The sequence below is a fragment of the Budorcas taxicolor genome, chromosome 5 (assembly GCF_023091745.1).
Source record: "Budorcas taxicolor isolate Tak-1 chromosome 5, Takin1.1, whole genome shotgun sequence".
Taxonomy (NCBI): domain Eukaryota; kingdom Metazoa; phylum Chordata; class Mammalia; order Artiodactyla; family Bovidae; genus Budorcas; species Budorcas taxicolor.
The window spans coordinates 110,022,659-110,166,837 of record NC_068914.1 but is presented as its reverse complement, the minus strand read 5'-3'; the positions used below and the strand labels follow the sequence as shown (position 1 = coordinate 110,166,837).

Genomic DNA, 144,179 nt, shown 5'->3' with positions numbered 1-144,179 from the left:
ATATATCACTGCTTATCCAGCTCTCAGCCCTCTCTCTCAAAAAGTCCTGCTGGGAGCTAAGGAACAGAGCCCTCTCTTGGAATCCTCCCTATCCTGACTCAAGGATCTCGATCCTACCAGTGAGTGTCAGCATTCCTCAAGGTGAGCCTACCACACCCATGGCTCCAGTTATTATCTCCAATCCTGTCCTCTACCCTAAGCACCACACTTGTACCTCTTTCTGTCCACTTGACATTTCAACTTGGATAACTGAAATGGGCCTCAAACATATTGGAACCTGATCCTTCCTCTACAATCTGATACTTTTCCAATGCTCCCCAATTCCTGAGAGGTAATATCATATACTGAAGCAAGCAAATCAGAAACCTGAATCATCCTGTATCTTCCTTTCCTCACCCCCATATCTACTCCAGCACTACATTCTATCTAGTTTAACACTTTAAGTAATGCTCACACACATCCATTTCTATCTGCTTCCACCTCTACCACCCCAGCTGAAACATCATAATTTATCACCTGCTTTACTGCAATAACTGGTGCCCATGTTTTTCCTCCTAGGCATCTCCTTTTGTTTTTGCAGATCACAGCTAAGATTAACCTCTACTTAATGATGGCGGAGCCTGGTGGGCTGCCGTCTATGGGGTCGCACAGAGTCAGACACGACTAAAGTGACTTAGCAGCAGCAGCAATGCCTTTTGGTAGCTTCCTGGCACTTTCAGGATATAAGTTGAAATCCTTAATATGCCCTGAAAGATCCTGCCTCATCTAGTCCCTGACCTCCTCCCAGCCTCACCTCTATCCACTGTACCCCTTGTTCTTGGCACTGTGTGGATAGAGATCAGGAACGCTGAAAACATTCGACAGTGCACAAGATATCTCCTGCAATGAAGAATTATCCTTAGATGTCAATAGAGCCAGTGCTGAAAACCCTGGTCTAACTCATCATTTCATCCCCCTTCCTCATGATCGGTTTAAAATTCCTGCAGCACGCAACGTTCTCCTGGCCACTATGATAGGTGCATGTGTATCCTGAACTGACTCAATCTGATTGCGCAGGTGGACTTTTCTTTCCATGGCTGGAGGGAAGTGTCTCTCTCTCTCCCACTTTTTTCCTTACCCCATCCCTCGCCATTGGCTGGAAACAAGAAAGCATGGTGCTCTGTCTACCACCAACAACACCTTATGACCACATGAAGAAAGCAGTCCAAAAACACAGCTCACACAGCAATGGTGGCATGGCAGAGAGAGAGAGAATGAACCTGAACTGTATGATTGAGCTACTGGATCAACCAAACCTGAAGCCCATCTCTACTGTTAACTTCTTACTGTGTGTGCGTGCTCAGTCGTGTCCAACTCTTCTTATTATGTGAGATAAATAAACGTCTTAGTTCTAGAAGATCATTTGAAATGTGTTTTCTGTTGCTTGATGCTTGAGACTTTCAGTTCATCTGTATGGTCCCTTTCAGTCCTTAAGGATTCAATGACTTTATGATTCTAAAGTCATAAGACCTAAAGTAGCTAAGATCCTTCTAGCCCTGGACATAGTAAGAGGAAAGGTAAATAATTTTAAGGAGTGCTGGTAGAAGATGGTGGGGAAGAGGACCTTTTCATCACATTAAAGAATACTTCTTTTCTTGTTTACCAGTTGGGTCTCTCCACAATTTCTATTCCTGTCAGATTTATCTCAGATATATTCAGGGCATGGCGAAAGGCAGACAGTTTATTTTACTAAGATGCTGACAGGTGTGTTTGTGATCCCATCAACCTTGCCTTCTGCTTGTTCTTATAGCTCCAGCTCCAAACAGCTGCTTCTTCCCCCACTTCTGATGTGCTAGACATTCAGAAAACGTCTATCACCCATCACCACCACCACCACCACCATCATTATCATCACTGTCATCACCAATCACAGCCACAGCTGTCTTAGTCACTTGTCATGACCACTGGGTACTTTCTTTAGGACAAACTAACCCAGATTGCTGACAGAATTTGAACAATACTAATGATAGCCAAGATGACTGGGCGCTTGTGATACCCAGGGCTTAGCATTTTATACACCTTCTAGCAGTGAACTCTCACAGCCACCCTATGATGCAGACACTATTATTAAGCCTATTTTCCAGATAGGTAATGGACCACAGAAAGGCTGAATAAATTGCCTAAGTCTACACATCTGACGTTCCTGGTGGCTCAGATGGTAAAGAATCCACCTGCAATGCAGGATACCTGAGTTCAATCCCTGGGTTGAGAAGATTCCCTGGAGAAGGGAATGGCAACCCACTCCAGTATTCTTGCCTGGAGAATTATTCCAGGGACAGAGGAGCCAGGAGAGCTACAGTCCATGGACTTGAACAGAGTCGGACACAACTAACACACACACACGTCTGGTAAATGAGGCCCTTTTTCCCTGGATCATAGTAAATAAAGGTAGGATAGACAAAGCCCCTATGGTTTAGTTTGTTTGGGTTATTCTTTTCTAAAGACTTGGATTAATAAACAGTAGATACATAAGATAACCTAACCAGACAATGTGGAGAATGATAAAATGAAAGTCAGAAGTCTTTTCTCCCTCATTTGCTTGTCCTTTTCTAGACATCCTGTCCAGCTCTGTAAGGTTAACAGCTGCTAAAATTTTCTGGAAAGTTTTTGCTTTAATTCCCTTTGCATATGAAAAAAAGTAGTTTTTCCCTTAAATCATATTTTCCGACTCCTTCCCCGCTTTCAGGGCAACACTCTCTTGACACATACCATCATTTGCCCTTCTCTGATTCTTTCCCGCCTCCCCTCAACCCCCAGGCTTCTTTGCCCCTTCCTTGAAGGCAGTAACCACTTGTTGCCAGCTTCAATACAGTCAGGTCATCTCAAGCACAATCATGAATGAGAAGATGAGAGCTTGGAGACGAGCACCTTGTGATGAGAGAAAGAAAAAAAGAAAGATCAAAAAAGAAAACATCCTAAAAAGCAGAAATTTCCTGAAGAATCTCCCTGCAGCCCTATTGAGCTGTTTTCTCTTTCTCCTCTCTGAGTGGTCACCCAAAATCCATGGACTCTGCCTCATTGCCGAAATGTCAGAGTGAAACTTTAGCTGGACAGTTAAATAAACACGAGGTCGCTGGCAAAGAAAGACCCTGCCAAGGATCTAAGCTCTCCAAAAGATCCCTGGTGAACGCAGCCCTAGTTTGGGAGACTACCCGTTCTGCTTTCACCCTGAGCTTGTTTATATTTTTGTTGCTATTGAAATTCAAGTGAAGCTCTCCCAGAAAAACTTTAGGAAGTAACCTTTCTGACAGGGCCCTCCAAATACACTTGCTTCCAAATGCTTGCTCTGGCTAGAGATGGCACATAACCTCACCCACTGCTAATCTTAGCTCACTTTCCCTCTCTCTACAATCTTTTTCAATAGCATCAGTCTAAGTATTCATCCTTAGAAAGCCAAATGGAACTTGGGCAGTAGACAGTGGATCTCTCCAGAGCTCAGTCAGTGGTGCTCATGTTTGAGAAAAATGCACAGCAATAGCTCAGATAGGTGGAAGAAGACCTCTAAGCTCACACCTGGAACACTCCATGAATTTGTGTTGACTGGACAGTGACTTTGAGAAGTTTCTTTGGCCCACAAGTAAGAGACTCAACAAGCTGGTGTAAAAAACGTACAAATAAAGCTGCCTCATAATTATATACATAGCCTGAGCCCAGAGTTTGACATGAGTTTGAGCAAGCTCCAGGAGATGGTAAAGGACAGGGAAGCCTGGCGTGCTGCAGTCCATAGGGAAGCAGAGTCAGACAGAACTGAGCAACTTAACAACAAAAATGAACCCAGAAGCCACTCTTTGGTTTTGATTCAGGTAACTAAGGCATCTCCTTCCTTTATTCCATACGGTAGAAAATGTTAAAGTGCAATCTTGTTTTGGACACAGCAGCTCTTTGTCTCTTTCAGTGTCCATCACTTCCACTTTGGTGCCATCTACTTCCTTAGTCTGGAGAAGGCAATGGCACCCCACTCCAGTACTCTTGCCTAGAAAATCCCATGGATGGAGGAGCCTGGTGGGCTACAGTCCATGGGGTCGCTAAGAGTCAGACACGGCTGAGCGACTTCACTTATACTCAACCCCCCAACTGCCACCAGCATCACCAGACAAGGTACCTGGTCCTCTGCATTTGTATCACACCTGGACTGACATCCGAAGTTCCATCTTGTGTTTTTCTAGTCTCCAGATACCCTTCATTGATTGATAGTGCCTGATTGGTAAGTCTTGTTCATATTCAAGAGAAAACACTGATGTTTCTGACATGGGTACATAACTGGGGAGTTGGGTTCTGTGTACTTGCAACCCTAGCAAATCTTTCTTCTCCTATCAAATTAATGTGATATTTAGTTCCTCTCAGGAACTGTATTAGGTTCATTTATTCATTCATTCACTCATTCCACACATATTTATTGAGCACATATGATGTGCTTGACACTATTGTTGGCTTTGAGATAATTTAGTGAGTGATACAAAGACCTTGGCCCTTACACAGCTGACATTCTACTGGGCTAGAGCATGGGGAAGAGTGAAGATAGATACAGAGAATAAACAATAAACATGAAAAATAAGCTAAATTATACAGTATGAGAAGTACTATGAAAAAATGAGAAAAGAATAAATCAGAATAAAAGAAATCAGAAGTGATGGAGAAGGAGTCAGATTGCTATCAAAATAAAGCATCTAGGATAGGTCTCAGGGAGAGACCAAACAGGTGGCACAAGAGTCCTTAAGACAGTGACTCTTAAATGCTTCTGCAAGAGTGAGTACAGCTGAAGCCGAATGAAACGGAGGCCAGCAGTGGGAGATGAGGTAATGAGATATGGGGAGGGCAGATGGTATAGGCTCTTGTACTCTAAGGACAACAAGGAGCCATTGGACAGAGATAACTGTTGCTTTGTTACCTGCCCAGCATATTTTCCATCTGTCATGACTCTTCAATTTTCCCACTTCTCCCCCACTCTCAGTCCACATGACTTAGGTGGTGCTGATCAAACCTCATGATCCAGGTTTAGACACTCATGTCTGGCAAATCACTATCCTGGTCACAGTGACTGGCTCAGAGGTGAGCACTGCATCCATGTTAAGCCTGAAACTCAATTCCAAGATTTCACTGAACTAAAGGAAAAGAGGTATGGTTTTTCTATCTGGGTTGCCAAGTTGATAGAGTAAATTCAGCGCTTTCAGCACCCATTGTAGCATCATGAAGCAGCAGCTTGCCTCAGAATGATGCCAGCACAGAGCCTAGGAACAGAGAAACACAGATTCCTGTTGACATCATATGAGCACCTGGATCCAAACCTGCCTGAATCTAGTCTTTCCAGCCTTTTTAGTTATTTTAGTAATTTCCCTTTTCAGGGAAATTACTGAGCTAATTCAAGTTGGGTTCCTCCTACTTGAATGGAAAAAACACTGACCACAAACTAGTACTGATAGAAGCAAATTAAAATTGTCATTTTATAATGGCCTCAGTGTCTTGCCTCTTCAACCAAAGAAGTAATTAATGGTGGGCATGATGACAAGGAATACATGTGAGTCATGGATAAAATTTAAGAGAACTTCAAACTATACTCCTGTCCTCTAACTTTCACAGCTGAGATCATTAAATCTCCACTTTATGCATGAAAACTTTTGGTGGCAAACATGGAAATATTGGAATCACGGGGTCAAATTAAAAATCAAATAACCCTTGAATCTGGATCCCTGTGATTTTGTAGCCCAGCTCCCCAGATTTTTGACTTTGGCTCCTCCTCCCCTTATATCTTGGAGAAGGAAATGGCACCCCACTCCAGTATTCTTGCCTGGAGAATCCCATGGACAGAGGAGCTTGGTGGGTTACAGTCCACAGATCGCAAAGAGTTGGACACAACTGAGCGACTTCACTTTCCCCTTATATCTTTCTGGGTTTGAAGGTGATAGGGGCTTCATCTCTTTCTTTTAAACCTCAGTTTCACTGTGCTTGTCTATAGTAAACAGAATTGTTCACCCCAATTCTTCACACTTCCTTCACTCACAACCTTGCCATGCTTTCTTCATGGGTGCGCTGTACTCCCCTACATTTTGACCTTGATTTTAGCTCTATGACTTGCTTTGCCAACAGCATGTAGGCAGAAATAATAGTGTGCTAGTTCCAAGCTGGGGCCTTAGGAGGACTCATGTTTCCATTCACTCTCTTATGGCTTTGTTATCATCAGAACTTATCCTACTGGTCCCCTGAGACGGGTGAGACATTTGTGTCAGTCCCCTCTCCCGTACCTGCAATAGCCTGAGGCTGAGCTAACACAGTCTGACTACAGACCTTCAGTTAGAGATGGAGTTACTCACCCAAGTCCAGTCTAGGAGGATAAATCACAGCTAACCTGCAAAAGCATTAGCGATTATAAATGATTATTTTAAGGCATGTAATTTTGGAGTGACTAGTTATGCAGCACTTGTTAACTGATACACTGACTTCCTGACTTCTTTAAACTGTCTTCCAACATCACCCTCCCGGCCCATATTCTTGGACATTCCTTGATTACCTGTACCTCCAAAACATCCTGGGCATCCTTGAATAAAATATTTAGATTCAGTATGTCTAAGAAGACCTCTCTTTTCTTCTCTGTAAAAGTATAGGATAAAATACAGGATGTCTAGTTTAATTTGCATTTCAAATTAAAAAAAAAAAAAACATTTAAGCATAAGCACATTCCAAGCAATAGTTGCAAACTTTTGTCTGAATTCAAATTTAATTGACATTGTGCCTTTTTATTTGCTTAATCTAACAATCCTACTCCTCTATTTACCCTGGTGGGCTTTGACAAAATAAAAAGATGAGCCCTCCACTCCCAAGCACACACACTATATACACACACACTGAAGACTTAGGATCATTTATTCTATCATTTCATGAATGTTACCAGCAATGAAAGTTTAGAGCTAATTTTTTGGTAAGTCTGTTTGAACAGTTTGCCCTGTAAAAATTCTCTCCAAATCACAAGGTGCAGAGGTAAGGGAAGGCAAGAGCTGTTTCCACCACATTCAGTTAACTGGATCAGTGGAAGATCTCCATTTGTTTCTGCATAACTCTCTCTAGTGAAAATCTGTCCATTCTCAACCCATCAGAGGTGAAACACAGAGTTAAATACCAGCAGCCACACATTGGGATCACAAATGCTGCTTATCATTCCTCGGTTCATAGAAGGACCCTATCTTTAATGTCAATTTGATTAAAGGCTTCAGCTTCAAAATAAAATTTGTGTCCAAGGGGCTTTCATTTTCCCTTTGATAAATGGGCAGAATTCACTTTTCTTTAATGTTATTCCAAAGAGCATTGTGTTACAATGGGGGTTTTGTGATGCCCCAAAAAACATTTTTGAAACTGTTCTTATCTTTCCAGGCTCTTGCTAACAGCCACCACAATACTGTCTTGGGTATCGGTGCGCCTACTCTAGTAGACAATCAGGAAACAAGTATCTAGCCTCTGGAAGTTGGATCTCCTGGGTGAGAGGGAGAAAAGTTTGTATATAAATTCTTTTCCATAAAAGGCTTTTTCAAATGACTGAACCATGTAATACCAGGTAACTAGCTCCATATTCATTTTCCATCAGCATTTTGTGAACACCAACTAGGTACCAGGTGGTTTATAGACCAGGGGTTCTTCACCTTGACTGCACATTAGAATCACCTAGGGAGCGTTTTTAAAAACACTGCTCCCTGGAGCCCACCCTTGGAGAGTCTACTTCAATTAGTTTGGGATGGAGGCTGAGCATTAGGATTTTTAAAAGCTCCCTAATGACTCTAAGGTGGAGGCAGCAGGAAGCAACACTGATATATCTAATTGTGCTTATTCTTCCTGGCAATCTGACCAGAGTGGCAGGAATATCATGCATAACACAAGAGGATCACTTACTAAAAAGCCATCTCCATCACCGCCTCCTCGAGCTTGGGTCTATTTCATGCTCAATTTCATACCACAACAGCTTAGGATAATGGGGGTTTTTCTCTGTGTTCTTAAAATATGTATAATGCTCAGAACATCTCAAAATTAAACTCACCATTCTAAAACATGATAGATATATTTTAAACTTTGTATTAAATATCTAACATACAAAAAAAGGAAAAGAGCAGTATAATGAGCCCCCATTATCCATCACCCAACTTAACAATTACACATATTTTCTTAGTCCTATTTCCTCTCTGTTTTCCAGGGTTTCTATTTATTTTGTTTTACTCAATTGTTTCAACGTATATCCCAATCATTATATTATTTATGTGTAACTACTCTAGCACTTATCTCTAACACCTGAGGACATATTTTGTTCTGGTACAATAAATATAGCATAACATTTACTATTTTAACCATTTAAGTGTACAGTTTAGTGGCATTAAGTATATTCACTTCGTTATGCAACCATTACCACCATCCATCTCTAGAAATTTTTTCATCTTCTCCAGTTGAAACTCTGTACCACTTAAAGAACAACTCCTCAACCCCTCCTCTTCAAGTTTGTGGCAACCTCTATTCTACTTTCTGTCTCTGGGAATTTCACTACACTGCTGCTGCTGCTAAGTCACTCCAGTTGTGTCTGACTCTGTGCGACCCCATAGGTGGCAGCCCACCAGGCTCCCCCGTTCCTGGGATTCTCCAGGCAAGAACACTGGAGTGGGTTGCCATTTCCTTCTCCAGGCATGAAAGTGAAAAGTGAAAGTGAAGTCGCTCAGTCTTGTTCAACTGTCCGTGACCCCATGGACTGCAGCCTACCAGGCTCTTCAGTCCATGGGATTTTCCAGGCAAGAGTACTGGAGTGGACTACACTAGGTACCCAGAATAAGTGGACTCATACAACATTTGTCCTCTTGCGTGCCTGGCTTCTTTCGCTTAGCAGAATGTCCTCAAACTTCATCCATCTTGTAGCATAAAATGCCTGAGGACTTTTGCCTATAGCAAAACCCAATACTATTTTTACCCTTTACAAAATTAATATGACATTAACATGGTAAGTTTCCCTTAAAAGAGCAGTGCCTTCTCGCCCCAAACCTAGCACTTTTTTGTGCCATTCGTTTGTTAAAGAAAGAAACCGGGTCATTTGTCCTATAGAATAGCCTGCATTTAATTTGTCTGGCTGTATACTTGTTTCCTGGGGAGCACCAGGGCCTTCCTGGTGGCTCAGATGGTGAAGAATCTGCTTGTAATGTGGGAGACCTGGGTTTGATACTTGGATAGGGAAGATCCACTCCAGTATCATTGCTTGGAGAATTCTATGGACACAGGAGCCTGGAGGGTTACAGTCCATAGGGTCACAAAGAGTCAGACATGACTGAGCAATTAACACCTTCACTTTCATACTTGTTCCCTGGGGAGCACTAAACATGTTCCTCCATCCCACTATTTCTGGAAAGCTGGTGGGTAGATGGAGATGCTTAACTAGACTAGTGTCCAATTTGTTGGCAAGATGACTTCATGGGGAGTATAACACAGATCTTATTGTGCCCATTCAGGAGGCCAGTAATGTCTCTTCTACTCTTAGTAATGTTATGATTGCTCAGGTGATGTCACGTAATCTTTCTATCCAGGTTCTATGTGATAGGAATTCAACACTGAGTGAAGCCACTCTGAGTGTATGACCCCCCACCCAGGTTTTCTAATCTGTTCAAAGGGAGAAACAGGATCAAGGAAGTTTAATGATTTCTTCAACATCATCTGTTTGTCAACAAATGTTCATCAAGCTCCCACTCCTGGAAGAACTCAAGTCTCTTTCCATGTAAAATTCCATCAGTCCTCCCCATGTTTCCACATGAATCAGTTCTCTAAGAACTTGGAAACTATGAAAGTTACCTAACAGCAGACCACATGCCTCAGGAAGGTAGGTATCTTCTCTATTAATTCTCCACTGAACTCCCTGGATAGAGCATATCTCCTGGCACAGAACAGACAGCTAGCTGACAAAGATTTGTTTTATGAAAGGAAGAGTGAGTGAATGAAATGAATGTTTAATTAACCTCATCAAAAGATGCATGGATTTTGGGCACTTTTCCAAACATATGTTTCTCCATCTCCTTTACATATATACATCTTCATATAAGAGTGTCCAAATAGTTCTTATTTGATTCTGTCCATGATTTCATCCCAATATGAATCCTAGATATTCATGAAGAGCAGTGTGATCTTTTGCCAAGTGCCTTTTCTGGGATATCTCACAAGCAGTTGAGGAATGGCTTTGATTTCCCCAGAAAGCTTTGAAGTCTCTTACCTGGATGCTCTGTTGCCCCTCTACAATTTCCAGACAGCAGCCAGGCTTAAATTTGTCAAGTGAAATTCTGATCATGCCATTCTATCACGGAAAACTTTTTAAATGTCCTTCCATTGTTCTTAAAATACAGCCGAAACTCTGAACTGGTATCGTCAAGTTCCTGCCCATCCCACCTCATGGACATCTCTCCAGCCTCATCTCTTAGCCTCCCTCTTCCCACAAAGGTCTCCTTTCATTCCCCTGACCCCAGAACCTGCAGCCCAGTCCCATTTGAGGCCGTTATACCTGCTACTTCCTCTGCCTGGCCTCCTCCTTCTCAGCTTTTCCTAAGGTTTGTGTATCTTCACCCTTCAACTTTCTGATCAACTGCTCTGGGACAATCTTGTTTAAAATGGCCCTCCCCTGGTTACACTCCGTTCCATCAGCCTGGGTATTTGCTTTATAATACTGTCACCATCTATCACCACTGCCCAGGGGTTAATTCCCAAGGCTGTGACTTATTATTGGACCTAAATATTCATATTATTTCTCAGGTCATACATGGACTCTGCTTTGTTCTCCCTGCTTCTCCATCTGCTTTATCCTTATCCACACTCCTCCCACCCCAGAAGTTAGAGTCCTGTGCCTTATCCCAGGCCCTATTCTAGGACCATGCTGCTGCTGCAACCTGGTGAGCTTCTTCTGGATCTATCCCATGTCTCCCATCAAAGTCTTGCCCATCCTTCTCCCCGGTCCTTTCTCCAAAGCGACCAATGCCTGGAAGACAGGTCACGTTAAAGGCTGTTACACCAAGAACAAGCAAATTTGTTCTGCTCCTCCTCCATGGAAACAGGGTAGGGTGTCCCCAAGACCTTAAAAAGGAAGAGGAAGTGGGTCTGTTGCTCACATAAACACTTCAAATGAAAAGAAATGTCAGCATTTTAGCTTTGAACTATTAAGTTAACCACATGAAACTGCTGGTTTGCTACCTACCAAAAATAGAAGATTTATGTCACTCAGCCCCACCTCTCTCGGCTCGCTTCCCCCACCCAGACATGGCACGCGACACTATTGTCAGCTGTCCTGAACTAATTTGGAGTGAAGAAAATATGGACCATAATTAAAGGGTGAAGGCTGGGACAAACTCGATGGAAGAGAAAGCCTTCCCAATCATTTTGCTATTGCTTAGGACACTTGAAACCAAGGATCAGAAGGAAATATTGGTCATGCATTCACTCCCTCAGCACAAATGCATTAAAGTCCTACTGTACACTAGGTGTTATGCTTTTAACCTCACATTCTCTTTACACTTTCTTTTAAATCTCAGTCTTAGTCTTCCTTTCAAGGAAGGCCTTTGTGTTGTAAGAGGAACAGCACTTGTTTAGAGTAAAAAAAAAAAAAAACAAAAAAACAAACCATGGCTCAGCTCCCAGGGGAGTTCTTAATTAGCTGGATGACTGTAGGAGAAGTTTCAGGCTTTCTCTGAGTTCCCCAGTCCCTCACTAATATGTGTTCTCAATCGCTCAGTCGTGTCTGACTCTTTGCGTCCCTAAGGATGGTAGCTCGCCAGGTTCCTCTGCCCATAGAATTTTCCAGGCAAGAAGACTGGAGTGGGGTGACACTTCCTACTCCAGGGGATCTTCCCAACCCAGGGATATAACCCGGGTCTTTTCCATCTCCTGCATTGACAGGCAGATTCTTTACCACTGCACCACCTGGGAAGCCCCTGCTCATTGATAGAATGATGTCTATTCCAACCTGAACAAACTGATGGCTTTTAAATCAGAGGCCATAGCTACTCTGAGGAGACTTGAAGATAAATAAAAGGTTTATGAGGAAAGGAGTGAGGGGAAGTTGCCCGCAGTGAGTGCACTTGTCCCATGGAGCAACTTATTTCATCCTGAAAGTATGATGTGGGTATTTTTTTAGACCCATTTTGTCAATGAGGTCTAAAAAAAATTGATTAAATGGGTCTAAAAATATATCCACATCATACTTTCAGGATGAAATAAGTTGATCCACAGGGCAAGTACACTCACTATGGGCAAGTTCCCCTCACTCCTTTTCTCATAAACCGTTTATTTATTTTCAAGTTTCCTCGGAGCAGCTATGCCCTCTGGTTTAAAGGCCATCAGTTTGTTCAAGCTGAAACAGACATATTAAGTTGGATAAATGTCTGGGGTAAGGTTCATCGACTCCAGGTTAAGAGCTCCTGATGTATGTTTAGACGCTTCAATACTAGGTGGATGACTCTGACCCCAAATGATCAATGTCTCTGTTTGCTTTCTTGTTCTATTTTTGGATGTTGTATAAACACACCAATATCAAAGAGCAGTGTCAGAGTTGTGCTGTAACACTGGACTTTGCCACTGCCCAAAGCCCTTGGCTGGTGTTATCACTGATCATGACTAATTGTTGGCAAAGCTGCAAGGAAGAGTCCCTCTCATATCCAGCCTGAGGAAGTGTAACTTGAGAACACTTTTTGGAAGACAATTTAAAAGTCCCATTAAAAACTCAGAAATGTATATAACTTGTATATTAGAAATTCTCCATTAAGAATATCTGGTGAGATGGACTTAGAGAACAAACTTATGGTTGCCAGGGAGGTGGAGAGGGGAAGGGATAGTTAGGGAGTCTGGGATCAATGTGTACTCACTGCTATGTTTAAAATGGATAGCCAACGAGGACCTGCTTTACAGCACAGGGAACTCTGCTCCATGTTATGCGGCAGCCTGGATGAGAGGGGAGTTTAGGGGAGAATTGATACATATGTTTGTCTGAGTCCATGTGCTGTCCACCTGAAACTATCACAGCATTGTTGGGCTTCATAAGCTATATTGCAATATAAAATTAAAAGCTTATAAAAATGAATATCTGGTGAGAAAGTAATTTATTTGATGTTTGTTTATAAAAACTTGAGAAAGAAAGTGAAGTCGCTCAGTCATGTCCGACTCTTTGCGACCCCATGGACAGTAGCCTGCCCCAGGCTCTTCTGTCCATGGGATTTTTGAGGCAAGAGTACTGGAGTGGGTTGTCATTTCCTTCTCCAGGGAATCTTCCAGACCCAGGGATTGAATCCAGGTCTCCCACATTGTAGACAGATGCTTTACCATCTGAGCCACCAGGGAAGTAGGAACCCTCAACATCCAGTCAGAGGCTTAATTAAATCAGGTGTGATTACCTATAAAAAGTAATACAATTGGGCCCTCAGAAATCTCACAATAAAATGAGAAAGTGTAATCCATTGCTAAGTGAAGAAAGCTGATTATAAAAAAGCACAGCACAGTGGTTTTCTTTTTGTTTTTTGTTTTTTTAAAAAATACCAAATACACCAAAAGTTTACCAGTCCTTATGTCCATGCTGCTGCTGTTGTTGCTAAGTCGCTTCAGTTGTATCCAACTCTCTGCGACCCTGTAGACGGCAGCCCACCAGGCTCCCCTGTCCCTGGGATTCTCTGGGCAAGAACACTGGAGTGGGTTGCCATTTCCTTCTCCATTACATGAAAGTGAAAAGTGAAAGTGAAGTCGCTCAGTCATGTCCGACTCTTAGCGACCCCATGGACTACAGCCTACCAGGCTCCTCTGCCCATGGGATTTTCCAGGCAAGAGTACTGGAGTGGGGTGCCATTGCCTTCTCCACCTTATGTCCCTAGGGGAGGATTATTGGTGATTTTTGTCATACTTTGTGCTTTTCTATATTTTCCAAATTTCTTGCAATCTATATAAAGTCCTTACAATACTTTTGAAGTTAGAGGGTTGGGGGAGGGATGTATCTTTTTGTTTCTAAGTAGTTAATTCAAAAACAACTCTTTAAATAGCACTTTAGGGGGTCCACCAGCTTCCCTGGTGGCTCAAAGGGTAAAGCGTTTGCCTGCAATTCAGGAGACCCGGTTCAATCCCTGAGTCAGGAAAATCCCCTGCAGAAGGAAATGACAACCCATTCTAGTATTCTTGACTGGAAAATCCCATGGTCAGAGGAGCCTGTTAGGTTACAGACCATGGAGTTGCAAAGAGTCGGACACGAATAAGCGACTTCACTTTAGGGGGTCCAGTGGTCCCATAGTGGTACAGTTGTTAAGATTTCACCTTTCAATACAGGGCATGTAGGTTCTATCCCTGGTTGGGGAGCTAAGTTGCCACATGCCTCACAGCCATTGAAAAGGAAAAATAGCACTTTACCAAGGGGGAACAGGGCAGGGAGCAGGAACTTCTGAACTGATGGAGACAAAATGGCCACTGTTACATCATCGTTATGAAAGATTTAAGAAACAGCCTTGTTGGTATTTCCATGTTCTACATTAGTACATGTTTAAAGGATGTTGTAGTGAGATTTCCAGGCTACATGTAAAAAAGATCATGACCGGTTGCATTCAACTCAGTGAAGTGGCTCAGATGGTTAGGAATCTGCCTGCAAAGTAGGAGACCTGGGTTTGAATCCTCAGTTGGGAAGATCCCCTGGAGAAGGAAATGGCAACCCACTCTAATATTCTTACCTGGAGAATCCCACGGACAGAGGAGCCTGGTGGACTACCATCAAACACAACAGAGTCAGACATAACTGAGCGACTAACACACACACACACACACACACACACCCCACACACACACCACACACACACACACAGTGAAGAGTACACTGCAATGTCAGGGCAGGAGGAATCTTAGAAATCAGTTTGTTTTACTTCATTTTCTAGGTGAGGCATCCAAGCTCAGAGGAGTCGAGTAACTTGTCTTAGGCTGAAGAGCTAGTCATGTTCTTATACATGGCACTATGTAGCAAGTACACTGGTGTTCATGTGATGAATGGGAAAAGATTATCACAAATTAGAAAGACCCTTCACAAATCTATCCATGTGGAATAAGGTGAAATATAAAAAAAGAGTAACAGGACAAGATGAAACTGTGTTCACAGCATTCAACTCACACAGTGTTTGTTTCAAGGAAAGTTATAAAAAGCTTACTTGGACTAGAAACTGAAGCCTTGGGGCCATGAAATGGTTGGTGCTAAGGCTTCAAGAAAGTGGGTGCAATTCTTCTCTGTGCAAAAAGAGAATTGTATTTGTTCTTTATAAAGGGAAGGATGGGGAAAGAGGAAATGAATGAAAAAAGTTGGTCACAAATGGTGAGTAGACAGCTTTCTGCGAAGTCCATGGAACAGCTGAGTTCTGTATCCAAGTTGGGGCCACCAGTAGGCTGACTTGTCCTAGTTCAACCTAGTTTGCTTGCGACTTTCCCATTCTCGGAAAGGATGGTCTCATGTCCCAGGAACCCCTCAGTCCTGAGCAAACCAAGGTAATTAATCACATGAGGGCAACACGTGCATTATGGGTGCTGGATACCTCATCTGACTTCAGGTTACAAAACACATTTTTAAAATCCAAGAGACTGTCGAATTTTGCAAAACATTGTTGAGTTTTGTAACAGAGTAAATGAGCAAAATGAGAAAAAAAAAAAACATTTATTCCCACATTTGAAGAATCTATAATTTTTCAAAAGCCACTTCCTAGGCTGTAACACAGCTTTATTATTTGTGAATGTGAAAACCTTCATTAGGAAGCTTTTCTCTTCCCCAAAAAACAAGGATTAAATCCCTGCCCTGCCAATTATGTAACTCACTAGACCTGTAATATATATGTGGAAATCATATCTCTTGTAAATAAAACTCAACTTCCATGTGTAAAAATGGAGATAAACTTGTTATACTATTTCAAAGTAAGAAGCTTAAATGAGCACTTCTTTCCCATTTTTAGATCCCCTGCAAATGTGCTAATATTAAAGTAGAAGAAAGATGCAGGTAAAAGCTCAACATCATAGTTCTTGGCTGGAAGCTGACCCTGGCTCCACGGAAGCTGCCAAGTTTTCCTCCCCCAAGTTTCCTCTTTACTTGAACAGACTAAGACAAGCTTTGTATTTTTAGCAGGCACTTGTGTTCTCAGCTACCCCCTCAGGTAATTCTGATGTATAGCCAGGGTCACAAACCTTCAGTTTAGGACATGTATGGTGCAATGAGTCACTGACTGGATGATTCTGATGCAAGGATGCAGTCTGCCCTTTGGGAAAGGTTGCTGTCATAGTTAACAAGTCTAAAGCCCAGAAGGCCTGGGTTGGAATTTCAGCTCTGCCACTATGTAATCAAACAAATTCCTTAACCTGAGTTCTCCCATTCCTTAGGCATAAATTGGGGATGAAAATCGACACTTCCTGAGAGATGAGAGGAGAGAATGTTTATAAAAATGCTTAGAAACACAGTGAATAGTAAAAAACGATCAAAACTCTACTTCTGATTAGTCACTTAACGCTGTCTGAGCTTCAGCATCCTCATCCATAGAATGGAATTCACTCAAGATCATCTCTAAGGTGCCTCTCAGTTCCAGCTCTCTATGATTGAGTAGGGTGGAAAGCAGATATTGGCAAACTTTTTCTCTAAAAGAGCAAAGAGTGAATATTTTACTCTTTTCAGGCCATATGGTCTCTGCTGCATAAGACTCTGCCTTTATAACGAGAAAGCAGCCAGAGTTAACACCTAAACAGATGAGTGTGGCTGTGGTCCAGGAAAACTTAATCAACAAAAATAGGTTGGGGGTGGCGGTGGTGGGGTGGCTAGATGGTCCTTGGGCTGCAGTTTGCAGAATCCTGGTATAAATGATAAAAGGAGGAACTTAGCTGGTGGTCCAGTCATTAAGATGTTGCCTTCCCCCATGCAGGGGGTGCAGGTTCAATCTCTGGTCAGGGAGCTAAGATCCCACATGCCTCGGGGACAAAAAGCCAAAATATAAAACAGAAGCAATATGCTAACAAATTCAATTAAGACTTTAAAAATGGTCCATATCAAAAAAGAAAAAAATAAACTTTAAAAGACAAAAATAGATAAAAGGAACAGGTAATTCCTTCTACTCTATGCTAGTCAGAATTCTAGTAATGTGTCTTCTCCCAGGTACTAAACTTTAGAAAATACCAAGGCACAGAACAGTTATATAACATGCCTTAGTAGGTTATATTTTTCAAATTGGCCGTAACAATATCTCTCATTATCCTCACTCTTCATACAATGCGACTTTGACACTCTTCTCTTCAAGAGGTGGGGCCCACACTTTCTAACTTCACCTCTGGGTAAAATTATGATTATGGTACAGTGAGTGACATTAGATCCCCTGGAGAAGGAAATGGCAACTCACTGCAGTATTCTTGCCTGGGAAATCCCATACACAGAGGAGCCTACAGTCCTTGGGGTCACAAAGAGTCAGACACAGCTTAGCAACAGAGCACGCATGCAAAGTGACATTGGATGATTTTTGAGAAACAATAAACATAAAAAAAATACAGCCTCCACCCGGTTCTCTTGGGATACTTGCCTTTGTAACCTAGACACTGTGCTCTGAGGAAGCCCAGGTCATCCTGCAGAGAGGCCCATATGGAGAGAAACTGGAAGACTGCACCCAACTGCAAGTCATGTGAATAAGCCATCTTGGAAGTGGGTCATCCAAAACAGTTGAGCAACCCCAACCAGGAGGAGTAGAGATGAAATGGTCCTGCTGAGCACTGACCAGGTTGAAGATTCAGGAATAAAATAAATAATTGTCTTTACTATAAGTCATAAGTTTGTGATAGTATGTTATGGAGCAATACATAAACAAAGTTTGGTACTGAGAATGGAAAAAAAAATGTGTGTATACGTATGTGTGTATATATGGCATTGACTTTAGGATTCGACAGTGGGCAGCAACCTAAAGGGTTTAGTGAAAGCCTAAAGAGTCTCATCTGAGTTAATTCACCCATTCCAGTCCATTTTAGTTTAGAAATGGAGTAGCCATCATGGTCAACAAAAGAGTCTGAAATGCAGTACTTGGATGCAGTCTCAAAAACGACAGAATGATCTCTATTCTTTTCCAAGGCAAACCATTCAATATCACGGTAATCCAACCCTATGCCCCAACCAGTAATGCTGAGAAGCTGAAGTTGAATGGTTCTGTGAAGGCCTACAAGATCTTTTAAAACTAACATCCAAAAAAGATGTCCTTTTCATTATAGGGGGCTGGAATGCAAAAGTAGGAAGTCAAAACACCTGGAGTAACAGGCAAATTTGGCCTTGGAGTACGGAATGAAGCAGGGCAAAGGCTAATAGAGTTTTGCCAAGAGAACGCACTGGTCATAGCAAACACCCTCTTCCAACATCACAAGAGAAGACTCTACACATGGACATCACCAGATGGTCGATACTGAAATCATATTGATTATATTCTTTGCAGCCAAAGATGGAGAGGCTCTATAGAGTCAGCACAAACAAGACTGGCAGCTGACTGTGGCTCAGATCATGAACTCCTTATTATCAAATTCAGACTGAAATTGAAGAAAGTAGGGAAAACCACTAGACCATTCAGGTATGACCTAAATCAAATCCCTTATGATTATACAGTGGAAGTGAGAAATAGATTTAAGGGACTAAATCTGATAGACAGAGTGCCTGATGAACTATGGACAGAGGTTCGTGACATTGTACAGGAGACAGGGATCAAGACCATCCCCAATAAAAAGAAATGCAAAAAAGCAAAATGGCTGTCTGAGGAGGCTTTATAAATAGCTGTGAAAAGAAGAGAAGCAAAAAGCAAAGGAGAAAAGGAAAGATATAAGCATCTGAATGCAGAATTCCAAAGAACAGCAAGGAGAGATAAGAAAGCCTTCCTCAGCGATCAATGCAAAGAAATAGAGGGGGAAAAACAGAATGGGAAAGACTAGAGATCTCTTCAAGAAAATTAGAGATACCAAGGGAACATTTCATGCAAAGATGGGCTTGATAAAGGACAGAAATGGGATGGATCTAACAGAAGCAGAAGATATTAAGAAGAGGTGGCAAGAATACACAGAAGAAATGTACAAAAAAGATCTTCATGACCCAGATAATCATGATGGTGTGATCACTCACCTAGAGCCAGACATCCTGGAATGTGAAGTCAAGTGGGCCTTAGAAAGCATCACTATGAACAAAGCTAGTGGAGGTGATGGGATTCCAGCTGAGCTATTTCAAATATTGGAAGATGATGCTGTGAAAGTGCTGCACTCAACATAGCAAATTTGGAAAACTCAGCAGTGGCCACAGGACTGGAAAAGGTCAGTTTTCATTCCAGTCCCAAAGAAAGGCAATGCTAAAGAATGCTCAGACTACTGCACAATTGTACTCATCTCACACGCTAGTGAAGTAACACTCAAAATTCTCCAAGCCAGGCTTCAGCAATACATGAACCGTGAACTTCCTGATGTTCAAGCTGGTTTTAAAAAAAGCAGAGGAACCAGAGATCAAATTGCCAACATCCGCTGGATCATGGAAAAAGCAAGAGAGTTCCAGAAAAACATCTATTTCTGCTTTATTGACTATGCCAAAGCCTTTGACTGTGGGCATCACAATAAACTGTGGAAAATTCTGAAAGAGATGGAAATACCAGAGCACCTGACCTGCCTCTTGAGAAACTTATATGCAGGTCAGGAAGCAGCAGTTAGAATTGGACATGGAAAAACAGACTGGTTCCAAATAGGAAAAGGAGTATGTCAAGGCTGTATATTGTCACCCTACTTATTTAACTTATATGCAGAGTACATCATGAGAAACACTGGGCTGGAGGAAGCACAAGCTAGAATCAAGATTGCTGGGAGAAATATCAATAACCTCAGATAGGCAGATGACACCACTCTTATGGCAGAAAGTGAAGAGGAACTAAAAAGCCTTTTGTTGAAAGAGAAACTGACGTTGAGGCTGAAACTCCAGTACTTTGGCCACCTCATGTGAAGAGTTGACTCATTGGAAAAGACTACACTACACTGCTGCTGCTAAATCGCTCAGTCGTGTCCAACTCTTTGCAATCCCATGAATTGCAGTACGCCACGCCTCCCTGTCCATCACTTCCAGAGTTCGGTGATTCCATCCAGCCATCTCATCCTCTGTTGACACCTTCTCCTCCTGGCCCCAATCTCTCCCAGCATCAGGGTCTTTTCCAATGAACGTCCAGGACTGATCTCCTTTAGGATGGACTGGTTGGATCTCCTTGCAATCCAAGGGACTCACAAGAGTCTTCTCCAGCACCACCGTTCAAAAGCATCAATTCTTCGGTGCTCAGCTTTCTCCACAGTCCAACTCTCACATCCATACATGACCACTGGAAAAAGCATAGCCTTGACTAGACAGACCTTTGTTGACAAAGTAATGTCTCTGCTTTTGAATATGCTATCTAGGTTGGTCATAACTTTCCTTCCAAGGAGTAAGTATCTTTTAATTTCATGGCTGCAATCACCATCTGCAGTGATTTTGGAGCCCAAAAAAATAAAGTCTGACACTATTTCCACTGTTTCCCCATCTATTTGCCATGAAGTGATGGGACCAGATGTCATGATCTTAGTTTTCTGAATGTTAGAGGGAGCCAAAGATTGAGCACCTGTCTAAAATGGGTTTGTAGTGTAACTTTTGTCTAGTGGGTAAACATTAATGTGATTCATGGAAAATCCACAGTGTATTTATGATAAGTTTTCTGGTAGAAGCATTGCTAAAAAGGACGGTAACTATATAAAATTAAAAGACACATTTGGACTGGGATTTGGACTAAGAAAATGACTCAGTGATAAACATGGGCTACAGTTTATAGAAGATAAAGGGTAATTCAGAAGATGGAACCAAGAGTCAGAGGGTAGACCCAAGTGCTGTGGAAAATCACTCCAGGGAGAAGGATGAACCTTCATCAAGGATCTAAGAATATGACTCCAGAGTTATTATGACCCCAAACAGTTATGTCTCTTATTTTTCTCTCTCTTTGAATGGAAATGTCTATGAGGTTGTTCAATGCCTTCCAAAATTCTATGTTCAATGCCTGTCCCAAATTACACTTGCTTTAGTCACAGGTCTTCAGAATGGTACTCCGATGGTTGTACCCAATGCCATAATGGGATAAGACTTGGATTCTGAGTAAGGGGTATAAGTATATTCTGCATAAAGGATGAATATGAATCGTTGTACCTAAAAGGTAGATTATGGAAGATTGTATTTTCCAAAAATAGCCCTAAGAGTAGCTCCAATTTCACTTTTCCTTTTACAATGTAGCATTGCCACTGTCTATCAAAATGTGATAATCTGTGGCTTCTGAAGCTAAGTTATTAAAGCTGATAGATCTTCTGCTTAGTTATTTTGAAATACTCCTCCTGGGTATCCAAGCACCATTCTATAAGGAAGCCCACACCTCCCAGTGGAAAGTTCCATGCTGAAATTGTTAGCCATGAAAGTGAGCCATTTTGGAAATGGCACTTTCAACCTTAGATGGGCCACCCCAGCTAACACCATGTACTGCAGAACCAAGCTGTCCCCACTGACCGCTACCAACCTGGCAGATAGGTGCTATAAATAAATGATGGTTGCTTTTGAAGCCATTAAGTTTGGGAATAGTTTCAGGGAACTCAAAACTGGTTGCTCTGTGACAACCTAGGGAGGGGAATGGGTAGGGAGGTGGGAGGGAAGTTTAAGAGGGAGGGGACAATGTATATCTATGGCTGATTCATGTTTATGAAAGCAGAAACCATCACAATATAGTAAAGCAATTATCTTCCAATTAAAAATAAAATTAAAGAAAATTCAGAGGTGGTCTGTCATATAGCAACAGATCATTGGAACACTTAGCAGATGATGGAGCTCACATTTGAACCCAGGCTCAAATGGCTAACAAATACATGAAAAGATGCTCAACATTACTCATTATTAGAGAAATACAAATCAAAACTACAATGAGATATTGCCTCACACCATTCAGAATGGCCATCATCAAAAAATCTACAAACAATAAATGCTGGAGAGGGTGTGGAGAAAAGGGACCGCTCTTGCACTGTTGGTGGGAATGTAAATTGATACAGTTACACCCTGCCCAGATCACCTGACAGGACTGAAAGGTATATTGACTCCAATGCTGGGAGTGTTTCCCACCAACAGCTCTCAGCTCTTAGGCCTCTAAAGGAATTGTCTTTGGTTAGAAATAGTCACCTTCCCCAAGGTCACGACTCCCTCCATGGGCAGCCTGCATGCAACATCTGGCTTATGCAGGGATATAAAACCTCGGCCTCCTTCCCCCAACTTGGGCCGACTCTAAAGGGCCACCCCAGCTTCAGGACTCCCTGTGGGGTCATCTAAGGCCCTGTTGCTGCTGCACCACAGTCCAAATTCTCTCTTTTCCCCTTCTGCTCCTTAACACTATTCTAAACCGTCATTAAAATAGTAAGAGTAGAATTCAACATCTACAGAGGTGGTAAGCTTGAAGTATTCAAGGAGAGGCTCTTGAAGAGAGTAAGACATAAGGCAGTTAGTCTATGTAAACAACTTTTATTGAATGACTACTGCATGGAAACATAAAGATAAGGGACTGTCTATATCTAGAAATGTTTTGCCATGTAATGAAGGCTATAGATAAGGAAATATGAAATTATAACATCACATAATAAGTACTATAATAGAGTAGGATCCTAACTGGGCTACGAGAACTCAAAGGGCTGGGAAAGGTGTCTCTGGGCTTGGAAATACAGGAAAACCAGAGCAGCATATAAAGATCCATAGACACTGCTGGAAATACAAACAGGTGAGAAATGGTAGGTGATGTAGGTGTGAAAGTTGACAGGGGCTGGACCATGAAAGACTGAGCATCCTGGTTAGTAGATGTGTTTTACTTTATAGGAGTCCTGAAAAGGCTTCAAGAAATGAAATGTGGGCTATATCCACATTCTAAAAAGATCGCTATGACCACAGATGATTTTAAAAGCAGCAAGACTGGAGACAGGGAGAGCATTTAGGATTTGTTGTTGCTATGATCTTGATGAGAAATTATGACCTTTTCTATTATTATTCAATGGCTCCAACTAAGAGAAATGGGAATTTTGTACCTCTTCCCCAACTCCCTGCCAAAGACTAAACCATTTCATCTGGGCAGTCTATTCTGAATGTGGCTGCCTGTCACTGATTAAATTGAGCAATTAGCTGATTAATCCTCTTCACCAGAGGCTGAGAAAACAGAAGAAACATCAATGTTTCAGCAGTTTCATGGGGGCAAATTAGTTCCTCTATGCCACCCCACCCCAGTTCCTCTATCCCTCCAACACCCCACAGAAAAAGCACCAGTTCCTCAAAATGAAGACCTACGTTAATTAGACATTTCTGTGACATGGCACAGCCCAGCCAAATACTGAGACATTCGAGTGCCGCTAAGGACTGACTTCTCTGCCCAAGAGTGTCATGACCACTCAAAAGATTTTCCCAAAGATGATAACATTTCTGCTGGCAGTGTATTATCAAGAATATCTAGTCTGGTTTGTGCCAGAACTTATTTGTTGTTTGTGTTTGTCTTAAAAACATTCATCAACCACCATTTCTTTGGTTCCCAAGAATGGAGAGACCTGTGAAAAATGCAACAGAAAAATACCACCTGGTTAAGTCACTTTTATGACTGTCTTGAAATGGAATCATACCAACATGAGGACATCTAAGAGCCCCAGGAAATTACTGGAATCCTTTGAGATTTAATTCCCTTGAGATTACAAGGTGGGAATGGAGGTAGGCAAAGAGGTTTCTATTTTATTAACTACTATCTACACACACATGCAAACTACAAGCTGCTTGAAAATTTAATTTCTTAAAATATGTTCTAGATGAACATATTTAAAAATTAGACAGGGAGTGCATGGTACATGCTAAGTCGCTTCAGTCATGTTCAACACTTTGCAACCCTATGGACTGCAGCCTGCCAGGCTCCTCTGTCCATGGGATTCTCCATGCAAGAATACTGGAGTGGATTACCATGCTCTCCTCGAAGGGATCTTCCCAACCTAAGGATCAAACCCGAGTCTCTTACGTCTCCTGCATTGACAGGTAGGTTCTTTACCACTAGTGCCACCTGGGAAGCCCAGACAATACAAAAGATTATAGTAAAAAGAAAAAAAAAGTATATATATATATATATATATACACACATTTCCCTTTCACCTGTCTGCCTTTTCTTTCATCCCAAATTTCCATGCCAGAGGAATCACTGTTCCAATTTCTTCTTCACCCTCCCAATGGTACTTTCTGCACACGTAAGTATGTATATTTCTTAGACCCACATCTCAAATCACTTACCCTCAAGTCTTTGTCTTAGGGTTGACTTCTGAGGAAACTCCCTTAAGAGGTACCCTCTTCAAAGGTTGTGATAGTTTTCACTTTCAACAATTTTGTCGCCCGTCCTCACCTCAATTCCACCCCCACTCCAGCTCAACACTAGTTTTGTTGTTTATTTAATCACCTGTTCATTTATTTAGTAGAAACTTGTTGAGCATTTTCTGTGCCCAGCCCACGCATGGATGCAATACAGAGCCCTGGAGATCAGACATATCATCTCCATCACCTGCACCCCTCCTCTTTTAAAGTGTCATCTAACATCTTTTTTAAAAGGTAAGTCCAGTATTCTTCCACAACTGGAGCAAAAGCATTAAATATGCATAATCTTGACTAAAGCAACACACAAAGTGAAGGCTTCCAACAATCTGTAAAGGGCAACAAGCAGAGTGATGATCACATCCTTTCCAGGTTTGCTAGGGGATGGAGTTGAAGAGAATAGAAGATGTCAGACCCTTGAATTAGGTCAAGGGGACCTAGGACAGAAGATTTTTTTCAGAGATTTCACATGTTGATCTAGACAAGGGTCTGGTCCAGGACAAAAAGAAGCTGTGTACTGAGCAATTTTGTCATAAGGCTACAAATGTTCTGCCTTTGTGATTTATGGACATGTTTTTGTTTTTCAGACTGCCTGTTTTCATAGTAAAGAGCTTTATTCCCGGAGCACAAATTAATGGAGGTATTATTGTTTTTAAAAGAACAAGAAGGAAAGTCACCCCTATCCTGGATGAATGCCACAGTCTGCCTTGTCTGCTCCTAAGCCAGGGCTGCCAAGCTCTGCTGGGAAGTCCCTCTATTCTATAATCATGGACTCCAAAAACAGCTGGGCCCCTGATGCTCTGAATAAAACTCCTATTTGTCCACAGTCAACTTTTTCTCATTTTTCTCAACAGTTCTTTTAAATCTTCTCCTTCCTCTTTAAACCTCTGTTCTACTTTCCTTCTTGCTCTAAGCACATTAACCTCTTTTCTATTTTAGAAGGAAAACGAGGCAATCCAAACAGGGATCCTACATCCACAAACCTCTCCACATCTGCTTCCATCCCCTTTCCTCAGTTACTAGCCTCTCCACCTGAGGACCCCAGCTGTTTCCTCTGTTACTGCTGCTACTGCTAAGTCACTTCAGTCGTGTCCAACTCTGTTCGACCCCATGGAGTGCAGCCTACCAGGCTCCTCCGCCCATGGGATTTTCGAGGCAAGAGTACTGGAGTGGGGTGCCATTGCCTTCTCCAGCTGTTTCCTCTGGTCTTCTCCAATTCATCATTCTAGGGTTCACTCCCTGTATCTTCAGCTTGTCCAGGTTTCATTACAACCCTTTGTCCTCAGCAAATAAACACACCTAAATCTCTCCTGTCTAAATAAAGAGGCTTCCCCCGTCACTCTCTCTAGCTGTTCCCTTCTCTCATTGCTTTAATAATTTAATGCCTTGAAAAAAACCATCTACTTCACTGCCTCCACTCCTTGCAATCCTTTCTAATTCCCTGCACCTTCTAGTGCCTGCCACAACACAGACACAGACAGTTTTCTCCCTTCCCCTTATCAAATCTTGCCTTATTCAAAATCTCTATAGCAGTGTTATTCAAAGGTGGTCCCTAGACCAGCAAAAATAATTACCCGGGAACTTGTTAAAGACTTGAACTCTTGGGCCCCACACAGACTTTACCCCTGAATTAGAAGCTCAGGGGTGGTGTTCTGCAATCTGTGCTTTAACAAGCCCTCTATGTGACTCTCGTGTATATGCTGAGTTTGAGCTCGATACTGCTAACCTCTTGTCTTCCTTAAAATTCTCTATTTGGTTTCTGTAAACTTAATACTGCTCTGACATTTCTTTTTAGCCTCCTTCTTCTGTTCATCCATAAATAAGGTGTTCTCAGTGCTCTGTTCTCACGCTATCTATTCTGTCCATGTGATGTCATCTATTTACAACACTTCAGTTACAACCTGTATTCATCAGGACTCTTGGTTATACGTGGCAGAAAATGTAATTCAACTTAAGCAAACCTGAACAAAAGTAAACAAAAGATAGACTGTCTAGTCTCAGTGTAATGTGCTTGTCTTGACCCAGGGTCTGAAGTAATGTCATCAGGATTTGGTCTCATTCATTTTGTCTCTTAGCACTGCTTCCTTCTGGGTTGACTTTGTAGTCCAGGTTCTTCCGTGAAGCCCCCTGAAGCTCCAAAAGCACATGCTTACAGTTCTGGGGCCATGGTGGTTTATGTGTCGATTCTAAACTAATCGTTGTCACCAATGAAGTAGAATGTGACAGTTTTTCTTACGCTTTAGCAACATCACCACACTTGAAGGCAGAAGTCAGGTCAACCTTGACCAAACTGGCACTGATTTATGTAACATACATGAAGACCTGCCACTGGCCAAGCGCTGCTTGGTTCTGGGAATGCAACAGTGGGCAACAGGGTCCATAGGCTCGTGGAGTTTGTATCCATCAGAAGGCATAAGCGAGAAGCAAATACAACAAACAAATAGAGATAAGCATGGGAAGACGAAAGACATGGAAAATGACGGGGATCCTGGGGTGGGAAAGGGGTAACTTTTCAGAGAAAATCCGAATGCTCTTAACAGGATTAATGAATCCTCGGTGGGCAAAAACAATAGCTACAACACAAAGGTCTACACCTTTAATTGGTATATCCAGTTGCCTATTAACTCCGTCACTTAATAGGGAAATTGAAATGTTCCAAATTGGAAGCAGCATACTCTCTAACTTCCTACTTAGTTTTATTTGAATTGATTTTCTTTCTAAATAAATAATTTTTTAACTAATAGAGGTTAATATCACCTCCCCACCCCTGACACTGAAGACAGTAAATAGTAAAGTGTAGTAGGATAAAAGTGAAAAAATAGGAGTAGAGAGAAGCTACAAAGGCCTTTTTTGAGAAGTCTGAAGTAGGACGCTTATAGAACGATGGTTAGGGAAGAAAGAAGTGAATGGCCATCTTAATAAGTTCCCTTCAATCCCCCAGTGAAGCACTCTGAATAAAGTTCCTAAATTTAAAATGACTTCATTTGTGCATTGTTTCTAGTTTCTACCCAATGACTCATGATATGAACAAAGCTGATTACCTAACTGCCCAAGTTCAGTTTCACTCACCAAATCAGGCCAGTTCTACCTCCTAAATATTTCTGGAGAGTATGCTCTGACCTCCATGCCTGTGACCACCTCCTTAGTCCACAGCCCATCATCTCTTCTGAATATCTCATCCAAATTCTACCCAGTTTTTTTTGCATGTAGTCTTGTCCCTTCCCCCAGTATTCTCCACATCATTTCTGGAAATGTCACGGATTTCCAGGCAGTTCAGTTCTGAAGGTTGATTTGATGTCTGAGGTCAAAAAATCCAAGTGAGGCTATTCGCCTGATTGTGTGTTTTCTTTGGCCACGTTCAGCTGCCCAGGTGCAGGTATGGTGCAGCTGACAGCGATCTGGAGTTAGTATTTTGCCAGACAAGTACAATGGGAGGAGAGATGGACAAGGTATATGAACACAAGAGAATGGATTCAAGTGACGTGTCATGGAATTTAAGTTGCATAAAGAGGGAAGCAAGGGCATGAGGAGACAATAGACAGGAACACATGGTAGAATGAAAGGACTAGAGATCCCAACGGGAGAAGCAATGGTGAGAGTAAGAGTACTGAAATAAGTGAGCTGGAAAGACAGAAGATGTCTTTCCATCTTCTGGAGTGAGGTACTTGGAATGAAGATATTGGAGACAAATCTTTTTTCCTTCCCTGAGACCATGTTTATCTAGTGTACTCCAAAAATCAATGTAAAATTGAAGTGAACTTTGGTTTAAGGTAGAAGCGAGCACACTTCAGCATTGAGATTTTCATGAGACAATATTTGGTAACCTAAGGAAGGGGCAAAACCGCAACTGACTGCTAAACCAGGACTTGTGGACTGAGTTATCCAAGCTAGAAGAAATTCAGTTAACAATGACTAAGGTATGAACCTGGAGAAGCAGATGATTGGATGCAAGGACGTCAAGGACTTCAGAGGCCAAGTTGTCAAATAGTCTGTGCATATGAATACTGAATTCCTCAAGAATGGTGTCAGAACAGTGGTGGAAAGGAACTCAACAATATAGAGAATAAATCTTCAGCAAATGAACGGGAATGATCAAGAAGTCAATGGATAATACCAACAAGGAGGGAGAGAAGGTGGCATATTCTGATAGATTGTGGTCCAGAAGAACTGGAAATGGAACAGCTTAGGGAACAGAGAGCAAAAATGAAGTAGCCATGTTGTGCTCTGCTAAGTCACTCCAGTCATGTCTCACTCTTTGAGATCCTATGGACTGTAGCCCTCCAGTGTCCTCGGTCCTTGGGATTCTCCAAGCAATAATACTGGAGTGGGTTGCCATGCCCTCCTCCAGGGGATCTTCCCAACCCTGGAATTGAACCTGAGTCTCATGTCTCCTGCATCGGCAGGCAGGTTCTTCACCACTAGTGCCCACCTGGGAAGCCCAGGGGACACCCAATCCATCATGTCGTGTCCCTGTTGTTCATGAAATGCATGAAAAAAAGAAAATGGTCCCAAGAGAAGGCTAGGGAAAAAAAAACACTGTCCTGGAGAGGCAGGTTGGAGTCTGTAGAACAAAAAGGGGAAGCAGAAGATGATGAAGAAATGGGGGATTTTACTGATGACATATCATGAGTTCCAGAGGAAACAGCGGAAGAGGCTTAGAAGAGTAAGTCACATTAAGAGATGTATAGAGAAGTATAGAGACCCCCCACGGTGACGCGAGGCCTGGGATCAAAAGCATAGGGAAGTCAGTCCATGTGGTCTTTTAGAAGAAAGTAGCCTTCTTTCTGAAACTGGTCTCTGAAGCAGGCTTCAGTGATGACTTGGGAAGTGTTGAAAAGCAACAGTTGTTCTTGCCAGAAAGTATGAGGATCTCCATTAGTCTTATTTGGAACACCAAAGCAATTCCTATTAAGCTCTGGGTAAATGGTAATCTTTCCAGGGTTGTTTGTATTTTCAAGGGAAGTTGTTTTCCTCTAGCAGATGGGAAAAAGAGGTTTTGAGCCTCTGCACCTTGACTCCTCTGACCAACCTTTATGCATGCTCCCCACTTCACTTCAGTTAATCATCTAGAGAGGTAATATGGCAGAACAAAGAGTATAACTGCAACTCTCCCATCATTAAATCACTAAAATCAGATAAATACTCATATTTGATGTCATGTTTCTCAAAATCACAGCTGGTAGATATGACAGAAAGATCAATGTAATTACTTGTAGTTTGAATGAACTTTCAGAATCAGAAATTCTTCTGGGTAGCTATTTAGGTTGAGTTTTTAGATTTGGTTTCCACTATGGCTTGATGAAAGAGGTGGTAAATTTCATAGTAGGTGATACTTCCTAAGAACTTTGCATTATTCATGTTAGCTGGATTATTCCTCAAGTCTTAAATAAATTTGGGACTACCCAAAGCAGTTTGAAACAGGTCACCTTGACCTTCAGCCAACTTTTCTTCCAAGGAGAGGTCATTAGACAAACTGTGTGCAGATAACACAAAATATTTTCCAAGTTGGACAATTTTACAAGCCAATTGTTAATACTAAATATATACAAACATCCTCGCACTGATAACATCTAGTCTATTGGCACTTTTTGTGCGCTCAATCTGGGAAGTAGGTATTCATATCCCAATTTTATAAGTAAGTAGTATGCCAGAGAATGAATAATTTGCCCAAGGTCACACACACAATCAGTGATGCTTCTAGGATTCGCATCCCAGTCTGTCTCATCCTGGGATTGTAGAAAAGGATGCTCAAGGAGAATGAATAACTTGCCAAGAACATAGAATTATTCAGTGATATTCCTATGATTTAAACCCGGATCTTGTCTCAACTTTGATGACACTTACTTTGGGGGACGTTTATTTACTCTTTCTCACATGATGCTGCTACTCCCCATCTAGACCATCTTTAAGCTTGGCCTATCCACCCAAAAATATGTTTCTAAATTGCCTTTCTTTTAGTGTTGCCTCTCTTTTCTGGGGCACACAAATCCAGAAGAAATGCTTTTTCCAGGCAGGTGCCCATTGATACGTCCAAGAAGCCTTTCTGTTTACCCTTTGACTTTTCTACAAAGCGCCATGCTAATGAACATGTTTGTTGTTCAGTCACTCGGTCATGTCTGACTCTGTGACCCCGTGGGCTGCAGCACGCCAGGCTTCCGTGAGCATCTCCAACCTCTGGAGCTGCTCAAACTCATGCCCGTTGAGTCGGTGATGCCCTCCAACAACCCTGTCCTCTGTCATCCCCTTCTCCTCCTGCCTTCAATCTTTAGAAAAGACTGATGCCAGCACAAGGGTCTTTTCTAATGAGTCAGCTCTTCACATCAGGTGGCCAATGTATTGGAGCTTCAGTTTCAGCATCAGTTCTTCCAATGAATATTCACGGTTGATCTCCTTTAGGGTGGACTAGTTTGATCTTGCAGTCCAGGGGATTCCCAACAGTCTTCTCCAACACCACAGCTCAAAAGCATCGATTCTTCAGTGGTCAGCCTTCTTCTTGAAAAACCTTCTACTGGTTTTTCAGTAGTCATGTATGGGTGTGAGAGTTGGACATACTAGTGAACATATGTAGCAAAAATACACATTTTTTCATTCTTGTGCTCTTGCTCAGTTGGGATCACTCTACCTCATCATTGTGTACACTATCCCTCCTCAGATCTTCATTTCAATAAGATATTAAATGAATAAGCAGTTGGACCTGAGATGGTCTCTAAGGTCCCTCCCAATTCTAAAGTTCCATGAGTCTATCCATACTCTACTCCTGATTCCTGTCTTGAAACATGGAACATAAAGCTCTAATGTTCTTATTGCTCCTCTCCTATCCCTCCCAGCAAAAATATGCATAGTGATTATTTTAAATGTTGGATTTTCATTTCTGTGGTTTCTTCTGTTAGTCAAGTAACAAGGTTTGATCTTGAAGGGAGAAGATGGTCATGGTTTTCTGTCGCTGGCCCTTCAAAGTTCTAAGTACTCAGTAGTAAGATGAAAAGATGACATTGATTGCCTTTGTCTTGGAGGCTGCTGATAGATATATATTTATCAAATAGTGCATGCTCATTTAGATGTTTACAGATCAACTGTTTTAAAAATCGTCTTGACAGTTTACCAGTTGACCTTTGTCTACTGCAGCTTCTGATTTTCCATGAGTTTTCTCGAATAGCTATCTACCTACATCTACCATAATTTTGGTTCAGTTCTACACCATAAATTATTCCCTAAAAATAGACTAAAATTATTGTTATAAATCAGTTTCATAAGCACAGTACCTAATTTACCAATAATTTGTGTTCTCAATGTTCATCCACTTCAAGAAATCTGAGCTGAATGAACAAAGTTAAGTTTAGGGACACTAATCTATTTGCTACACTATTGGCTGTGATGTCTCATTGTGGTACACAAGTCATTGATTTTATCTCAATTTTCCTTTTACTGTACCTAATTTTAAGAGCTGTCTTCTTTTTCCCTAAATGTTTTATTTCTATCCAGTTGGAACCAGACCTTTAGGAATCCTGAGTGCTAATAAACTGTGATTTCCCCTGCTCTCCATGACAATAATTTTTAAAAATTGAGTGGGAAAAAGTTCAACAAAATAATGCTTGTGGTAAAAAGAAGGAGAGAAATGAGGTGGCAACTAGATGGGGAAGTAGAATCAAGATGGGAGAAGGGCCAGAATATTTATGTGATGGTGAGAAGGATGCAGGAGAGAGAGAGAAAGAGCAGAAAAACAGGAGGGGGCAGGGATTTCTAGAGTGAGGTCTTTGCATAGGCAAGAGGGGATGCAAGCAGTGGTTGGCCTCAACTAAAAGCATGGAACTTTATGTCTACTAACAGGAAAGAAAAGAGTATATGACCAAAAAGAAAAAAGGAATAGGTATTATGGGATGAACTTGCCAGAAGTCTCTTATAATTGCTCCTATGCCTTTGATGAAACATGAAGTAAGGTCTTCAACTAAGAGTGAGGAGGTTGTAGAGAATTAGGGTAAGGAAAGACGATCTGAAACAATTATCTATGAAAGGAGGTGGGTGAACAGACAAGAGAAATGGAGTAAGCTCACCAGGGAGTGTCAAGGGTCCATTTTCTGCTCTCTGCCCACCACAGTAATACACATGTAACAACAATCACGTAATTTAGAAACTGATCATATGTTTACCACTTCATGGCTTTATCATCTCTGATTTGTGTGTGTGTGTGTGTGTGTGTGTGTGTGTGTGTGTGTGTTTACTGTCTCTAAAGTAGATAGCAAGCTCCTCAAAGTCATTGACCATATCATGTATTTGTTCTTTATCGTGACTCCCAGGGGAGCTGGCACATAGCAGAGGTTTCATGAATACTCACCACATTCAATTAGAACCATATCTGCTGCCTATATAGGATCAGAAACTGACATGGTGTGGTAAAGCTTACAATCCTGATGCCAACACAGAAAGGGAATGTGTTTTAGGATGCTTGATTTTGAGCTCCTTGACCTTTATAACATAAGAGATTTTGACTTGAGGTGGTCATTAACTAGGAGGGCACCAACTGGGATACAAATATCCGCACTGGAGAGTTGTCTGCTCCACGTGGACTCAGACCACAGAGGTCACTTTGGAAGACTTACTTGTGTTTATTATAATGTTGCCAGGCAAGCATGATGAAACCTTAACTGGTTCAAGGCAAATATAGTAAAATCTTTATCTGTAGCATTTAGATGAGTTAACTGAGGTTTATTCTTAATCCATTTGCTTGCTCATTTTTCAAGAACATTTGGATATTTGTTTCCTACCTCTGTGCTTTCAATTTATAGAAACTACAGTTTCAAATGAGGAGAACATTTGATTCAGCTTATAACACTAAGCTTATTCTGCCAGCTAAGAGATTTGAAGCAACTTGAGATGTTAGTTTTTATTATTGCTGCTTTAAACCATGATTGCTGTAACAGGTAATTTTTGCATGCTCATTTTTTTTGAAAAGAACAGCCTCTAGATTCTTATATTTCTAGTCTTATGTCAACATTAAATTAACTACCATCTCTCAAGTCACCCTGCATTAAAAAAATTATTTTGGGCTCATGTTATATAGTTAAAGCCCACAATTAGCGCCCACAATACACTCACTCTTTGTGTTTCTAGGAGGCCTTTTTTTTTTGAAGTGGGTCAAGGTCACAATCAATTAATTCAGGTGCTGGGTAGAAGAATACATGTAGAAAAACATAGATTGTATTTCTGGTTCTTAGCCCGTTGTGTATTATGCTCAGTAACTATTTCATGAATGAAGGAGTAAATATATGAATAAAAATCTTCATATGACATAAGTGTATACAAGAGAAAAAAAGATATGGGACAAAAAGATATGGAGGTTGATAGGATGAATCATTACCTCTAGTTGGTGCAGGGGTGGAGGTGCAAAGAGATGGCAGAAAGATTGAGAAAGACGAATGCGCTGCAATTTTCAACTTAAAGAGCTGGCATTGAGGTGAGGGTGAAGATACTTCATCAGGAACTAAAGGGTCAAATGGGGCAAAGCCTGTGTAGTAAGTAGGTCCCAATTTGGCCAGAGAGGCAGACGAAGTTACGTGATGAGGTACATTTGTTCACAAAGATCAGTTCAAGCTGGATTGTAAAGGGCTTGGGAATTGTACTGACTCCATAATAACTTCAACCAAAAAGTTAGCATGATTCAATACACTGTCCTCCAGGATAAAGCACACTGTGAGGCAGATAGCTCTGGTCTAAAAGTCTGAACACTTTTTAAGAGGATGCAGTAGAGACTGCTTAGAACTAATTCTTTCTGGAGGAGATTTTGAAATGTAAGCAACGCAACAAATAAAAGCAGCTTTTTCGGACCATGCAGGACATTGAACGGTCTGATTCTACAAAGGTCAGTTACTCAGTGATCCATTCAAGCTGATCTCCATCTGCATTCACTTTCTGTACCCCTGGACCTTTCCAGCAAAGGCTGTTTGACAGTAGAAATGAGCATAGCCCTGTGAGGCTAAACGAGAAAAGACAGACCTCAGATGGAAAGGTCTTATAGAATTGCCTTGGCTTGCTATTTTTCTTTTTCTCTTTCTTCCCACTCTTTTTTACATGTTTGTTTTGTTTTGCACACATCCATCCACCCAACTGGAACTTGGGATTTAGCCTTATAATTCCAAATGTATCAGATTTCCAGTGTGTCTCTGTCTTAATTACTAAAATCAGACTTCCTGAGCAAGGAGAAAGCCTCTACTTTGCTCCTAGCAAATGATTAGGACAAAATGAACATCTGGAATGTATACTTGGCTTCTTTACATGATTACTGATAGACCCAATCCTGTCGCATTCTTCCAGGACTATAAAAACGTGTTAACACGGTTACATCACACACTTCAGCTGGTTTGTATAAGGCAAGATTTTGCCACATGATATGTATTTAAGAAAGTAAATAATAGACCCATTTAAGGTCATGCTTTAGCTCAGGGCACCCGTGTTAGCCCAGCCCTGGCATTTCCTGCCCATTTTCTGGACTTAACCAAATTGCTTGACACTGAGTTGTATAAACGTACTCCCCAGGCAACGATTTAGTAGTTCTAAGAGAATGATGTTTCCTCTAGTCCAGAGTGACCTCAGGTTTAGCATGGATAGTTGGACTGCCCCAACTCATGAATTGTATCTTTCAGTCATGTGTTTCAGAAATGGTTTCCCTTCACAAAGAAAATTCCCTCTTATGTAGGATCACACAGCTCTGGGTTTGGCCTGTTTGGGACATGGTTGCCACTGACATTTTTCAAAGGACTCAGTGAAGATCCTGTGGAATTGTTATTTATAAAGCATAAAAATGCAGATTTATCAGCACTGGTGCTAACTGCTGATGATTGCTATTGTCTGGTTATTCTTGACTGCACTTAGTGTCTGTTCTTGGTTCTTCTCTCCCACTGAACAGATTCCTTTCATTCCACCAGGAGTTTGGGGGTTTATGTTTTGTCTGTTTTGTGTCTGGGGCTTGAGAGTCACTTGGGTTTGGATCACAAGGGTCCCCTGCCCCAAAGAGGCTGTCCATAGGGGCAACACCGGGAAAATTGTCTGCAGTTTGAAAACCTTTGTTTTATCTGCAAAATCCATGAAAGATAGTAGGTCAGAGAAGTCCAGATAGTGGAAGACTTGACCTCTATAGCTCCTTGGGAACAACAGATATCCTCATTTATTCCAGTCTCTCTCCAAACTTGGCAGATGCTACAATTGCCTCTGGATTATCTCTTGCTCTCCAAAGCAGTGGAGTGAGTTTAACAAATCTGGCACCTCGCAGAGAAGCTGGACAGTCCAGAATGTGCGATTGCTACCTTGATGGGAACCCAAGCTGAAAAGGAGCCTGCCAGTTGAGTTGGCAGTGCTCTAGCCTCAGCAAGGTCCAAATCTGAAGTCACCATTTTCCTTGTGAAGAATCTTGGATGTAAAGCAAGAGAGCAGTTGATTAAAAGGAATTAGTTCAGCATCCAATAGCCAGGGAAAGAAGGGAGCAGTAAAACAAAACAAATGCACAGGATGACTGAGAGCAAAAGGCTAAAGTACTAGTCAGTGAGAATACAATCTGGTCAAACCATCCTATCTTGAATTGGACCGAAGTCAGGAAGACTTTAGGAACTGTCCCCAATCTATCATAGTTCTGTTTGGGAATTGCCAGACAGGCAAAGCAATAGCTTTCGAGAACCCCCAAGCTGTACCAGTTCTAAGGCAAATTGAGAGTAGATTAGCTATGTCATTTCTTCCACAACAACCTGTAGAGTCTTCCCTAACCTAAGGAAGTATATATAGACACCAAAGACTGAGCTTGCCCTAGCCTCCAGGACTCTAAGAAGTAGAGCATAAATTGTCACAGAGTGGGAAAGGTCAAAGTGGCTATGTCTCATCAGAACCAAGTATATCTAAATCAGAGTGGGGTTCAGTTGATTGATGTTTGAAAAGTGTGAATTGATTTTATTGCTGTTGCCCACATCGCAAACTCTAGGAACACTACACCCCAGAAAATCTGTCCTTTGTTCTTACTGTGACTGAAGAGGATAAGTGGCTTTCAGCTTATGAAACAAGCTCTGCCTGCTTCTGGCTTAGACTCTTGTATATCTTCTTTCTGGAGAGTAATTGTCTCTTTCTGCAGCTTTGGTTGCTTACTTTGATTTATTAAAAGCAGCAAGGTACAGAGAAAAATTTGCAAGGACTTGATTTCCTATGTATTCTGAGGCAGTAGTTAAGGCGAGAAGCGGTAGGAATGAGGACCAGTAAGTATAGTCTCTCATTGATAGTTTCCCCTAAAATGTTCCTAACATAGCTGCAACCCTAAGATGCTCCAAACATAGCTGTAACCAGACTCCATCCTAAGTGCCCATCTCTGGAATTTTCAGGTTGCCTGTTTTGAAAGTGAACTTCACAGTTATTCTAAGCTTTTGTTTAGAATTAATCATCCCCTTAGCGAATACCAGTGAAAGTCCAACATGGTACTGTGGGGAATGTTGGAGGGAGTACAACAAAATATTGAAGGAGATTACCCATCTACCATGCAGTGAAGTGTATTAGACCAAACTGAATTTGAATCCTGGCTCTGTAATTTACTAACCATCAGACATCAGGTAAATCATTTAACTTTTCCCAGCTCAATTTTCTCTTCATTCACCCAACAAATATTTTTGAGAATTTGACATGCTTCCAAAACAGCAGCAGGTGCTTTAAAACAAAAGTGGAAATTGCGGTATGTGAAAATTAAGTGAAATCATTAAATAAAATAATGAATTGAATATTTTCTATTTTATAATATAAAATAAAGAATTGAATATAGTATAGACTCAATACTTTGTTGTTGTTGTTCAGTTTCTCAGAGGGGTCTGACTTTTGGGACCCATAGACTACAGAACACCAGGTTTCCCTGTCCTTCACCATCTCCCAGAGTTTGTCCAAGCTCATGTCCATTGAATCTGTGATGTTACCCAACCATCTCATCCTCTGTTGCCTTCTTCTCTTCCCACCCTCAATCTTTCCCAGGATCAGGGTCTTTTCAAATGAGTTGGCTCTTCGCATCAGATAGCCAAAGTATTGGAGCTTCAACATCAGTCCTTCCAATGAATATTCAGGACTGATTTCCTTTAGGATTGATTGATTTGATCTTCTTGCTGTCCAAGGGACTCTCAAGTCTCCTCTAGGACCACAGTTCGAAAGCACCAATTCTTCAGCACTCAGCCTTCTTTATGGTCCAACTCTCACATCCATACATGACTACTGGAAAAATCATAGCCTTAGCTAGATAGATCTTTGTCAGCAAAGTGATGTCTTTTCTTTTTAATATGCTGTCTAGGTTTGTCATAGCTTTTCTTCCAAGTAGCAAGTGTCTTTTAATTTCATGGCTGCAGTCAATGTCTGCAGTAATTTTGGAGTCTGAGAAAATACAGTCTGTCACTGTTTCCATTTATCATTATTAATTAACAAATATTTAGTAAGAACCAGTTAAAGGCCAAACACTAGGCTGGGGCAAGGGATGAACAGGTGATCAATCACAGGGTTGTGAAGAAGCCATGATGGGTATTAGCAAAAGAGAAGACTGCTGAGTAAGAATGGCTGAGTTTTGAATGGCAGGAAGGGACTTAGATGTGACCAAGGGACTCTTGGGAGGTGCAACATGAATGAGGTGTTTGAAGAAGATGATTCTAGCTGACTGAATTGGCTAGATTTCATCGGTGGCTCAGATGGTAAAGAATCTGCCTACAATGCAGGAGACCAGGGTTCAATTCCTGGGTTGGGAAGATCCCCTGGAGAAGGGAATGGCAACCCACTCCAGTATTCTTGCCTGGAGAATCCCACAGACAGAGGAGCCTGTCCACGGGGTTGCAAAGAGTAGGACACGACTGAGCGACTGTCACTTTCACTTTCTTTCTTTCAATGAGGGAAGGCTGGTTAGAAGCCCATGCAATAATCCAGGGATTCATCAATCCAATCTAGAAGAATGCTGGGCAAATTGAGATGAAGAGCTGAACTTCAAAGACAAAGATATGACAAAGGAAAAAAAAAAAAGATATGACAAAGGAAGGTGGGGGAAATGAGGGTGAGGTTTGATGAGCAAGTGTGTGTGGATGCCACATAAACAAGCCAAGTCAGAGCCGTTAAGCATAGAGGTTTAAGCTTTGAAGAATAAAGAGGTAAACTAAGTCACTAAACATACATCCACATAAACATACACGTATAAGCTACATTTTCAGTTAATACTAAGGACAGATAGCACTATTCAATGATGTTTTTAACAACTGTTGACTATAAAAGTAATACCTGTTAAATAGAAATAATAACTAGAAATGCAGAAAAGTATGAAATAAAAAGTTAAAGTCACTTGTCATCCTGCTACTCAAAGGATCATGGGACCCCCATTAGACCAGACATTGAGTGGGTCTCTCAGGACAAAAGCATGTGAGAAAGAAACCTCTCCTTCCATTTGCCAAAAAAGCAGGACATCACCCTACCTCAAACAGTACCTTATGCCTGAAACTTCTTTCTGTTGATCAAAACTGCAATTTTTCAAGTAAGGGAATGAACACACTTCTTATCTGGAGAAGTTAAGTGCAGAAGTTAAGTGTGACTGCATGCATGTGTTTGAGTGGCATGAGTGTGGATGTGCACGAGTATCACGTACACACTTGTTCCCTTAGCAGGAGGAAAAAATAAAACTTGTCACCAATGAACAGAATCCTCATAAAATATTAATGATATAGTCAAGGCAAGATTGCTCTGACTTCTTTTTGGCAACCACCAAGGAACAGTAAGCTCAAGATCTGAAGTTTAATGTATGGGAGGAAAACTGAGGATTGGGAGATGAAATTGATTGAGTTTTCTTTTCTGCAACTATCCTTATTGCTCAGTTTTTGTGAGGGAGGACCAGTGAGTGTACATTTTGAGAACCACTTATGTGATGGTTAACTATATGGGTCTATTTGGCTAGGCCACAGTACCCAGATGTGTGATCAAACACTCTAGATTTTTCTGTGAAGGCGTTTTTAGATAAGATTAACATTTAAATCATTAGACTTTGAGTAAAGCAAATTATCTTCCATAAAGAAGGTGCGCCTCATCTAGTCAGTCATTTTATTAATAGAAAAAGACCAATCACCCTGAAAAAAGAGGGAATCCTGCCAGCAGACCACCTTAGGACTCAAACTGGAATTCTTTCCTGAATCTCAGGTCTTCTGGCCTATCCTGAAGAGTTTGGACTTGCTAAACCTCCTCAGTCACATGAGCTGATTCCTTAAAATACATTGATCAAGAGAAGGGTTAATAAATACACACTATTATACATACAACAGATAATCAACAAGGATCTACTCTATAGCACAGGAAACTCTATTCAGTATTCCATAATAACCTAAATGGGAAAATAATCTGAAAAATAATGGATATATGTATAACTGAGTCCCTTTGCTGTACACCTGGAACTAACACAACTTTGTAAATCAACTATGTGCTGTGCCATGCCAAGTTGCTTCAGTCGTGTCTCTTTGCAACCCTATGGACTGTATCCCGTGCCAGGCTCCTTTTGTCCATGGGATTCTCCAGGTAAGAATACTGGAATGGGTTGCCATACCCTTCTCCAGGGGATCTTCCCAACCCAGGGATCAAACCAGCATCTCTTATGTCTCCTGCATGGGCAGGCGGGTTCTTTACCATTAGCATCAATAAAAATTAAGTTTAAAAAAGAGAGAGGAGACAGATAGATAGATATGTAGCTAGATCATATTTATTCTGTTGTTCTGGAGGACTCTGACTAATGTAACTGGGTTTAAAGATTTATTCTGAGCTTTGGAAGAAGCTGAGGGCTTTACCAAGGTGTTATAAAAAGGAGCAAAGTGTGTGTTTCTATGGCACTGAACCCTCAAGGGTCTGTGTTGGGCAGAGGATAAGGTACAGTCTCCAAGGATATATGCTCCCCAAATGGGTCATTTCGAAGGGTTCCCCTGGATTCTGTGTCTCCTCCTCAATTGATTACTCATACTTCTGTTTACTCAGGAACACTCACAGGAAGCAATCTGAAACATTTCTCAGCAGCCACCTTCAAGTAAAAAATCGAGGCTGGAGGCTGTGTGGCCTGCTCTCATAGGGGATGATAAAACTGCCTTAATTGACCCAGAGAAAGAGTGAGATGCTCTAATGAACCAGCTTTTCCAGGAAGTTCAGGGCTCACCAGAAATAAGATCTTTTTGCCTCACCCTTTATTGTAGAGAATCTTTATCGAATGTAATCATTTCATTTTTTCCATTAAAATCTGCTTATCAAAGATAAACACTGCAGTTAAATCATTCAAAATGGAATCTCTGGCAAGACTATTGGGTGATCAGTCTCCACCTTCGTTCCCCTTTACCCAGCACTACTCAGATTGATCTGGGTTATAATGTAACCCGGGTCTGCTGGTGCCTATTTACTTTGAGGCACTGTGCCATTCCCAGAATTAATCACAGATTCAGTTACATACAGATCTTTGTTTACAAGGGAATCATGAGGGAATTAGACTGTTTTCTATTCTTGCGGGTCTGTGAAGGCTACTGATGGGGAAAGGAGAGACCAAAAAGGCCTCCACAATGCAGGAGTCTGAGAGCATGCAGACTTAGCTCCCACATCACAACACTAGGAGGGCTTCCCTCATGGTCTAGTGACTAAGATTTTGCATTCCCAATGCAGGGGACCCAGGTTCAATCCCTGGTCAGGGAGCTAGAGCCCACATACTGCAACTAAGAGTTCTCATGCTGCAACCAAGACCCAGTGCAGTCAAATAGATAAATAAATGTTTACAACAGCACTGAGCATTTCATTTCCATAGAACGTGTTTCCTCTGCCTGAAAGAGGCTTTACTGTTTTTATTACCTTGGGCATGAATTCATACCTCAGGAAACATAATTAACACATTTCTAGGGTGGCATGTTTTATATACAGGGTCTTTGTTCCCTGCTTTTTTCACTGTGGCTATGTTGCTTTTTTTTTTTTCCTAATACATAGCATGTTACACAACAATGATGCCCAAACATCGGAATTCAAACACCAAGTATACCATTTTTTGCTGTAATTGTCTGCCATTTGTAACATAATTTACTTACTTTAAAAATATGTTTTATTAACTTGATTTTTTAAGACTTAGAAACATATATTTAAAAACTAAGCTTTAAAATACCTTCTTCAAAACCAGCATCACCAGTCCTAAATAGAAAGCGTTATTAAAAAGGAATAACATGAAACAAAACAGTAGTATCAAATTCTGGATAAAGCCACTGCATGCAAAGACTTGTGACGTAAGGTTCATTTTTTCTGTTTTTGTTTTGTCTGTTTGTTGTTGTTTTGTCAAAAAAAAAAAAAGTGATTAGCAACTGTCAGGCACTGAAGACAGATATGTACCGATATGTATGAGACTTTTCCCTCAGCAAATTCAGGCTAGAAAGAGAACTAAAAATGGAACCACTTCCACTCTTATGTGATTCTTTAATGCCGTGTCTTTGACCATCAGTGTTAAACCCACATTTTGAACCCTGCTGTGGAAGAAACAGAGGAGGACAGACGAAGGGGCTGGATTTGAGCTCAGTGTGCAATCTAAATTCGTTACATTACAAGTCACTTTTCTATTCATGACTCCCTCACCGCTCATTTTTCTTATTTATAAAATGGAGAAATTGGTTATTTCGCTCTCAGAGAGCTTATTGCCTTTTTATGTGAAATAGTTTACCTTCATTATCATTATTTTCCAGACTTGGATTCAACCATCTAATCTTATCTGGAGCCCAAGAGTAAGCACTGAGTAGAGTCAAGGAGATGGCATCCGTTCTCTCATAAAGTTTCTCATCTTTTCTTCTCCTCTTAACACCCTTATCTTAAAAAAAAAAAAGCTAGAGTGAATTAAACACCTAGCTTATTTGTTTCAAAAGATTAGTGCAATTTAAAGCATATGTGAACCCAGAACTTTTCAAAACGCCCCACACCTACCAAACTCCACGCATCAACGGTTAAAACTGCGGTGGCAGTTTCCCCACAGGCCACTAGAGGGCGCGCACATTTTTCGATTCCAAAAGAAAGCGCTCCTTGGGTACTTGCCCCAGAAATTTGGAACTGTTGTCTCCTTTCCTTACTTTCTTTTCAACTTGGGGCAGTTGTGGTGAGCCCTTGGTTCTCTCCCTCCACCAAGCCATGCTCGCCCCATGCAGTGACTCCTCGTCTGCCATTACGGAGAATTCTTTTGCTCCCCAAACCACAGAAGTTTTGCTTCTGACTGTTCTCAGCATTTGCCCTTTTGACATTTTAGAAGAAATAAGATCCAAGTTTGATGTTGAAAAGAAAGCATTGATTTCTCTAGTGGGAGGATTTCTTCTCCCTATTACTGTTTTCCCTAGCTGTGGGGAAAAAGCGCCTCTAAGGATTTAAAGCAGTTCCTTGGAGCTGAAGATTTTTCTGTGGGCTCACAGATCTGCTTCTGAGCAGTTCTGGTGCTGACATTAGTCCCCTGTTCAGCAGCATGTTGTATTTTTGAGGCCCAGCCTTTTCCTCGGAGTTTTACATTGTGAATTGACAAGATCTTGATCTCAGAAACTGGACCATACACTGCCAGATCAACCTGCCACACAAACCGTGAGCCAAGAGATAGGCCCAGTAGTTGACCCCAAGTTCTCTGCCTGCTGGATGGCCCCAGAACCTTACACCTCACCCTTTATTTGGTTCCAAAGTCCTCTTACCTCCAGATACCCATCCTGAGCTTTTCTCAGGAGTCAGCACAGACATCCATGAAAAAAGCTGTAAGTCTTCCCCATCGCACGTGGATAGGAGATTACTTTTTGAAAGGGGAGCTCTGCAGTTGACATGGGGAAGACTGGAAACGTGGCTCAAGCAAAAAGTGTGGAGGGTCCAGCACCTCCCATTTCTGTGAATCTCAGTCAGCCTGTGCTTTAAGGAGATGAACAACTTTTTTTTTTTTTTAAAGAAAGGTGTCAGAAGTCTTCTGAGATTGCAGCTTTATGCAAATACACTACTCAAGAAGAAGGCTTTAGGGGAGAGTTATTTATATCCCACAGGCATTGCACATGCAAAAGGTGAAGCTGTGAATCTCCGTGTTTCCAGGAGTGGATGTTCTCATGATGTGAGCACATCCTTGCTATTTTGGTGGCACACCATTCCCATATCTAACTGTCAGGTTGTTCCAGGCAGGAGACGACATAATCATTCAGTAATTTTAGAACAACCCTGTATGTTTCTCTCCAGTAGGGCCTCTTGACCTGAACTCTTCCTGAGGATTAGATTTACTACCACTTCGGACCCTCTGGTAATAGGTGCCTTCATCTCTTTTTCCCCTAAACAGGTGCAGACTCAGTCGTTAAAGAGTCATCACATGGCACATTTATTGCCCTTTGGCTTTCAGGTTGACTCCTGGAATTAACCAAGAAAATGGTCATTTCCTTAGGAATGATTGCTCTGTTGCTGGCTCACCCTACCCAGAAATCTAGACCATTCTCCGCACTGAAGTGTACAATAATCACTTCAGGAAATTGCTTTCCCTATTGGAAACTGAGAGCTCACATCGGAATGTTTCCACAGTACAGCTGATGATAATTACGACTCACTGAAATTTCAGTTTTCTTTTGATTGTGACATAAAAACTAGGACATAAATTAAAACCCAATTATCCTTTAAGGGTAATTGGGGTTATAAAACCAAGAGACTGTGAGTCAGTGTGTCGGTAGCGCAGGAGACCTGTGTCAGATGGAACAGCGTGTGTTCTGTCTCCTGAAGCAGCCTTTCCCACAAAATGGTTGGGGATAAGGTGATCCGTGCACACGGCGTTCCAGGATAGCACATCAGACCAGGGGGAAGCCTTGGAGAGGGCAGTGGGCTCCCAGGACACCTTGGAATGATTCAAACAAGTGAAAACTAAAATGGGAACGCCGTGGCCTTCTACCGGTGAAGATGCCCGGTGTTAGAGCGAGGCACTCATCGCCAAGACCCTGCAGGCATGGAAATCGGAGATCTTTCAACCCATGAGACAATATGTATCTTCAAAGTCCATGAGAGGAGGCTGGGCTTTTTTCACAAAAGGTGTGATGTGCTGAAGCTGAAGGAAATTTAAAAAATTAATAAACCCAAACCCCAGATTTTTAGTGAACAATTCCTAAGTTAAATGCATGAAGCGGGGCTCATTAAAGGAGGTCTTGGATTCTTCTCAAAGTACAGGACTTGCCCCCACACCTGAAGATGCCTCCCCACCCCGCCTACCTCTTGATGATGTGTATCTCTTCAGGTCAAAACACATCCCCTGAAACTTCCCAACTTTGCATTTCAAGGCCCCTCATGACACACACCTCCTCCTCCATCCTGGATTCTCAGTTTCACTTCCCTGTCTTTCCAGAGAAAGTGTGCACTTCTCATATTTTTAAAAGTGCATCCCACCATGTGACAGTGCTGTTTTCCTCTCTGACTCTGCCACTTAGTTGAAAGGCCCTGTGATGTGTGTAACTGGGCACACAGTAGGAGCACACTCACTGAATGCTGAATATAGTGCACTGTTGGAATGGCATCACTCCTCGTGTCTAACTTGTCTTTCTCAAAGGTAAACACTGCCCCAAGTTTAATCACAGAGAAGTCTTGAGCGAATTCAACCCCCTTTCAAAACCAATCAGGTTTTGCTTTGAGGGAACCCACCTCTGCAACAGCTTCCTGGCCATGGCCATAAAGACCTAGACAAGAGTTTCAAGCAAACCTTTGTTTTTAGTCGAAGCGTCAGGATCACTGTGTCCCCTGAGAATCAAGAGGGAGAAATACAAGGTCCAGGCTACTCCCACCATTCCAGAAAACCATGCCCCAATAGACCCCAGGGAAAGTGGGATGTCTAACCTGGCCTTTTGCAATCTTATTTCATAATCCACTTTCTTATCGCCTCCTTCACAAAACTGATGAGAAATTGGTACAAACTCTATCGACAAAAGATCACAACTTGATCCTCAATGGCAAAGGCAAGTATACATTATAAATAGCAAAACAGCTGGCTTGGACCATGTTGCTGGCCACTCATCCAGCTGAGAGATTTGAATGACATCATAACCCTTGAGAGGGTATTGCTAGCCAGCTGGTGTTATTTAGAATACACAAAAAGGGGGGAAAGAAAATGCACTCACGTGCACACACACACAAATACACACACACACACAGGTTCAAGTTATGCAGAAAAATATGAACAGAATATGCCCCTCAGATGCCCTTCCCCTGGTGTGGGGTGGGGGTCGGGGTGGGGGCCAAGCAGCAGAGTAGAGGAAGGAAGAAAGAGATTCGATTTTATTTTTTCAGTTGGCTTTACAGCTCAGCAAAATCTTTGCCCTGTCGTGGGCAAAAAGCATGAGACAGTGTCCTGAGGGGAGCCAATTACAAAGCTGCCTGCCCCTTTCCAGGTTCTAGGAAATGAAATCATTCCCCTCACTTGGCAACCAGGACGAGGGGTCATCCCAGCGCCATCTTCCAGTCTAGTTTACCCCAGTCGTTTGAGGGTTAAATTCATAGAGTATGCTTGAGATGGTCTTTTTTTCATTTCTTGCTTTTTAAATTTTGTGTTGGCTCTGGAATATAAAATTGCTCGCCCATCCTCCACGAATATTCCTTTCATACGGGTAAGGTGTATTAGCAGATGTGTGTGTCTTCATGCCCGGTAGAAAGTTAATCAGAGGACAGCATCAGGATTTTAATGTCTGCTCCTCTTGTCACTAACACACATTCTTTTAAGGGAAAAAAATGCTTCTGTGCTCTAGTTTTAAAATGCAAAGGTATGATGTTATTTGTCACCATGCCCAAAAAAGTCCTTACTCGATAACTTTGCCAGAAGAGGGAGAGAGAGAGAAGGCAAGCGTTCCCCCAGCTGTTTCCTGTCTACAGTGTCTGTGTTTTGTAGATAAATGTGAGGATTTTCTCTAAATCCCTCTTCTGTTTGCTAAATCTCACTGTCACTGCTAAATTCAGAGCAGATAGAGCCTGCGCAATGGAATAAAGTCCTCAAAATTGAAATGTGACATTGCTCTCAACATCTCCCATCTCCCTGGATTTCTTTTTGCCTCATTATTCCTGCTAACCAATTCATTTCCAGACTTTGCACTTCAGAAGCAATGGGAAAAATCAGCAGTCTTCCAACCCAATTATTTAAGTGCTGCTTTTGTGATTTCTTGAAGGTAAATATTTCTTACTCTTTGAAGTCATTGGGGAATTTTCTTTAAATTGTGTACTGCTTGCTTCTGCTTAGAAATGTTCTTCACTTTAGAATTTTCATTGTTTCGGCACTGGGAGTTATTTATAAATTGCTGAATATGCAATTCTGTGGGATCTGAAAAAATAGCTCCGGGAGATAAATGCCTTTGCACAGATATCTGTATGAGTAAAAACTATTGCAAGGTACTTATGCTAAATCCTCCACTTCTTCAGAGCTTGAGTGGTGTCATTATAGAAGATTCCTTTAAATCCTGTCTATGGTTAAGGGCTATAGGGCATGGATATGAACTTTTGGATTTTTTTTGCAGGTGCAGATGTTTTATTTTTAAGACCATGTTCATGTGTATGTAGGACTGTGTGGTGTGTGTGTGCGTGTGTGTAACTTGCCAGGACTTTTGATTACAAGGCATGCCACATACAAAGAGTTACGTTTTAAATGATATTAAAGCTTTTAAATATGATCTTTGGAGCTAAGGTCCCGGAACTCTCTGCACTTATGCCCAGAGAGTCAAAGTTAGAGTGAAGTTTCATTTGCTCTTCTGAAAAAGAACTCCTTAAGAACTCCTGCTGACCTTGCATATTCGGATAATTTAAACAAATGCACACTGTATATGGAAAGCGGAAACTTTCTAGCAACTGCTATTCCAAGTTTTTTCTTTTGAAGAGGACTCTCAGGGGCGAAGTTTGGACCTGGGGTTTTGTGTTGTAAAACACGGATTTTGTATTTGGGATTGTAAAGTCTCTTTAGGTAAATTTGGCTAGCGTTGTCAATGCACTGACTTCGCCTTTCCAATAACTGGCCCTAGTTCAAGTTTCCATTCTCAGCAAAATTATATCTTTCAAGACTTGTATTTTTCCAATTTGCAAGCATTTTTAAGCTGCTGTCACTGGCTCCCCGATGCAATTGCCTGTGGGCTCAATTCATGATCCGTCCCTACCGCTTAGTCCAGCACTCATTTGCCGCTTTCAAGCACTCCACCACTAGGACGTTTCTTAGTCAAGTCAGTGGCTTAGGAGTTAAGAATACATCCTTGTCGGGCACCTGATCCTGCCGCCCTTGAGAAGCCAAGATGCACACTGCCTACCTTGCTTTTAAAAGAAATGAAGTCAGTATACACATATGCTATGTGGTCTGACAGCTGGGGATTTTGTCTCCCTACTTAGAGGATCCTAAAAGGGGCTGTGTAGCGTTATCTCTGCATTAATTACAAGTTTGGAAAACTCCAAATGAACTTTCCATGCTGTGTATGCTGAACTTTTCAGAAGTAGAGCTAGCTAGCCATAAGTTGTTGCTTTTTCCTGTACTTGGAGCAGGAAGTGGTTTCAGGGAGCTACGTGGTTCTTTCAAATGTAATTCAATGAGTAAAGGTGTCTGCCAGGCAGAGCTCACAAGCTGATTGTACTGTGAGTCTCAAGATATTTCCAAGTGTTTGAGTCAGAGGAAAGAGGGCACAGGGGAGGACTGGAGCTTCGGTCCCTGTCCAGGAAGCTACAATAGGCGCACGATGGAAATCAGTGGCTTGATTGGGAGGAAAAGATTGACTCAGATCCCAGCCGTGCAATTTGTTTATTGTCTGAATGGACAAAAGGCAGTTTACCCAGGCTCGTAGCATACCTGCCTGGGTGTCCAAATGTAACTAGATGCTTTCACAAACCCCACCCACAAAGCAGCACATGTTTTTAAGTCCTCAGTTTTCTATTCACATCAGTCTCATAATACCCACCCTGACCTGCTGTAAAAGATCTGGAACAAACAAAAATGGTTACACCTACAGTGAGTATTTTCTTATGACTGCTGCCCTCAAATTTTGCTGGGCATTTTTATTATAACCCAGACATCTGGAACCAATTGATATTCCCTTTATTTAAGATAAAAAGAAAGGTTTTTAAACTTTTGGATTTGTGAATGATTTTTGAGAAAGAGTGCTCTGGAATTTTTTTTTTCTCGTCTCTTTCTAGTTCTTCTTTCATTTCTTTCTTTCAGATCTCTCCTTTCTCTCTCTTCATTTCTTTTGTGTTTGGAAAAATAAAAGACCAAGGAAATGATGAACATATGGGGCCACTCATTTCAAACTTTTAACTCCTAAGCGAGTTCTTCATTGTTTTCTTTTGGGGGAACATAATGTGATGCATTCTCTGGTTCTCTGTGGGTGTGCTGGACTGTTTCCTGAACTAAAAGAAAATGCACTAGAGGTTCTATCTTGTCCTAGAGCTGTAAGTGCTGATATTCATCTGAGAACGTAACTCAGCAAAAAGGGGAACAAAGGAAGAAAGATAGGGGGAAATCTGTAAAAAAATAAATCTTAAATTCTTAAATGCAAGAGACTGATAGGTATCGCTGAGTTTAACTGTGTTATACAAAAGAAATAGCCATTAAAAGTATAATGTTGACATCTAACGAAGTTCTCAATTCCATAAGGCTTTAAGTTGAGTTCCTTTTTCCCTGGATTTCACAACAACTGAAGAACCTGGAGGCATCTGCCGTTGCAGGTGCTTTGCCTTAAGCTTCACCAGTAACTCAACAAAGAAGGGAGCAATGGAGAAATAGGACTGGCAAAACAACATACGTTCTAGAACTGGCTGGTTACCAGAGTGTGGGGTATGTTCTGTGAGATCAATTATGAGTGTTCTCTTTTGAAAAGGGCAAGGAAGTCCAGTTGGCTTGGGCTTGTTGAGATTTCCACTGGAAATACTGAAAGGGAAAACTCCCACCAATTATTTTACAACTAAGAAAGATGAGGATTGGACGACAACTTGTTTCTAGCAGTCCCTGTGGCTTTGGTTATGTGGGGGTGGAGGGTTTCCATGAACAGGTCCTATGGAGAAAATGGAAGAAATTCTCCATCAAGCTTTCACCTCCTCTTCTATTTTATGTCTGTTATTTATGATGATTTGCAAATAGAGGACGCTTTTCATCTTCAACTGTTTCACAAGCATTAACTAAATATTTATGTTGTGTTAACGAGAATCAGGGGGTTAGGGTTTTTTCCCCAATTGCTGAACTGAAAGTCTGGCCACAAAAATGGAAATCTTAATTACAGTGATGGAGCAAACTTTGCCACTGATGTAGAGAGCCATTAAGAGTCCAGGGAGGGCAAGGAAGGTGGTCGGAAAATAAATGACTGATCCTGTTTCTTTGAAAGTGATGGAGCTGAATGGACCTGCCACCACTGGGATGTTCAGAAAAGCCTCTTTTCATAATGATAGTTTCCAGTTTAACTCTATGACCTTTTGATAGGGTCCCTGGTTTAACATCCTGTCACTAACTCTGCTGATGCTGCTGAAAGTAAATGCATCTGAGAGGGATAAAGCTACTCACCTTGGGAGGTTTCCTAGAAGAAACCACATCTTTGTGCCACAAGTAGCAATGTGGAAAAACTTAATGATCACCTTTGCATTGTTTCACTGCTGAGAGCAAGGATGGAGACTTGAGCCACAGGAATCCTGCCTCTGGCAGGGCTGACAGTTGGCTGTCTGTCACTGGCTAAGTCAAGCCAACCAGGGGTCTCTGCTATAAAAAGGATACAGTGACACTCAAGTCCCTCCAACAGATGAAGTCAGAATTCCTGAGACTTAAAAAAAAAAAAAAAAAGACTTTTGCAGGTTTTGAGCCCAGTTCCCTGTTCATGGAAGGCACTGTCTACACATGTGTTGATCTGACACTGAGCTTGACACAAGGGGCTTTAGAATGCAAAAGGAGTCGGGTTTACTTACCATAAACCAGTTCCATTCTGAAATTCTCAGATGTTTCCTGTTCCTGGTTTTTAACTTTTACTTGTAGTTGTTAACTGCTGATGTTCTGCAGGTAAGAAATCTCTCAGTCTCTCTTTCTCTCCCTCTGTTTCTCTCTGTCTCTGCCTCTCTTAAGTAGAAAAAAAAAGCTATAATGATATATAGTATTTTCACAAGTTCTTTTTCAGCTGCAGTAAATTCTCTTTAATCAGTAGCTGGGGAATGACGTTCTGGTTAATTTAATATTCTGGTCAGTAATGAATGCACATGCCATCTGTGGATGGCCAATTTGAGAGAATTTAAATTAATAAAACATATCTGGTCCCAAGTCTGGACTGAGCACAAATTAACCTTTGATGATTCCAAAGGTTTACCAGGACCTCTGAGTGGTATGCAATAAGAGCATCTTTCACCTTCACACATTAAATGTTTCAGGACATTTATCTCATTGAATTGTAATAGGAACCCATAAAGAAAGGGTTCAAGAAGGACTTCCCCAGGGTTTCACAGTAGCAAGAGGATTAAAGGCAGATAGCATGATGCCAAGACCTGCTCAGAGGTCACTCACACACCTTGTTGCACTCCTGAGGGGATAGTTTTGATTAATAACAGGAATGCAGAGCTGGGGGAAAGACACCCTTGCCTTGCCCCCACTCCCCGGGCAAGGACCCAGGAGGAAGATGACCCTCCTTCTGCTCTTTCAGCAGGTGAAGATGCCAGTCACATCCTCCTCGCATCTCTTCTATCTGGCCCTGTGCTTGCTCGCCTTCACCAGCTCTGCCACGGCGGGACCCGAGACCCTCTGCGGGGCTGAGTTGGTGGATGCTCTCCAGTTCGTGTGTGGAGACAGGGGCTTTTATTTCAGTAAGTAGCCTCCCTCTCGCTGCTCTGTGGATTTACAACTGCGGGGCGTGTGCGAAGAACTGAATGACTGCCTGTGGCTGGCAGCCATCCTCATCCTCCGAGATTCCTCACCTTAACGCGAGCCTAGTGTTTCAGCGGGGCCGTGGCACGTTTTGCAGATTTTGGATGGAGTTTTCCTCCTTAGCAGTTTGTCTTTTAACTACTTCCCACTAGGCTTTCCCGCAACTGTTCTGCTCTGCCCTCACTGTTCCATTCCTTCCGGGGGAAAGACAGGACAAAATGGCCCTGGGAGATTGGGGTTTTGGTTTTCCAGACCTGCGGGTGCACGTGGCAACATATGTGCACGTGTAGGGATGTTTTAAGTGCCAGGTCACTTGGAGGAAACTAGGAAGGTGGACTTGGCAAAGGGGCACATCCCAGATGTCTCCATGTGATATGAAATCACCCGAACAGACAGAAGGTGAGAGTCGCTGAAAGGCACATTTGCAAAGACACAGGCTCTCGCTCAATGCAAACTGAAATGCTGAGTTCATTTGCTCTCGGTTCACGCTGACCTTGAGTCTTTGTTGTTGCCTTCCTTTGATGTCACCCTTCTCTGGGGCTCTCCAGTGATGTCTCCATCTGGAAAAGAGTTTCTGACAAGTGCAAGGTCACTTATCCCATAAGTAGGTCTCAGGTGATTAAAAAGTCAACAGTCAATAAAAAGTAGACAGCCAAGTCCATGCTTGCGGATAGATAATAAACACAAACGGGAGTCCCTGCTGCCTGAGGGAATGGATCACTTAGAGAACACACCTCAGAGGCATCTGGCTCATGTATGTTACAGGACACTGAGTGATGGAAAGCCAGATGCTCGTTCTGTTTAATTCTTTGCAAGTTTAGGGAGTTTCAGGAAACTGACATTCAGGTCTTCAGGACTGTGAATCATTCTTAGAGGTTCATGTGGCTTAAGTGTAGACAGCTTACCTCAGTTACCCACTAGGCTTTGAATAGCTCCTGTGATGACTCACACACTTCCAGTCTCTCTCTTCTTCCCAGGAAGGTGTGTGTGTGAGAGAGAGAGAGACTGGAAGGAGGGGTCTGTGAGTGTAGCAGTCTGGGATGGGAAGGGGCAAAGGGAAGGAAGAGGTTGATAGGCATGTTGATGGTCTGTACTCATCGTAGATTTGGTGACAAATAGCTTTTCAACAACTAGTGACAGAGAGTGAGAAGTGCTTTCTACTCTTTGAATGGGCAAATTCCCACTCTCTGTTTCCAGCCAACGCTTTGAGTGAGTTCATTTATTTTTCTGGCAATAAAGCAATTCTATCCCATTCTCTGTTTCTGTGCAGACGAATGAGCTCATTTGGTGAGTGCTTTTCGAATAGCAGACCCGTTTTACCTTCAGAATATCTGGCAGAAGGCAAATGTGTGACATCGACATCACCCAGCGATGGCTTGTCACTACTCTTTACTTTGCTACTACTGATCCACATTTTAAAAAATGAATAAGTGGGTCTCAGTTATTATGCCCAAGAGGACCTTTTTTTCGCTTTGATAATCCATTTGTGCCATTTCCTTTTATCCAGTTCACTAGGTAATGGCTGAGCCCCCAAGTGTCTTGGGTTATGTGCCAGGTTGAATTGCCACATTTGATGTGACATGCTCCAGGATTTCCATGCACAGTGCATGGAAACTGGATCTTTCTATGACTGTGATGCTTACAATTAAATGACAAAAAATGAGAAAGAAAAAAAATAATCTGATCCCAAGTTACCCTTTGATACTTATATATGTTCACACAAAGAATTCAGGGTATTGGACAACTACGATGGAAACTGATTTCAACTCATTGGAAGGCATTCTGTTACTCAAATGATCAGATTTTACAAATGTGTTTTAATTCTATCTTAATAATTTGAATGGGGAAGTTTCTACATGGCAACTCTTAATGTATAGAATATAACTTTGGATAGAAAGTGGTTTTATAAATTGTGTTTTATTATTGAGAGTCTAGGTTTCAGAAGTTCTGGTTTGCAACACTCTGACAATGTAAATTATTTGTCTGACCTAAACTTTCATGCACAAAACTATTCTTGTTAATTTTCTAGTCAACTGGACTAGCCTTCTGGCCCAAGAGAAGTTAACCCCTTTAAATTGTTTAATTCAGAACGTTGATGGAACCTCTGCTATGTGTTAGACACTGTACAGGCATAAGTGAGATACCTAGAAATGAATGAGAGATTAACTTTGCCTTCAAGCAACTCACAATCTAGTTAGGAGGTTAAAAAAAATTATTATCAAGTATCATAGAGGAAAATAATCATGGAAGAAAAATGCAATCCTTTATGCTTTTCCTAAATACTTTTCCCATTTTTAAAATCAGCTGACCAAGATCTACCCTCTCAATGGGCTCCTTGATACCAAAGGCCAGATTGTTTACCATTGAATCCCAGTATCTAGCTCAATGCCTGGCTGAGATAGCTGCGGCTCAACTTTGACTGTTGAACTGGCAGGACTGAATTGAATTGAATCCCATTGAATGTAATGGCATGACTTGTTTGGGATCTTAGTCTTTAGAATCATCAAGAATTAGGTTTGTCAGGTACTTTGGACAATTCTTCCTGCCTCATATTTACCCAGCTATTCGATAAAACTTTATCTCTTTTCAACTGAATACAATGTATGCCAACAATGACTTAGAGGCGGCATTTAGATCCTCCCTAAGCTACACTGATGGTCTGTTTCGTGTCTGGGCCAATTATTCTTAAAGGCATTAACTGTTGTCAACAAATTTTATTGAGTTTCCTTTTTGTCCCTTGAGATTTACTGTGTGTGAAGAAGTCAGCTCTAAGCATTTACAGCCTTTGAAATATTTTTTAGAGGAAAACAGTCTTCCCTACCTTTATCCCCTGTCAATTGACTCTTATTATTGTTTTTACCCCTTTCAAAGTTTTATTGTGGCTGTGTGCTTCATTTTAAGCTGCTTCAAATCCATTTTGAATGTATGGATTTTTTTTAACTTTGGAAGGGGGTTTCTGATCTTAGTTTGAAATGCAAACATCTAAAAACATGTTACCTCCATAACTTATCTTTTTTACTGGGCCAGAATATTTAACAAGGGGAATTTTTAATCCTATTAAGAGACAGAACTGTCCTGAATAACTTTGGGGGGGCGGGGGGGTGGATAACACTTATTTTGTATCGATCAACCCAATGTTCTAAATGAGTTCCTATTTCTCTACAAGCCTAAGTTCCACTAGAGCACAGAGCCTGCCACCTTTCTCGATTATCTGTTTTGTAAACATCTTCCCAGCATAAGTGCAAAAGTTCCTCTATAATTAACACAGCTTCACCAGACATTACATGCAATGAAAGTTGCAAAGAAGAGCTAAGTTCTGATTCTTCCCTATGTATCATAGTAAGAGAGCATGTCAACCAGTCTTATACTTCCATAGTCTTGGGAGAAAAATGGTGGCCTAATGGAGTTGGCACATTGGGAAGAGCTAGCTATTATCTTTCCAGATTGATGGAGGAGGCTCATAGAGAGCAGTTTGTCACAACCTTGCTGTGCATGGAACAGAGCAAGAGGAAAAGAGCTTCAAGAAAAATAGGGGAAGTTCAGCTTGCCATAGATACTATTTTTGACAGTCATGGTGATTAACCATTTTAACATATGCTTTAGAGGCTTGTGGAATTTCTCTCCTTGGAGATACTTTAAAAATTGACAGACAACCAACCACCTTGAATGGTTTCAATTAAGAGCAACCAAAAGAAAGTGAGTTTCTGGGGTCCTTTTTAGTTTTAAGAGACTATAAACAGTCCCTTAAATAAACTGTATATGGTTTATCTCCGCGGTCTGGGAAAAAGGAGAAGTAAATCAATTAGAAAGGAAAGTTGGATACCCTTTTGGTTAGTCCAGATTTATAGCTTTTGTAAAATATACTTCCAATGCATACTTATTAAGAACAGGTCTGAATAAATGAATGGCATTCTTCATGTGTTAAAACATACTGTTTTATAAAGAGTTTAAGTAAAACTTTGCAATGAATTTCATTGTTATTGATTGCAACAACCTTCCTAGATTGAGGTTATTATTATTAAGTCAAGCTTCTTTCATTTGAAATATAGTGCTCAGAAAACTGCTCCCAGACCTGTCATTCATTAGCTGTATGACTTTGGCAGGCATTTAAACTTCCTGGGCCAAAATGTCCTTGTCTATAAAACAAGGGGATTTTGTTCAAGTAAATGACCTCTTCTAACTTTTAACAGACTCATAGTCTAGGTTGTAATTAACAAGGATTTGGTACTATTCAAGAAAGGAGAATCTTGGATTTAAATAGTGACCAAAGAACATTTTAGACTCCTTTATCTTCTTCACATGGTTTCTGTTCATCTCCAGATAGGGGACCCCACCTACTTAAAGCAAGAGAAGCCAGTGCCTTTGTTTTATTTTGTTTTAAGCTGAGTTCCAATCCCTCAGGGATGGAATAGAAGCTCAGACATGACCAAATACATGCAAGTCATCTGGCCAAAGAGGCACACACCTCATGAAAACAGATTGCCATTTTTCTTTGCTAGGAAGAACTAACTGACAGTTCTCATCTTTACATTTTTTTCAGTCTCCTGAAAGTAAAGGACAGTTAAGTAGGTCAGTTTTTAACTGCTCTTTATAAATTAGAGGGGCAGATTGAATCTATAGTCTTCTAAACCTTGACTAAAAGCCTTTTCCCAGGCTTTTAAGAATGCCTATCCAATTAAAGAAGAGAGTACAGCGCTGGGAACACCCAAAGACACACTCAGCCACCACTAGCATTGCTTTGAGTGGGGCTGGATTTGAGCTACACCATTTGAATTCCTTGGCTTGGCACCCCTTAGACCTCCAGCTATGCATTTGTGTGACAGCTGGTCAAAGTTAGAGGTACAGTCACTGGCTGTGACTTTCTCTTTGAAGCTAATTGGAACATGTGGGATTTGACCTTGGCCCTGGTCTCATTAGCACCACTAAGCTAACAGGCCACAAATATTCTTAAAGAGAAACAGTAAGTTTTCATATTGACCTTCACTAGTGGCTACTACTCCTTAAATATGCCCAAGAGGACTAGTCTGGGCAACCAAGGGACTTCTAAGAAAGTGATGATTTCTGTGCAAGTTTAGAAAATATTGCAATATTGCAAATGCAATAATTTGCATTTTTCTGATATGGTCAAGCATCTCAAGACCATCTTCTCCCTGATGAACAAGAAGCAAGAGAGGGAGGGAGTCAAGGCCAAGTGTGGTCTGTACTGCCAAGAATCCAGGATGTGAATTCTAGCTCTGTAACTTACTTGGTGGGTGGCATCGAGCAAGTCACTTAACCTCTTTGTTCTTCAATTTCCTCATCTCCAAAACAAGGACTACCTCACAGAACTGGTTAATCTATTTGAACATATTAAATTAGAATACTGCCTGGCACATGGTAAGCATCATAAACACATTAGCAATTATACTTATTTATTCTCTTCTGGGATCAGTCACAGAGTCTACTGCAAACGTCTGGGCAGCCCAATTCATTTACACACTCATTTCCCTTGATGTGTGCTAAGTTGCTTCAGTCATGTCCAATTCTGGGAAATCCTATAGACTGTAGCCTGCCAGACTCCTCTGTCCATGGGATTCTCCAGACAAGAATACTGGGATGCATTGTCATTTCCTCCTCCAGGGGATCTTCCCAACCCAGGGATCAAACCCGGGTCTCCTGCATTGCAGGCAGATTCTTTACCAACTGAGCCACCAGAGAAACATATTTCTCTCTGTAGGAGCAGCTGATAAAACCTGTTGCTAATAGTAACACTTGCAGTAGTATCAGTAGCACAAAGTATGTCTTATGCTTGACTAGCATTTTCATTTTTTCAAAATCCAATTGTAGAAGCTCTCTCACTTTGTCTTTACCCCAGTCTTAGAAGGTAAAAATCATTGCTTCACTGGACAAGTGAGAAATGTGAGACACAGAGAGTTTGTGATTTATCTTACTGGATGGATCCAGAACCAAAGTCAAGGTCTCTTGTGTCCAAGAAGCATGTCCATCTGACCATTCACATTTCTTAAAGGTCCAGTGTTGCAGTGTAGAGATGTGCTTCCAAAAAGCCTTGGCCTCTTCTGGGAGAGCAGGAACAAAAACTCCCAGGGGCACAGTTGATTCTGAACTTCTTTGAAAGGAGACTCAAGGGAGATATCCATGGAATGACCCTACAGTTTACCTTCTAGAAAAACTTAGGAAATACTTATAGAATTTCTTTAGGCTGCACAAGAAAAGCTTCTTTGATTAGAGGCTGCTGCCATTTGAGTCCCTTACCTTCATAGACTGGACTCCACTCAGATGGCACACCGCAGCTCCCCACTGAGCACAGGGATATGCCTTATGATCTGGGGGACTCTTTCCTTTGGCCAACTTCAACTTTTCTTCTTTCTTGGCCACCAGACCTCCAGTGCTTCTTTCCTAGTGGCTATGAGTTCTGCTGTTTTTCCTCAAAGACCTGCTGAAGAAGAACTGTTTGTTGGACCAGGCATCTCTCTCTCTCTGGGTTTTAGAAGAGAGGTGGTAAAGGGGAAGTGGTCATAAGGCAACCTAAGCCTGAGAGTAAGCCAGGCAGGAAGTGTCTTCCCCAACTTGACATGAAAGGAGCTGCAGAAGGTTTGGCTGCGAGGCTCGCACCAGTGCAGGTGCCTCTCCGCCAGTTGCTTGAAGACCATCAGTATTGGAAGGTCTCAGATGTTCATGGCTGGTAGGCTCATAGCTCCATTTTGGATCCAGAAGAGTGTTGGTGTTTTCCAAACAGCTGGGTCTCTGTATACTTAGTCCAGACATCATGGACCATGCCAGTATTTCTCAAGGCCTCTGTAAAGAGCCAACTTCAAGCCCCTAGCTGACTTTCTTCTGATTTCAGAGCCTACACCGAAGAATCAGACACTCTGCAAACAGGCAGGAAATTTCTCCCAAGGAGATTGCTCATTGTTCTTCATAATGGGCTACGAAACCTTTGCCCTTTTATGCAGCCAGAGTCTTTGACAACCATGGTGGCAAAAAATGATTCCTGTACCGAGCTGCTGCCCTGGCAGAGCTCCATCCTACACCTCTCCGTGGAACATCAGCAAGCTCTTACATCACAAAGAATTACTTTTGGTTGCCTGGAAAGTTCAAGTCCCCAGGCCTTATTAGCTGTTAGACTAAGGAGATGACAACAGAACCTTTCACTTGTCTTTATCTATATGTGAGATCATGTTTAAAACATAGCAAAGAGCTGTTATTTGACGTGTGATTCTTTAAGTGCAGTAAGTTGTATGCTTATTTAATGCATTGTTTAGTCTCACATTGGCTAAAGCCCCTTAAAGAAGCACTTGGCAAGCTCTGGCTTTTCATTCTTGGCATAGCTGCCCCTCTTACATTTTCACTGAACCTTAAATACCACAAAAAACCCTTCACTTACTTTACATCTGGCATATTACTTTACGCAATTGGCCAGAACTTTTGCACATGGCCCTCTACATTTGTCCGAAGGTAATTAATGGCTTTGCAATATTTGATCAGCAGCAGCATGGATACAAAGAGAAGTTGTGCAATCAGCAGAGACCACACAGTCTTTTAAATGAAAACCTTTTTTGCATTAAATGCTCAGGCGTTGTGCAGGGATAAGGGTTTCCATGCCAAAAAAAAGAGAGAGAGAGAATGGGCATGCTGAAGTCCCTGGGAAGATACCCAAGAACCTGATTCTTGATTAAGTATGTATCTCTGTAATAAAACTACCTAATTGTTCACAGAAAGTAAAATTGAAGATTGCTGTAAGCTTGGAAGGCCTTGAAAAATAATCTAGTCAAACATGAGAAGTTAAACTCAGAAAGAAGGGACATGTCCAAGGTTATGCCCCTGCTAATTAGTACAGAAGTAAGAAGGAGGAGATACTCTTGATTCTGTTTCCTGATTTCATGCTGTGTTCTACCTTTATCTGTGATGGACCATGCTTATGTCTAAGTTACCTGATGAATTTCAGTGACCAGGAGATGCCTTCAATCAGTCTCACCCAAAGGAACATAGATCTTGGTGATGCTCTCATTCCAATAAATTTCCTGAGATTGAAGTTAGAGAGTTCAGAGAGTGAGAGACTGTTACTCCCTTGCTGTAGAAATTTGTACAAATCATAGGTATTCCCTGCCTTTTTCCTATACCATGACTTGGCCTTTCAATGTGCCTGGGGCATTCCAAATCCACTTCAGGTCATGCTTTAGAGTATTATTATATATTATATTATTCTGACTCTTTGGTCACTCTCTCCAATGTCAACTTGGGTAGGACTGCTTTGGAATGACTTAGCAAAGCTGTGCTCCTGGAAAATCTGAAACAGCCTGACGAGTCATTGGATCAGCTTCTTTTCTGGAGATTTCTCTGACAGCCCTAAGCCAAAAGAAATTTACACCTGATTTTTTTTGCATATTTCCAAGCAAATACTCTATGAATCTCTTCAGATTTTTCTTCTTTCACCTGTGGTCTCTCTGAGGTACTAGAAAGGCTGTTGGAAGGGTTTTTTAAGCTTTCAGAATGGGTTAGCCATAGAGTCAATTCTGTGAGTGTTTCTGAGAAGATGGTCCTACCTCTGTGCCATTTACCCTGATTAAATGGGTCTTTCATCAGAGGCAAGTGATGAAGAAAGTCTGTGCTGAGCCAACCTACATGCAACCAACTCCTGATAATCTGTGAAACTGGGGAAAGGAGTACAAAGGGTGGGAATCCTGGATTCAGCTGACTTGGGGACACTATACACATTTAAGCCTCCTCATTCCTCCTTCCTTCCTGCCTCTAGCCCCAGCCCTTTTGTAAGACCAAGTGGCCTGTCTTAAAATTCTACTCTGTTCTCCTGCTCCCTACTCACCTCCCCCAGCAGTGCCATGGGCAACAGGATTTCTCAACCTCAGCACTATTGACATTTTAGGCCAGATAATTTTTTGCTGGTGGAGAGGGACTGTCCTGTGCATTGTAAAATGTTTAGTGCCATACTTGATTGACTTCTACCTTCTAGATGCCAGAAGTCCCATCCTCCGAGTTGTGACAATCAAAAATCCATCTAGGTGTTGCCAAAATCCCCTGGGGAGGGGGATGGTGCAAAATTACACCTTGTTGAGGACTACTGGACTAGAGCTGGCTCCAGAAGAAAAGCAACCAGAGAGATGGGAAAGCCATGAGTGCAAGAGATACACAAACTAATTATCAGGCACTGGCTAACGGGGTCTATGGTTCATTACCCAGAGTAAAACAATGAGAAGAATTACTGGAGTTTTGAAAGCTTCTCTCTGAAAATAAAGCTCTCTTCCTATAGGCTACCAAAAAAAAAAAAAAAAGGTATTTGCAAGCCCTCCTTTTCATCTGATAGCTATGGAATTCATTTATTTTAGTAACAGAAGTATGGGAAGGTAGAAATAAGCAACACTGTGTGCTTAGAAATTTGAGTATGACAACTTGGAATAAATGGAAAAAAAAGTGGTTTTTCTTTGACTTCAGTATTTGTGGCTGTTCCCTTCTTGGTTATAGACTTTCAATTCAGAGTGAAAAAGCCTGGTTCCTCTTCCCTGCTTGTGTCTTTCCTATTTGAGTATCATTATAGTCATTTTATTATCTATAAACAGGCCCACCAGAAAGCAGAAAGAGATCAATAAAATATTACTTTGGAAATCAGAGGTTCCACATTTGGGGCTCACCCAGCCCCCTTACTTAACAGCTGTATGCTCTTGAAGAAGCCACTTAATTTCCTTGGGTCTTATATTACTCACTTTTAAAATAAGAATTAAAAATACTATACCACAGAGTTCTTTGAAGGCTCAACTATAGAGAGGCTTTGGAAACTGAAAGAGAATTCAGATATGTCACTATTAGTGGACTGAATTGAATAGTGGTTTGACTTTAGCCTATAGTGACTTTGAACCATTAGTTCAATGGTTCTGCAATAATTACAGTGTAGAAAAGTTAATTTGGTGGTGTATCTTCTCAACCTAATTAATTAAAAATAAAAGCACGCTTGTATCTTCTGTTCATCTATCACTTTGAATTTAGACCACCCAAAAGTCTATTAATGGATCTTCAGAATGCTTACTCAGTATTACTGTTTATATCCTTATTGGAGAAAGTATTTTAAAACGAAACAAACAAACAAACAAAAACAAATGGGACCTATCACTTTGCCACACTGAGCTTGCTCAAAGAGTTAGTTTCCAGATAGTGGTTAGGTAGTCACTGAGGTACCACACATAAGCAAAAAGATTTCCATTCTCCCAAGTCAGCTACTGGTGATTTTTGCTTACCCTCAAAGAAGCATTGCTCAGCAGAGGGAATATACTCAGTAATCAAAAAAGTATCTTTGTACTCGCAGTATCTTTGTCCACCTCAACTGCTTCCTGATCATAGTCTGACTTAGAAGATTTGAATTTTTTGTTTGAGCATGGCTTTGGTGAAATAAAAGTTCTGAGTCTGATCACCATATGGACATGTGAACATGTGGTTCTTCCAGCCCAGAGGCTTTACATACAGCCACTACTGGAGACACGACATTTGATGTAGAAACCCACAGTCAAATACTGGTTACTGCCACCGTGAATTATCCTTTGAGTTCTTCAAAAAAAAAAAAAAAAAAAACAGAGACTAAGTTTTAAAAGTTTTTTTCTGTCCTCTGCAGCATGCAGAGCACTTAATAACACTCCTTGACTTGATGTTTAAAAAGGCATTCCAAAAGCTATCTCCTTCTAACAGTCCCCAGGGAATACCCCATGACTTTGCATTTGATACTGCCGCCATTGTGGATCTGAGATTGAAGGTATAGAAGGAAAAAATCTACCTGAGGTGTCACCCCTTGGGACTCCTTAACTGTGGCCCCAGTGAAAACTTCTAGATCAACAGTAAGCTAATTCTAGTCAATAGGGAATTTTAAAGAGCTATCATAGGATTCCGCACAAATAGATTTCACCTATGAGAATGGTTTTGAGAACAGAACCTCCATTCAATTCCTGTTTCTTACTTCAACTGAGGCAAGCATACTAAAAGGACAAGTGACAGGCAAGGGAAGATATGTAACAAATGGTATATTCCTGGCAAATAAGTCCTAAGGTAGGTATAACAACAAGAGCACCAGCCTTTAGAGAACACAAGTGCTTTCTCCTTACCAAAGTATAACTGAAGAACTGGAGAGGTAGGAAGAACCATACAGAACAATCTGGTTCAGTGTTCTAACTTCCCAGATGAGGGAAGCAAAAATCCAGAAAAAACATGATGTGCATGAGGTCACAAAGCATGCTAATGGGAAAGCCAGGACAGTAATTCAGTCACCTCACCCTTCTGTTTAGGGCTCTTTGCATAGCTGGATGTTTTAAACTTAACCTTGATAAACCCATATGAAGGTAGCACTAGTAACCACAGTTCATAAACTCAACGTGAACAGCTATGTCATATTCTTCTGGTGTCATGCATCGGAATAGTCTTTGAAAAGTTAAGCCCTTAACCACTCACAAGAATTTTCCCCAATTTCTATCACCCATTTGGATAATATTATCAAGTCTTTTTATCCCAAATCTGATCAACCTGACTGTAGGACTATGGATCTTCATAGACTCTAGTAGTTTGATGGTTTGCAGGCTTAAAACAAACAAAAAGGGAAAGAATGAGTTTCCGTTTTAGAGGCCATTTTCCATTTAGAGGCCATGTGACTGGAAAATGGCCTCTAAAATGGAAAATCATTCTCTCCCTTTTAGCAAGTTGATTGGTTGATGCATTTTGTATTGCTTCTTAACTCAGAAGCGACCCAAAACAAAAGGTATTCCTGATGCATTATTTCTGTCTCTAAACATTCCTGATTTGCTAGTCTTCCATGAAGGCCTTCCATGAAGAAGCTTAAATTTTCCTACGTATTTTGAGTTTTATGTTTCTTTCCATTAAAGTTTCCAGCCGTTCATAGACATATTTAGTTTGGCAGAAGGTAGTGGTGACTCATGGAATGAAGAAATTTGAAAGCAAAGCTACTGAAATGGATCTAATTTCTTTTTTGGGGTAATTTGGGAGTGAGCAATTGATAATTTGTCTAATTTTTCCTGGTTTCATCAGCTGCCATACTGCCAAATATTTGTTCCATATGGATGCTTTGTTATTCCTGAAACATGTAACAAATTTCAGCTGCAACTATATCTAATATGGTCAAAGGGTAAGACTATTGTTGGCTCATTTTCTCATTGTTTTTGGCTGGACACCCTCAATCAATGGCTATTGAGTGAAAAAGCAGGATCATATTGAAACCATTTTCAGCATGTTCCTTCCTATGGATCCAACCATTTCACTCTGAGTTTGTCAAGCACAGCAAATGTTCTCTATTAAAGGGATGGTTATGTTTTAGGCATAGATGCCACTGCCAGCTAATTTCATTCACCTAATAATTCCACTCTCTCCATTTGGTATAGAGATGTTTTTGGCTCTCCAAAGTGTCCTTCTCTGAGTCTTGCCTCTCACTATAGAACAGATATTTGGAGATAGATTTTGAGAAGATCAGTGACCTACTCCCACTGCAGGCATTATTTCAGGGTTACTTTAAGAGAGACATCCTGAGGGCCCTGAAACATATGAATCATAAGACTTGTAAAAGTATTAGTGCCACAAATCTGGCTGGCATTTCTGTAGATTACCAGTACTTTGCATGCAATTATGGAGATCTCCCTTACCAGAGAGATCAGACAAGGATTCAGTAACATTGTTCTCAACCACCATCAAAATAAGTCCTTCTGGCTTATTTCTGGCTGGTTCTGAAGTAGGCACTGATTACTTAGTGTCTTAAAGTCATTCCATGGGTAATTGGTTTCAATCAATAAAAATGATTTCAATGCTGCCCTGCAAAAATAGCTAAAATAATGAACAAAATAGTCTATTTCTTAGAAGAAGCCAGACTTCACTGAAGGCCAGGGAAAGTGTTTTGTGACAAGAAATAATCTCTTATTAATCATGGGAAAATTGGGTTTAATTAACAAATGTTACAGTGTCACATAGCAAAACTACAGGTTAGTGTAGATGGATCTAGAGTCTTGCTACTCAAAGCCAATTGAGAGCTAGTTAGAAATTCAGAACCAGGGGCCCTACTCTCAACTAATTAAAAGAAAACGCATTTTTGCAGATACCCAGGAGATTTTATGCACATGAGGGTTTGAGGAGCCCTGGTCTACCGAATCACAGGAAATAGCAAATACCTGCTGACTGATATCTCTCTCTCTCATCTAAGAGAGAACACAAAATATTCAGATCTAGACTTTCACTAAGGAGTTGAAAAATGGTGTTGGGGCCAAACTTGCTTGTGATGGTTAACAATGTATATGCTGATTCGACAGTATCAAGTCCTAATCCTCTGAAGTTGGTGGAGCCTTTCCTCAGAGGAAATATAGAACTGCTCCATGCATAACCCCATGGCCTGACCTTCTGTGAACTGGAAATTGGAACTCCTAATTGCTGTGGCTGCAGTTTCCAAACCCATCACTGGGGCCAGGAACTGAGATCCAGGCCTTAAGATCTTGCCAGTTTCTTTTTCAATAGTTACATTTTTAAGAACAGCCAAGCAAGAGTCCTTTAAAAAAATATTTCTAATTGCATTGAGGGGAGAAATGTGTGTTTTACTCATATCATATTGCTGCCTTTGTCATCCTCAGCCAGGTTCTAGTATTATTTCTTCTAGCTTCAAGTTGATTAGTTCCATTAGGATTCCCATTGGGATGTAAGAGAAATAGTTTTAAACTAAGAAAAAGTGGATTTCTGTCACTTACTGAGAGGTGAGGGATAAACTTTAAATCTGCTTTTCAAAGGGACAGCTGGTTCCCCAATTGATAGCCTTCACTAGACCCATTCTGGAGCTGGGCCGTTTCCCCAGGATGAGCCTGTTAGTGAAGGTCTGGTTATTTGAAAGACATGGCTTCCTCAGAAAGACATGATGCCTCAGCTGGGTAGGGAGAAGTGAGAGAAAGCCCATTTGTAACTTCTCTGCCTTGAATGACACTAAAAGAAAGGGAGGATTTGCACCGAGAAGTCAAGGAATCTTGGATTTACTCAGACCTCTTCCAGGAAATAGCTTGATAAATTTGGTGATTAGTCCCATGGGTCTTCAAACCTGTTTCCACTGGAACGATGGTAGTAGGATGAACCAAGACAGTCTGATTCTGAAATGGGATTATTGGGATCTCTTTTCACAATTTTCCAGGGGTAGAGGAGGGGAATAAGCCATGGATAGAATGTTCATGTTTTGTCACAAACATTTTTCTTAAAATGTAAGTACCTGCCACATCTTCACTCTATTCAACTCTAGGATAAGGCGGTATTGGACTTAGCTCACACATATATATTGAATTTGTTTAGACTTAAACCCACAGCATTTTAACACAACAATATCGCTGACTCTGGCACTCTACCCATTGAAAGAATGTTGACAAGATAATTTCTAAGACCTTTCCAGAACTGACATTTATTGTAATTTCGTGGAAATCTGTAAAAATCTTTAAGGGATCTAACTGGAGGTGGACCATGTATATTGCCTTATTAGCATTCTTCTTTCATTGCTGTTGTTCAGTACTTTAGTAAAATGTATGGATGTAAAATTATAGCACTAACTAATCAATTCCATTATAGCATCATTGGCTAGTCATGTGCTCTGTCCTAAGCAATACCCAGGGGAGGATATAGCCATGCCTTCAAAGAGGTTTCATAATAGCAAATAAGAACTCATTATATATCAAGTAAAAAATATGTACTGGCATCCATTTATAATCACATCCCTCAATGTGGTTCTGCAAAGACAGGCACTGTAATAGTTTTTCTATCATATTCATTGTGCTATCAAATTGGTATCACAATGGATTCTTTCTGGACTTGGACCTTTATGCATTTCCTCATTCTAATCTCTCATTATTATGGCATCATAACTGGATCCCTTCAGAATTTCATTGAACTTATTAAGAGATACTTAATATCATGGCAACTCCAGATTAAATTGCACAGGAAATCAGCACTGTAAAAGGATCTTAAATAAAGTTGTAGTAAGCAATTTAAAAAAGTATATCAATCAGACAACCCCAAGCTTGACTCAGACAGGAATAATTCTCCCCTATTTTCTTCCAGTCCACTTGACTCATTGAGTGCCTTCTAGTTAGCAAAACATGAAAGGATGAAAGGAATGAGTAAGCACTGCCCCTACCCTCATAGAGTTAATACTCTAGAACAGATGTCACCAAATGGTCCCAGACCCTACTCCCACCCCACCTGAACCTAGTCAACAAACACATTCTCTTTGATCTACTTGATAAGTTTTTCAAATTTTGAAATTTTAAAAATCAAGAGATTTTAAATAGAGACGAAGATTAACAGCTTCCCTTGAAAAACAGGGTGATCTAACTTTGCTGGCTGGTGTTCCTGCGTGGCAGCTATAGGCTAGAGCCTTCTAAGTGGCGTATGTGCCCCTCCAGCTGATCACAGTACCTTAGGGCAGGGATCCCCAACTTCTGGGATCTAATGCCTGATGATACAGGGTGGAGCCGATGTAATAATAATAGAAATAAAGTGAACAATAAAGGTGATACGCTTGAATCATCTTGAAACCATCCCCACGCCCTGGTCCGTGGAAAAATGATCTTCCAGGAAACCAGTCCCTGGTGCCCAAAAGGTTGGGGACCACTGCCTTACAGGCTTGATTTATTCATATATATACCCATATGGCCTCAGCATACGTTGATCCCTGACACTCTTGTTCCAGATATGCAAGATTTCCTTGGATACCAATCGTATATCCTTCTTTTTATTCAATTCAACACTCAATTCTTGCTTGTGTACTGTCACCCAGGCACTAGGATAGCCACTGCCAATGCATATGAAAAAGATACACGTCTTATTTTTAACAAACTCTGCAGCTCTCCTCAAACATAGCAAGAGTACAGTTCAGGTAGCATTGAAAAGGCAAGAAAATCCCCTTGGTAAAGATAAAAACCTAAATCTGAAAAACTAGACATTCAATAAGTTAGAGATCATCAAAGAGATATTTCTTCAAGAGCAAGTAGAGGTTTTGGTCAGTGACCTTGTAAAGCAGGAAAGGCCAGGTTCCCAGCCAGAGCGATGGACGAGTTGCACAATCACTGAGTGTTTAGGACAGTGGAGACCATCAAACCCAACTCTTCAGACAAAGCGAGTTGTAGCATTGTAGTTTGTTTTGCACCAAGATCCAGAACAGCTGTTACCAATTCCCTGGAAGATTGCACATGTGTGCCTCCTTCCGTTCCCATCACTGTTGAGGTCCCCCTCATCACTCACTGAAACTATTGCAACAGCTTCCTCAGTGATGGCTCTGTGTCCAATAGTGCTTGACACCAGCCATCCCACCCATGAGATTAATCTTCCTAAAGCACAGTCCTAATCACTTTATCCCTCTTCTAAACAATTTCCAGTGACCATTCATGGCTAAGTAAATTGAATCCAAACTCCCCAGCTTTATGGTAATGCATTTTATACAAGGCCTCTATCTAACTCCCCAAATGTATTTTTGTTTGTAATGTTTTGTTTCTAATGTCTAACTAGTGTTTCCCTACAGCAGTGTTCACAAACTGGCAGTCTGCAAGTGATATCTAGTCTTCAAAAGTATTTTGTTTGACAAATACAGTGTTTTCATGAAACTGAATTGTCTGTCAATATTTACTAGATGACTCTTTCCTCTAGATTGGCCCATATTTTCTGCTTTACCAAAATCCTCACCATTCTCTATTGCCTTATTCTGGTCCACTTCACTCCTTTATATGACTTGCATGGCTCTGATAGGCATCTGAGTTTACACATGCCCCCTACATATTCCAACATCCGACTTAGACGATTTACTACCACAAGTTTTATTTTCCTGAGTTTTCCTTCTGTTCCTCTCTTAAATGTCACCTCCTCTGTACAATTTTCTACCAGATGTTAACTCCTTTTCCTCTGAATAGCAATAATATTCCTCTAACAACACATAATCTATCCTATATTGTGTGTGTGTGTGTGTGTGTGTGTGTGTGTGTGTGTGTTTATTGAGTATTCATGCTTGATGCCATCTAGTTCACTAAAAGCACCTCAAAGGTGAAGGCCATTGAGTCCCACCTACCCCCTTGTACACAGATGGCACAGGCTGTGTTTGCATGGAATTAATTAAGTTATCCATTTTCCTTTGGCCTGTCAAGCCCGTAGTAGTTGTGTATACCCATAAGAAGGCAGTAACTCAGTTGACAGGCAGACATGGCTGAGTTGGAAGACTCCTGTGGACTTTTAGGCATTTTCAAGTAGGGAATGAGAAACGCTGTATCTAAAGGGAACTACTGAGGGAATGTAGGTAAACAGAACATGATCCTTTTCGTTGGAAGCTGCTATGATCGTCAGATTACATCACTATCACATGTCTCACAAGGAACTTCAGCAAACCTTTTGTATGCTCATTTTGTGTCAGAATTACAGGAGTCCTTCCATTCCTGGGGGCCTGGCTGAAAGAGTGGATTGAGCCAGTGCCAGGTAGAGCGCAAATGCCCCAGAAAAAAAACAACAACAACAACAACGAAATAGAAAGAGCTCTGCATACTACACGCCAAAATGTCCATTTCTAAAGTTACTGAATGCCTAGAAAGGTGCTCACAGTCCTTCTTGCCTTGGCAGAAGGGCTATCATCAAGTTACAAGATTATGAAGTCAAAACTCAGTGACTTCAGAAATGGATCCAACCATTTTGATCAAAATGATCAGTTGTAAACTGTGAACCAAAAAATAAGAAAGCCACTCTTCTTAACTGTAATTTAATTCAGCAGTGTGTTATGGACAACTGTGTACCCAGGATAGGGCTAGAAATCAAGAAAACTGAAACAAGAAAGCCAGTAGAGACAACTGATATTAATGGGCACTTATTAAATTCTCAAAGTATGACATCAAACCAGCCTTAAGCTTGTCTTCAACCTGCTTAAGGATGTAGCACTTACCCATGTGTAGGAGTCGTCATCAAACTAATCTGACAGCAATAAAGTAAATAATAAATACAAACATGGCATTTTTTTCCCTATTCCTCTAGAACATGGCCGATTTCAAATCATGTCTACAAATGAAGACCAGGGAGTTTCATTTTCCTCTCCCTATCTACCATCTTATGAGGTTTTCCACTGATATTTAAAAGTAAGGTGGAATTTTTCACTTTTATGTACCTTTTATCTGCCTGGGTTCTTGACTAGGTAGAGGTATGAATGAGTTATAATGCCAGAGAGAGGCCAGAAATAAGGGCAAACAAAGTGCTTTGACTTTGAGTTGATGGAAAGCTCATGAAAGAACCCTTCCTTTTGTGGAGTTGCTGAACCAGTCTTTCCAACTGATGTCCAGTGACAACCCAAGGACAGCTCCATTACAAGTTCAATGCAAATTCTACCTGGAGTCATGAGTTTCCCCCTCCCACCTGATCCTCCGTATCCCCTAGTCCAGATAGGATCTGACCCAAAGAACATGGGCATCGCTGGTTCCTTTTCTTTCAGCGCAAGAACTCCTCAAAGCAGAGATTTTCTGAATTAAACAGGAATCCAACTATGAATGCCTGGGTATACTTGAATATTTCTTCTGTTACCAAAGAGATATTAGGTATTAGAAGAAGCTCTGAATTCGAGGTGAAGAGACCCTGAAGAGACCTGGCTTTGTTGATTATAACCTGGGTACCTTTGGGCAGCTCTCTTGCTTGTAAAATGGGTACAGTCAGCCCTTCCCTGCCTCCCAAAAGGGTTTTTTGTGAGTATCAGTTTAGATAATACCCATGGAGTCATCACAAAATGCTCAGGGAATCAAGGCCAGCTATAAGCTTCCAGAGATACTTTGAAGGAAGTGTTGTTTGACTAGCTTTCCTGGTGGCCTGCAATGTGGAAGACCGAGGTTCAATCTCTGGGTCAGGAAGATCCCCTGGAGAAGGAACGGCTATCCACTCCAGTATTCTCGTTTGGAAAATTCCATGGACAGAGAAGCCTGGCAGGCTACAATCCATAGGGTCACAAAAGCTGGACACAACTGAGTGAAATACCTACCTGATCTAGACTGGAGCACATACGAGGTTGCAAGTGGGTTAGCCAGGATGGCATTGAATTCCTGCATCCTCCTCGAGAGCCTCCTCTGCAGCCTTTCCTTTCGGGGGCATGTGTGCTTTCTATGGACTAGAATTACAAGGGCAGAAGCAGGAATAGCTGTATTATTGGTCAGTGCTTCTCATAATCCACCATCCCGTGAGTAAGGATAAGAGGTTAATTAAATATATCTCTCGGGCAACAGAAATGATCAAGGCTGTCCCTGGAACACAGTTGCTTCAGAAAGTAGGCTTTTGTTTCAGAGAAAATCTCCCACAGAGAAACATAGAACGCCAAAGAGGACTATAAATAGGACTATCATTTATGTCAATTATAAATAGATTTGCTCCCTTTTGATTAGAAGATTAATGCTAGCTGAAAGTCGGTAGTTGAACAGAAATGAGGGAAAAACTCCTGACAAAATATTATGACACGCTAACAGTTAGATTTGATACCTTTTCCTCCCTGTGGTATTTTCTCTGATTTTCCCTAAATGAAGACTCTCTTCTCATTTGAGTTTAGAATTTAGTTGTTAGTCTTTGAAGTACATTTGTTCATACCTTATCAGCTCCTCAGGATCTCTCCTTACCATCCCGATTAGAACACACACACACACGTGCACGCGCGCGCACACACACACACATACCTTTTTTAAAAAATGGAAAAATTGACTATCAAAGTTAGGAATTCAAAAAGGACAAAACTCTTCCCTCAGACACCTCTCAAGAAGGTCACCAAGCTCTATTACCAAAGTTCTCCTTTTCACAAAGGAGACTCTTTCCCGAGTTACTGTGTACATGTGGATCCTCAGCTATTAACATATTAGCAGTGAGCATAATGACTAAAGGGATAAAGGGAAAAATCAGTCTATGAAGGGTCCCAAACCACAGGTTGCAGTTACTGAGCACATGGTCAGATATGCAGTGATTTTCTCTCCTTCTGGAGGGAAGAAGATGCAGAGGGATCCCAGCTCTGCAGGCCTACTTAGCCAGCTCCTTGTCCTCTACTTATGTCTATGACTCATCTCTTTCCAGGGCCAGGGAGAGAAATGGCAGCTTCCCATCCAAGCTGTCTGCCAGGTTCATCCTGGGACGAGGGTTTGTGGATGGAGCAGCAGGGCACCTCCGTGCTGTACCAGGCGCAATGGAGTGCAATAGACTGCATGTCTCCCGCCTGCTAGGGTGAGGCAATGGAAAAAGTCTTACCTGAGTCCACCCACCTTGCCTCATGCAAGGTCTTGATGCCAGCTACTCCAGACTCAGCATTAAGAAAGAGGCTGCAGGGAGCTCTACACAATGCTGTGTGGTGACTTAAATGGGAAAGAAATCCAAGAAAGAGGGGATTTATGAATAAGCCTGGCTGATTCACTTTGCTGTACAGTGAAAACTAGCACAACATTGTAAAGCAGTTATACCTGATAAAAAGAAAGAAAGAGGCTATAGGTAGAGATAACTGGGAGGAAAGGGCAGATGTAATAAGCAGGGACCAGTCTGAGAGATTCCTCCTCCACTTCAAATGCCCAATTCTGGTTTCACTGTGGCATATTTTAAAGAGAACTTAGCTTGTCAACTGGAAATTCTTTGCCTGACCCAAGATTCAGGGGGAGATTTCTGGAAAAACACTAATCAGGGATTTTGAAAGCCTGGCTTCCAACACATAAAGACATCTATTGAATATTTTTAAAGATATAAAATTCTTAGAACCGTTGGACAGGTTTCTGTGTGTGACCACTCTCTTCCAAGTGGCATTGCTCAACAGCCCAGATCCCATCAGAAGGCTGACATCATGCAGTTGTGCAACTCCCAGGCATCACAATGTCACTTTGCTCACGGCACTTGCTGTGCGTTCACCACTGAGAAGCCAAGCGGCTTTAGGTTGTAAGTCAGAAGTTCTGAGTGGGATCATTCCTGTGAAACCTGAGTCCTCGGTTCTTCTAAAAAGTCAAAATACATTTGGATCTTGCAACTCCAGAGTGTCAGAGCCAATCATTTCTTCTTTCATCAAAACCCAGGAATCGCATGGTGGGTGGCTGGGGCCCTGTTCTCCCTTCCTCTAGTTCCCTTCCCCCACCCCTTCAGGCAGGATTCTCCAGGCTGGAGAGAAAGGAATAGAAAAGAAGCTCTCAGTCCTGAACCTCTCTGTTGAGCACTGCATTGTGCTGGACTCTCTGACACAGTGGGATGTGGAAACGTGAGACTGAACATCAATTTGTTCCCAGACTGCTAGGTAAACAGAAAATAGGAAAGGCTTCTTCCCACGTATCCTGGCATTCCCCATCAAATATTTGGGGTTCTGTCCAACAGCCCAACTCAATGGCTAATGTTGACCTCTGACTCGGTTGATCCCTTGATGGGAAATGTTTTAACCAGTTGGGTGATTTCTCAGCTTCAACTATGGAACAAATTTCAAAATTGAGAAGGCAAGACTCTTTCCCATTCTAAAATAGGCTGGCCTAGAATGTTCTCAGGAGCTTCATGAAGAGCTCTAAGTATTGGCTTATTTACAAAGGTGGCAGTGGGCTTCAAATTGGGTTAAGTGAAACACTGGGACATGCAGGTGGCCAGCTTTACCTTGCTCCTTCTGTGTGGCTGTCACCTTTCAGGGAAATCTAGGGCTAGCAGAAGAACAAACTGGCCCTTCCCCAAGTACATGCACTCCCCTCTAGGGAGACAGGAGGGAAAACCTTGACATTCCCCAGACCTCAGGAGTCACTCTAGAGGGTCAGTAATAGCCTTGGTTAATGGCAAGTTTCAGAAAGGGAGCTTCCAAAAATTGGCCACAGTGCCTGTAAAGTGTAATGACTTTACTCCCTTTTGTCTGGAAGTCATATCTGGTATTTCACGTAGACCTTGAATAGATAGGGTTTTGACAGACGGGGAAACACTGGGTAGAGAAACCAAGTCAGTGGAAAAGCATATGAACAGAATGTAGAGGATTCTTGCAGGAGCAAACACTAGGGGCCACATGTGCAGGGGTCACATGCTAGGGGACAGTTGCTCAGGATAAGCCCCAAAAGATAGCTTAGAGCAACATTTGTATTAAAGAATAATAATGGCACTTTCTGAGCTCTTACTGTGTGCACCATCCTATTCTAAGCACTGATATGTATTAACTCTTTTCATCCTCACAGAAACCTGTGAAGTGAATTCTCTCATTCTCCTCACTTTACAAGTGAGGCCACTGAGGCACCCAGAAATATATAATGTATTTAAGGGCACATAGATTTTTTTTTAAGATTTTTTTTTATGTGGACCATTTTAACAGTCTTCACTGAATTTGTTAAAATATTGCTTCTATTTTATTTTTTGTAGTTTTGGGTTTGTTTTTTTGGCTGCAAGGTATGTGAGATCTTAATCCCTTACCAGGGATCAAACCCCCAGCCCCTGAATTAGAAGGTAAAGTCTTTTTTTTTTTTAGAAGGTGAAGTCTTAACCACTGGACCACCAGGGAAGTTCCCACATAGCTTTTGAGTAAGACAAAACTGAAGTTTTTTTCAGGCAGCTAATTCCAGCACCCATGGTCCTTGGCTGCCTTTTCAGCTGCCTACCTCCAGCATGCCTTTATTCTTTGCTTTTCCCCCCTCATTCCTTCTTCCCTAGCTGTGGAGATACTGGCTAACCTCTAAGGCCAAGTTCATATATTCCTTCCTTAGTGAGACCTCTTCTAACTTTGTCAGCAAGAATTTATCTTTCCCTATTCCTGGCTTCTCTCTTTTACCTACAATTATTTTTTCCAATCTTTTCTACATTAGAATTCAAGATGTGCTCATTTATGAACTTCTTCAAGCCAGATTTGACATCTTATTCCCCTTAGAATCCTCAGAACCTGAGACAGTGCTTTGCGTGTATCAAGTACTCAATTCATATTGCCTGAATTGAACTGAGTATCAGAGTCCATTGGCTGAGGACCCAAATGTCCCCTAATCCCACCACACCTCCTTAAGATCATCTTTCTAAATTCAAAACAATTTTTTAAAAAATCCTAAGAAATCTTACGCCTCACAGGGAACTCTCTCACTCCTGAAAACCTACAGCTCATTAAAAAACCATTTGGAAAAGCACGATGTGGACTATCTCAGGCCACAGACCAAGAACACAATTCCAGGTTCAGTCCTGCTTGGCTGCAAAAGAAGGCTAATGGTAACAGAGCTTCTAAAGACAAAAATGCAGCCACCCATGGATGAAGTCTCTCACCAAGGGCTGTGGGGTTCCAGGGTTTCTGAGAAGGCTCCCTCTATCCTAATAAAGTTCTCAGCTTCTCAACCCCCCAATCCCAGCTCCCTACAGGAGACTCAAAAACATCCAATTTAATTAAAACCTCTTTTTTTTCACATTGAGTCACAAGTTTTCACAGGGTGCAACGTGTTGCTAACCTAGCAATTTCCAGACTAGACTGTTCAGCAAGGCAGGTGCTGTTTTCTTTTTTAGGGCCCATGTCCTTAAATTGCTTTGCGACTTAGATATACCTGAGGGCCAAACTGCTCTGGCAGATTCCAGCCTATGCTCTTCCTCCTTTACCCAACTCTTTTCTGGCCTGCAAGATGTTGTTCTCCCATAGCCATAGGAAAAGAAGGTCTTGTCGTCTTTTAAAATTATACTTTTATTGTGTGTCCTTAATTACCTTGAAACTCAGTCAATGACAACAGATACTGAAAGACAGGAAAGCCTGGCATGCTGCAGTCCGTGGGATCGCAAAGAGTCGGACACGACTGAGTGACTGAACAACAACAAGCACAGCACTCTGCCTTCGGGAAGGATGTCAAACAAACAAGCACATAGAATGATCTCCAATTTTCTAATTGGCAAGAGCATTATGCATATTGGACATTATATTTCTGCAGAGTTGAGTGCTAAAATAAAATGTGCTCAGTGCAGAGATATTTCCTGAGCAACTATTATACACCAGACTGTGTAGCAGGTTCTAGGAATATAGTGTTGAACCAGACTGACAGGGCTTCTGCCTTAGGTGCTTAGAGTTTTGTCAAAAAGATACAGGATGCCTTGTGCCCTGGATTTGTCTGGAGGAGACTCTACAGTACCAAGTTTTCTTTCCTTACCAACTGCAAGACTGTCTTTCTACTCAAGCTCCCATCTTCTTTCCCCCTTTTCTTATTTTCTTCTTATTTCTCTTAACAGCATGCATTGCCACTGATATAGTTCCTGGTTTTAAATTTCTTCTCTCAAGAAAGTCTCACTGTTAGGTTAAGTTTGAGCTCTTAATCTTTCCTCTTAACCCAGCCAACCAAGAAAGGCAACTTGAATTGTGTGACATGTTGGTTTCCATCTGGAGTCAGACACATTGGTCCTCTCTGTTTTCCTACATGTATTGAGAAATTCCAGGTACACTGCAGTCTCTTGTCCTGGGAAGGTATTAAGGAAAAGTCACCATAAAATCTCCATGGGACTATAACTTGGCATCTTGCTGTCAAACTTCTGGAAGCACTAACTTCCTAGAAATTTATTACCAACTCTACAAACAAACAGAATAGAAAATGGTTTTTTAAAAAGGCAGTATTCCAGTTATTTGCTTGAGAAATATACAACTGATCATGTAGAAGAAAAAGCAATGGTCTCTCTGACCCCTGAAGCTCGAGTCTGTAAGGAGCTGTTTTTGATCAAACTTCTTTCATGAACCCAATCCCCTATCTAGGAGCCAACTGGTCTCCCTGAAAGAGTTCTCAGAATATAGAAGCTAGACTATATGTGGGGAACCACTGATCAAATTCCAGATATGAGACTGAGTTGATATGGCATTAGGATGTATATTTTGACATTAGCTTATTTTCTTGCCAGTAACATTTCTCATTTTCGAAAATCCTTTTCTTTGTTCTCCTCTAGCACTAGTAGACTAACTTTGTACAACAGGATGATAGGAAGCTTCTTTTAAGGCTAACCCTCAGCAATTTTGTATCCCTAGATCCCAAAGCCTGCAATAAATAGGAGATTAGGAGAAATGACCCAAGACCCTTCTTCTGAAAATCTACCCAATTTGTTATTACAGCCTTACTCAAATTGGAAATAATGAATCAAAACTAGATCCACAGATAGAATAACATAATATTGACAAGCAGCATGTAGATACTGAGAAAATGAAATTTAAAATATCAATAGAATTTAAGGGCACCAAAATGAGTTTAAGAGAAAGAAAATGTGTCCTTTATCTGTATTTGCCAACATATGGTAATAATTATAGTCTCCAAATTAGACGGTACATTCCCTTGACCTTCAAATGAGGGGTGAAAATAGATTGAGGAGTCAAAAAAAAAAAAAAAAAGGCAGTATTTTATCAGATCTAATTTAGTCCTCGAGCTATCAGGAGTCCATTTGTCTCCAAGTGGAGCATTGCCTGGTGGCTGTGTTTCCGCTTATGGTGAAAAGCTGCTGGGGCCATCAGAGCAAGAGGGACTTCACAAAGAAAGCCAGAAAGCGGGGCCAAAAGGCAAATAAGGTTTCTGTCACAACCAAAATGTTTCACTTAGCTTTTTGTGCTACTCCTTTACTGTTTGTAATGGAGCAATTTCTATGAGAATCGTGTAAAAATAAGGAGATTTTTCAGCTTTGAGCAACAAATGAGTGAAATAGGCAAGAAAAGCATGAAATTTGGTGAGAGAAAGAAACAGTGATAGGAGAATAATGTAAAAGCCCTGGGAAAAAGTGCCTCCTCTTTAAAGAATCTACTGTGTAAAACTCACACACACCTGTAACACAGGTATAACATCCAGATATACTCTGGATGGATTTTCCTAGTTCTAAAGAATCCATCCCTTTACCAAAATGCTGAAGTCTTCATCTCACAACCCCCATTCAATGCTGTGGAACATTTTCTTTTGGGCACCTCTGTCTATTCTACTGGAAGAGATGAAAAAGAGAATCTGTGAGGTAGCATCTCTTGGAGGTCTCTGTACCACCCATGTTCATATTTTCCTTCTGCAAAGTACATATAATATGACAAAACCTAGAAACTCTAGGTAGTCCAGATGGTAAGAGTTTCTGTTAAGGATGGAGATAGAAGAACCATGGAATTATAGGGTTGGAAAAGTCCTTTCAACTCATAAAATCTCTCTTCTGAGAAAGCAGTCCCATCGTCAATGTCCTGACAGAAAGCCTCTGCTGAAATCCCACAATAGTGCAGACATCAGTGGTAGAACAACTCCACTGCCTCCTCTATTCTGCAAGCAGAAAACCACAGCAATGGAGTACTAAAGGAATCCATGAGATAGTCGTCTCTCTCGCGAGTGGAGATTCAGCAGGGTTTCTTCTCTGACCTTCATTGTATCTGTACCTGCTATGTCACTTATACTCATTCTGCTTTATATGATGGGCTATCTCATCCCGCTGCAGAATCAGAAACTCTGTGAAGGCCAGGGCTTTGCCTTATCCAGCCATTGTCACATACTCCACAACACTTAGGACGGTGCCTTAAACATGGTAGGTTATTAACAGTTTTGTTTGCTTTTTAAAGTGATTTGTATTTAAACTGGATTTTAACTTTGCAGAAGACTATTTAGATTAGAAATTATTTTGTCACCATAGATTTGAATTTACTTAATATTTTCTAATATTTAATCCATCAAAAGTATGCCTACCAAATAGTATTCAGTAAATACATTTGTTGCATGAATTTCTGAGCAAATACATCCATGAATAACTGCTTACAGAGGTTTCTCTCTTTTTTCCCTGTGAAACTGAGGCAGTGTTGGGAGAACGCTTTATTTGTAGGACCATAACTCTCCTGTTTCAGTCTGCTGCTGCTGCTGCTGCTGCTAAGTTGCTTCAGTCGTGTCCGACTCTGTGCGACCCCATAGACGGCAGCCCACCAGGCACCAGGGATTCTCCAGGCAAGAACACTGGAGTGGGTTGCCATTTCCTTCTCCAATGCATGAAAGTGAAGTCACTCAGTTGTGTCTGACTCTTCATGACCCCATGGACTGCAGCCTACCAGGCTCCTCTGTCCATGGGATTTTCCAGGCAAAAGTACTGGAGTGGGTTGCCATTGCCTTCTCCAAGAAGCCCAGTATAAGTATACCCTAATCCAAATGAACAAAGCTATAATAGGGACATTCGAGGCAGCAGGAGTCATTCGGTGACCAGCGAATTTTGTTCATTCAAGAAGTGGTTATCAAGATACTCTGCAAGTAACAGAGTTCTAGGATTATACTGGCTTAAACAACATGGAAGTTTATTTCTCTCTCATGCAGACATCCCAAGATACATAGATCAGGGCTGTTGAACACCAGCTCTGTTTCACAAAGTCTTAAGAGATCTAGGCTCCTTCTATTAATAGCTTGCTATGTCATCATCCTTACATTTTGGCCCCATCTTTATGGCCCACAGTAGCTCCTGGAGCATCGAGGAACAGCATTCCAGTCAGCAAGATTTTCAAAAAGTAAAAAAAAAAAAAAATTGTTGTCTTTTAAGGGAGGATTCTAGAAGCTGTCACATAATACTTTCACTTATGTGCCATTGTCTAGAATGTCAGCAAATGGCCATACATAGCTGCAAGGGAGTCTGAGAAACATGGTTAACTGAAAATTCGGATTTCTGTTATTATGGAAAGAGGGAAAATGGGTATTGAGCAATGAGTAGGAATCCCTGCCAGAAGGACCGCCCCAAAATACAAGTCATACCGCTAGGTGCTCACGTACGCACCACGGAATCAAAGGTTGATCTAGCATCAGCCAGGTCCAGATGCCAGTTCTGGCAGCGTTCCTTGATGAGCTCTGTGATCTCTGGACTATTTTCCATGCTATCAAGCACAGGTATAGGGACACTCTCTTTGTTCTTATAAGATGATACGAAGTGACCAGTGGTGCTCAGACTAGCACCTGGCACATAGTAGATGCTCAGCTAACATTTATTATTATTTTTATCATTCTGCTTGCATATGAAGCTGGCTTCGCTCCAGATTTTAAACTATTTGAACTTGGGTATAAAGCATCTGTCTACAATGTGGGAGACCTGGGTTCGATCCCTGGGTCGGGAAATTCCCTGGAGAAGGAAATGGCAACCCACTCCAGTACTCTTGCCTAGAAAATCCCATGGACGGAGGACACGACTGAGCGATTTCACTTTCACTTTTCACTTTCAAAGTTGGGTATAGAAAATATTAACAAAATTCCCAGTGGCCATGTTTCTTGAGCAATTTCATGCCCTATCTATTAATCAGTTGTATTAGAGCAAATGAATGGCTACCCAAGAGAATGACTTTATCCTCAGTTGTCCTTTCCTTTCTGCCTTTGTTAGATGGTGTTGAACAAGACAAAAGCAATTAACAAGCTTCTCAGCACCTTAAGAGATAACAATTAGGATCAGCAGAACTTAAAAAGGAGCCTAAAATGATGGAGGGAGGGAGTATATTTTCATAATGCAAAGATCATTTGTTTTCACATAACTTTATTAGGCCAAGCGAAATAATGTTAGAAGTCACTCCGGAAAAGGGTAAATAAAAATATATCTCTTTTGGTACTATCCATGCTGCTGTATCAAGTAAATGGATTAACAGGTATACTAGGCTTTATTTTCTAGTGTTTCATTCAGTGCCTCTTTGAGAATGCTCTAAGATGCTCTAGGCAGGATTACTGTGGTAGAATGATTCAGTGCTTGGACAGACCTGAGTTTGAATTCTGGCTTGGCCACTTAGTAGGTAAATGGTCTTGAGACATCAATAAACTTTTCTAATGCTCACTATTTTCACTGGCAAGATGGGAAGAATAGAATTATTACAGAATTATTATCTTATAGAATTGTTTCAAGAATTAAATGATAAACCAGATGTCCCCAAGTTTTCTAGTCTACTTGGGTTACAGTTTTATCTAATATCTATACAAAATGTCTTGTGACCTCCTTTCCACGTTCTGTGGGAAATCCATATACTGCCCAACCTCTGAGGATTTGTGGTGCCACGCTTCTCCCAAGTTAGTTCAAGCCATAGTCTGTTTTCCAACTATTTCCCACTCCCAGTTATCGCTCTTGACTTCTGAAACTGCAATCCTCTGTCACCTGCCTCATTTGCTCTAGTTCAGCTGAAAGATAAACAAGGGCAGAAAAAAGCTGGAGACAGAACAGTCATGAGTGCCTGGAATTTTCCAGGAATAGTGGGAATGGGCAGAAATTGGGAAATCTGTCAGCTATGATAGAGGAAGACTTGATACAAAATGTTGCCTCTCTGGACAAAAGGAAAAAGGGTGAGAAAGTAGTCAAAGATAATTGTAGGATTGCAGGTCTGGATAAGCAAGAGGATGATGGTGCAGACATGGGCAAGTCCAGAGGAATATTTGACTTGGGTTGACTTTTGTTAATGGCAAGGACTTTCACTTTGGTTCTAGAGATACTGAATAATAATGGGGCATTCAGAAGATAATCCCCAGGCTCATGAGTGGTGGTGGTCTGAAGCTCAGAGAGGACAGTCCAGAGGAACAGGTTTGGAAATTTCTTTGCACAGGTGACAGCTGAAGCTTGACCATCCCCCACCCCAATGTAAAAATTTTAAGTTATTTTTTAAATAAAAAGAAAGAAAACTGCCATTTTGGAGTCTCAAATAAACTGAGCAGCTATCTGATTACATCACAAATAATCTTCCCCCCAAACTCATTCCTTTAGTCCAGCAACTGAGTTTCTATTCACTATTATTTGGTAACAAAAATTTAAAATCACAGAATCATAACATATTGCGGTGGAATAAGCCTTAAAATATTCCTGGTCCACTGACCTCACTAACAGGAGATGGTGACCTACTAGAGAGTAAGGGTGACCTGTATATACTCATTCCAGTTGAATGATACTCCCAGGTATCCATAACCTGCCAGAGGAGTTTCTGCTCTTCCTTTCCTATCTTTTCACCTACAGTTAAGCTACTGCAGATATGGTTTTAGACATTCTATCTGCATTTAAAATATTCCTTCCAACTAACATACAAGCAATTAGAGAGGAGCCACTGCGGAATAAGGAAAAATAGGTGTATATTTTAGTCCCAAGCAGAGAGAACTGGCTGCATGACCTGAAGACAGTCATTGCAGCTTTTGAAGTCTCCTCACTTGAGCAGCAGGTGATTGGACTGGATTAGCTCTGAAATGTCTTGCGGCTCCGATGTTCCTTGATTCTTGGAGGTATCAACTGTCTCCAACTGGATGCACATCTTCCAGTCCCACATAAGATGGAGAGCAGACCCATCCCAGTATTTGGGGAGGCCCATCAGGACAAGAGCTGGCCTCTCTCTGTGGGGGCTGGAGAAGGGAAGCAGCTGAAGCAACACTATCAGTTTCCTTCCTATTCAGAAGAGAACAATTGAGCTCCTCCCGGGGGGAAGCCTTTCGGATTTTGACAGTGTGGGGTCTGTCTTATGACGGGAATGGAGGATTAGCGTAGAATGGGGTGCTTAGTGGCTGGGATTCTGAACACAGAATTAAAGATGGAAGGAAAGCCAAGAGGTCCTTAGGTCCAGTCCCCTGCTTCTATCTAAGCCTTCCAAGGCAGATGGTTGTCATCCTACATTTAAAGATCTCCAGGGCAGCTTCCCACAGCACACTGGGTCAGCATGTTTCCCCCTTACAATCAAGAAATTCTTCCTGATGCTAAAGTAGAAACACTTTCAAAGCAGCACAAGTCTGTTTACCCTTGTCTGGTCCTCAGTGGAGATGAGAAGGAATACTCCACGTAATAACCCTTATTATACCTGGTGGTGAAGATTAAGCCACCTCTTAGTCTTTCCTTTTTGGGCTGAATTTTCATTCTATTTTCCACCTAGTTAGTCATTTTTTTTACTCCTATCTGGATCCTTTCCAGATTCTCCAAATGAGTCTTAAAATAGGAGAATGAAATCTGAGTTCCCACTCTAATTAAAACCTCAGCAATGCCAAGTTTTGTGGAAAGATTACTCTCCAGGCTTTCATTTCATAATTCTTGACATACGTCCACGTTATATTACAGTTTTGTTGCTGAACTTTCTCACTCAGAGTCCACAGGTATCTTGCTGTAGTACTTGTCTCTGCCAACTGGAGCCTATTTTTGTTCACTTTAAACATCTTCCTGTTTTTAACGACCACCCCCTTCTAAACGATTAAAGGTCACTTTAAATTGTAATCCTATCTCCTAATGCTTGAGAATCTTTCCCTGCCTTCGTACAATCTGAAAAACATTCTAAGTATATTATTTCAGTCACTGAGAAAGGAAAATTTATATCAATCCTATATGAATCTGATGGAGAAGGAAATGGCAAGCCCCTCCAGTACTGTTGCCTGGAAAATTCCATGGATGGAGGAGCCTGGTGGGCTACAGTCCATGGGGTCACGAAGAGTTGGACACGACTGAGCAACTTCACTCACATATGAATCTGAATATCACTCACTTCTCCCAATACCCACAAGCATGGTTTGAGCATGATAAGCAATACACACCACTTCTCTCCATCCATTCGACTCAGTATCTTTTTGAGCCTTAATGAAAGGCACTGGGGATACAGCAGTGAACAAATCACAATTTCTCTGTTCATTCAGTAGCATGTCCATACAGTGTATACCACCAAAATGTATTCCTTAAGCTCGTACTGTTTGCAGGCCTGCAGTGGGTGTTGAGGCTATACCAGTGAACAGAATCTTATGGATCTTGCATTCCAGTGGGGGTGGGGAGGAAGGAGACAAATACAAGTCAGGCAATAAATAAACAGAACCCAATCAAATCTTGATAAATGTTCTGAAAGAAACAGTGGAATGATAGATGTCCAGATGGTAGCTGTTTTCAATGTGGTAGATTCCCCAAGGAGAAAGCTTCCCAGGGGTTGGGGGTGGCTCTGAAGATCTTACAATGTAACAGGGGTCTGCTATTCTGAACCAATCCCCCTTAGCAAACCAACCCTCTTTATAGTCTATTCTCCTAGCCCTAGACTTCACTTTTGCTGGGATGTCGACGGCTGATAATGTTTTGAAGTGAAGTGAAAGTTGTTCAGTCATGTCCGACTCTTTGCGACCACATGGGTAAAATCCATGGAATTCTCTAAGCCAGAATACTGGAGTGGATAGTCTTTCCCTTCTCCAGGGGATCTTCTCAACTCAGGGATTGAACCCAGGTCTCCCGTATTACAGGTGGATTCTTTACCAGCTGAGCCACAAAGGAAGCCTGATAATGCATTGCTGCTGCTGCTGCTAAGTCACTTCAGTCCTGTCCGACTCTGTGTGACCCCATAGATGGCAGCCCACCAGGCTCCCCTGTCCCTGGGATTCTCCAGGCCAGAGTACTGGAGTAGTGTGCCATTGCCTTCTCTGTGATAATGCATCATTCCTTAGTAAATTATTGACATTTCCAAAGGACTCTTTCATTTGCTTTAATCAAAAGCAGTGATAAATGGAAGGAATTTCAGGTTACAGTTGCCTTAGTTCCGTAGGAATTTGATAGACATTTCTGGAAAATAGAAGTCCAATGGTCCTTTAAATATAGAGAGAGTGGACTTCAGTACTATCAGATAGGTTTCTTCACTATCGAATCTCTCACAAGCTTGAACAGGCTGGTGAATTTTCAGACTCTCTAAAACGGGATAACACATATAGCTGTTTCCTAAGCTTTTTGCGTGGCTTTTTGGTGAACACTGGGCTGAAGGGGAGTCTTAGATCCTATGATGTCTTTTGACATTGACTGCAGCACTTAGTATATGCTGTGCAGGCCAGCTGGATGTTTGTGAAAAGCAAAATAGGAACACGACTGGCTTCTCTGCAAGCCTGGGCATGTATTTCCCTACTTTCCTCAGATCATGGGACCTTCAGAGTGTCTGAATTTCCACTTTCCAGGAAAATCCACAAACACACATAATTACACACCCTGTAGAGGATTCACAGGCCTCTTACCAGAACTCATCTCTGGACTAAAGGATTTCTAAGGACCTGTTTGGTGCTAAAGTTCTACTAAGTTTTTGCTCCCATGTTGACCTGTTGGTTCATGTTTCTTATTAACTTCTGAGTTTCTTGGGGCTAGACCAAGTGTTGTACCTCTTCCCAAGCTCCTTCAGCCTTGATGGAATGCTCAATTCGCAAAGGATGCTGATAAGTAACAGCCAGGGAGGGTGGGGAGACCCCTCAACACAGAAGTACCAGCCAACCCTGGGGATACCCAATTGGCTTCCCAATTAGTGAATGAGGTCATTTTCCTTCTGATGTTTTCCAGAAATAGATCTGTGAAGAAGGCGTGCACTGAAATGACCTCGCAAGGCAACGGGAAGGAAGTGACTAGAAAGGGAATCATTAAAAACCCAACTTCTTCTTTAAAGGGAAATGGAAACAGGGACCTGGAGGAAGGTTATAATTGCCAAGCCAGCAGTGGCCCCTGCTTTCCTCCCCCTGCTCCCGATATGGATTTCCTGCCTGCGGGGCACCATTTGATTTAAAGCTATGGGAGCCTCACAGATGCTCTCATGAGAAGAGCTCGGCAAAGAAATAGAGCAGCGTTTGTCCTCTTCCTGCCACTTCTGCATGGAAGCAGTTGGATTAATTAACCCTGTTTCCTCAGCAGGGTTGATCCTGACACTTGCTGAAGAAATGCTGATGCGTATGTGTAGCCTAACTGACAAATAACAGATTATGATTTTTTTTCCTTTTTTGCAAAATTGGATGCCCTCTGGTAGATATAACCACCTGGTTCTGTATTTCCCTTGCACACTCCTTTGCCATGAGTTTTGAATGACCCCTGAAAAGAGGTTTTGATGATGTGGTCCTGAGAGTGTGCCAAAAATCCAGCCCCCTGTTCAGCTTCTCTACATTAGCCTGGGAGGTTAAAGGGTGAGGACATAGAAACGATAGATGTGGATCCTTGGGAAAGCTGTCATCTAGAAATAAGTCTTACAATTGAGCAGACTGGCTTGAATACCCACCTGACAATTTGGAAGTGTAAAAATAAATTGAACCTGGTCCTTGGAAAAGGCAGCTTTCCATATCAGAGGACGTCCCTGTGTTTCCAGCTTTCCGCATGGCCAGGGAATATGTTAGGGCTCTAATTTCCCTTCCTGCAACCTGGCTTGTTGTCTTCAGGTGCTAGCTACAGTCAGAATGACACAGGCCATGCAAATAAAAAAGGCAGGGAAGGGAAAAAGGTCAACATGTGGTTTTTGTTTCAGTGTAGTTTCTTACTTTGGAGGGTTATGATTTTTTTTTTCCTTCTTGCAGTAAAACTAGATCTGCTACCAGACTAACATATGGTTACCTTTATTAGCCAATTATCAAAAGAGGTAGGAAGTCTTTATGGAGTCCTGAAAGGGTAAGGGGTCCTTCTCTGGATGTCAGTCCTCATTGGCCCTTTCCTCCTAAGCAGCGCTCCGCCACTTAGTCATATATGACATCCTTATGTTAGATGCCTGTATCCCACGGAGACCAGAAACACAAGGGCATCATCTGAAGACTTGGAAATACAGGTTTTCAGGCACCAGCTCACACTTCCTGATATAAAAACTGAGTGTGGACCCCAACAGTGTTGTTTTAACCAGAATTCTGGATGATACTGATAGATGCACAACCTGAGACGCACTGATACATATCACTGTGTAACCACCCACCACATGACGTCTGAGTCACCTTGGGCCCTGGCGGCTTCAAGAGTCCCCACAGGCATATGAACCTGAAGCTGGTCTTTTCAGTGGGGTTTAGGAAGCAGTTATGTGGATGGAGAATGTTTACCATTTGAAATAAAACAGAAAATAAAGACTAATGTATAGATTAAGTGCTAGTTTGTGACGCACAAAACAATCATTTTGCACTTTCAAAGAGGTTAGAGGGAATGAAACCCTCAGACAAGAGTTCTCTCAGGGGCTGGAAGGAAACTCCCTTGCCAGACTCAGACTCCAGCCACTCTGGGCAGTGATCTTTGAACTGCTGAGGCCAGCATCTCTGCGCTATAGCTTCCTTTCAGGTTGTCACAGGAACTAGGGTCATTGAGGGCATGGCCACCTGTGATCCCATTTTCATCTGTTTTGTTCGTGTTTTATTCTCAGGACTGAGAGCAGTGTCTAGAATATAGTAGGTGTTCAGTGAACATTTGTGATGGAACGATTATAAGGAAGAGAAGAATAATGTAGTAAAAGGAGGACAGATGTGGTCAGATCTAGAATTAGATGGGCTGTCAGGTTGAGAGACTCCAGGCTGGGCAGGACAAGGTATTCCAGAGAGGACCTGAGTTCAGAAGGATCATGAGAGCAGAGCCTTTGCTATTCGGACCACAAACTCCTCCGCTCCCTATGGCGGTATGATGCTGTCAGCGGCTATGCCCCTGGGGATCCCCTCTCCCCACCCCAGAGAAGGAAACTCTTAGGCACTTGATGATTTTGAAAACTGAGAACCAAGGTCTCTTCTCATCAATTTCATTTTTCCTGGTATTTCTTCTACTTGGCAAACTTTTGGACGCACTAGGAAACTGCAGTCCAATTACTGCACTAGTAATTGAAAACAGAAATTGGTTCTTTTATTCTAATTCATGGGATGCAGGTAAGATTCCTGTTTATGTTTCACCTTGATGGTCTTTTTTCTAATTCTGGGGGAAAATCTGGATATAATTCTCTGTTTTAGTCCTTATAAGAAACTGTGGGCTTTCATCAAATTAGGATTGTCTGATAATATTATTTGGGAATTTATTCTTACAAATAATCTAGAAGTAGAAAGTTATGTTCACAGAGACACTTATTGTTGCATTAGTTAAAATAGTGATAAAGCTGGACATAGCCTAAATGTCTAGCAACAGGAAAATGGTTTAAAAATAAATGGTGCAAATCTACTCAAGAACATATTCTTTGGCTTTAAAATTATAATTATAAAGATTATATAACACTATGAAAAATGCCTACAATATAATGTTAAGTGAAAAAACACAAAAATACTACCTTGAATTTAGGCTGACTGTACCTGTGTCAAACTGCTGCGTGCATCTGGGTGAGAACTAAAAAAAAAATTTTACTTATGATATTTGATTTGTTAGGATAGCAAGAGTCTGGTTAACTTTTCTCTTTTCAATTTCTGCTAAAGTTGTTATGACTTTGTGCAGTTCAAGGGGGTTGGAAATAAGATGGTCTGGCTGCATGACAGAGCTGACTACCCCTTTTGAAAGTGGAAAGAATCGCAGTGTACTGGGTAAGATGTGAACGCCAAGCCATGCCTTAAACCGCAGGGCTGCCCAGACTTTTTTCTCGAGGGCAAAAGCCATGCATGACATTCCTTCTGGCACTCTCTGGAATACATAGGCTAAACCTCCGTCTGCCGCATGAGCTCTACCTAACCCTGGAGTTGGTGGGCCAGTTTAGATACCCTTCCCCATGTCCATCATGGATTTTAGCATTATGTGCCTTTGAGGATCCCAGTAATGGTATCAGCTTCAGGATTTTTCCTCATTTGAGAATTCTCCCACTTTCAAGGCATCCCCAGTTGAGGTGAACTGGCTTGGTAATCTCCTAGCTATATAATTTGGGTCAAGTTACTTATCCTTGCTAAATCTCAGTTTCCTCCTCTGTAAAATAGATATAGTAATAATGCCTACTTCATGCAGATGCTGTAAATGAAATAAGACAAGAAAAGTAATATTTACTATACAATTTTAATAGAAAGTATTCAACAAAGGGAAACTGTTGGTAATATATTATTGCAAAGGCATCCATCTGTTCTAAATGTGAAAGAAATAGGTTTAAACGTAAAATGGACAGCAGAATGAAATGCCCCTTTCAATCTCCAGAGAAACTTGCATTTAATGGAAAAGGTTCAAACTTTATTTTATTATACCTTTAGGTCTTAATACAGCTCCTACTTTCTCACTGGCTAATAAATAGCCTCTGGGTTTTAGTGTTCCCAAGTATTCTTGCACATGAAGATATTGTCTGCACCACTGTTTTTAAGTCAAGGAGAGGAAGCTTCAGTTCAGTTCAGTTGCTCAGTCGTGTCCGACTCTTTGTTACCCCATGAATCGCAGCACGCCAGGCCTCCCTGTCCATCACCAACTCCTGGAGTTCACCCAAACTCATGTCCATCGAGTCAGTGATGCCATCCAGTCATCTCATCCTCTGTCGTCCCCTTCTCCTCCTGCCCACAGTCCCTCCCAGCATCAGAGTCTTTTCCAATGAGTCAACTCTTCGCATGAGGTGGCCAAAGTACTGGAGTTTCAGCTGTAGCATCATTCCTTCCAAAGAACACCCAGGACTGATCTCCTTTAGGATGGAGTGGTTGGATCTCCTTGCAGGCCAAGGGACACTCAAGAGTCTTCTCCAACATCACAGTTCAAAAGCATCAATTCTTCGGTGCTCAGCTTTCTTCATAGTCCAACTCTCACATCCATACATGACCACTGGAAAAACCATAGCCTTGACTAGACAGACCTTTGTTGGCAAAGTAATGTCTCTGCTTTTGAATATGCTATCTAGGTTGGTCATAACTTTTCTTCCAAGGAGTAAGCATCTTTTAATTTCATGGCTGCAATCACCATCTGCAGTGATTTTGGAGCCCCAAAAAATAAAGTCTGACACTGTTTCCATTCTTTCCCCATCTGTTTCCCATGAAATGATGGGACTGGATTCCATGATCTTCGTTTTCTGAATGTTGAACTTTAAGCCAACTTTTTCACTCTCCTCTTTCACTTTCATCAAGAGGCTTTTTAGTTCCTCTTCACTTTCTGCCATAAGGGTGATGTCATCTGCCTATCTGAGGTTACTGATATTTCTCCCAGCAATCTTGATTCCAGCTTTTGTTTCTTCCACTCCAGCGTTTCCCATGATGTACTCAGCATAGAAGTTAAATAAGCAGGGTGACAATATACAGCCTTGACATACTCCTTTTCCTATTTGGAACCAGTCTGTTGTTCCATGTTCAATTCTAACTGTTGCTTCCTGATCTGCATATAGGTTTCTCAAGAGGGAGGTCAGGTGCTCTGGTGTTCCCATGTCTTTCAGAATTTCCCACAGTTTATTGTGATCCACACAGTCAAAGGCTTTGGCATACTCAATAAAGCAGAAATAGATGTTTTTCTGGAACTCTCTTGCTTTTTCCACGATCCAGCGGATGTTGGCAATTTGATCTCTGGTTCCTCTGCCTTTTCTAAACCAGCTTGAACCTCTGGAAGTTCACGGTTCACGTATTGCTGAAGCATGGCTTGGAGAATTTTGAGCATTACTTTACTAGCGTGTGAGATGAGTGCAATTGTGCGGTAGTTTGAGCATTCTTTGGCATTCCCTTTCTTTGGGATTGGAATGAAAACTGACCTTTTCCAGTCCTGTGGCCACTGCTGAGTTTTCTGAATTTGTTGGCATATTGAGTGCAGCACTTTCACAGTATCATCTTTCAGGATTTGAAATAGTTCAGCTGGAATGCCATCACCTCCACTAGCTTTGTTCATACTGATGCTTTCTAAGGCCCACTTGACTTCACATTCCAGGATGTCTGGCTCTAGGTGAGTGATCACACCATCATGATTATCTTGGTCGTGAAGTTTTTTTTCCCTGTGTATTCTTGCCACCTCTTCTTAATATCTTCTGCTTCTGTTAGGTCCAAACCATTTCTGTCCTTTATCGAGCCTATCTTTGCATGAAATGTTCCCTTGGTATCTCTAATTTTCTTGAAGAGATCTCTAGTCTTTCCCATTCTGTTCTTTTCCTCTATTTCTTTGCATTGATCTCTGAGGAAGGCTTTCTTATCTCTCCTTGCTATTCTTTGAAACTCTGCATTCAGATGCTAATATCTTTCCTTTTCTCCTTTGCTTTTTGCCTCTCTTCTTTTCACAGCTATTTGTAAGGCCTCCTCAGACAGCCATTTTGCTTTTTTACATTTTTTTTCCATGGGGATGGTCTTGATCCCTGTCTCCTGTACAATGTCACAAACCTCCATCCATAGTTCATCAGGCACTCTATCTATCAGATCTAGTCCCTTAAATCTATTTCTCACTTCCACTGTATAATCATAAGGGATTTGATTTAGGTCATACCTGAATGGTCTAGTGGTTTTCTCCACTTTCTTCAATTTCAGTCTGAATTTGGCAATAAGGAAGCTTAACTAAGCATCAAACCAGGTAGTATCGTCTGCCTAGTAACTTTGACACTTGAAGAAATGCATCATTTCAGGCCAGATAGAAGGCTAGGAGAAAGAACCACAGGTGGTGATGCCACAGATGACTAACCCAGATGGGGGAGATGAGAAGGCTGGAAAGCCAAGAGCCACAGCCAAGGACAAGAGAGGAATTTGGTTTGAAAGGAGAGTGTTAAGACATCAACAGCCTGGAAGAAGAAGTCCAGCGTGATTTGTGGCCTGTTGAATACCAGGAAAAAAGATGTGGCAAAAGAAGGCACAGATGTTCTGAAGAATGCAAGGAATTTATGATGGTTTGTAGTCTGACTGCGGGAAATGCCTGTAGAGGGCAGATCTCAGTGGGCCGCTGGAGCACTGGTTCATTGAGAAGATACAGGAAGACTAGGAACACCTTTCTCAGAGTATCATCCTGAACCAAGAGCAAAGGAGGACGAAGAGGAAGGCAAGAACTTGCTTGAGAAGAAAAATTAATAAATTTAGCAAGTCTTTAGAAGTAGATGAAAAATTTCTAAAGCAACAGCCCTCTTTTTCCTGTCACTCTTTCTTGTGAAAATCATTATCAAAGACTTGAACTGATATCTCAACAATGAGAATGTTTGTAACTCTCTCTACATTTTCTTATCAGAATTCCTGCTACTCAGAGTCAGAATGCTTCACTTCTCCTCCCATCCCTATTACACAGAAGGTGCTGCAAGACCTTGACAATCATTTCTTCTCATCATTGTAAAGGTTTATACATGCAGTTATACAAATATTATAGAAATAATGTTATACAAATAGGTATTTAATTGACATTGTGGTGATTATGGAGACCATACCCGTTAAGAGGTCACTGGATTTTATATTCTCCTTTCTCAGACATGTGAGAGGCTAGTTATAGGATTATAAGGAAGCAGGTACTTGCCTGAAGTCTGGAAAGAGAGAATAGAGGCTGCTCTGTTTGACAGATATGCATTTTGCTCCTGAACTTGAGCCCTGACTTTCCAATAGAATTAGGTCAGAGCTACTCATGGTGATTCAGTGGTAAAGAATCTGCCCGCCAATGCAGGAGACACAGGTTCTATCCTTGGGTTGAGAAGATCGCCTGGAGAAGGAAATGGCACCCCCACTCAAGTATTCTTTCCTGGGAGATCCCATGGCCAGAGGAGCCTGGCAGACTACAGTCCATGGGATTCCAAAAAAGTCAGATATGACTTAGCAACTAAACAACAACAATCATGCCAAATATTAGCATCAGCAGTGCCTTCACGCAGGCTTCCCAAATCCAGACCTGAGCCAAAGCGAGCAGACAGAAGGCAAGTGTTGAGGGAAATAAAATATCCCACAAGCAGTTACCCTGGCCCAGTGTCCCTGAACAAAGGAGCCTCTGCAGCTGTAGGACACATCAGGCCTCACGTTTCTTGCTTCTAGTGAGGCCAACTAATTCTGCAGCCATGGACAGGTTTTGTGATAAATTGGGAAATGACTTCTGGGGCAATTGTCTCCAGTTCTCAGAAAGAAAATTCACAGAAGTGAGTGACTGGCTCAAAGGCCAAGAGGCCATTGCCTCTGAGTGGGGTCCCAGAGTAGAGTAATGTGGTCATTCACAAGTGTGTTTGAGTATGTGAGAAAAAATAAAAATGAAAATGTTTGGTTTCTCCAGCCAAAATTACAAGCTGAAAATGTTTTCTGTTAGTAAAATAAATAAGCGAAGCAGAGATTTTTCTTGATTGATAATAATATTTGCTAAAAGCATTGAATGAGGTTTGGAGATAACAGGCATGATATTGATCCCAGAAGAAGTAAAGAGGAAAACAGGATTTAGCTTGGAGATGAGCCGCAACCTAGCCACATCTCTCTCTTTATTCATACTTCACTTGTTTAATTCAGAAAAATAATATTTGGGGGTAGGGAAGGAGGTTTGGAGGAGTGGGGTGGCTAAAACTGAGTTCTTTCATTGTCAGATGACTAAGATACTTCTTAGTTGACCTTGAAGTCATCGTCAAGGACAGCTATCATATCCAAAGATACAAGAACTTCTAAAATACAATAATTTGATGAAAACTGTTGAAGTCTTAGTCATGTTTAAGCAAGTAAACATTAAGGAGGAGGGAAGAAAATTATAATAGCAAAATTCTATAGAAAAAAAAAGAAAAACAGAATGATAGGTTGAGTCCAGATTTTAGCTGAAAGTTTCTGAGATAATATAGAAAGAAAGCAAGTGGAAGTGAAAACTACTCAGTCATGTCCAACTCTTTGTGAACCCATGGACTGTACAATCCATGGAGTTCTCCGGGACAGAATACTGGAGTGGGTAGCCTTTCCCTTCTCCAGGGGATCTTCCCAACTGAGGGATCTAACCCAGGTCTCCTGCGCTGCACACGAGTTCATTATCAACTGAGTCATCAAGGAAGCCCAAGAATACTGGAGTGGGTAGTCCATCCCTTCTCTAGCGGATCTTCCTGACCCAGGAATCAAACCCAAGTCTCCTGCATTGCAGGCAGATTCTTTACCAGCTGAGCTACTAGGGAAGCCCCTAGATAATATAATCACTCTCCAAAGGAAACATTCAGCCTCAGTCTGAATACTTGCTTGATATTCTGATGAATCATATTAATACTGTCACTTGCTTGAGAACTCCCTGTACAGGTTTCAAAATTTTAACAAGCTCAGCATTAGTTTATTTTATCAAAAAAAAGTGCAGCTTTTGTAAAACCATGTTTATAATGGTCCTCTTTTTATTTTGTCCTCTGGACAGATGCTGGATACCAATGACAGAGATGATGACCTATCTGGATGCCCATTCATGTTATCAGATAAAATAACATGCAATTGTAGATGGAATTTTCTGGGGACTCTGCACCTGTCCCCCCAGGAAGGAATTGAATATCACACAGAGGATTCATATACCATAGACAGACACTCAGGAAGCCAGTGAAATAAAGTGTTACCCATACTGAATACTAGGAAGTTCAGTGCTCTGGTCAACAATATTAACAACGCTTCTAGGACTTATCACTTACCTTTAGAAGATACAGCTTTGTGAAATGTTAAAAGACCATGTCCAGTGATTTCTAGAAAGACTTTTCTCATACTGATTCTGATTTTCAAGTGCCCACACAAGCAAGGCCACTTCCTCATGCCTCAAAACCTTTAGGATCTCAGTTTTTGAGATGGAAATTGTTTCTGTTTCAACAGCTCCAGCAGATGACTCTCTTAACTTTCTTAGCCTTCTAATTCACACCTGTATCGTGCCTTTGATCTGGCTTCTGCAGTCCCCCTACATGGTCTTGTCCCCTTTCCTTACTCAAACCCACCTCTATATTGAACATTTCCTCTGTTTTCCTCCATCATACTCAATGCTGATCCCTACTTTTCTGAAGTTAATCTGAAATGTCAATCTTGTTTTTGTCTAAAATTAAACCTGACAAAGAGGAAAGTCCTCATTCTTTCATCAGACTTTTCTTCAGTAGATTCTTCTCTATCATTAAGGAAAAGCAGGCTTCCCTCATAGCTCAGTTGGTAAAGAATCTGCCTGCAATACAGGTGACCCTGGTTCAATTCCCTGGGTTGGGAAGATCCGCTGGAAAAGGGATGGGATACCCACTCCAGTCTTCTTGGGCTTCCCTTGTGGCTCAGCTGGTAAAGAATCCTCCTGCAATGTGGGAGACCTGGGTTTGATCCCTGGGTTGGGAAGATCCCCTGGAGAAGGGAAAGGCTACCCACTCCAGTATTCTGGCCTGGAGAATTCCACGGACTGTATAGTCCATGGGGCGTAAAGAGTTGGACATGACTGAGCGACTTTCACTTTCAGGGAAAAGCACTTATGTGCCATATATGCATTGTTGATTAAAAAGTGAGCCCCAGGGCCATCTAGATAATCCTTAGAGTCACGTTGTTAGGAGGAGTGCTTGATGTTACCCAGTACTTTGTCTACATGAGAAAACTGAATCTCAGAGAATCTGTGCGACTTGTGAGTTTGCACAAAAAATCTGCGGCTGGAAGCCAATGTTGTTTTCAGTATACCATATTGCCTGCTTTCTTATTTCCTCTCTGCATATGGCACAGTGTTAGGTGCTATAGAAACACTCCCCAGGACTTTTCAATTCAGGAACGACGCTGTTGACACACCAGCATGAAAGGGACATCACATACAACCCAACTGGCACTGAAGTGCACACACTGCAGTTATTTATATTCTGTAATGCTCTAACCACCTCTCCCTCCCTCTCTCCCTCCCTGCTTCTCTCCTGTGTTCAACCTGTCGCTGACTCTGGCAGTTGCTTCTCTGCAGTGATGCCAAGGGCTGTCTCTGCTGCCGTGGAGGCTGTTTTCCAACAGCTCACTCCCTGATGCAGGCCTGGATGCCTCTCCCTACAGGGCCTCCACCTCCCAACACTCTCCCTCAGACACGCCAGACTGCCCCGGCAGCCGCCACCCCTTCACCTGCCGTGCTGACCGTGTCACACCCACCCCTGGGAAAATCTCCAGATGTACCCTGCGCAAAACACAGAGGCCTGAGCGAGGAGACGGATGGGGAGTAGGGCCCCTGAGAACACAGGGCAGGTGCCAAATTAAAAAGAAAAGAGAGATGATAGACTTTAGAGTGAAACTGAAAATAAAGAGAATGTGTTTTAATACCCCTTTGGCTGATTCATCTTCCTGCGGCACCAGAAAGAGGGGCGTTGCCCTCTATTCATGAATGCCTTATGTTTTGCCTACGAGGCCTCTCTTCCCACACCTGAAAGGGTAAACTGACAATAACAGTGTAAGTATCGGAGATAATGCTCGTGGTGGCATGGCTACAATCTCTACGTTGGAGCCGGATTCATCTTACAGTTTCCGTCACAGTCTTTCTCAAAAAAGTAAGATAACTCAGGTTCATACATGTGATTCCTCAACATCCCTTCTTATCCTTTCTCTTGTTTTGTCTGTTTTCATCTCATTCAGGCATGGGTCCAAGGTGGAGTAGTGATTAAGTGGGACTGGTGACATTGTATACTTGGTGGCTGCTTATTTCCAAAGCATGGTTGGCAGGAAAGGGAGCCTTAGATTTCAGTCATTTCAGAAAGGGAACTAAACTCTAATTCTTACCCTACTATGAACTCTGCATAATATGAGCTTTGGCCCTAAAGTGCACCAGTGAGAAAAAGAATGTCAGTGATTGTCGACAGCAGAAGAGGAATAGATATAGAGGAAGAAGAGAAAGAAAGAAGGGAGGAGTACATACATTGGTGTACAGTGATTGGGGGTACTTTCCTGGTGGTCCAGTAGCTAAGACTCCCCAGTGCAGGGAGGCCTGGATTCAATCTCTGGTCAGGGAATTAGATCCCACATGCCACAACTAAGACCCAGCCCAGCCAAATAAGTAAATTTGTAAAGGTAAAAAAAAAAAAAAGTGATTGGGGAACTACTTCTGACCATGTATTTTGTCTACACTTATCCCATGCCTTGCAGCATTGTTTTGAAATAAGTAAATAGTTACTAATGCTGAAAAACCAATTATTTTGGTGAGTGGATTATTTGGGAGACATCAAAGGTGACAAGAGTTCAAGATAAGCCCACATAACTTGTTTGACTCAGTTGGAGGATTTGTTCTTGTAAAGTGCCTATTCCAGATTAAAACTATTCACTTTAATAGAGAATAGTCCTGTTTTATCTAGAAAAGCCATCTCTTAACAAAACTTTGGAAAGACACATTTTTAAGAGGAAGAAAGGAGGAGCATACCTTCCCAGCTAGCCCTGTTGACCAACTCAACTCTATAACAATAGTAACTATAACAGCTAACATTTATGAGAATTCCCTGGTGGTCCAGTGGGTAAGATTCTGCACTTCCAGTGCAAGGCATGCAAGTTCAATCCCTGACTTCACATGCTGTGTCGTGTGGCCATAAATAAATAAACCCCAATTAAAAAAACAATTGCTCTGGCTCAGTTCCTCATTGAAAAAAAAAAAAGGAACTAATGGAGTTTATTGCATACCAGACATTGTACAAAACATTTTACATACATTCTCATTTAGCCTTCACAACGGTCTACCTAGACATTGTAGATTACACACATTCTCATTTAACCTTCACAACAGTCTTTTTTACATAAGAGGATCTAAGTCTTAGAAGATTTGGTGCCTTGCCCAAGGTGAATGATGAATAAGTGGCAGATTCCAGATTTGTCTGACTCCAAAACCTGTGCTTTTAGCCACATGTTGCCTCCTTCGTTGGTATGACAGATGTCACAGGCAGATCATACTCAAATCCTGCAGTATGTCCTAAATAATGAAAACTATGTAACTGGAAAATGGTAGCTAATTTATATAGCAGGCCCAACTGAAATAATTCAAACATAAAAATGACCTCCTGGCATTTGATTATCTTCTACCTTAGACATTGATAAACCAAACCATTCCCTTAGGACAACATTTCTGTCCAGCAAAGCATTTCTCTTGCCAAAGTATAATTTTGCTGGCTACATCTGTCTCCTCCAAGCCCTGGAATCAAACCTAAACTAGTAAATTCTGCTGACCTGGCAAGACGCTCGCCCTCCAGGGCATTGTCTCAGGCTAAAGTAATACATCACGTTGCTTCCCACTCTGTCGGCCCATTTCTCCAAAGAGCCCTAAAACAGTAATGTTTCTTCTTTGAATCTCTAGTTTTCTTGCCTGTAGGCCTTACGCTTTAGCTCCCTGGCCTTTGGGACACAGGCAGACTGAACAGCACTAGTTTCACACCTGCCCTTGAGTTGGGGCTTCTAAAAGAAAAGCAGATTTGGAGAAAGGAGCAGCCTCACCAAGCTCTGCTTCATTCCTTTCCTGCCCAGAGATACACAAACATTGACTTGATTGGGTAATGGGAAGACTTTGGTCTTTGGGGGTATGGGGATTTAGTAGCTGGGAATGAGTTGCTGAGTTGTGGGGGTGGTGGCAGGTCGAATAGGGCCACAGTTCCTAGAAAAGATGACCTCGTCCAATTGAGAAGTAGTGGGACCAGCAAACTGGCAATTAAAAATTAACACAGGCCAAAGTGAAATCAATGACGAAATTTGATAGGCTTTCAAGAAAAGTTTATGACATGCTGTTCATAGAAAAGAGGACATTTTCTCAGTGTTCACTTTTATAAATGCCAAAGGCCAGACCTACTTGGAAAGACCTACAGAAAAGGCAGAAATGTGCAGAGTCCACAAGCAACATATGAGGCAGGCAATAGGTATATATTTTGAAAATTTTCTTCAAAAACAATCCTAATTTTAAAATATTTTGACAATAGTCTTGATAGTGACAGGCACTTAATTCCCCAATATGTGTTTGAGTATGTGTGTGTATAGACTCTTGCTATTCTAAATGCATTATGATGCATATAATCTTAACAGCAGTGAAGGCATTTTTCCATACCTTTACTAAGTACATGACCACATATATATCAATATTTGTTTCAACTCAAGTGTAATTTCTGCGGAATTTTTAAAGGCAAATACTGACTCATCAAAAGGCTTTAATAAATGCAAATCCTATGAACTCAGGAAATAGTGACCATTCAATGTATTTCAGTTGGGATCTAGGTAATGGCCCTATCACAATTTTCCTTATGTTAGGAATTCATGAAAGGAGTTGTTTTCCCACATAAAGCCATAAAACAGGAAAGACTGAGAAGTGAATCTCACGTTTCCACACAGGCAAATAGCAGTTAAAATGCTAACTTGGAGATAAATTTAAGATTACTCACATTTTACCAAACTTTCCTACTAGCACCCCACACAGAATTATGTCAACTGGATGAATTTTTATTAGATAAGGTGGTTCCATGGAGCATTGTTGCCTAAGAAACTAATCATTCTGTGTTATCCTAAATTGTGTAAATTTAGAATTTTCTAAGTTTTAAAAACATCTAGAGGTTTTGGATAGATAGTTGGTGTAGGAAACCTAACTGTCTGACTTCTACACGTATTAATTGCAGTGTTTGATTGTGTGATCAAAGTTAAATGCAAATTTGTTTTGTATTAGTTAATAATCCATGTGTGTTTTCTACCAGACACATAAAGGTGAATTTTCTAGAAATAGCTCTGAAAATACAACTTGAACCATCTTACTTCTTTCTTTAAAAAAATTTTTGGAGTATAGTTACTATACAATGTTGTGTTAGTTTCTGCTGTACAGCAAAGTGAATCAGCTATATCTTATACATAAATCCACTCTTTTTTGGATTTTCTTCCCATTTAGGTCATCACAGAGCAGAGTAGAGTTCTCTGTGCTATATAGTAGGTTCTCATTAGTTATCTGTTTTATACATAGTATCACTCATGTGTATATCTTAATTCCAATTTCCTAATTCATCCCGCCCCCGCTTTCTCCCTTGGTATACATCGGTTTGTCCTCTATGTCTGTGTCTCTATTTCTGCCTTGTAACTAAGATCATCTATGTCAATTTTTTTCAGATTCTACATATATGCATTAATATACAATATTTGATTTTCTGATTTGCTTCACTCTGTATGTGAACTGTCTTACTTTTTTCCTGTTTTCAAAATACAATCAACTTTTCAACTTTCTTCTTTTAGCAGTTTCTAGAGAACAGTTTTAGTCCTTGGAACTCAAAGAGTAACAAATGTATGTCTTCAGAATTGAAGATTTCCCTATTTGAAAAATGTTTGCTTTTTTCATTATTTAAATACTGATTTTTCAAATCAATGTCTCTTCTTTCTAATGATATAGTTAAAATAATTAAAGGAAAGCTTTCTCAATAACCAAGAGGGGAAGTTTTAAAGGAAATTAAAGTTGAGTACGATGTCCCAACTACATTCTCAGAAAGCTATAAGAAACACCAGTTTATGTAGCATCAATAAAAGCAGTACTGTTTTGTTTTGTTTTGTTTTTAACCAATGATGAATGACCAGAGTTCTTTGTTCTAGAAGTGATGACCCCAGTTTAATCTCAGTATTACCCCTTCTCCTTCAGAGATGGAAGGAAGCATCTTGCATCCATGACAAAATGTGACACTCAGCTAATTGGGATGGTTTTGATGATGCTGCAATTCTGCCCCAAACCCTTATAACTAGCAAGTTTGCCCTGAAGATTATTGAATTACTCCACTGACCATGCATTATTTAAAAGGAAGTGCTGTAATTATAGGAGCCAGCTGTTTAATCATTGGAATTCTGTCTGTTGGCCAACTTTCAAGATAGAGTAGAATGCTATGATGGTACTTTGTGTCAGCTAATGGAGGATTCAGGCCTAGTTAGGTGGTAGCCAACTTGTCTGCTAAGCAGCCTTTGGTCTGTGTGCTCTGAAGCAAATCTACTGAAAAATAAATGCATAAATATATAGATTTCCAAAGTCAATACTTAATCATCAAGGAAAATTCTGTGAAATTCTATACATACTTGTTCACTCTAACAGTTGAGGAAGTATATGGACCTTTCATAATGTTGGCATAACAGAACTCTGGGAGTATACTTAGTTGTAGAAAATATTTATTATCCCAGTCACCTGTCTTTTGTTATAGTACTGAGTACAGAAAAATAGTTTGAGCATCTTCAGGAACTCAAGTGACAAATAGAAAACAAATTTTAACCTTCTAACTTAGAAAATATTTGGACCTTTTTCTTGAAGACAATGTAAGTGGCTTCCAATCATACTGAACATTTAGTTGGCCTTGAAGAGTTTTCTCCATTTCTTTACATATTGCCGAATGTTTGGAATAGAAAGGACCATAGCAGTCAGACGCTGTTCGGTACAGGAATATGCTCCTAGGATCTCTACCAGGTGTTCATACAGCCTTTACATAACTGATTCCAGCAATGGGACATTCATTACCTTTAAAAGAAGTCAGTCCCATTTTTTAACACTTTTGAGTTCAAATTGTTAAACATGTTTTCCTTATATCAATTCAACATTTGTTTCCTGTTCACCTAACAATTCTGCCCTGCTGCTGCTGCTGCTAAGTCGCTTCAGTCGGGTCTGACTCTGTGTGACCCCATAGATGGCAGCCCACCAGGCTCCCCTGTCCCTGGGATTCTCCAGGCAAGAACACTGGAGTGGGTTGCCATTTCCTTCTCCAATGCGTAAAAGTGAAGTCACTGAGTCGTGTCCAACTCTCAGCAACCCCATGGACTGCAGCCTACCAGGCTCCTCCGTCCATGGGAGTTTCCAGGCAAGAGTACTGGAGTGGGGTGCCATTGCCTTCTCCACAGTTCTGCCCACTGGAGCACAATTATTGATAACAAGTGCTTAATGAAGAGTTTTTAAATGAAAGGATCCCTTTAACACTGTTCATTCCATCTCATTTAAAAATTGCCCATAATGACAATAGGTGCAATTTTGAGATCATTAGAAATCTCTATTTTTCTCAAAATTGATACTGTTGCAAACTATTTTACTGCTTTCCTGGTAAACCACATTGCATCAGGCTCCCAGTTCTAGCCCGTAGCAACAAATATCTTTATTTTGGTTCTGGAAAAATAAGAAATATGAGGCATTTGAAGATAAAGAGAAAAACTTTGACCCTCTAACACTGGCCTCTCAATTGGTGAGAAATTTTTCTGTTGTTATTAAATATCTTGATGTAGAACCAGAAATCAAGTCTATAAGATACTTCAAAGGATCAATTAAACTTTAAAAGGCAAGGTAAACACTTGTTCTATTCATATATTTTCAGTGAAGTACAATTAGTCCATGGTAGACATTATGAGTAGACAAAGCATCTTTCTAGGATTGCGGTGGCTAGAGATAACTGGTGGTTACATTTATGTCAAAATCCAAGTCTATAATATTTCAACAATATTAAAAAACAGATATAGACATAAGGTAAACTTTCTTTTTAGAGCATTACAGAAGAGTCCTACATTTCTCTGTTCCTAAATTCACTGATCTATGGACTAAAAAGCACAGCTATTTCATAGACTGAGCCATGTCGAACTCTGAGCTCATCTAAGAGGTGACAAACCAGATGCCTGGTGTGTGCTATTATTTTTTGCTGTGCTGATGATTACCTTCTGTCTCACAAAAGGAAATAGACCTGTGGTGAGTTTCATGCCTGTCAACAGTCACAAAGAAGGGAATATGCAATATACACAACATTTAATGTTATTCTCAGATGAAGGTTAGAGTCTTCCTCCAGCAGCACGCAAGGAGCTCCAGAACCTATGGAGTGTCAGGAGGAAAACAGAAGCGATGCTTAAAACAGAGGTGCTAAGTAGGTCCTCGGATCACAGAGGTTATCCTTCCCCATCTTCAATCCATAAGGATGAATTTTGAAATTAGTCATTTCCAAGTTAGCCAAGTTTGAAAGTTTCTGAAACCACTCCTGCCACTTTACCTCTAAACCTCAAATTACCATTCCAAAGTCAACAAGTGAATCTCAGTTATATCCCATTAAGAAATGTATTGTTTCAGCAAAAAGCAATTGTTACCTGTGGTGGATGATGAGGACAGTTACCTCAAAGTAGGCTGAGTCACCTTGCCCTCTCTCCCACCCCAAGAGAAAACCAAAGTGTATCAGCTACTCTCCACTGGCTGACCCCTTCAGCCTCTTGAAATGGCCACTGAGCTAAAAGTAGGTAGAAGTCCTTTGTGGGTCACAAAGAACCATGTAAGCCCATTTGTGTCTTTAATTTATAGTTCCAGGAAAATATTATATAAACAAACAAACAAAAAACAACAACAGCAAAAAAGCATTGTTTACATTGCTCAAGGGACCATATGAGCCCTGGTTTGCCCCGGCTGGCGAGCAGAGGCAGAGAGTATTCTGCAGTGGGCAATCCTCGGATGGCTAGGGAAACCACCATTGAGGTTCCAACTGGGCACAGCTGCCCCGTCCCTTCCAAATCCCTCAACCATGAGGAGCCCACAGGGTTTGCCCTGAGCAAAAGCAGCACACCCCACCCAGAGAGACCATAATTGAGCCCTCGCTGAGTTCTATCCCCAGCTGCCCTAAGAATGACAATAAACCTGCCTTAAAGGGAGGAGGCATCCTCACGTTCCAGTGCCAAGCATCAGGAACACATTTGGATTCTCAGAAGATTCAATGAATGGCTGGCCCCTTGGGCTGCAAGGCAGCCAAACTAGTTTGGTAGCAGGCCATGACCATGGGTCTGATCTCCTTCCACCAGGGAGTTCAAAATATATATAGGGATTTTGACTCTCAAAACTCCATCCTGAAGTACAGCATCATTATTACATGAATGTAAGAATTTCTGTTTAAAATATAATGCTGTCTTCTGTGTCAGAAATTGAGATTGAACATACATCACATTGACTAATTGGATCCTTCTGGGTCAATGGTTCACAAATTTTTTTCCATGAAGCCTGGACATCAGTGAAGAAGACTGAGGCCCTCCACCTCCCAAGGGAGGAACAGGAGGCAGAGAAAGCCAAGCTCCATGGCTTTCTTGCATGAGCCATGGCAGTTTCACATTCGTCTATTTTGCATACTGATGTATAAGATTTGGTGTAACAAAAGTCCTACTATGACAAAGAGTTTACAAAGAATTCAAGTACCTTTTTAATTTAGTTTCATATAACTTGTTTTGCCCTCTTTTTAATTCTAGAGCCAGGAAAAGTGTGTCCAAGTCAAAACAAAACAAAATAGAATCAAACTAAAACCTACTTGCCAAGTAAAGAGGCCTAATTGATTTGCAAATATCAAAAGAAATTTGATTCATGGTGTTCCCTCTGGGCAATCAGAATCAAATGAAAGGTGGACATTTAGTTCATTCTTAGTCTAGTGATTATTCTATAAGAAAACAGAGCTAATGGTTCTGATCCCTCTAAGGTGATAGAAGAAGTCCTATCACACTGGTATTGTTATTCAGTTCAAGTTCCAAAGCTTCTAGATGTGGTCAGTAGCAATGCTGTCTCTTCATAGACCCTATATGATCCTAGAAAGTGATGTTCAAAGCAAGCTAACATATATTTAGGATCCAGTAGATGTCAAGTGATGCACTTAGTACTTTTAATACAGTATGCCATGTAATCCTTAAGCGATCATTAGAAAGAACATATTAACTCTCCTTTACAAATGGGTAAACTGAGGCCCAGGAGACTTAAATGACTTGTCATTTGTTTATGTCATTACCAACTCTGAGTCTAGGTTTCCACATCAGTTAAGTGATGAGACCTTCCCAGATTTAAAACCTCTTTGATTTTCAGTCTGATGTTATAATGGAAGCAGATAAGACAAAGAACAAACACTGGAGCCATCTTATGCACAAAAACCATGCAGATTTGCTAAAAAGATTAAGAAAATGGAAAACATGATCTTTTAATTAATTTTCCTAGCAGTCTCTCAATTAAGCCAATATATAAGGAGAGGTGAGGATTGGGCATAGACAAGATCCTCGACTACAGGTGGCTAAGAATTTGAGGACAATTAATACAAATAAATGAATGATGAATGAGCTATTGCCAATGAGAGTAGCACGGACTGCTGGAGATATACTGGAATCTGGAAAAATCTGGGAGGGTCAAGAGTTGTTGGAGGAGCTTCAAAAGAAGACTAACTTATGAAGGTGTGGGTTGACATGGTGTGGGGAGAGGAGTTTTCAGGGGCTGGGTGTAGCAGTGAACACAGCGTATTATCCCACTCTAAAACTAGGCCTCTTTCTGATCTGAACAGACAAGCCCACGGGGTACGGCTCGAGCAGTCGGAGGGCGCCCCAGACAGGAATCGTGGATGAGTGCTGCTTCCGGAGCTGTGATCTGAGGAGGCTGGAGATGTACTGTGCGCCTCTCAAGCCCGCCAAGTCGGCCCGCTCAGTGCGTGCCCAGCGCCACACCGACATGCCCAAGGCTCAGAAGGTAAGCCCACCAGGGGCGGCGGTGAGGGTCGGCCATCTTCGCGAGATCTGAGTTATGCGGCTGTGAGATCTGAGTTATGCGGCTGTAGCAACTTAGCAGCAGCAGCATCCGAATAGTAATTCATACCCTCATAGACTTCCGGCTCATAGGGTCAAAAGAGCTCCATTCTCCCCTGAGAGGTTCATCTTTTCTCTCACTCCACATTATAAATTCTCCCTTCCACTGCTGTGGCCCATCTGATCACCAGAAGATGGTGGAGAAGAGTGACTAAACCTGGGCTTTGGCATCAGACAAAACTGGGATCCTAGCTTCGCCAATCACCAGCTGAGAGCCCGTGGCCAAATAATGCAGCCTCCCAAGCCTTTGCTGATGAAACTCTCAGTAAAGATGGGATAGCAGTACCATTTACCCCATCAGGTCATTAATGTGCCTGCAATGCTTTCCACACTGGACAAAGTAACTGTCAGACAAGTGTTAAGCTCTGTCATAACTGTATGAACAAAGCATGTGACCTTTCAAGTCCTGATATTCTGTAAACATGCAAAGAAAAATAACACTCTAAAATTGGAACTAATAGAAATTCACATTTAGTGGCAAACACAAAGAATAAAATAGAAATTTCAGTTTGGCTCTAAGAACAGCAAGAAAATTCTAACAATCAAAATCTGCAGGTGTCTGTACTAAGAGCGAGACTTTAAACAAGCCTTAGAGGTACTGTCTATGCCATCAAAAATATGTAAATCATCTGATCTGATGCAGATTGATCACTTGATAAACCTTTGCTGAGTGAGTGAATAAATGGGTGAACAAATGTATGTAAGTGATTACATTTTCGTCACTAAGTAGAAAGAATGAGAACTAAAGAGAAGGTGAAGAAAATGAGGAAGAATGAATAAGGAAAGTTAAATGCTCTCAGATTTCCCTGTGGACTCTCTTGAAAAACAACCAACTAGTGGTTTTAATCTTTGGAGTTAAAACTAGCATCGTGCAGAGGGCACATGATAAGAGATCAAGAAGCTCATAATGACACCTTGGCTGCTTTCTGGTCCTCATTTGCAGCTGAGGCTGGAACAGGGGCCTTAGCAGAGATGTGACCCCAGGGAGCCACCCTGAGTGATAGAAAGGGACTGGGCACAATCTGATTCAGAGAGAACACAGGAGCCAGTCGATGTGTCAGGGAGCAAGCCCCACATACCTTTTAAGTGAATGTGACTGGGAAGTGTGCTCAAGGTAAGCAGAGGCAGGTTAAATCTTTCTCTTTCCAGGTGACCCAATGCCTTTCAATTTCTACTTTGGGAGGGGGTGGGTTGTGTCAGAGATGAGTCCCTAAGTTCTGGAATGGCAGGTTTGATAGTGACTGAGGTCCAGACACCTCTCCAGCACCAGTGCTGTCTTCTGCATCTATGGAGCCAAGGCATTCAAAGGCTCTGGTCTTCCGGGACACCAAGGGGACCACCTGTTCTCAATGCAATTATTTTTGTGATGTTTACAGTATCAGCTCCCATCTACCAACAAGAAAATGAAGTCTCAGAGGAGAAGGAAAGGTGGGCCAAAGAAACACCCAGGAGGGGAACAGAAGGAGGGGACGGAAGCAAGTCAGCAGATGAAAGGGAAGATGAAAGAGCAGAGGAGAGAGACTGGAGCTAGAAACTGAACACAGGCAAGAAAGGAACACGGAGGAAAGAAAGACTAAGACAGAGGTGAGGAGGATGAGAGAGAAGCAGACAGCAAGAGAGAAAAGTGGGAGATGCTATAAAGGAAATGAAGAAAAGTAGGCCAGCTGGAGCTAGAGAATGCATGGGACAGAAGGAGGAGAAGAAACCTGTTGTAGGAAGTGGCTGATAAACATGGAGAAATGGAAAAGTAACGTATAATGCCTGAGAAAATCCAAAGACAGTGGCAAGAATGAAAACATGAGCAAAAATCACAAAAGAGGGAAATAAAGCAATATTCCCTTCCCCACGGAAAAATAAGAATTAAAATAAAAATCAAGGTTTTTATATGCATTTTAATTTTTTGTGTGAATTTTACAAGAATTTCCATGTCAACAAATGTCCAGAGTTAAACATTAGCCCCAAATTTTCAGCAAGACTGAATTGTGTCATAAACATTCCCAGATTTCCTTCCCTACAGGGTGACTGGAGGCTGCATTTCTTAGTCAAGCTCAGGCCAAAGGGCACCCAGTATTTGCTTAAAGGCCCGTGAGGCCTGAGAGCTTACCTATGAAAGGAGGTCACTGAACTTTTTGTGTGTGCACTTTGGAATCAGATATAAAAGATGTATTAACGTGCTAGGGCTGCCAGAATAAAGTACCACACCACAGACTAGGTGGCTTACACAACAGAAATTCGTTTTCACACATTCCCGGAGGCGGGAAGTCCAAAGTCGGAGTATTGGCAGGATCAGTTCCTTCTGGGAGCTGTGAACAAAGGATCTGTTTCAGGTCTCTTTCCTCCACTTGGAATTGGCCTTCTTTTCCCTGTGTTTTCACATCATCTTCCCTCTGTACAAATCTCTGTGCCCAGATTTCCTCTTCTTATAAGGACTCTAGTTATACTGGATTAAAATATGATCATCATGATCTTATTTTCACTTAAGTTATCTGTGTAAAGACCCCATCTCCAAATACAGTAACATTCTGAGGTACTAGGGGTTAGGACTTCAACTTGTGGATTTGGGGTGGGGTGGGGGACACAAGTCAGCCCCAAACCAAAGACTCCTGATGTCTGACTACTGCCCTATGATTCCGTCACCTATAAACTTCTCTCTCTCACACATGCCCCCCCTCCCCCCTCCCCCTAGATATTTAGACCTGAAATCCTATGAGTTTATGTTCCATGAAATACCAAGGCCATGTTATGTTAGGGCTGCAAAAGGACTCAAATCATTTGCTTCAGTCCCTTCATTTTAAAGATAAGGATACTGAGATCTAGAAATGGCTGAAGGATGGCTGAAAATGGCTTGGTTTCTAAGCCACACCCTCTTTCTGGCCAGCAGAGACCAGCACAAAATCAACATGGACTAAGAAAGAATTCGAAAAGGAAAAGATGGGAGTGAATGAGAACAAAAGCACTCAATTTTCTTGAGGGTAAAGAAACACCAGGTAGAATCACAGAATTTGAGTCTTAAAGATTTTCTTCCTTCAGTTTCCTTGATTTAAGCGGTAGGATTAGTATCTTCATAGATAATAAAGCAAAAAGTCTCAAGATCATTCAAAATTGTGAATTATAAGAGCTAAGGGAGGATGCAAGAGAGAAGTGCTCAGCTAAGCAAATGACAACACAGGGTAAGAAGATGATAAGCCAAAGAGTGAAGCATTTCATCCAAATAGCCCACTTTGAAGATGTCAAGGTATAAAGGAACATCCTTTCTACTTGTCCTTCATGCCCCAGCCATGCTTTCTACTTCAGGGTCATCCTTTGTCCATGGTTCACTGAAAACCCAGGATATATGATATATAGATATGCCCAAGTCTCAAGCCAGGAGGAAAAAGTATGATCACGAGCTTGTCACAGTATCGTATGGGAGCCAAAACATTGCTGTTGTGGTTGCAAAGTGGGTCCTGGCTTATCAGAAAAGATAAAAGCCAGGCTGGAGCCTGAGCCCATCTGGCCAGCCACCTTCTTCAGGAGACTCCCAGTTCTCCTGTTAATACATCTATGGTTTGGAACCAGCCTCAGGCATAAGCCTCAAGCATAAGCCAACACCTACTGTTTCTACCACCTGAGAGTAACCTGCAAACTGAGATGGCTTTTCAAGGGACCACAGTTTGGCAGAAAAGTAAGTCAGTGTCCTGTGGGATTTCTTAGAGGATTATCCTTTCCCTTTTTCATTGATGATTGGATCAATGCAATTATAACACAGGGATAAATGACAATTATACCCAATAATGAACTTCATTCAAGAAAAAAGGCAAAGACCTTAAAAGGAAAAGAAAGCAATAAAACTTTCCAGTTAAAGAATGCTTCACCATCAAACTATTAGTTAAAACCCTGCTTCCCTGGTGGCTCAGACAGTAAAACATCTGCCTGCATTGTGGGAGACTGGGTTCGATCCCTGGGTCAGGAAGATCCCCTGGACAAGGAAATGGCAACCCACTCCAGTACTCTTGCCTGGAAAATTCCATGGATGGAGGAGTCTGGTGGGCTACAGTCCATGGGGCTGCAAAGAGTTGGACAAAACTGAGCGACTTCACTTTCTTTCTTTCTTTTTGCAATGGGTTATATTAACTCTAAAGCAGTCAAATTGAATGCCTACATGTGATTTCTAAATAACATAAATTAAGTGAACAGAAAGAATCTATTGATGTCTTTCATCCCTTCTACTATTAGAAGAAGCACTAGTGATACATGACATATAATGATGAATGAAAGGATGGATGGGCAAATGAGTGAGATAGGGAGGGAAGAGTGGTAGGGAAATAGATCATAAAAGTTAAGTAGCACTGTGTGTGTGTTAGATGATCAGTCACGTCTGACTCTTAGCAAACCCGTGGACTGTTGCCCACCAGGCTCCTCTGTCCGTGGGATTCTCCAGGCAAGAATACTGGAGTGGGTGGCCATGCCCTTCTCCAAGGGATCTTCCCAACCCAGGGAAGAAACCTAGGGTTCTTGCATTGCAGGTGGATTCTTTACTGTCTGAGCCACCAGGGAAGCACTGCTGAGATGAAATAATTCCTCTTGTCCTTGCCTAAGACGGTGATGCAAGTGCAGAGTAAACGAGGGAAGGCAGAGGAGCTGTGCTTGCACAAGTTTTGTGTGTCTGGAATTTCCTATACTCAAGCCAAGACTGAATTCATTCAAGGACTTATTGCTAAAGGTGGAAACCACCTGAGTGAGTACTTTATAGTGAATTGTACGTTCCCTGTTTATCCCCTCAATGCTTTCTTGAAGTAGGCAGAGTATTCATTATAATTTAAAAGCCCTCTGTTTCAGCTGTTTCTTTTAGGGCAAATTGATGATTGTGTGTAAAACTAACAGGAATATGTAAGGATTCATGATCCTTAAATTGTTGAAAAATATTTTTACTGAGTACCCACAATATGTAAACCTCTGTACAAGGCATGAAGGAGAATGAGAAAGATAAGAGAGACAATAAAACATAGTGGTTAGGAGTACAGAATCTAGACTCAGACTGCCTAGTGTCAGACCCTGGCTATCTCACTTAATAGCTGTATGTCCTTGGGAAAATAATGTAATTTACCTGTACCTCAGATTCCTCTTCTGCCAAATGGGAGTAATAATTGAATCTACCTCATAAGAGTTGTGAGGATTTATTGAGATTGTGTGTGTATATACAAATATAAATTATAGTGTTTAAAATGGTACCTGGCACACAGTGAGCACTATTAAAGTTTTAGTTGATATTATTTTTCTTAGTTTTTAAAATTAGAGCCATCTGAAAAAGAAACAGGTCTCATCAAGTGGAAGTGAGTCCCCGTCACCAAAAACTTCAAGCTTAAGCTTACCAACACTTCCCAGTGATGTGGTAGTGTCTTTCAAGCACATGATAAGAGAAAGAGAATTCAGTGACCTAAGACCTCTTCCAACCCAGAGAACCCCAGTTCTATGAATTATTCCAACCTCGACTGTCCTGTACGAGGAACTGTTAACTTTTATTTTGAGGTTGTAGAAAAGAACTTTCAGAAAACCACCATTTTTCTCAACCAGTTAAAATCAAATGTGATATGTGTTTCCATTTCACAGTGCCTGAGGAAAATTTAATTGTAGCATGAACTCCAGCCCTTACTAGTTTAAAGTAAAATTGCCAAAATAAATAAAAATGTGGGATATTTCCGGGCTCACACAGCTTCCGGGACATTTCGGTTTCTAGGGCTGCCGATTCAGTGCCTCTCACAAGCATTTGATCTTCTTTCAAACATCTCTTGAAAACAAACAAAACCTCATACAGCTTCTCATGTGCGTGCTGTTAGGATGTCAGGGTGGAAAACGAGGCAGAGAAAGCAGCTCCGGGAGAGCCCCTCCTCCCTCTCCCCTCCAACTCCTGACCCGCTCCCTCCCACCACTCACCCACAGGAAACAATGTTTTCCTAACTAACAAGGCTTGCCATTTCTCAAGTCCAGTTACGCACGATGGAGGAAGATGAAGTCTGTTCTCTTTGCTTGCCTGTATGAAGGGAATAGGGCTTTGAGCAACGTTTATTAGACAACAGAGAGCTGACTTTTAATCCAGGACAAAACTGATAGTCTAGAGGTAAAGTGGAAGCCTTTGCTGACAATGAAAAGATAAATCATTTACAGTGATCTGTGGTGACCTAAATGGGACGGAAATCTAAAAGAGAGGGGATATGTGCATACATATAGCTGATTCACTTGGCTGTACAGTAGAAACTAACACAACATTATAAAGCAACTATACTCCAATAGAAAATAATTATAAAAAATAAAGATAAAGATAAATTGTTTTAAAAGAAGCAGAGTGCCTTTACAAGTTTTTAAATATCTACTATAGAATTCTCCAGTGATTAAAAGCCCAGCTCCTGAATCCTTTGAAAATCAGTGACAATATGTATTGGCCTAGGCAAGATAAGTCCATTTTTAAAGAAGGACCAGGCAAGCTTAGGAAAAGTTTTTCAGTGGCCATTAAATTTCCAGATCTGCAAGGTCAAAATCAGTTTTTTCATCCTCAGAGCTCTAACTGAAATCTGAGTACCACTCCCTGATACTCATCTATTTAGGACTCCTTCTTTAATGGGACTGCTTTAACCCCCTTAAGGGGGGGCTTCCCAGGTGGCTCAGATGGTAAACAATCTGCCTGCAATACGGGAGACCTGGGTTCGATATCTGGGTCAGGAAGATCCCCTGGAGGAGGGCACGACAACCCACTCCAGTATTCTTGCCTGGAGAATTCCATGGACAGAGGAGCTGGTGGGCTCCAGTCCATGAGGTCACAAAGAGTCAGACACAACTGAGCGACTAACACTTTAATACCCTTAGGGCTACCTTGTTTTTATCCTGCAACCAAAAGAGATGGTTTAGAAATACAGACTTACATTTAAACTCAAGCAGAGAGAAATGGAAATTGAGAACAGCAAGGAAGTTATGAGAGATGTGGGACAATGGGCATATGAGCTCATGTCTGCTACTAATAGAGAGCAGCAAAGAAACTTCTCACCACACTAGGAACTCAATCATAGCTCAGTGGGCTACTGCTCCATCAGTAATAAGAGCTAGAAAACATTTCCAAACATTCCCATCTATTTTATTCACTGATGAGATTATAGTTTTAAGATCCATTTGGTCAGAAAAGTAAGTCGTGAAAAAGTGGAGGTTTGATAGAAATAAGAATGCTAAAGGTCCATCCAACTTTAATTCCAAATATCTTTGGTGGTAACTTACAATCTGTAGTTAACTACAGCAAATAGTTTTGGGAGAAAGAAGATTATTTTCTCTTTACTTGTGTGTGTGTGTGTGTGTGTGTGTGTGTGCGTGCATGCGCGCGCGTACACAGTGGGATTCACATGCCAGAATTTCTTACAAAATACTCTGTAAAATATATAAACATTCACATGGAGCTTTCTGTCTGGCCAGCTCCAAGAGGTCATGTAATCAAAGACCAGCCAGCTCTGCCATCCATGAAAATATGATGTGGTATTTTCACAGCTGTAGATGACAAATATGGCAAGACAAAAATTCTAAATGATTAGGAGTAAGACCATGGCAGGTTGAGGGTTAGATAAGGAATCCTATTGTAGACTTGAGAATAGGTAATATTTATGTCACAGTCTGAGTGTGGCAAACTTGAATCATTCATGAGGCATTGGAGGACTAGAGAAAAATGAAAAATATAAAAGGGATCAATAAATACATAGGATTATTTTGTCAGTATTGATGGACCAAGGCCACTGTTGGGTGCTCTGGTTTGTCTCTGTCAATAATGATACTTGTTTCCTTCTTCCAAGAACACTAGGATGGAAGTAAAACTACTTTGGGCACAATTCTGATTTTTTTTAAACTGTATAAACACATGAATTGTTCTTGCACCATTTTCTGTCTTGGAAAAGCACTGGCTGGCACCATACATGTTTACTTTTATATGCTGAAGACTCACGTCAACCTCCAACAGATGCAAATCACTTTAACTCGTCGTAGTGTTATTTTGTTCATCCTAAAAGTTCAGAAAAGCCTTCCAAACTTGCAAAATTTCTCTCAATTCAGAGGAGGAAAATTCAGAACACAGTATTTGAATGTTCTGCCCAGATTTGTCACACACACAAAGCATGAGTGAAAGAGGGTAACACCCTTTCCGACTAATCTCTGAACTCATCACTATTGCATTGAAATGATACCAAAAGGTAACAACCTTGAGTCTCACATCTCTCCAGAATATTAGAATATAAATTACTACATACATGAGTTTAAGGACTCCAACGTATGTTTTACGTCAGATGAAACAATGCTATTTTGGAGGCTAAAGAGAAAAAAATAATCAAATCCAGTTTTTAGGTAAAAATATGCTGAATCTTTAGCACATATCAGTGAAATTGCTAGAATCTGGTGTTTCACTTTTTTAAATACCACAATGGTTGAACCTTTCAGCAATTCCAAAATCAACTCCCTCTGGGAAAGATAGTGTGCTTAAAGTGTAGTTGTTGTTTTGTTTTGTTTTGTTTAATTTAAAAATGTAACACAAACAGCTAACAAAACAGGCTGCCCATAAAATCAACAGCCTAAGCAGCCCTGGAGTATTTTACAACATCCTTCAAGACTATTAAAGGCAACATAAATAACTCTTGCCAGCAAGGGCAAATACCCTTCAGCTTTTTTTTCCCCTTTCCTTTTTCTTTTTTCAGGCTTTTAAACCATTTTGGTAGTGATTTGTTACATCACGGACAAAAATACTTCAAACAGAGTCAGGTGGTATCCTTTGAAAAGTAAGGAATTGCCAAGACAGGATAATCTGTGAATAGTTCTAGGATAAACACATTCCCTAAACTGGGGGGTTCCTAGGGATGGACCTGTCACTAGAAACAAGAGGTACGCATCTGCTAGTGCATCAGTCAAGGGCACCCTGGGCACCCGGTAGGTAACTATTACCCCCCAATCAGAGAAAGGGCAGTACTCAAGCATGGGGTGTGCTCTCCCAACAGGAACTATTTCTAAAAAGGCAATAATAATAGCTGTTATTTATTAGGCACATGCCCTGAAGTAAAGGCTGTCACAAATCACCTCCTTAATCTTCACCATTAGCCTGAAGGGTAAATGTTATAATTATGCCCCCTCCCCCACTGTACGATTAGAAAACCTGGACTAAGGGGGCTAAATGTCTTGCCAAGGTCTTGCCCCAACAAGTGGTCAGACCAGAATCCAAACTCAAGATGGACCCCAGCATGTGAACTTCCCTGGTGGCTCAGACGGTAAAGCGTCTGTCTACAATGCTGGAGACCCGGGTTCGACTCCTGGGTCGAGAAGATCCCCTGGAGAAGGAAATGGCAATCCACTCCAGTACTACTGCCTGGAAAACCCCATGGAGGGAGGAGCGTGGTAGGCTACAGTCCACGGGGTCGCGAAGAGTCAGACACGACTGAGCGACTTCACTCGCTCGCTCACATGTGAACTATGCACTGTGCTCTCTCTTCTCCATCTCTGCACTGATATTTACTGTACTGCAATCTGCCAGCTGTAAGTTCCAAGACAGGACAGGGGCTCTGTGCTCAGCAAGAAGTAGGAAGCCATGTAAGGCTTGCTGTTAACCTGAACTCTATTCCACCACTCCTGCAGGAATCAATTTAACAAGCATTTCCTGGTTCGCCACTTTGCTCACACATCCAAGGAGGACATACAGGTGAAGGGGCCATGCTACCTGCCCTCAAGGAGTTTACTTTTTAGTGGGAAAGCAAACACTTGGCTAATTTATTCCACAACACATCAGTGCTCTAACAAAGGCAGACCCAGAGTGGATTCTGACAGCACAGAAGCCAGAACAGACAGCTGTTGCCATCAAGTTCACAAACGAGAGCTAAACCAAGGGCCCTTGAAACAGCTGGCTCTCTTGCACACGACTACGGTAGGCAGATGTGTAAGGGTGATCACATGTAATCATAACAACATTATGAGGTGGGTTCTCTTACTCCCCCCCTTCATTTTACAGAACAGGAGACTGAGAAGGAGAGGACAACGTAACAATTGTCAAAGGTCACACAATTCTGTGTTGGAAGCTGGGATCCAAGCTCGGTATATAAATCCAGGTTCTCTGAGAAATATATATGATCCTGGGTTAAAGGAGCAAGGGTTTGATGAGGGGAAATACCCATGTGAAAAGCGATAGGAGAGGGTCAGGGAAGCCTGAGCAAGCCAGCAGAAAGCAAGTGCAAGTCTGACCTCAGTGCAAGCGAGGAGGAGAGATGACTGGGGAGAAGCATCCTAGATGGCTGTACCGTCTAAAGAAAAGTCAGCAAAGCCGCTGAGGAGTCCTTGAGCCAAAGATGGCCAATAAAGAAGTCTTGGGTTTCCCTGAAATTAGGTCTGCCCTGATGTCCCCACTACAGTCTTGAGCTATGGGAGGGGGCTGTGGGGCCCATCTACCATGCATGGTCAGAGGAGATGATCATGTTGGAAAAAATGTCTTTTCCCACTCTAACCACATAAAAGATAGAATGAGGTCATTTCCAGAAAAACATAAATAGAAAGGGGGTTGGGCAGACCAACACTGTGCCCAGACTGTTACACCTATCTCTTTGCTGAAGAGGCAGTTACTCTACCAGGAGCACACATCTCTTGTCCTTCGGTTTTATAAGTCACATCCCAGAGCACTGAGTTGACCCCATGACACTCACTCTACTTGGCTCCCAGAGATGAAAGACTGACCTCACTCTCCTGGAATTTGGACTTGTAATCCCCCAAAATAATGCGATATCAAAGTTGATATTGAGACATTTAAATCATCATCCAATATTTCACATTTCTCCAGGCTAAGCCAGCAAAATAGCCAGGGCACATCCCTTTCAACAAGTTGACATCTGGGCCATCTCTTCAATCATCCATTGCCTTTTTTTTTTTTTTTTTTTTTTCCTATTTTGCCCTTTTTAGGAGAAAGTCAATGCTGAGTTAGAACTTTAGGCTGTACAATAGGCTATTAACATTCCATGATGGGCAGTATTTTCCCAGCATTTTTTATAGGGTTCCAGGCTTTTCTTAGAGTTTATGTCATACAATACTTAACTTGTTTGTAGTGGGTGGAGATGGAAACATAGTCTATTGAAAACATCACTGCTTCCTCCCTAAAATTTAAAAGGGCTATTATCATCCTTTTAGATTCTGCCTCTCAGGCAATGTCTCACAAAGACAGGCGGGGAGAAAATAAGGGCTTATCATATTCACAGGGTTAGCTTTTGCTAAATGAATATTGTGCTATTAGACCTCCATTAATAGCATACAAATGGAACTCAGCTCATACTGGGATAAGGGAGGGTACCCACTTCCCTAGTTTAGAGTCTTGCCTTACCCTCTAAACCAGCATCTGCCACCATCTGGGATCATGGGCACCTCATGACATTATCAATTACTGTTACTGGAAAGAGACTTGGGTTTTGCAACACCAGATACTGGTCTACCTCTTTGGGAGGCACCGTGGTTGAGTATCTATCTGGTGAGCTCCAGGATCAGAAGCGACTGATACAAATCCCAAACATGGTTACATCTTCACTGTAAGAAATCGGGCACGTTGTTTTTTATTCATATTTCATGAAGGTAAAATGGGTAAGACACTAGTACCCATCTCTGAGAGAACTATGAGAATTAAATAAGAAAATGTCTACAATTAGCACTTATAAGACAGTGACCAGCACATACACACGTTCAACTGGTAGAATTGTTATTCTTTTATGAAAATAATAGGTGGTTTTAGTTCTAGGCCTATCAGTTTGTTCCTATGTGACCTCAAGCAAGTCACTAAATCTTCAGGAGCTTTAGATAGTGAATGATATCAATGCAAACAACGTCATCTCCTGAGGTTGTTGGGAGGATTCACGGAGATTACTGTATAAACTGTAAAATGTGTGCAAATTTTAATCAAGATAACTATTATTGCCATTGTCGTTAGCTCTCAGGGAACTTAAAAGTTTGTGGACAGTTTTCCATTGGAAAACTAAGAGCTAGGATCGCCAAGAGAAAATGGGGGAATGTGAATGATCCCTTCATGGCATTTGCTAGCTTCCTATATATCTGTGTATGGCATACACTGTATTACTGTATAATAATGTATATCACAAATGAACCCCTATCAAACCTATTCCCTCATGAGTCAGTTAACCCTTCCTTCAGAGGGTATGTTTCCTCAGCCAACCCCAGTGAGCTTGAGGACCGACTTTTTTTTTTGTAAATAATCTTACCTTCTCTGGTGTCAATAGGAAACAGTATTTACTCACTACTGTTTTTCTTTCAAAAATCTGTCTACTTGCATACTAGACACAGTTTTAGCTGGTTTGTTTGTCTTGGACAGGCTGTTGAAGTGAAAAGTTTTTGCTTGGCTGAATGTGGGACAGTTTCATAACCCCTTCAAGAAGTGCACTGAAGGAGGGTGCCAGCTCCGACGGCTGCTTCTAGCATGCCTCCACTTGCCACCCATTGTCAAGTGTGGCCCGCGTCATTAAATTAAAACAATGAGCAAAGCAACAGATGCAACTGAGACTAAATCCCTGAGTGCTTTTGTTTTGTCACTGTCATTGTCTGCAACAAAGAAGTCACATGTGAGAGCCTGGGAAGAGAGCCAAATGCAAACCAGACGACATCCCAGCTGGTTCTGAATGGCCTCCATCATACGCCTGTGTGCATGGGAACCATGCTACTTGGAGCGGTGTCAGCTTTATCAAGTGAGCTTCTGCCCAGGACTTTGCTGTGATGCTGAGACAGACCCCGAAGAAACAGTCCAGAAGATCCCTCCACTCAGACTTCACACCTTACACTTCTGCTTTGAGAGAAAAGAAAGAATCTCTGAATTGGGGAAAGGGATAAGATCTATATGGTTGGCCAAACTAACCTCAATCCTTTTTGCTACAGCGATCATGAATGTAAAGAGAGAGGTATAGAAGATACCTGAACTTTTTCATCTGGAAACCTGTGATTAATTTGGCTTGAGAAGAAGACTGGAGATTAAATACCTCATGTGCTTTCTTTTTACTTGTGACCGTTTCATTCTGGAGTATTTCCTTAGAATGGGCTTTATTCAGATTCTTTAAAATCCTTTTTCTAAGCTGTCATACCTTGTAAACAAAAAAGAGGTTAAAACCCAAATTAGGGTATTTTTAGTCCTGTTAATTAATTCAGTTATTAGTTTGATAGAGCAATAGTGTCCTTAATAATAGTGATTATGGGGGTTTGATGAGCCATATACCATCAGCAGGGTCTATTGAGAACTGAACAGAAATATTTCAAGGAGTTTGGGACAATAGTATGTCTACTCTGTAGCTGCATGTCTTTCTTCCATTTTCCAGAGAACTCCTTTAAGGAAGCAGAATAAGGTGTAAGGTTAGAAATAAAAACTTTACCGGTAGCTTAAGAGCAGATGCTTTGTAGAGCAACAAGTGCATGTGAGGTGAACCTGGTAAAAGCTGTATGATATTAGAGGGGAAAGTGCCAGGATTGTAAACAGAGAGCATCTCAAGCTCTCCTACATGAATGCCCGTTTTCTTCCCACAAAGAGTTTTTTTTCAGTGGCCACTGAGCTAGATGTTTTAATAAACATTTTTACACAATGATGTCATCCTCCTTCTATTCAGGAGGTATAAGACATTTTCACCATCAACGTACAAAGTACTAATTTGCTTTTATAAAGGACTTGTTGATCACTCTGATGTTCCAGGTAGAGCTGAAAATACGTTTAAGAAAAATGATCAAATCCCTATGGGTCTGAGTCAATAGGTATCATTTCCAGTGATTAGTAGTTGACTCTGCCCCAGTTTCTCACCCTCTCCAGTTCTCAGGTCTGAGTGATCTCCAAAGTCCCTCACAATGATCTTTAAATGTCTTACAATGATTGGGAGAGTGATCATTTCCTTAGCCAGAAGGAAGGATTTGGAGATTCCAGTGCTCCTGATGAGAACCCTTGGTTTTGATCTGGAAAATGTTCCTGGGAAAAAGGAATCCTTAAACCTCATTCTGCACCAATAATTATCCATTACATCCTTCTCTAAGGGCCTCCTGACTAGAAGGAAAATCAAGAGAAGCAGCACCTGATGTTTATGCATGTAAATGTCATTTCCTTCTGGATTTTATTTTACAGCTTACTTGTCTAAATAAATGTTGCTATTTAAGTATGTTCAAGGATAAATTAACAATTACAGAAGAAGTATAATGACTTGATCCTGCACATTATCAGAGGGTTCATTATATTCATTCAATAGGTATTTATTGAGCACCTGAAATGTTTTGGGCACTGCTGTAGACATGGAGCTGTAACAGTGAGCAGAGACATGTCCCTATTATCATAGGGTTTCTATTCTAAGCAAAACTCAGTATTCCTTGGATAACAGAATTGGTTGTTGACAGGTGAATGGTAGCACCAAAACAAGGAACCCAGAATGTTTAATCCAAGAATAGTTCCTTTCCAATAAAGACTGAATAATAATAATAATAGCAAATAACGGTAATACTTATGTAGTGTTCATGGTGTTCCAGGCCTATTATAAGTGATTTTATGTTCTAATTTTTTAACCCTTAGTCCTAAAAGGTAGAAACCATTATTATCCCAGTTTATGGATGAAATTGAGACACAGGAGATTGTCACTTACACAAGTTCACATAGCTAGAAAATAGAAGAACCAGGATTTGAGCACAGCTCAGAATGTCTGTGATTTTGTAGATTCCAAATCAGCTACAAAACTTCCCAATCTTCTACTTCAAAACCTCTGCCTCTCTCCAGAGGAGAAAAAGAAAAAAATGAAAAGTTAATCTCCTTTTTACAGAAACTAAAACAGAACCAAAAGCAATAAAACAATGGAAGATGATCCCAGGATGTGATTGTTTTTCTCACTAGAAAAAGATGTTACAAGCCAGAAGACTGGGTTTTAAAGGATCCCCTTCCTATCAAGGAACCTGTGATAGTGGCAGATGAATAAACACATATTTTTGTATGATTACAAAGCAATTTGTGGTCCCCGTGCCATCAAGGGTAAATATAAGTAGCTTTAGTGAGGTTTGTCTTAATTAAAAACCCAAGGCCATCCACTTGTTTATGTCTTTCTCAGAAAACCCTGGCCCAAGTTGTCTATTAAACTGACTGGTGAGACATAAGGTATGAAGGTTGAGATCCAGTGTTAGAAATAGATAGGTTGGATACATAAAAATTCATCAAATTAATGTCACTTTTTCTCCCTTATTTTTAGGAAGTACATTTGAAGAACACAAGTAGAGGGAGTGCAGGAAACAAGAACTACAGAATGTAGGAAGACCTTCCTAAAGAGTGAAGAATGACATGCCACCGGCAGGATCCTTCGCTCTGCACGAGTTACCTGTTCAACACCAGAAGACCTACCAAAAATAAGTTTGATAACATTTCAAAAGATGGGCATTTCCCCCAATGAAATAAGTAAACATTCCAACATTGTCTTTAGGAGTGATTGTTCAAAGCTTTGCACCTTGCAAAAATGACCCTGGAGTTGGTAGATTGCTGTTGATCCTTTATCAATAATGTTCTATAGAGAAAATATATATATAGATCTTAGTCCCTGCCTCTCAAGAGCCACAAATGCATGGGTGTTGTATAGATCCAGTTGCACTAAATTTATCTCTGAATCTTGGCTGCTAGTGACATTCATTCAGCAGGCTTGTCTAAGTGGTTTATTAATTTTTTATTTGCACTTCTTTCTACGCAACACAGGCTGTTTGTTTTACAGTGTCTGATAATCTTGTTCCTCTATCCCGCTCCCTTCTCCATCACCTTTATATTTGCTGAATTTGGCCTCCTAAACAGCAGCAGCAAGCAGTTAAGTAGCACACCAGTTTTTAACCCACAAGATTCCATCTGTGGCATGTGTACCAAATATAAGTTGGATGCATTTATTTTAGACACAAAGCTTTATTTCTTCCACATCTTGCTAAAAGATGCATGTAGTTACAACTTTGAGGCCAATCATTTTAGGTGTATGTTTTAAGCATAGAAAGTCTCAAACTCTGAATGGTTCCTTCAAGAGATGAGTTAGTGTGTGACCTGATCAGTACTTCTCTCTTTTTATTTCTTCCATATAGAGCACTATGTAAATTTAGCATATCAATAATACAGGATATATCAAACAGTATGTAAAACTCTGTTTTTTAGTACAATGGTGCTATTTTGTAGTTTGTTATATGAAAGAGTCTGGCCAAAACGGTAAAAGGTGAAAGCAAAACTAAAGAGGAAGCCTGGAGCCAAAGGTGACACAGAGGGGAAGGGTACTCAAAACTCAAACATTTGGGAAAGAAAAGCTCCCCAATTATGCCTTCCAAGAAAAATAAGACACAAAGTCCACTGATAACAAATTTGATTGGCGAGTCCAGAGAGGAGTAGAAAAAGCAGAAGGCTAGGAATTTAATAATCCTGGTTTCTTATTCTCGCTGAAGAAACAAACATCTGACGACTCTGCCACGGACTCACCACTGTGTGACCTTGGGCAAGTCACTTCACCTCTCTGTGCCTCAGTTTCCTCATCTGCAAAATGGGGGCAATATGTAATCTACCTACCTCACAGGGGTGGTATGAGGATTAAAAAGATAAAGCTCCAGATTTTTATCCTGAGTTGTTATGAGGGCATCAAGATCAGAGCCCTTGAGTTGCTAGGATGCAAAGAATTCTATAAACAACCCATTCACAGTATAGCTACAAAATTGATAAGCTGAATGCTCTCGACATGCCAGTTCTTGTCAGTGAGGCCATCCAACTAACTATCTGTTAAAAGCTAACAGTTCAATCTCTTTTAAAACACCATTCAAAATAACTTAGAAACATTTGAATCTACAATTTGATTTTGAATTCTGCATTTGGATTTATAAATATAAAGTGAAAACGGAGAAAGGAAAGAAGGAGAAAAAAAGGTTTCTACAAGTGAAAGGATGGTTACTCCTTTTGTTAGCACATACTGACTCTTCCAGGCATTTACTAATAATCGAATAATTTGTTGTTGTTTAGTCGCTCAATCAGTCCTATACTTTTGCGACCCCATGGACCATAGCCCACCAGGCTTCTCTGTCCATGGGATTTCCCAGGCAAGAATACTGGAGTGGGTTGCCACTACCTCCTCCAAGGGATCTTCCCAACCCAGGGATCGAACCCACATCTTCTGCTTGGCAGGCAGATTCTTTACCACAGAGCCACCTGGGAAACCCAATCTAATAATACTTATTTTAATATCATAAATGAGAATATTCATTTTGAAAGCCACAGTTATTTCCTCTCTTTAAGACCAAGATTTCAAATGCTGAAATAATAACTAATAAAAAGTCACAAATTTACTTTCCTGAATGTATTTTGTTCTTATCCTTGGAAGTAAATCCATAAACATATATTTTTAAATTTTTTGACAAAAATATGCTTAACTAGAGTTGCAAATTGAGAGACAAAAGTTTCTTTCACAGATAGAAATTTTCTAGCTCATAACTCATGTCTGCTTAGAAGAGTGGCTTTTAGTCCTCTGTGGATGTATCTTATCCATTCAATTAAAAATTGGTATCAAGAAAACCCAATGATAACAACGAGTCCATGCTGACCTAGAAAAATATTTCCTGTCTATATATCAAGGTTTTCTTATCAAAACAACAAATCATTCATCATTCATATCTTTTTATCTGCCTTAGAATTTTTTGGTAAAAAGCAACCAGACTTGATTATTTCATGTAAATTATATCCTTTTATTCTTGGAGAGTGTACATGCAAAACAAAAATAGCCTCCTTAGTTTCCATCCCACTGGCTCACCTCAAGGTTCAGAGGCCAGAGAACAACAGATTTCTTATATCTCCAAACTTATGCAAAAAGAGGCCTCTTTAATGGATGTCCCTTTCAGGCAACTGGTATTTTAACCTCAGTCCACAGTGTTATTTGAATTCAGCACCTCCATCATGCTGAGCTATGTTCTGATCACTGTGGACAATGTAAAAGAAACCGTAGGTGGTTTTGCTCTTCATCTGTTTTCTAGACATATGGGTTCTGTGGATTGAGATAATGGATCCATTTTCCCAAAATGGCACTTCTGATTTTTATTTCTTATTCCTAGTGTATACCTTTTAAAATTACTGACTACCAATAACATGTTACATGAAACCTTCTACAGACTTAATGTTTCCAGACATAGGTGAATATATTGATTCTTAAGAGTGTCTATGACTTGTTTGATTCACTAATAATTTTATTCATAAACAAAAATATCCCAGTGAGGAAAGCTTAAATATGGAAAGCTGTATTACTTTTCTTATTTTTTTCTAACACATAGTCCTATTCAACTGTATCATAAATCAGCTAATTAAAAATTAGTTAATTATGCTAACCCGCTATCTTATTTTCACATTGTTTAAAACTAGAAGTCAAATTGCTGTCAACTCCAAAAGCCAGCTGATCACTGTATAGTACAGCAGAATGAACCAGTATTGACAGAAGGAAGCACATAATATCTTACAACTCAATTCATAAGCTTTACCTTAGAATTTTAAGATGAGGCAATATCAAGATATTTACAAAAGAACTATAAATACGTGTACGAGTGAGCTTTCAATTTATGGGTTGATTTCCAGTTTAATTGACAACACTGAATACCTAGGTCAAATGTCCATTCCCAGTTCCTCAAATAGTATAATTGCATTATTAGAACATTTTAAAATGAGGAAGACCCACTAAAAAAGTGAAAGCATCTTTCCATCAGAATCCACTCTTCTAGAGATAAGGAAAAACTCTCCCAATACTCACCCTACACACACACACACACACACACACACACACACACACTCTTCCTAAGAGGCCAGTGGAATATTGAGAAGAAATCACTTCCTTGAAAAATCTTTGAGAGAAAAAAAAAAAGCCTGGTATCCCTTGAGAATCCTTCCCCTCCTTGGAATGTCAATGTTTGTGTAGATGAAACCATCTCATGCACTGTGGCTTCAGGGTTTCTGTTACTAGTTTATGCACTTGGGAGAATGCTTTAAAATGGAAGATGTAGCACATTTTGCTTTCCCATTTATTGTTTGGCCGGCTATGCCAATGTGGTGCTAATGTTTCTTTAAGAAAGTACTTGACTAAAAAAAAAGAAAAAAAGAAAAAAAAGAAAGCATAGACATATTTTTTTAAAGTATGAAAACAACAATTCTATAGCTAGATGGCATAAGAAAATAGCATTAGGTCTAGTCACCACCACCTTTCAACTTTTTATCACTTGCAAGTAGTGTACTGTTCACCAAATTGTGAGTTTGGGGGTGCAAAGGCAGAAGATGAAAATTGTTTTAAGTTAGAAGGCTCCATTGTTTTGTTGGCTCTCAAACTCAACAAAATTAGCAATATATTATCCAATCTGAACACTTTAATTCAGGAGCATGGAGTATAAAAGGGAAAGAAAAAAGAAAAAAAAAAGACCTTATAGGCAAATGGCAGAATTGAAAAGATGATTGAGTTACTCATTGCTTTGTGTGTGTGTGTGTGTGTGTGTGTGTGTGTATGTGCTTTGCTCTAAAACATACTCAGCAAGTGGAGAAAATAAAAACAAAGAGAAAAAGACATAGATTCACCTGCTAAAAATAGCTTCTGCCACATCCCCCTTGAGTAGTTCTTTGGCGTCGACTGGTTTAATAGAAGATATTCTCCCTTCACCTAAACATCTCAAAGAGCAGTAGCTCTCATAAAAGCAATCACTGATCTCATTGGGAAGTGTTGGAAAGTATTTCCTTCTGAGATGGGGGTTATCTACTGATAAGGACAGAGAAAAATTTATGAGAAATCGTTGAAAGAGATGGCTAACAATCTGTGAAGATTTTTTTGTTTTTGTTTTTTACTTTATACAGTCTTTATGAATATCTTAATGTTCAAATATGACTTGTTTTTTTCTTCTTTTTTTATATTGGAATAAGGGATGATAAGTTAAACCCACATAGACTGACTCTTTAAAGCTATAGGCTAGATAGAAATGTATGTTTGACTTGTTGAAGCTATAATCAGACTATTTAAAAATGTGTTTGCTATTTTTAATCTTAAAAGATTGTACTAATTTATTAGAGACAGATCCTATTTGGCTCTCTTCATTAGAAAGAGCATTTCCCTTCAAATCACCTGGGCTTTCCCACTGATGTTTTCAAAAGAATCATCTGATTTATGCATCATTATGGCATCATTTATTTTAAAATTTTAAAATAAAACAAGTGTGATTCTTCATGCCCCTCTCCTGCAATGCTCGTAAAGTCCAAAATCTGAAAGGGGCAAAAAACAAGAGAAAATTTTGTTGGTTCTTTGTTTTGGGTTTGTTTGTTTGTTTTTGATGCTAGTGTTTAATCCTATAGTACATATTTGCTTATTGCTATGTTAATATTTTAAAAGACTTTTCTGTTAGGTATTAGAAATTGATACATAGATATCTTTTTTGTGTGATTTCTATTTAAAAAAAAGGAGATGAGATGACTGTCTGAGCTTTAAGTGCGTGTGGTACAGGATAAAGATACAAATTTAAACAATCAAATCCTATCTGGAGCAATACTTTTTGTAGAAAACCTCTCATAGATGAGACAGAGGCCCAGGGAAGTTTTGAAACTCTTTTTTTCCTCTTAGTCCTTATTCATTTAGTATCTGTCTCAAAATTTTGTAGAGGACTGACCAAACTGAAACCCTGAAATGAAAGGGACCTCTTTTAAAACATACATTTCACCTGTTTTCTTAATTTATGAAGCCACATTGATCTTAAACATGGTCCCCGTTTCTCCCCATTCTCCAACTGTCATTGATAAGGTCTTTCAAGAAAAAACCACTTAAAAAGAGAACACAAAAGTTTGAATGTCACTGCCTAATTGAAATGTAAATTAAGATATTGTTTTTCCTATTTAACCCCTGCTAAATCTCACCTGTCACCTTCAAATGGCCTTCACTCTCCTTAGGATATGCTTTTTTTTTTTAATTGCCCAGGCCTAAATGCACTGATGTAAAAGTAGGAAAAATGAAAGAAGAACTCAAAAATCCCTTCCAAACCACCCACTGGCCCCACTCACTTACCCATAGCAAAGTCACTACTGTTAATCCCTTAATCTGATTTTTTTGGATATTTATCTTGTACCTGCTGCTAAACACACTGCAGGAGGGACTCTGAAACCTCAAGCCACCTACTCACATCTCTTATCTGTGTCTGTGTATTATTAAAATGTCTATTCAAATATCAAAAACTTTCAAACATCATGCAGCTTATATTCAGTTTATTCAAAGGCCCCAAGTACTATGTCAGACCTCTTTTTGCTGAAAGAGCTAATGAAGTTGAAACCTGGGATTACTTCATGTGTTTTGCTTCATTTGTTTTTATCACATTTATAGGCCAAGTGTGATAAGTAAACTTAGAGACACTGAATTAATCTTCCCTGCTACTCTGAAACCAGAAAATTATGATTGGTCATTCATTATATCTGTCTTAATTCAAAACATATTTTTTATTAAAATAACTCTGTATTTGAAATTATTATTCAATTCATTTATGGCAGAGGAATATCGATCCTAATGACTTCTAAAAATGTAACTAACTGAATCATTATCTGACATTTACTGTTTAATAAGCATATTTTGAAAATGTATGGCTAGAGCGTCATAATAAAATGATATATCTTTCTTTAGTAATTACATTAAAATTAATCATGTTTGATTAATTAGTTCTTTTGGACAATGTTGGTGTAATGTGTCATTCCTTAAGAATTATATTGTAATGTAGCATTTTTATTAAGATCATTGCAGCAAATAAAACATGAAAACTTACCAAGAAAATAAAACTAATCATACACCAGAAAGGAGATATCTTACAAAATTTACAGGTTATTTTTAAAAATAAATATTTCAAAGAACTTGTACAAACTATGTAAGAGATGTATAAATTGTACAATAGATGCGTTAACAATAAAGCAGTTTTAAGTAAGCCATCCCACTCACTGTAATCCAACAGTGAGTTATAACTCATGACACAAAGCATTTAGGAAAAACTTTTCTATCACGCAGGGCACATAATATACAAGCAGCACTTAATACACTCCCATATGGAGAGATGTTATAAGAATGTGATCTCTCAACACTGAATTTTTGTTTCAATAAATCTCATTCTTTACTGAATAGACACTGTGAATATCAAACTCACAGTAGCATTTGTGGAAGCACCAGGTGGAAATTAGTATTGATAATTTCCCTCTTGTTGTTTGAAAGCATCTCATTCTGTTTCCCTTTACTTAAACCCTCTGTGAATTACTGGGAAATTTACCTAAATGTAAAAAAGGCTCACAAGTTTTACACTTGATTTTAAGGAACTAGTAATATTACTAAAGTTTCCTGTATCATTTTCCCACATGGGGCTCACCATTACACCCAATTTCACTCACTCAGAGTCTCCATGGTTCTTCCTAGGACCAACGTGAGGACTAAACTTGCTCATTCTGCTTGTGCTCAGCACCATGCCTCCTGTGACCATAAGCTTCTAAGTGCATTGTGTACAGCATGTGACAAGCGTGTGGCTAATCTGGGTATAGCCTTTTCATTAGAAGTTTTGTGGATGGTGAAGTAAGAGGACAGAAAGATGTCAAACATAACTGTCATCTTAGTAAGTTTCCTTCCTCTCTTCTGCAAACTCTCCCAGAAATTACTGCCTATACAACCCTTCATCTTCTCCCCTTGAAAGAATTTGCAAGAAAATTCTACTACAGTTCTCCACCACAGCTTTGCCCATAGTGGGAACTGGGGCAGGCCAGCTCACCTTTTATCATTGCATATGCCCAAAAGTTGTTTCTTTCCTAAACAAAAGAGCAATTCTGTCCCCAAAGAATTGTCTTCTTTCAAGATCATCACGGTCAAATTATAGTCTCTTTTTAAAAATTATATTTTCCTTCCTATAAGATCTGTGTGAGTCATAAATTATCACCACCCCAACAATTGTTAATATTTGCTGAGCACTAACTATGGATCAGTCACTACACTGAGTAGTTCACCTATATTTCATCATTAGTCTTTATAAAAACCCTATAAGTTTGGCACTATTATGAGCCCTATTATACACATGAGGAAATGGAGGTTCAAAGACATTATTTAACTTGCTGAAGGTCAGAGACAGGCAGAGCAGCCTGGAAGCTGGGTTTGAAGACATCAAAACATGTGCTTTCACTACTTCATCATTCATGCCCCAATCCAGATGCAAAGACAATTCTATACACTGATACATTCTTGTTCATATTTGGCTGTACAAGGCAGAAATAGAGCTAATTGGACGTTTGAGGGGTAAACTATTTTTGAATATGAACTTAAGATAAATCAGCATTTCTGCTCAATAATCAATATATCTAACTGGGCCTTTAACCTTACCTACGGCCATTCCTCTACAGTCCACATCCCAGTGTCGTTTTGTGATAGCCCTTCCCATCATGCATGTAATACCCAAGGGAATATCAGTCTCAGCCAGGAAAGGTATGTCTTGAGTCCTTACATAGTTCAGAAATAAACTGTTTCTAAAAAAGTAAAACTAGACACTGATCACAAAGAATCTTGCCAAGAGCTCTGGCAACAATACACCAATTGTTCTCGTGACATTTTGTCAGTCAGTGAGGTCTCAAGAAACAGGGTTGAAGCAAGGCTTCCACAGACAAAAATATGGGCTCCCGGAGTTCATGTTCCTAGTTTCTATATCCCTGTCCTTCTAAAAGGCCTTAGTTATCCCACTCTAGGGATTCCCAGTGGGTATAGTTCTAGCCCTAATGGCATTTGGGAAATGTGCAGGGACATTTGGAGTTGTCAATCAAAATGATTAAGGGGTATTATGGTATTTATTGGGCAGAAGTTAGAGCTCCAGACACTTCAGGCAGATGATAAACCTATTTATAATTACCTAAGCATGATTTTAACATAAATTGAATTTTCCAGGAATGCTACCATTGTAAACTAAGTGGAAGGTGGTAACTTATTTCATTTGGAACTTTATCAAGCATTGTCCACTGTTTCAGAAAAAGCATCATTGATGTGCTATTTGAATCTCTTCATTCTCTACCTGCATCAGTCCTCTTACAGCTGTCATGTTCATAATTTTCCACATGGGGTGAATATCTGACTACTTCACTATGTTTTCTAATAGAGTTGAGCTTTAGCATTTCTATTCTGCAATGCAAGTTATTTTGCTGCAAACTGTTTTCATTCTACTTTATATTACAGTTCAGGCTTCACTTTTATTTTTGTTGAACTTGTGTATGTATTATCTGTGAATTTCACTTTGGGATATTAAAGAGTATATCATAAAATGTTTGCTATAAAAAGGGGAGCTTTGGGTATGATAGGGCTGAATACAACAATTATGATCCTACCTGAGTCATGATGACAGATGGATGGCAGAGCCTTTGCCCTCTTCCCAGTGAGGCATTTAAAGTGTAGAGCTGAGCTGAAAGCTTGTATCTCCCTCACCTGTTTATGGATAGAGATAAACCTCTTTGGGATCCAATAAAGGATAATGGTTATGGTTAATACAACATCTGTTTTCTAAATGTTCTTTCCTTCACCCTGTGATGGGATGAGATGATTTGGAAAAGAATAAAGCAATCAGTGAAAACAGAAACATATGTAAATTGGATTTGAGACAATAGCAGCAATACATCAGAAGTAAAATTTGACCTTGGATTTCAAGCAAGGTCGGAAATGTGGCCTAGAAGGGAGGTTTCTCTTTATAATGGTTCCTACCAGGCAAGTTAAGAGCGAGTAACTGTCCTATGACTTTCTAACCCTACTGCATTTATTGAAGTCAGTGGCTCCCACTAGTCCTCAAACTCCTCCACTTGAGGGAACACTGGGGAGAGGCTCTCCAAATGGAAATTTGGGGGATTCATAGTCTGTATCACAGCAACTTCTCTACATAAGTGCTGTGGCTGAATCCTCCATTCCACCCTACAAACAGAACTCAAGTGTAAGTGTCTAAAGGATGTGAGAGACAAACAGATGGAGAAAGTGCCCCCCTAGAGCGGGAAGGAGACAGCAGTAACAGAGGCAGAAAGCATACTCAGGACTGTACTCTCACACCTTATTTGGCCCAGATCTAATTCAGCCACTCTTCTAGTATCTAAAATATTCAGATACGGTTACTCCAGGACCAATATTCTCTCCCTATTTTTTTGTTTTCTTCTGTCTCTCTCTCCTTTAAAGATCTTTTGGAAATGGAAACATCTCCATTCCTTTCCTGAAGTGAAAGTGAAAGTGCTAGTTGCTGAGTCTGATCTGTCTGACTCTTTGCGACCCCTTGGACGGTAGCCCGCCAGGCTCCTCTGTCCGTGGAATTCTCCAGGCAAGAATACTGAAGTGGGTAACCATTTCCTTCTCCAGAGAATCTTCCCGACCCAGAGACTGAACTTGGGTCTCTTGCAGGCAGATTCTTTACCATCTGAGCCATTCTCTTAGTTAATACTGAAAACGCTCTTCTGGTGTCTCTAGTCTTCACTGCAGTAGTAAGAGATACAGTGAAATAATTTACTATATATTTATGCTAGAATGTACTGGATGTTCATCTATTTACTCTCATATCTATTTCCCAACATTCTGTTTATCTGCTCTGTTTCACAAAGAGCTATATTTTCTAGCTCCTGTTTCTCTGGTTTCCAGGTAGGTTTGGCTGACAAGGAGGCACTAACAGCAGTAGAGATCAGGAAGAAGGAATAAGCCAGGGTGTTTCCTCCTTTTTTTCTCTGCTTCAAATAGCATCTTCAGCAGTAATTGCAGGTTCTGCCTCCCACTTAGAACAGCACACTGTCACCCAGGTGGACCTAGATCCATCCACATGGCTTTTCTCAGATGAGATCATGACTTCCTCTCTGTGTCTCCCCAGTTCTAGAGATGGTAGTGACTTCCTGATGTTGCTGATCTCTGGATTGACTCCCATCTCTTATTTGACTACTTATTTCTCCCATCACCTGTATTAAATATCCTCTGATTAAAATACTTAGAATCATTTCTGCTCCCCTCTCTGGACCTTAACTAATCAGTTCAGTTCAGTTCAGTTTATTCACTCAGTCATGTCTGACTCTTTGCAACCCCATGAACCATAGCATGCCAGGCCTCCCTGTCCATCACCAACTCCCAGAATTCACCCAAACCCATGTTCATTGAGTTGGTGATGCCGTCTAGCCATCTCATCCTCTGTCATCCACTTCTCCTCCTGCCCTCAATCTTTCCCAGCATCAGGATCTTTTCCAATGAGTCACCTCTTCGCATCAGGTGGCCAAAGTATTGGAGTTTCAGCTTCAAAATCAGTCCTACCAATGAATACCCAGGACTGATCTCCTTTAGGATGGACTGGTTGGATCTCCTTGCAGTCCAAGGGACTCTCAAGAGTCTTCTCCAACACCACAGTTCAAAAGCATCAGTTCTTTGGTGCTCAGCTTTCTTTATAGTCCAACTTTCACATCCATACAAGACCACTGGAAAAACCATATCCTTGACTAGATGGACCTTCGTAAACACAGTAATGTCTCTGCTTTTTAATATGCTGTCTAGGTCGGTCATAACTTTCCTTATAAGAAGTAAGTGTCTTTTAATTTCATGGCTGCAATCACCATCTGCAGTGATTTTGGAGCCCAGAAAAATAAAGTCTCTCACTGTTTCCACTGTCTCCCCATCTATCTGCCATGAAGTGATGGGACAGTATGCTATGATCTTCGTTTTCTGAATGTTGAGCTTTAAGCCAACTTTTTCACTCTCCTCTTTCACTTTCATCAAGAGGTTCTTTAGCTCTTCTTCACTTTCTGCCATAAGGGTGGTGCCATCTGCATATCTGAGGTTATTGATATTTCTCCCAGCAATCTTGATTCTAGCTTGTGTTTCCTCCAGCCCAGCATTTCTCATGATGTACTCTGCATATAAGTTAAATAAGCAGGGTGACAATATACAGCCTTGACATACTCCCTTTCCTATTTGGAACCAGTCTATTGTTCCATGTCCATTTTTAACTGTTGCTTCCTGACCTGCATACAGGTTTCTCAAGAGGCAGGTCAAGTGGTCTGGTATTCCCATCTCTTGCAGAATTTTCCACAGTTGATTGTGATCCACACAGTCAAAGGCTTTGGCATACTCAATAAAGCAGAAATAGATGTTTTCTTGGAACTCTCTTGCTTGTTTGATGATCCAGTGGATGTTGGCAATTTGATCTCTGATTCCTCTGCCGTTTCTAAAACCAGCTTGAACATCTGGAAGTTCATGGTTCAATACTATTGAAGCCTGGCTTGGAGAATTTTGAGCATTACTTTACTAGCATGTGAGGTGAGTGCAACTGTGCAGTAGTTTGAGCATTCTTTGGGATTGCCTTTCTTTGGGATTGGAATGAAAACTGACCTTTTCCAGTCCTGTGGCCACTGCTGAGTTTTCCAAATTTGCTGGCATATTGAGTGCAGCACTTTCACAGCATCATCTTTCAGGATTTGAAATAGCTCAACGGGAATTCCATCACCTCCACTAGCTTTGTATATAGTGATCCTTTCTAAGGCCCACTTGACTTCACATTCCAGGATGTCTGGCTCTAGATGAGTGATCACACCATCATGATTATCCGGGTCATGAAGATCTTTTTTGTACAGTTCTTCTGTGTATTCTTGCCACCTCTTCTTAATATCTTCTGCCTCTGTTAGGTCCATACCATTTCTGTCCTTTATTGAGCCCATGTTTGCATGAAATGTTCCCTTGGTATCTGTAATTTTCTTAAAGACATCTCAAGTCTTTCCCATTCTGTTCTTTTCCTCTATTTCTTTGCATTGATCACTGAGGAAGGCTTTCTTATCTCTCCTTGCTATTCTTTGGAACTCTGCATTCAGATGCTTATATCTTTCCTTTTCGCCTTTGCTTTTCACTTCTCTTCCTTTCACAGCTATTTGTAAAGCCTCCCCAGACAGCCATTTTGCTTTTTTGCATTTCTTTTCCATGGGGATGGTCTTGATCCCTGTCTCCTGTATGATGTCACGAATCTCATTCCATAGTTCATCAGGCACTCTATCAGATCTAGTCCCTTAAATCTATTTCTCACTTCCACTGTATAATCATAAGGGATTTGATTTAGGTCATACCTCAGTGGTCTAGTGGTTTTCCCTACTTTCTTCAGTTTGAGTCTGAATTTAGTAATAAGGAGTTCATGATCTGAGCCACAGTCAGCTCCTGGTCTTGTTTTTGTTGACTGTATAGAGCTTCTCCATTCGGCTGCAAAGAATATAATCAATCTGATTTCGGTGTTGACCATCTGGTGATGTCCATGTGTAGAGTCTTCTCTTGTGTTGTTGGAAGAGGGTGTTTGCTATGACCAGTGCATTCTCTTGGCAAAACTATATTAGTCTTTGCCCTGCTTCATTCCTCATTCCAAGGCCAAATTTGCCTGTTACTCCAGGTGTTTCCTGACTTCCTACTTTTGCCTTCCAGTCCCCTGTAATGAAAAGGACATCTTTTTGGGGTGTTAGTTCTAAAAGGTCTTATAGGTCTTCATAGAACCATTCAACTTCAGCTTCTTCAGTGTTACTGGTTGGGGCATAGACTTGGATTACTGTGATATTGAATGGTTTGCCTTGGAGACGAACAGAGATCATTCTGTCATTTTTGAGATTGCATCCAAGTACTGCATTTCAGACTCTTTTGTTGACCATGATGGCTACTCCATTTCTTCTGAGGGATTCCTGCCCACAGTAATAGATATAATGGTCATCTGAGTTAAATTCACCCATTCTAGTACATTTTAGTTCGCTGATTCCTAGAATGTCGACGTTCACTCTTGCCATCTCTTGTTTGACCACTTCCAATTTGCCTTGATTCATGGACCTGACATTCCAGGTTCCTATGCAATATTGCTCTTTACAGCATTGGACCTTGCTTCTATCACCAGTCACATCCACAGCTGGGTATTGTTTTTGCTTTGGCTCCATCCCTTCATTCTTTCTAGAGTTATTTCTCCACTGATCTCCAGTAGCATAGGGCACCTAGGGCTTCCCTGGTGGCTCAGAGGTTAAAGCGTCTGCCTCCAATGCAGGAGACCGGGTTTGATCCCTGGGTCAGGAAGATCCCTTGGAGAAGGAAATGGCAACCCACTCCAGTATTCTTGCCTGGAGAATCTCATGGACGGAGGAGCCTGGTAGGCTACAGTCCACAGGGTTGCAAAGAGTCGGACAGGACTGAGTGACTTCACTTTCACTTTCACTTTCACCGACCTGGGGAGTTTCTCTCTCAGTATCCTATCATTTTGCCTTTTCATATTGTTCATGGGGTTCTCAAGGCAAGAATACTGAAGTAGTTTGCCATTCCCCTCTCCAGTGGACCACATTCTGCCAGACCTCTCCACCATGACCCGCCCATCTTGGGTTGCCCCGCGGGCATGGCTTGGTTTCATTGAGTTAGACAAGGCTGTGGTCCTAGTGTGATTAGATTGACTAGTTTTCTGTGAGTATGGTTTCAGTGTGTCTGTCCTCCGATGCCCTCTTGCAACACCTACCATCTTACTTGGGTTTCTCTTACCTTGGGCATGGGGTATCTCTTCACAGCTGCTCCAGCAAAACACAGCCACTGCTCCTTACCTTGGATGAGGGGTATCTCCTCACCGCCGCCCTTCCTGCCTGACCTTCAATGTGGGATGGCTCCTCTAGGCCCTCCTGTGCCCGTGCAGCCACCACTCCTTGGACGCGGGGTGGCTCGGCTGTTGCCCCTGACCTCAGACATGGGGTAGCTCCTCCCGGCCGCCGTCCCTGTGATTCAAAGGGAATCATTTGAAGACTTGACATGAATATAATCTCAGACTAAAGAGCAGTCTCTTAAATTTAATAAATAAATCTTTATGGTAAATTCATCACATCATCTCAATTTATCCATTTCATCTTTTTGGTTTTTCTATGGCTGAAAACACTGGCACAGCCCAGCACTAATCAGCTCCTCAGTTCTTGTTGATACTTTTGTTGTCACTACTTCTATTATTATTATTAGGAATGACAGTACTTATTAAGGATCTAAGATATTCAAGGCACAATTCTCTCCACGGGCTTTGTCACACCCTTTTCCATGTACACTCTGACTCATGGCCCCAACTATTCTGAACAAGTGACCACCTCCTCCCCTAATTTTACTCTGACTTAGCATTTCAGGGGGAAAGTAATGTTTGAGCCAAAAAAAAATCCTTACACTACAAAAGCGAATGTAAAAGTCCAAGTCTAACATTTTCTTGCTGTGTCACTTTAATCGTTTCTCTTCCCTCTCCCTAGCCCAGCCCATCCCAGTCAGCACAGTGACAAATTTTCCATATAATGATTTTTAACTATTTATATGATATTTTCAGGCCCTTCCTAAATAATACCAAGACATTTAATATAAGTAATTCAAAGAAACAATGCAAATAAGTCAGTTATTTGTCATCATGCAAAATCTCCATTGGCTTTTATTTTTCAATAATTTCTCAACCAGTTTTACTGGCTTTTTCAGCACATACCTTCAATTATTCCGCCTTTTACTTTTAGTCATATTTGTTCCAATTCATATTCTAAGTCATCATGATTATTCTTAGCAATTGCTATTAAATGATATTTGATGGTCTGGTCTCTTACTTCTCAGTTTTTTCAGTTTTCCATAATATCAAATAATAGAAATATCCTTCATGAGGCAAACACATCCCTGAAAGAGAAGAGAATATATTTTCAAGTCTTTTTAAGCTGTAAGAATTTATTTTTTATCTTTCATTATGTGTGTAACATTATTCCGAATCCTCTTTGGGGTTACTCCTGCAGGACCCAAGGGGTGTATCAGTCACTGGAAAAGCAACTTGAGAATCTCTGGGATTGATTTTTGAAAATGCAGTGTCCACAGAAACAGACCTCAGATACTATCCCAGCAAACGCTGGCAACTCTACACTTCTGTGGAAGATGCCTTCTGTGGGTTTGCCCAACGTCTGTGGAGACCATCACTCTTAAACACAGCACATTCTATGCTGTATCCTTGTATGACTATTGCAAGAATTCTGAGTGTAGAGTTGTATTTCCCAGAAAGAGTACATAGCAAGCTAAAAGCAGCTGGATAAGATAAGGAAAATCATAGAAAGGTTTGCTTAGAGGCTCTGGGGCATGTTTAAGCCCTCCAGGGTTTATTTGTTTAGTATTAATAAGCCAATTCTAAAAGTCAAACAGATAAAACTCCAAAACTCATAAGTAAACTCTTGCACTGAAGTACCACATATTCCTGGATCAGTACACTGCTTTTTACCTAGGAAGTAAATGAATGTGGGAACCAGATGTGGGTGGCCATCACCAGGACAGTTCTATGTGCATTTGGTCAGGTTATTGCCTCTGAAAATCTGACCTCTGTCCCACTAGCTGAGGGAGGAAGGAAGACTAAGCTTTTTGAAGAGGCATCCCAGACAAACCCACATGGAGCCATTCTTCCAGTAGTTTTAATGATTTGCAAACAACCACTCACACTTTCTCACTGGGCCCCCTGGGGACCCATGCTAAATAGTTTAGAGACAGGCAGACAGGATTAAGGGTAAGGTCTGTGAACCACGGAACACAATTTTCCTCTCCATGAAACGAACTGGCCCTTCTGGGGATCAAACCTATGACCTTGTGCTCATTAGCACTCTACTCCAACCATGCTCAAAACAAATATAAGTTTGAAGCCAGAGGAGCTTCAAACCACACTTAAGAATGTAATCAACAGAGCCACAGGGAAACACATAAAGTAAACACTTTGTATATAGGCAAAAAGAACAGACGTTTTGGAAAGTGCCTACATTTTCTGAATCCCTTAGTCATCTGAAGGCTTACTGGAAATTTCCACTTGGATATCTTCCATCATTTTGACTTCAACCATTTTCCTCCCTCAGCCCCCACCCCTGAAAGGAATTTACCATTTGGAACTTTCAGTTTACGGCACCATCACTCAGTCAACCAAGTTCAGAAACTTGGAGCTGTCCTTAGCAACACGTTCGATCATCCAATGCATATTTAGTCCAAAACAAAATTCATTAAGGCCTTTATTTAAACATCTCTCATCTCTCTTCTCCTGCCTATCCCCAGAAGCATCACCACAATCCAAACCTCATCACCTTCTGGATATGATAACTGCCTAGCAGCTTTTGCTTCTCTGATCCATTTTATATACCATTTGTAAAATTCTGCTTTGTACACCTCTCAGAAACTTCAGTGGCTACTGTTCCAACTTGATATCTTCCATTTTCCCAAAATCTATTACAACTAAACTATTTCTATTCATCTCCATCTTTGCATATGCCCCTCTTTTCTAAATATTCAAAGGCTAGCCACCATTAAAGACACAGTGCATATTTCATTTCTGTCTTTCTAGGCTACTTGAAACACTATAGATCTATCTCTTTTGAACTCTTGGACCCCACATTAGCAGTACTATTCATTAGGACTTTAATTCTCTAATAATCTATCATGATGTTATTTCTTCTTCTATGGAACACTTGTCTATCAATCATATTGTAAATCTCTGAAGGCAGAGATTTGGCTTTTAACCCACAGGTATTTACTGAGCCTTAATGTATGAACAATACTATCCTGGGAATATAATAATGAACAAAAGAGACTTACATTATAATAAGAGGAATATGGACAGTAGACAAATATATGAACAAGATACTTTCAAATAGTAGAGAAAACAAGAGGGCAATTCAAGAAAACATGGATTGAATCAGTATTACTAATTCATCTCTTTTCTGGGGCCAAGCAATCCAATGGAGAAGTCGAATTCTTACAAAATTCATTATTACCCCGTTTTGCCTTGGGTTCACTTTTCCTCTAGCTTCTCTCCCTTAAGAAAGTCTATCCTGTCATCTGGTTTTCTCCACCATGAAGATGATGCTAGACTGATCTCTTTTCTGGAATTCAGTCATTATAATCCACTGCCTGACAATCACCTCCACCTAGAACTGTCCAGTACAGCAGCCACTGGAGAGCAGGTTGAAATTGGGATATGCTGTAGGTATAAAACATGTACTAGATTTCAAAGAGCATGAAAATATATTAGTATTTTTGGCATTTTTATATTGACTAAGTGTTGGCACAATAATATTTTGGCATTAAGTAAAATATATTATCAAAATTAGTTTCATCTGTTTCTCTCTACTTTTTTAAATGTGACTGCTAGAAAATTTTTTAATGACACATGGCTTACATTTGTGTCTCTCATTGTATTTTTATCAGACAGTGCTTACCCAGAAGATCTGTGAAACATTCAATAGATATTGAGCACTTACTGTATGCTAGGCATGATTCTACTTGATCCCTAACTTCTAGTATTGCTAGTACTTCAGTTCAAACTGAAGGTGTCTTTTCCTTTCCCCAAGGCTACTCTGTATGTTGGCTTTCCTGTGGATTACATGTGTTTTGTATTGCAGCCCCATGGACTGTAGCCTGCCAGGCTCCTCTGCTCATGGAATTTTCCAGGCAAGAATACTGGAGTGGGTTGCCATTTCCTTCTCCAGGGGATCTTGCCTACCCAGAGATCGAACCCTCACTTCTTGAATCTTCTGCAGTGGCAGGTGGATTCTTTACCATTAGTGCCACCTGGGAAGCTGATATGTTGGCCCTCCTATCTTTGTTAATGATTCTGTCCCAATTTTTCCAAGTTAGGAAGTCAGGTATCTTTATCCTCTTTTTCACACCTCATCATTTGCCAAATCTTGTTATGTTTCCTCTGTAGCACGGTCTCTATTTCCTCCCTCCCTTCTGTTCTCATACCACTGTTGTTGATGTCTCTCGAAGAATAATTTAGTAAAATTTCTGCTCCTGTTGGGCTTCCCTTGTGGCTCAGAAGTAAAGAATCTGCCTGCAATGCAGGAGACGCAGGAGACGCAGAAGACGTGGGTTCGATCCTCTGGAGGAGGGCATGGAAACCCACTCCAGTATTTTTCCTGGAGAACCCTATGGACAGAGGAGCCTGGTGGACTACAGTCCATAGGGTCACAAAGAGTCAGACACAACTGAAGCAATTTAGCTTGCATGCTGCTCATGTTACTGAAACACAAGTCCATGTGCCCAATGAACAACAAGGCCAAGCAATACCAAAACGTCCGACTTTGGGGCAGAGAAAGGTTTACAACAAAGCCCTGCAAGGAGGTTTGTAGCTCATGCCTTAAAAACCCCTGAACTCCCCATAAGCTTTCAGCAAAGCCCTTTTAGGAAAGGTGAGGGAGGCACATGGGTTGCAAACTTCTTCCTGTCAGATGCTTTGTTCTTGAGGTCAGGTCATGATCAGGTAACGATGTTCCTGTTAAACCTCTACCAAACAAATGTTATTCTGTTGTAACAAGAAAGGGCAAGGTCCCAAGGCACAGCTTTCACCCCACAATGGCCCAGTCCTAACTAAGAGAAGGCAGATCTCAGTTGGCAGCTTCCTCAGGGCCAGGTCCCCAGACCATGCCCAACGGTAGCAGTGCCCAGGACCCAACTGGCCCTCAGACTCCACAGCCCACCCCATGTGGAGGGGAGGTGGGGGATGGCCAGATCCCACAGACTGCGACCCAGGCAGACTACTGCTGCCCTTAGGTCACAGAGACAGGGATGAAAGAGAGGTTCACTGCTCCCTGAAGACCTGGGCCAAGGCCAGTGGGCTGCCTGCTGCTGGAACATGCAGTCCCCAGTCTGGTCCCTGAAACACCAGTTCACCTGCTGGCCCAGGGCCTGGTGGGCTGGGAGCCCTAGGGGAGACAGTCGGGATCTGCCTCTTACCTCACTCTCTGCTTGAGGACCACTATTCCACCAACAAATGGGACCACTAATGGTCGCTCACTTACAGTTTGTTGCTTGTGGGAGGGGCCCACTGTGGCAATGATCAGTGGCTGAAGAGGACCACTAATGGTTGCTCATTGAAGTTGGTTGATTTTGGGAGGGGTCTTCTGACAGGCATGGACCAATGGCAGAGCAGGACTACTAATGGTACTAGGTAACTGTTGCCGGGTAACAGGTGTGGGGGTCAGTAACGGTGCACAGCCACAGCCGTGTGCTAAGGGCTGTGGCTGTAGTACACGTCCATATCTCCCCATTTCTGACTCATTGGAAAAGGCCTGATGCTGGCAAAGATTGAAAGCAAAAGGAGAAGGGGATGGCAGATGATAAGATAGTTACATAGCATCATGGACTCAATGGACATAAATTTGAGCAAACTCTAGGAGATACTGGAGGACAGAGGAGCCTGGTGTGCTGCAGTCTATGGGGTCACAAAGAGTAGGGCACACTTAGCAAATAAACAATAACAAATCTCCCCATTCCCATCTAACCTGTACGTTGATACTATATCAGTTTTCCAAATCTAGCACACTGATAACAAAATCAAAGAATGTTGCAACTGAAGGAACATTGAGCATCCTTGTGGGATCCTTTCAAAATAATGAATAGATAAGTGTTATAGAGGGAGTACTGCCTATTTGCCATGAACGCTTAAGTACCTCACATGTATTAGTGAATTCAGTTCAGTTCAGTCACTCAGTCATGTCCGACTCTTTGCAAACCCGTGGACTGCAGCACACCAGGCTTCCCTGTTCATCACCAACACCTGGACCTTGCTCAAACTCATGTCCATCGAGTCGGTACATGTATAGCCACATTTAATCATTCCAACAGCCTTATGTGGGAGATATTATTAATACACCCATTTTGCAGATAGGGATCCCAAGGTCCAGAGAAATTAAGTAAATGCTTCAAAACACAGCACCAGTTGTGAGCCCAGGCCTATCTGACCCCAGAGGCCTTGCTCTTAATTTCTGTGCTGTATTATCAGAGTGAATAGGGAAAGTCTTCATAATCCTCTTCCCCTAAACTTGCTATTCTCTCCATATCAGGAAATGATACCACTACTCACCCAGGGGCTCAGGTAAAAAAACTTAAGTCCTTTTTGATATCTTTCTCTCATGCTCCAATCAAATTCATCAGCAAACCCCATTACCTCTCCAATACAGATATATCCCAAGTTTGTTTTCTCACTATCTGCATATATATATCCTCATGTTGTAGTTGTGGTTGTTGTTTAGTCACTAAGTTGTGTCCAACTCTTGCAACCTCTTGGGCTTCTCTGGTAGCTCAGATGGTAACAAATCTGCCTGCAATGCAGGATATGTGGGTTCAATCCCTGGGTCAGGAAGATTCCCTAAATAAGAAAATAACAACAAATTCCAGTATTCTTGCTGGAAGTTTCCATGGACAGAGGGGCCTGGCAGGCTACAGTCCATGGGGTCACAAAGAGTTGGACATGACTGAGTGACTAACAGACATATATACACCTGGACTGTAGCTGGCTAGGCTCATCTGTCCATGGGATTTCACAGGAAAAATATCAAAGTGGGTTGCCATTTCCTTCTTCAGGGAATCTTCTCGACCCAGGGATCAAACCCATGTCTCCTTCATTGGCAGGTTATATTCTCTATCACTGAGCCACCAGGGAAGCCCCATATATCTTTATATATGTTTTAAAATTTAAAACAGCTTGTGCTGCTCAATATCAAAAAAATAAACAATCCAGTTGAAAAATGGACAGAAGACCTAAATAGACATTTCTCCAAAGAAGACATACAGATAGCCAACAAATACATGAAAAGGTGCTCAATAACATTAATTATTAGAGAAATGCAAATCAAAACTACGAAGAAGTATCATCTCACACCAGTCAGAATGGCCATCATCTAAAAATCTAATAATCAACACTGGAGAGGTGTGGAGAAAAGGGAACCCTCCTACACTGTTGTGGGAATGTAAATTGGTACCATTATGGAGAACAGTATGGAGATTCCTTAAAAACTAAAAGTAGAGCCATGATATGGCCCAGTAATTCCAGTCCTGGGCATATATCTGGAGAAAACCAGAATTTAAAAGGATGCATGCACTCCAATCATAGCAGCACTATTTACAATAGTCAGGACATAGAAGCAACCTAAATGTCCATCAACAGAGGAATGGATAAAAAAGATGTGATATATATATACAGTGGAATATTACTCAGCCATAAAAAAGAATGAAATAATGCCATTTGTAGTGACGTTGGTGGACTTAGAGATCATCATACAGAATGAAGCAAGTCAGAGGAGAAAAACAAATATTGAATAATATCACTCATATGTGTATGGAATCCAGAAAAATGGCGCAGATGAACATATTCACAAAGGAGAAATAGAGTCACAGATGCAGAGGACAAACTTATGGTTACCAAGGGAGGAAAAAGGGGGTGAGATAAATTAGGAGACTGCTGCTGCTGCTGCTGCTGCTGCTAAGTCGCTTCAGTCGTGTCCGATTCTGTGCTACCCCAAAGACGGAAGCCCACCAGGCTCCTCCATCCCTGGGATTCTCCAGGCAAGAACACTGGAGTGGGTTGCCATTTCCTTCTCCAATGCATGAAAGTGAAAAGTGAAAAGTCAAAGTGAAGTCGCTCAGTCGTGTCCGACTCTTAGCGACCCCATGGACTGTAGCCTACCAGGCTCCTCCATCCATGGGATTTTCCAGGCAAGAGTACTGGAGTGGGGTGCCACTGCCTTCTCCAAAATTAGGAGACTAGGACTAACATATTAATATATACACTACTATGTATAAACCTACTGTACAGCACAGGGAACTCTACTCAGTGCTCTGTGGTGACATAAATGGGAAGGAAATTCGAAAAAGGATGCATTCTTATGTGTATATCACTTTGCTGCGCAACAGAAACTAACACAACATTGTAAAGCAACAGTACTCCAATAAAATTAATTTAAAAAAGAAGTAAATAAAATATGAAATGTAAAAAAGTAGAAGTATCCAGTAGCTATATAAAATTCCTGTAAGTAGTATAAAAATACAAATAACCTAGTAGAAAAATGGGCAAAAGATATGAACATAGAACTCATGGAAATAAACATACAAATGGCTGTCTTTTCTATGTTGAAAAAAAAAGTGTTTGGAAAAAAAAAAAAGCTCAATTTCATTTGTAAGCAGAAAATAAAAAATTACGCAATGAAATAGAATTTTTACTCATATTGACAAAATTCTTAAGTTTGGTAATACAAAGTATTGACTAGAATATGGGAAAACAGATATTCTCATGTGTATCCTGCTATAGATGGTATAAGCTGGTTCACTGAAGGGCAAGTGGGCAATAATAATTAAGATTTTAAATGCCCATATCCTGTGATCCATCGATTTTACTTCTGTCCTAGAGAAGTCCTCTCACCCATAATGTACATGAAGGAAAGAACAAGGATATTCACTGAAGTGTTGTCTGTTAGAGTGAAAATCTGTAAAAATCAGTGTCCACAGTAGAAGGAACAATTACATAACAGTGAATGTATTCATGGTACTGAACACTACGAAACAGTTAAAATAATAAGGTAGATCTCTATGAAATATATGATCAGATTTTCAAGACACAATGCTAAATAAAAAAGCAAGATTTAGAAAGATATGTGTAATAACATATCATGTATACAATAGCAAAAAATACATTTTCCATGGAAATGATTGATAGATGTTAGATGTTAAAGTTGGTACAAACATAACTGCAATTTCATACCATGAATTTTAAATCATTATTAGGCTCAAACACATCTTTATTAATCAAAATAGGAACCATTACAATCAACACATTTTTTACCAATGAGAAATAAATTTGTTTATTCCTATAGCATAAAACTCAGCAGTGGCCACAGGACTCGAAAAGATCAGTTTTCATTCCAATCCCAAAGAAAAGCAATGCCAAAGAATGCTCAAACTACCACACAATTGCACTCATCTCACATGCTAGTAAAGTAATGCTCAAAATTCTCCAAGCCAGGCTTCAGCAATACGTGAACCGTGAACTTCCTGATGTTCAAGCTGGTTTTAGAAAAGGCAGAGGAACCAGAGATCAAAGTGCCAACATCCGCTGGATCATGCAAAAAGCAAGAGAGTTCCAGAAAAACATCTATTTCTGCTTTAGTGAATATGCCAAAGCCTTTGACTGTGTGGATCACAATAAACTGTGGAAAATTCTGAAAGAGATGGGAATACCAGAGCACCTGACCAGCCTCTTGAGAAATCGGTATGCAGGTCAGGAAGCAACAGTTAGAACTGGACATGGAACAACAGACTGGTTCCAAATAGGAAAAGGAGTACATCAAGGCTGTATATTGTCACCCTGCTTATTTAACTTCTATGCAGAGTACATCATGAGAAACGCTGGAGTGGAGGAAACACAAGCTGGAATCAAGATTTCTGGGAGAAATATCAATAACCTCAGATATGCAGATGACACCACCGTTATGGCAGAAAGTGGAGAGGACCGAAAAAGCCTCTTGATGAAAGTGAAAGAGGAGAGTGAAAAAGTTGGCTTAAAGCTCAACATTCAGAAAACGAAGATCATAGCATACTGTCCCATCACTTCATGGGAAATAGATGGGGAAACAGTGGAAACAGTGTCAGACTTTATTTGGGGGGGCTCCAAAATCACTGCAGATGGTGACTGCAGCCATGAAATTAAGACAATTACTCCTTGGAAGAGAAGTTATGACCAACCTAGATAGCATATTCAAAAGCAGAGACATTACTTTGCCGACTAAGGTCCGTCTAGTCAAGGCTATGGTTTTTCCTGTGGTCATGTATGGATGTGAGAGTTGGACTGTGAAGAAGGCTGAGCACCGAAGAATTGATGCTTTTGAACTGTGGTGTTGGAGAAGACTCTTGAGAGTCCCTTGGACTGCAAGGAGATCCAACCAGTCCATTCTGAAGGAGATCAGCCCTGGGATTTCTTTGGAAGGAATGATGCTAAAGCTGAAACTCCAGCACTCTGACCACCTCATGTGAAGAGTTGACTCATTGGAAAAGACTCTGATGCTGGGAGGGATTGGGGGCAGGAGGAGAAGAGGACAACAGAGGATGAGATGGCTGGATGGCATCAGTGACTCGATGGACGTGAGTCTGAGTGAACCCCG

The 144,179-nt window shown here is 41.0% G+C and overlaps 1 protein-coding gene across 1 annotated transcript; it reads left to right on the top strand.

The window, feature by feature from the left end:
• Positions 1 to 48,392: 48,392 nt before the first annotated feature.
• On the top strand, positions 48,393 to 119,582 carry IGF1 (insulin like growth factor 1). Its single transcript, XM_052640485.1, has 4 exons — positions 48,393 to 48,407; positions 51,073 to 51,229; positions 103,939 to 104,120; positions 119,461 to 119,582. Exons 1-4 carry the CDS (start codon positions 48,393 to 48,395, stop codon positions 119,518 to 119,520), a joined length of 414 nt encoding a protein of 137 aa, XP_052496445.1. The 3' UTR covers positions 119,521 to 119,582.
• The last annotated feature ends 24,597 nt before the right edge of the window (positions 119,583 to 144,179 follow it).

Excerpts from the sequence above, each read along its gene's own strand:
- IGF1 (XM_052640485.1), top strand. Across the intron at positions 51,230-103,938 it reads AGACAGGGGCTTTTATTTCA|ACAAGCCCACGGGGTACGGC; the intron begins GTAAGTAGCCTC and ends TGATCTGAACAG. Across the intron at positions 104,121-119,460 it reads ACATGCCCAAGGCTCAGAAG|GAAGTACATTTGAAGAACAC; the intron begins GTAAGCCCACCA and ends CCTTATTTTTAG.